Genomic DNA, 144,179 nt, shown 5'->3' with positions numbered 1-144,179 from the left:
TAAGGGTCCAAAGAATAATGGAGGTTTACCCAAGAGAATTCAGGAGCCAGCTGGAAGGGGCTCACACTGCCCGTATATAGGACCATTTGGGTAACAAAATTAGTATAGTAATATATTATAAACTATAGATCAGAGTCCCTGAATCTACACTGATAAAAAATGAGTGAATGCGTGCATGCATGAATGAATAAATGCCTCATTACAGTAGAATATCAGCTAATGTAGAAGATAATGATGGCATTAGCAAATCATCATTTTGGAACCACCACAGAGGTAACTGTTTAACACAAGAATCATAGATAATTAAGTAGAAACCAAGATCTGGATACTAGCTATTCTAGGGTGTCATTGCTTCTGAGTCCTCCCAATGAACACAGCTAGAAAATATGAAGATGTATATATGTACACACACACATCTTCTCTATCTCCGCAGTAAAATAGGATGTTTACATAGTCTCAAAATATCTCCCTATAATGTAATGATTAAGTACTATATTAGTTTCCTGAAGCTGCTCTAATATAGTATCAAAATCTGGGTGGCTTAAGACAACAGAATTTTCTGTCTCACAGTTCCGCAGGCTAGCAGCTGAAATCCACATGCCAGCAGGGCCATGCTCCTTCCACAACCTTAGGGGAGAATCCTTTCCTGCTTCTTTCTAGTTTCTGGTGGTTTGCTGGCCATCTTGGCATTCCTTCCTTGCACTGCATCCCTTCACTCTCTATCGTCACATGGCATTCTCTCCTTCTGAGTCTGTGTCTTTTCTGTTCTCATAAGGACACCAAATCGGATTAAGGGCTGACTCTATTTCAGTGTGACTTCTTAACTATTACATCTGCAACAACCTTATTTCCAAATAAATTCACTTCTGAGGTGCTGGGAGTTAGGACTTCACTGTAACTTTTTATTTCCCCACATTTAATGTATTAATTGTCAAAATGCTTTCAAGAAGGTAAGACCAAACTGTGTTTCTTATTTAGTTGCTAAGTTGTGTCCCACTCTCTTCAACTCCATGAGTTGTAGCTCACCAGGCTCCTCTGTCCTTGGGATTTCTCAGGCAAGAATACTGGAATGGGTTGCCATTTCCTTCTCCAGGAGATCTTTCTGACCCAGGGATCAAACCTGTGTTTCCTGCATTGGCAGGCAGATTCTTTGCTGCTGAGCCACCAGGGAAACACAGCCCAATACCAAGCTATACTCCAATAAGAAAACAAAAAGATTATAATGTCAATTTACACCCTAATCCATGCAAAGGCTGGTTGGCAAAGATGACAATAATGATAATATTCATTGCTACTATTGGTTCTAATTAATATATATAATTTTTACACATAAGATTGTTTATTGCAGCAAAATTTTGCAAGTATTTTTAATACCACAAATGAGAGAGTGAATAAATTGTGGTACTTTCCTACAACCATTTAAAATGAATGTAGATTTACAAAGCCATCTTCTTAAAAAATTCTTTTTAATTTTGTATTGGAGTATAGCAGATTATCAGCATTGTGATATTTTCAGGTGGACAGCAAAGGGACTAAGCCATACATATGCATGTATCCATTCTCCCCCAAACTCCCCTCCCACCCAGGCTGCCACCTAACATTGAACAGAGTTCCTGTGCTATTAGGTCCTGTTGGTTATCCATTTTAAATATGGTAGTGTGTACATGTTGATTCCAAGTTATCTAACAATTCCTTCCACCCATCCTTCCCCCCAGCAACCTGTAAGTTTGTTTGCTAATTAATATTTGTTTGATTACCATTAAAGACGAACATTTTTTACACAGTGTTCTGGCCATCTTGTTTTTTCTTCTTACTGTATAACAAAAACCACACATAGTATTAAATTTGCAATCTTAACTGTTTCTAACTGTACAGTTCAATCATGTTAACTGTATTCAGGTTGTAGAGCAACAGATTTCTGGAACTTTGTCATCTTCCAAAATTGAAACTGTATAATCATTAAAGACTAATTTCTCCTCCCCCTTGTCTCAGTCTTTGGCAACTACCTTTCTACTTTCTATTATGATTTTTGACTATTTCATGTGAATGGAATAATATAGTATCTGTCCTTTTATGACTGGCTTATTTCAGGTAGCCTAATGTCCTGAAGTTCCTTCTTGGTGTAGCATATGACAGGATTTCCTTCTTTTTTTAAGATAGCCTAATATTTCATTGTATATCTATATCACATTTTCTTTATCCATTCATCTGTTGATAGACATTTGATTTGCTTCAACCCCTTGGCTATTGAAAATAATAGAGCAGTGAATAAGTGAATATGGATATGTAAATATCTCTTCAATATCCTGCTTTGATCAATATATCTTAACAATAACCTTGGCAAAAAGCAGTAACTTTACTGTAAAAAAAAAGTATGAAAGACACTTTGAACCAAGCTATTAAAGTTACCATCAGCAGTAATTAATGGGACAAGTTGATACCACATGCTTCCAGAAAGAACGCAACAAAAGAACCACCATTTCTGTGATATTCTTGCCAAAAATGCCTATCCTAAATCTAGACAAGAAGAAATATCTGATAACACCGAAATGAGGGATGTTCTATGAAATAACTGGCCTTATTGTTCAAAAGTATCAAGCTCATTGATATATATATCTGAGGAACTCGAGATTAAAAGAGACTAACCAAATGCAATGTGTATCTTGAGCTGGAATTCTCAGCTCTTTTAGAAAATAAATTTTATAGCTAGAGAAATAGATATATACGTAGAAATAAAAATTCAAGTGTGATAAAATATTAATGTTTCATAAATTTGAGTATGTGGTAAAGTTATACTGTATTTAAAATGCTTTGCAAATCTGAAATTATCTCAAAATAAAATTCTTAAAGATAGCACTAACTAAAATGTTAAGAACGGATAAAAGAACAAGGGGTTAAATGTAGAGGAAAGAGGAGCAACTTTTGAGAATGCAGATGAGGAAGCAAAAACAGAACTATTTGTCTTTGAGAAATATTTTGTATACAGAACTGATGAGATTTGTTGAAGACTTGAAAATGTGGGGAAAGGAGGAACAAAAATAATTTCTGGAGCTTTGTCCTAGTTCTTGGGTATATTTTTTTATTTACTGAGTTTGAAAAGGTTGAGCAAAGAATATATGTCAAGGATAAAACCAAGAGTTCAGTTTTGAATGTTTTTTTCCTAATTACAAAGGACAGACAGCTCTTACCAGTGCAAAGAGCAAGGTTAGACATGCTGTCTCAGGAATTTTCTATGCCATTTGCCAAATTTTTGTGTATATAAGTTGGTGGTAAGCCCCTGAAACAAATTCTATTGGCTATCACAGATAGTGAAACGTTAACTGGACATGTATGCTGAAGTGTGGTAATGTCTATTTCAGTCCAAAGTGTTCAAAGGTTCTGTTATTGATATAGATAATGAAGTCCAGGGGTCCTGTTTCAGGTGAATGTGTAACACGGGGCTATCTTAGACAAACCTAAAGCAGAACAAACACATTTCAAAAGTAAATAGTTATGGCTTCATTTGTCTGTGGGGATTCCTCATCTGTGAAAATTATTGAAAAATTGAAGTGAATAATTAAAATGGATTCCTGTTAGTGTTCAGGGATCTGAATATTGAGATCATGAACCACAGGCCAAGCTAGGTAGTTAGGGTCATCTCAATGAATTCTTTATTGACTGTACATGGAATTTCTGGTGAGACATACCAGTGTCTTTGGTGCTACAGCTATCAGATAATCATGGATTAGATATACACATGAGATGTTTCTTAAAACAGCTTGGATCTATCATGATGACAGATTCTACATCAGGGTGACTCAAGCCTATTTTGTGAGAAATGACAAGTGCTTAAATTTTTAAAAATGGGTTGGAAGTTGTATGCTTCAACTAGATTATGCTAAGTATCTTATTTCTTGATGTGTCATTTATCTACTGCTACAGTTCTGCTGTGTAACAAATTACCCTCAAAATGATAAGATTTTTGGGCTCACTTTGAGCCAACCATTTAGGCTGGGTTTTATTAGAAGTTTCTTCTAGTCTCAGTTAAATTTCCTCATGTGTTGTGGTGCTGACTGACTACTGATCTAGGATGGCCTCAACTGGTACGGTGGGAAAGCTTGGTTTCCTCCAAGTTTATTTCATTTAATTGGGCATTTTTATTCATGGGCATTTTCTCATAGCATGGCAGAAACACAAAAAGGTTAGCAGAAAATGTACTTCTTTCAAGCCACACTTTGGGAAACAGTTTCTAATATGTCATTTGTCAAAGCAAGTAAACTGATGGAGCCCTAAATCAGAGTAGGAGAAGAATATGATTACCCCTATAAGATCACAGGCATACTAAATACAGTACAGTTATTAACTGGGGCCATTAATATAATCAGTCTACCATAGTCTGCACACTGACCCTGAATGTTTATGTTCCTTTCACATGCAAACTATACTAAGCCCCTTTCCAGGCTCCAAATTCTCACCCTAATACAGCAACAGAACTTAAAGTACACGATTTGATGATCTACATCAGATGTAGATGCTTCTCCTTGAGTGTGGCCCTTCTTGATATGAAGATATACTAAACTGAGTAATTGCTCTCATTTCCATAATTTCTCATAGAATGATGAGATAGAGACTTGATAAATACAATGGGTACTTCTTTTTAAAAGACGGAAGCATTGGAGACGTAGAATAATCAATGGTTTGTTTTCAATCACTATGTAGAAATTATCATACACTTAACAGCTTAGAACAACACAATGATCTCACAGTTTCCATGAGTCAAGAGTCTGGGTATGGATTAGATGAGGCCTCTGCCCAGGGTCTCACCAGGCTGAACTCAGGGTACTGGCCTGGCTATGATCTCGTTTGAGACTCAGGGTGCTCTTCCAAGCTCATGGGTTGCTGGAAGAATTCAGTTCCTTGTGGTTGTAGTACTGAAATCCCTGCTCTCTTGGTGGGTATAGGTTGGAGACCCTCTCACTTCCTCAGTTTTACTCCCAGTTCCTTGTCCCTTGCATAGTTATTCACAATGTGGTATTTCCTTTTTCAAGGTCAGCAGGAGAACCTCTCTCATTTTGAATCTCTCTCTTTAGGAATGGCTCAGACATTATTTTAAGGGCTTACTTAATTAGGTCAAACTTGAGGACAAACACTTTTTCAATGAACTAAAAGTCAACTGGTTAGTTACCAAATCACACCCTTTCCTTAGTCCCCTCTATACTCAATGAGAAGGGATTATACAGGGTATAATTATATCAAGTATGAATAATGGAAGTTATCTTAAAATTCTACCTGTTATGGTCCTTCCACTAGTTCCCAAAGATTCATGTCCTTTCCAAACATTTGCTCCTTTCCTAGGGGCAATATTCCCAGGAATATCATCCTATTATAAAATCTGTTTAAAGTAAAAAAACAGTAAAGTAAAAAAAAAGAAAAGAAAAGAAAAAATCTCATCATCTAAGTTTGAATTTCATGATGTTATCAGCTCCAAGTCCAAAACTTCATGATAAAGCATTATTTTAAAAAGATGCAAATAAGGCTCCTGGATGTCATCTATTAAGTGAAGTTCTTGAAGTCTGATTTCTCTTAACCTATGACCCTGTGAAACCCTGTTATTTTCCCCCAACACACCTTGGCTACAATGGTGAGAGAACTGTAGGATAACAGTTATCAACATTCTGGCTCAAAAGAGTGAGAAAACAGTAGATTAAAAGGAAACATTGGTCCATTAACAGTCCTGAAATCCAGCTGGGCAAATGTTTTTTCTTATATTAGGTCTCAAGAATTGGGAAAAATCGTATGTGACTCTTGCTTTCATTTGAAGACACTCATTTGAGTCACTCATTCTAATTTCGTGAAAGATATTTGAATCACTTATTCTAATGTCATGAAAGCTAGCATGTATTATCCAGAGAAGGCAATGGCAACCCACTCCAGTACTCTTACCTGGAAAATCCCATGGATGGAGAAGCTTGGTAGGCTGCAGTCCACGAGGTCGCTAGGAGCCAGACACTACTGAGCAACTTCACTTTCACTTTTCACTTTCATGCATTAGAGAAGGAAATGGCAACCCACTCCAGTATTCTTTCCTGGAGAATCCCAGGGACGGGGGAGCCTGGTGGGCTGCCGTCTATGGGGCTGCACAGAGTCGGACACGATTGAAGCGACTTAGCAGCAGCAGCAGCAGCAGCAGCATGTGTTATTAGCCTGCTTCTTGCCAGTAGAATTTGGGAGTGTATGGGAGGTACTAAACAATTTCCTTTAAATTTTATCTTTACCTTTTCTCAAGAACTTAATGGACTTTTCCATGGATCTCATGGAGATCAACTTCAGTAAACAAAAGCCAGATCCCTAGACTTTTTTGAGCTAATTCCTTCTCTGTCTTTGATAAAGATATCCTCTCTATCTCATTTCCTGCTGAGATGGCCAAGGGACAGCGCTTTTATGTCTCTTTGAGGCCCTGTGGTTTGATTGGAAAGATCTGGGAGGCACACCCTTAGTCTCTTGCAGTGGTCATTTATGTGACTGAATACATTTAAAATTTTTAAAGTTTTTTCTTTTTTAGGAAAGCAAAGGGTGGTGTACAGTATAGGACAGCACAAGACTTGGAAGTAGACACATGAGTTTAACTGTTTTTACTCTCCTCACTAGCTGTGTGAGGTTCCATGAAATAGGGGTCTCTGTTCCCTTAGCCGTAAAAAGGGCAGGACGAGCATCCTCTGGGGTGGGGAGAGGATGCTTGTCATGCGGTGGTAAAGAGTATAGAAACTGGTTCCCTGAGTTCAAATCCCAGCTCAGCCACCTATTAGCTATGGGACCTCAGTGTCATTTTTTTTTTCCTTTGCCATCTTTAAAAGAAAAAAATTAAAAAAAAAAAAAGTTGGCTGAGCTGAGTCTTACTGCTGTGCATAAGCGTCCTCTAGTTGTGGTGCATGGGGGCTGCTCTCTGGATGAGGTGGCTTCTATCGTTGTGGAGCATGGGCTCCAGGGTGCATGGTTACAGGGTACAGGCTTAGTTGCCCCATGGCGGTGGAACCTTTCTGGACCAGGGACTTAACGTCTGTCCCCGGCATTGGCAGGTGGATTCTTAACCACTGGACTACCAGGAAGTCCTGTGACCTCAGTGTTCTTACTTGAAGGGACAGGAGGATATGCAAGCAATACCAACTTTAGAGGTCCAATTGTGTGAATCAGAGACGTTTGACCATTTGGCTCATCCACCTTTTTCCTTATGCCACACTTGGTAACCATTTCTGTCTCTAGGCTTTTTTTGTCACCTAGAGAGGCCAGAATTTCAAAAGTTAACTTTTAGTATATATTGTATATAATATTTCTTCCCTCAATTTCTCTTTGCTGTCATATTTAAGGCAAATCAGGAGTATCTTCAACAATTTTTCTTGAAAGTCTCCTTGTCTATATATGCAAATTTATTGCTTGTGAGTTCTGTTTTCCACATTAGTGCAGGACACAATTTTTCTAAGCTTTCTGACACTACACAACAAGAATATATCTTCCTATAATTTCAAATAATCGATTCCTTATTATTGTTTTGAGCTCTCTGTAAACCCAGATTTACAGTATCTGTAAATAGTAGTATTTGTAAATCCAGATTTCTACTAAAAATCAGTTCCAGGAAATTGAGTCTTTTCCTATCATGTTCCTCATAATTCTTTCTGCTTAGAAAAAAACTTTAAACAGAGTTCTATACCCAGTTTTTAAAAAATGAGGATGTAATTAACATATTTCCAGATAAACAATAGCTGAGGGAGGCCTTTTTTTCCTAACCATTAAATATGCTTCCCTGGTGACTCAGTGGTAAAGAACACTCCTGCCAATATAGGAGACATGGAGTTCAATCCCTGGGTTGGGAAGATCCCCTGGAGAAGGAAATGGCACACCACTCCAGTATTCTTGCCTGGGAAATCCCATGGACAGAGGAGCCTGGCGGGCCACAGTCCATTTGGTCACAAAGAGTCAGACACAACTTAGCAAGTGAACATGCACACACGTAAGAATGCTAAAAGGAATCCTTTGGGGTGTAATGAAAGGACATTCAACAGTAACTTGAAGCCGTATAAAGAAATAAAGATCTCCAATAAAGATAAATACATGGGAAAATTTAAAAGCCAGTGTTACTGGAATTTTGGTTTGTAACATAACTACACTTTTTCTTTTTTACATGATCTAAAGACAAATGCATAAAAATAATTATATAAATCTGTTATGTGACATAATAGATAAAAACACAGTTTGTCTCATCAATAACATAAAGGAGGGTACTGCTATATAGCAGCAGAATTTTTGTATGCTATTGAAGGTGGTATCAATTCAAATTTAAATGTTAGATGTGAGTCCTCTGGGGTGTGTGTATGTGTGTATGAGTGTGTGTGTGCTTGTCTGTGTTAGGAGTTTAGTCCTATCTGACTCTTTGCAACCCCATGGACTGTAGCCCGCCATACTTTTCTGTCCATGGAATTTTCCAGGCAAGTATACTGGAGGGGGTTGCCATGCCCTTCTTCAGGGGATCTACCCAACACAGGTATCAAATCCAGGTCTTCTGCATTGTGGACAGATTCTTTACTGTCTGAGTCACTAGGAAAGTCATGAGTCCTATGGTAACCACAAGGAAATATTTATACAATGTACACAAAGGAAATGAGAAAGAAATTAAAGAATTTTCACTTCAAAAAATCAACTAAGCACTGAAGAAGGCAGTGATGGAAGAATGAGGAGATAAAAGGTACATGATATGTTTAAAATAGTCCCTGCTAAAGGAAATAAATCCTAAATATTCATTGGAAGGACTGATGCTGTAGCTGAACCTCCAATACTTTGGCCACCTGATACGAAGAGCTGACTTATTAGAAAAGACCCTGTTGCTGGGAAAGATTGAAGGCAAGGGGAGAAGGGGTGACAGAGGTTGAGGTGGTTGGATGACATCACTGACTCAATGCACATGAGTTTGAGCAAGCTCTGGGAGTTGGTGATGGACACGGAAGCTTGGTGTGCTGCAGTCCATGGGGTCGCAAAGAGTTGGACACTACTGAGCGACTGAACAACAACAAATATCTAAAACAGTGAACAAAATGTCAGAAGTAAGTCCTTTTATAAGTAATCACTTTAAAAGTTAAATGGATTAAACTCTTCAATCAAAAGTCAGAGATTGGCAGAATGAAAAACATTATTAACTCTATACTGTATACAAAAAACTCACTTCAGATCTAATGACACACATAGGTTGAAAGTTGTCAACTGATTTGCAGTCCGGGTGCCAAGAATGTTTAATGGGGAAAAGGACAGTCTTTGCAATAAATTGTGCTGGGAAAACTGGATGTTCACGTGCAGAAGAATGAAGTTGAACTCTTACTTTATACCACATACAAAAATTACTTCAAAATGGATCAAAGACCTGTAACAGGAAGTGTACTTTCATTAGATTTAGCACTATATTATTTTATAACATATTATGACGTAATATTGGAGAAGGAAATGGCAACCCACTCCAGCGTTCTTGCCTGGAGAATCCCAGGGATGAAGATGCCTGGTGGGCTGCTGTCCATGGGGTCACACAGAGTCGGACACGACTGAAGTGACTTAGCAGCAGCAGCAGCATGACATAATATAACATATAATAGAGCCTCTATAATTAAAACTATATAGGGCTGTTGCATAAGTAGCTAGTAATACAGAGTAAAAAGTACATAAATTGTTACATTCACATGAATGAATTTAGTATACATTATAGATAACATTCAGAAAACTAAGATCATGGCATCTGGTCCCATCACTTCATGGGAAATAGATGGGGAAACAGTGGAAACAGTGTCAGACTTTATTTTCTTTGGGGGGTGGGCTCCAAAATCACTGCAGATGGTGATTGCAACCATGAAATTAAAAGACGCTTACTCCTTTGGAAGGAAAGTTATGACCAACCTAGACAGCATATTAAAAAGCAGAGACATTACTTTGCCAACAAAGGTCCATCTAGTCAAGGCTATGGTTTTTCCAATGGTCATGTATGGACGTGAGAGTTGGACTGTGAAGAAAGCTGAGTGCCAAAGAATTGATGCTTTTGTTTTTTTTTTAATAAATAAATATTTTATTTTTATTTATTTTTTATTTTTATATTTTATTTTATTTTTAACTTTACAATATTGTATTTGTTTTGCCATATATCAACATGAATCTGCCATAGGTATACATGTGTTCCCCATCCTAAACTCTCCTCCCTCCTCCCTCCCCATACCATCCCTCTGGATTGTCCCAGTGCACCAGCCCCAAGCATCCAGTATCGTGCATCGAACCTGGACTGGCCACTCGTTTCATATATGATATTATACATGTTTCAATGCCATTCTCCCAAATCATCCCACCCTCTCCCTCTCCCACAGAGTCCATAAGACTGATCTATACATCAATGTCTCTTTTGCTGTCTCGTATACAGGGTTATTGTTACCATCTCTCTAAATTCCATATATATGTGTTAGTATACTCTATTGGTGTTTTTCTTTCTGGCTTACTTCACTCTGTATAATAGGCTCCAGTTTCATCCACCTCATTAGAACTGATTCAAATGTATTCTTTTTAATGGCTGAGTAATACTCCATTGTGTATATGTACCACAGCTTTCTTATTCATTCATCTGCTGATGGACATCTAGGTTGCTTCCATGTCCTGGCTATTATAAACAGTGCTGTGATGAACATTGGGGTACACGTGTCTCTTTCAATTCTGGTTTCCTCAGTGTGTATGCCCAGCAGTGGGATTGCTGGGTCATAAGGCAGTTCTATTTCCAGTTTTTTTAAGGAATCTCCACACTGTTCTCCATAGTGGCTGTACTAGTTTGCATTCCCACCAACAGTGTAAGAGGGTTCCCTTTTCTCCACACCCTCTTCAGCATTTATTGCTTGTAGACTTTTGGATCACAGCCATTCTGACTGGTGTGAAATGGTACCTCATAGTGGTTTTGATTTGCATTTCTCTGATAATGAGTGATGTTGAGCATCTTTTCATGTGTTTGTTATCCATCTGTATGTCTTCTTTGGAGAAATGTCTATTTAGTTCTTTGGCCCATTTTTTGATTGGGTCATTTATTTTTCTGGAATTGAGCTGCAGGAGTTGCTTGTATATTTTTGAGATTAGTTGTTTGTCAGTTGCTTCATTTGCTATTATTTTCTCCCATTCTGAAGGCTGTCTTTTCACCTTGCTTATAATTTCCTTTGTTGTGAAGAAGCTTTTAAGTTTAATTAGGTCCCATTTGTTTATTTTTGCTTTTATTTCCAATATTCTGGGAGGTGGGTCATAGAGGATCCTGCTGTGATGTATGTTAGAGAGTGTTTTGCTTATGTTCTCCTCTAGGAGTTTTATAGTTTCTGGTCTTATGTTTAGATCCTTAATCCATTTTGAGTTTATTTTTGTGTATGGTGTTAGAAAGTGTTCTAGTTTCATTCTTTTACAAGTGGTTGACCAGTTTTCCCAGCACCATTTGTTAAAGAGATTGTCTTTAATTCATTGTATATTCTTGCCTCCTTTGTCAAAGATAAGGTATCCATAGGTGCGTGGATTTATCTCTGGGCTTTCTATTTTGTTCCATTGATCTATATTTCTGTCTTTGTGCCAGTACCATACTGTCTTGATGACTGTGGCTTTGTAGTAGAGCCTGAAGTCAGGCAGGTTGATTCCTTCAGTTCCATTCTTCTTTCTCAAGATTGCTTTGCCTATTCGAGGTTTTTTGTATTTCCATACAAATTGTGAAATTATTTGTTCTAGCTCTGTGAAGAATACCATTGGTAGCTTGATAGGGATTGCATTGAATCTATAAATTGCTTTGGGTAGTATACTCATTTTCACTATATTGATTCTTCCAATCCATGAACATGGTATATTTCTCCATCTATTAGTGTCCTCTTTGATTTCTTTCATCAGCGTTTTATAGTTTTCTATATATAGGTCTTTAGTTTCTTTAGGTAGATATATTCCTAAGTATTTTATTATTTTTGTTGGTGAATGGAATTGTTTCCTTAATTTCTGTTTCTTTTTTCTCATTATTAGTGTATAGGAAAGCAAGGGATTTCTGTGTGTTGATTTTATATCCTGCAACTTTACTATAGTCATTGATTAGTTCTAGTAATTTTCTGGTGGAGTCTTTAGGGTTTTCTATGTAGAGGATCATGTCATCTGCAAACAGTGAGAGTTTTACTTCTTGTTTTCCAATTTGGATTCCTTTTATATCTTTTTCTGCTCTGATTGCTGTGGCCAAAACTTCCAAAACTATGTTGAATAGTAGTGGTGAGAGTGGGCACTCTTGTCTTGTTCCTGACTTTAGGGGAAATGCTTTCAATTTTTCACAATTGAGGATAATGTTTGCTGTGGGTTTATCATATATAGCTTTTATTATGTTGAGGTATGTTCCTTCTATTCCTGCTTTCTGGAGAGCTTTTATCATAAATGAATGTTGAATTTTGTCAAAGGCTTTCTCTGTATCTACTGAGATAATCATATGGTTTTTATTTTTCAACTTGTTAATGTGGTGTATTACATTGATTGATTTGCAGATATTGAAGAATCCTTGCATCCCTGGGATAAAGCCCACTTGGTCATGGTGTATGATCTTTTCAATGTGTTGTTGGATTCTGATTGCTAGAATTTTGTTAAGGATTTTTTGCATCTATGTTCATCAGTGATATTGGCCTGTAGTTTTATTTTTTTGTGGCATCTTTGTCAGGTTTTGGTATTAGGGTGATGGTGGCCTCATAGAATGAGTTTGGAAGTTTACCTTCCTCTGCAATTTTCTGGAAGAGTTTGAGTAGGATAGGTGTTAGCTCTTCTCTAAGTTTTTGGTAGAATTCAGCTGTGAAGCCATCTGGACCTGGGCTTTTGTTTGCTGGAAGATTTCTGATTACAGTTTCAATTTCCGTGCTTGTGATGGGTCTGTTAAGATTTTCTATTTCTTCCTGGTTCAGTTTTGGAAAGTTGTACTTTTCTAAGAATTTGTCCGTTTCTTCCACGTTGTCCATTTTATTCGCATATAATTGCTGATAGTAGTCTCTTATGATCCTTTGTATTTCTGTGTTGTCTGTTGTGATCTCTCCATTTTCATTTCTAATTTTATTGATTTGAGTTTTCTCCCTTTGTTTCTTGATGAGTCTGGCTAATGGTTTGTCAATTTTATTTATCCTTTCAAAGAACCAACTTTTGGCTTTGTTGATTTTTGCTATGGTCTCTTTTGTTTCTTTTGCATTTATTTCTGCCCTAATTTTTAAGATTTCTTTCCTTCTACTAACCCTAGAGTTCTTCATTTCCTCCTTTTCTAGTTGCTTTAGGTGTAGAGTTAGGTTATTTATTTGACTTTTTTCTTGTTTCTTGAGGTATGCCTGTATTGCTATGAACTTTTCCCTTAGGACTGCTTTAACAGTGTCCCACAGGTTTTGGGTTGTTGTGTTTTCATTTTCATGTTTCTGTGCAAATTTTGATCTCTTTTTTGATTTCTTCTGTGATTTGTTGGTTATTCAGCAACCAATTTGTTGGTTCTTCAGCCTCCATATGTTGGAATTTTTAATAGTTTTTCTCCTGTAATTGAGATCTAATCTTACTGCACTGTGGTCAGAAAAGATGCTTGGAATGATTTAAATTTTTTTGAATTTACCAAGGCTAGATTTATGGCCCAGGATGTGATCTATCCTGGAGAAGGTTCCATGTGTGCTTGAGAAAAAGGTGAAATTCATTATTTTGGGGTGAAATGTCCTATAGATATCAATTAGGTCTAACTGGTCTATTGTATCATTTAAAGTTTGTGTTTCCTTGTTAATTTTCTGTTTAGTTGATCTACCCATAGGTGTGAGTGGGGTATTAAAGTTTCCCACTATTATTGTGTTATTGTTAATTTCCCATTTCATACTTGTTAGCATTTGTCTTACATATTGCGGTGCTCCTATGTTGGGTGCATATATATTTATAATTGTTATATCTTCTTCTTGGATTGATCCTTTGATCATTATGTAGTGACCTTCTTTGTCTCTTTTCACAGCCTTTGTTTTAAAGTCTATTTTATCTGATATGAGTATTACTACTCCTGCTTTCTTTTGGTCTCTATTTGCATGGAAAATCTTTTTCTAGCCCTTCACTTTCAGTCTGTATGTGTCCCCTGTTTTGAGGTGGGTCTCTTGTAGACAACATATATAGGGGTTTTGTTTTTGTATCCATTCAGCCAGTCTTTGTCTTTTGGTTGGGGCATTCAACCCATTTACATTTAAGGTAATTATTGATAAGTATGATCCAGTTGCCATTTACTTTATTGTTTTGGGTTCGAGTTTATACACCCTTTTTGTGTTTCCTGTCTAGAAAATATCCTTTAGTATTTGTTGGATAGCTGGTTTGGTGGTGCTGAATTCTCTCAGCTTTTGCTTGTCTGTAAAGCTTTTGATTTCTCCTTCATATTTGAATGAGATCCTTGCTGGGTACAGTAATCTGGGCTGTAGGTTATTTTCTTTCATCACTTTAAGTATGTCTTGCCATTCCCTCCTGGCTTGAAGAGTTTCTATTGAAAGATCAGCTGTTATCCTTATGGGAATTCCCTTGTGTGTTATTTGTTGTTTTTCCCTTGCTGCTTTTAATATTTGTTCTTTGTGTTTGATCTTTGTTAATTTGATTAATATGTGTCTTGGGGTGTTTTGCCTTGGGTTTATCCTGTTTGGGACTCTCTGGGTTTCTTGGACTTGGGTGATTATTTCCTCCCCCATTTTAGGGAAGTTTTCAACTATTATCTCCTCAAGTATTTTCTCATGGTCTTTCTTTTTGTCTTCTTCTTCTGGGACTCCTATGATTCGAATGTTGTAGCATTTAATATTGTCCTGGAGGTCTCTGAGATTGTCCTCATTTCTTTTAATTCATTTTTCTTTTTTCCTCTCTGATTCATTTACTTCTACCACTCTATCTTCTAATTCACTAATCCTATCTTCTGCCTCTGTTATTCTACTATTTGTTGCCTCCAGAGTGTTTTTTATCTCATTTATTGCATTATTCATTATATATTGACTCTTTTTTATTTCTTCTAGGTCCTTGTTAAAACTTTTTTGCATCTTCTCAATCCTTGTCTCCAGGCTATTTATCTGTGATTCCATTTTCATTTCAAGATTTTGGATCATTTTCACTATCATTATTCAGAATTCTTTATCAGGTAGATTCCCTATCTCTTCCTCTTTTGTTTGGTTTGGTGGGCATTTATCCTGTTCCTTTACCTGTTGGGAATTCATCTGTCTCTTCATCTTCTTTATATTGCTGAGTTTGGGGTGTCCTTTCTGTATTCTGGCAGTTTGTGGAGTTCTCTTTATTGTGGAGTTTCCTCGCTGTGTGTGGGTTTGTATAGGTGGCTTGGTTAGGGAAGCTTGTGTCGGTGTTCTGGTGGGTGGAGCTGGGTCTCTTCTCTCTGGAGTGCCAATGAAGTGTCCAGTAATGAGTCATGAGATGTCAATGGATTTGTAGTAACTTTGGGCAGCCTGTATATTGGAGCTCAGGGCTGTGTTCCTGTGTTGCTGGAGAATTTGCGTGGTATGTCTTGTTCTGGAACTTGTTGGCCCTTGTGTGGTGCTTGGTTTCAGTGTAGGTATGGAGGCATTTGATCAGCTCCTGTCAATTAATTTCCCCTGGAGTCAGGAGTTCCCTGGAGTCAGGGTTTGGACTTAAGCCTCCTGCTTCTGGTTTTCAGTCTTATTTTTACAGTAGTCTCAAAACTTCTCCTTCTATATAGCACCATTGATAAAACATCTCCTTTTGAAGACAATGGACTGCTTTTCTGGGTGCCTGATGTCCTCTGCTGGCTTTCAAAGTTGTTTTGTGGAATTTACTCGGCGTTTAAATGTTCTTTTGATGAATTTGTGGGGGAGAAAGTGGTCTCCCCGTCGTATTCCTCTGCCATCTTAGCTCCTCCGGCCGTAGGTCTTAGCAACCTCCTCGTAGGACTTCTTTCTTCTTAAGTCACCTTTTCACTTGGAGGAAGCACTTCACGACTTCTTTTTGGCATACCCCAATTGCCAAATCATTACTCTAGAGTTTTGGCGTCATTATTAAGTAAGGGTCATTTGAACACAAACCCTGCTAATATTAAGACTGCGGGCCTAGAATTGATGCTTTTGAACTGTGGTGTGGAGAAGACTCTTGAGTGACTCTTGGTGATGGACAGGGAGGCCTGGTGTGCTGCTATTCATGGGGTCGCAAAGAGTCAGACACAGCTGAGCGACTGAACTGAAGCCTAAATCATGCTTATATCCCTTTGCCATGGAACTGGGCACTATCCTAAGTTGTAGTAACATAATAATACAGTGTGGCTGTCTTTGAGATATCAATAATTTAAGATCAGGTATGGATGTGAGAGTTGCACTATAAAGAAGAAAGCTGAGCACCAAAGAATTGATGCTTTTGAACTGTGGTGTTGGATAAGACTCTTGAGAGTCCCTTGGACTGCAAGAATATCCAACCAGTCCATTCTAAAGGAGATCAGTCCTGGGTGTTCATTGGAAGGACTGGTGTTGAAGCTGAAACTCCAGTACTTTGGCCACCTCATGCAAAGAGTTGACTCATTGGAAAAGACCCTGATGCTTGGAAAGATTGAGGGCAGGAGGAAAAGGGGACGACAGAAGATAAGATGGTTGGATGGCATCACCGACTCAATGGACATGGGTTTGGGTGGACTCCGGGAGTTGGTGATGGACAGGGAGGCCTGCCGTGCTATGATTCATGGGGTCACAAAGAGTCAGACATGACTGAGCGACTGAACTGATAGATAACATATAAAGTCAATGATGGAAAAAGTGGACTATTCAACAAATAGTACTGGCAAGTAGGTAGTCATTTGAAACAAAATTAAGTTGGAGCCCCTTTTCATGTCATCAGTTCAGTTCAGTTTAGTTCAGTCGCTCAGTAATGTCCGACTCTTTGTGTCCCTATGAATTGAAGCAAGCCAGGCCTCCCTGTCCATCACCAACTCCCGGAGTTCACCCAAACTCATGTCCATCGAGTCGGTGATACCATCCAGCCATCTCATCCTCTGTCGTCCCCTTCTCCTCCTGCCCCCAATCCCTCCCAGCATCAGAGTCTTTTCCAATGAGTCAACTCTTCGCATGAGGTGGCCAAAGTACTGGAGTTTCAGCTTCAGCATCAGTCCCTCCAGTGAAAACCCAGGACTGATCTCCTTTAGAATGGACTGGTTGGATCTCCTTGCAGTCCAAGGGACTCTCAAGAGTCTTCTCCAACACCACAGTTCAAAAGCATCAATTTTTCGGCGCTCAGCTTTCTTCACAGTCCAACTCTCACATCCATACATGACCACTGGGAAAACCATAGCCTTGACTAGACGAACCTTTGTTGGCAAAGTAATGTCTCTGCTTTTGAATATGCTATCTAGGTTGGTCATAACTTTCCTTCCAAGGAGTAAGCGTCTTTTAATTTCATGGCTGCAGTCACCATCTGTAGTGATTTGGGAGCCCCCCAAAATAAAGTCTGACACTGTTTCCACTCTTTCCCCATCTATTTCCCATGAAGTGATGAGACCTAGGAAAAAAATACAAGGGATTTCCTTTATTAGTTTGGAGTGGATAAATCTTTAACTATTCAAAATCCAAAACTCACAAAAGAAAAGACTGACAAAACTTTATATGCTTATAAAACATCTACAAAGCAAAAACACCAAAAGCAAAGCAAAAGACAGACTTGAGAAAATTATCTGTATTTTACATCATATGAGCATGTGAAGAATTCCTTGAAGTTGATAAGAAAAAGACCTACAATACATAAATGAGCAAACAGTATAATCAAAGTAGTCACAGCAATTGAACTAGATATTGCTTTTAAATATATGACTAGATGGGACTTCCCTGGTGACTCAGACTGTAAAGAATCTGTCTGCAAATCAGGAGACCCAGGTTCAATCCCTGAGTTGGGAATATCCTCTGGATAAGGGAATGGCTACCCACCTCAGTATTCTTGCCTGGAGAATTCCATGGACAGAGGAGCCTGGAGGGCAACAGTCCTGGGGTTGCAGAGTTGGACACGACTAAGTGACTAACATTTTCACTTTTTTTTTCAACATTGTATCTGGGGTGTAGGCTGTGAGAGACAAGCATTGATTTGTTGTTGGTTGTAAGTGTAAATTGTGAGGGTCCTTAAGGAAAGCAATCTTGCTATAAATATCAAAATTGAAAATGCATATATCCTGTGACCCAGTTATCCCATATCTGTGAACTTAACTTTTATACATAGATTCCTATTGGTAGAATCAGCTCAGTTCAGTCACTCAGTTGTGTCCAACTCTTTGCAACCCCACGGTCTGCACCATGCCAAGCTTCCCTGTCCATCACCATCTCCTGGAGCTTGCTCAAACTCATGTCCATTTAGTTGGTGATGCATTCCAACCATCTCATCCTCTGTCATCCCCTTCTCCTCCTGCCTTCAATCTTTTCCACCATCAGGGTCTTTTCCATGAGTAGAATATGACATATAAATTAGTCTATTCACTATAAGTATTATTTGTAATAGCAGTTTGTTGGAACTAATTAATAAGAGGATGGTGGGAGTCAATAAAGGAATGGTAGATTGCTGTTGCCATACAACCCTACTGAGGGGTTACAAATAGTGGGAAAACTATACATGAATAGGGAGGGATCTGTAAGGAATATTGCTAAGTGGGAAAAAAAAGTACAGAAACCTGGATAGTATATTTTATGTTAAAGAAATGGAAATATGTATTTCCTTGTGCTATATAAAGGGATTTTGAAAGAACACAGGAAAAGCTAGTGAAAGTGGCTACATGTAATGGGGGATAATTAGATGAGGAAGAGTGGAGTTAAAAACATTGGGTTGGCCAAAAAGTTTGTTTGGATTTTTGTGCAGTCTCACCAAAAACCCTGAGCGAACTTTTCAACCAACCCTAGAAAACTTTCCTTTTAATATATTTATTTTTGAGCCATCTAAATGTATTCTCTATTCAAAAATAAATTAATTAAAATAAACAGTGCAGGAAGTTGACCTTGAGGGAAGATGCTAGGGACATGGCTGGCGCCAGTATACATTCCTATTTTGGTTATCACCACATATCTCCCCTGGTATTTTAAAGATGAGCAGAATGCTGAGAGAGAGGCTTACCAATCCTCTGGTGTCTTCTTTCTGATATCCCCTTATAACTCCATTGGTATTTTCAAAGCTAGCGCCTTGCCAAAGATGAAGTGTACACATGTTTCATGCGGGAAGTGATGGCAATTTTAATTTTTGTTCCAATAATATGCCTGTTCCTTTTACATGTCTCCACTCAGATAAAATTAGAACTCTGAGAAAAGAATTAAAGATAATTTTGGTCTGGTAAAAAGTAGATATCAAAGGTTTAAATCTGTAGAAAAGAAAAAAATTTGGACAACTGTAATATGTTAGAGGAAAATAAATCACAGCAATAGAAAGTAATCAAATAATATAAAACAGGATGGAAGTAATAAGACTAAAAAAATACAGTTAGCAGTATAAATAGGACAGTGTAAAACCCCTCTGGCAATATCTGGCCTACAGCTATTCTGTTTGGTTGATTCAGAGTGCAAATTTAAACAGAACCTGGCAGGGGACCAGGGTTAAGGAGACATTTTCTCTGTGTCTTGAAAACCAAAAGAACCATCATTCTGGTTCGAGCGCCAGGAGTGGCTCGGGGGAGTAAAGACCACGCCAAGATGCTCCTCAGGAACAAACTTGGAATTTGCTCGTAATCACAAAAAAGTGGGCCATTGAGGACCCAAGTTTCTGCTCTATATAGCACAGACTCAATAGTTTTATTCTGTAAAATGTTTAAAGAAGGTGTAACCAAAAGCCCACTGTGGCACATTGGGGAAAAAAAGAAAAAGGAAAAACTCAATAAAGCTCCCATAGAATGACCAGCGTTGAGCACTGTTGCTTCCTGTTAAACTGTTTATGTAATGTAGCCAAAGTAACGGAATGAAGTGATTTGGAATCGCAAACTACACACCCGTCATAAGTGGGAGAAAATCTTGCTTTAAAAAGTAAAACTGTAAGAGTTTTTTTATATAAGAATATGGAAAGCAGGTCTATTTATTTTTATAATACTTTTAGATTTGCCTTTTAAGTTATTTATGGCATTTCTTTTGACCAAGAGAAATCCTGTTCTTTTTTTAAAAAATAAATTAGTATCCCAATTGTGATGGGATACTTCGATGCTGGGAAAGATTGAAGGCAGAAGGAGAAGAGGGTTACAGAGAATGAGATGGTTGGATGGCATCACCGATTCAATGGACATGCACTTGGGCAAACTCCGGGAGATGGTGAGGGACAGGGAAGCCTGGCTTGCTGCAGTCCATGGGGTCTCAAAGAGTTGGACATGACTTGGCGACTGAACAACAACAATCTCAATAATGGGCTTCCAAGGTGTCTCAGGGGTAAAGGATCTGCTTGCCAATGCAGGAGACTCAGGTTTGATCCCTGGGTTGGGGAGATCCCCTGGAGAAGGAAATGATCCACTCCATTATTTTGCCTGGGAAAAATCCCATGGGCAGAGGAGCCTGATGGGCTACAGTCCATGGGGTAGAAAAAGAGTCAGACATAACTTAGTGACTAAACAACATTAATAATCCTAATCCTTTGCATTTTGCTTTCTTCTTTTGGGTGTATGTTTAAGCTATTCTTTCTGTATTAGAGATTACATTAAAACTAAGTTGTATTTTTTCCCCTCCTTCCCTTGCTTATGTAAAATTCTATGTTCACTATATTAAGAATTATCTTGTATAAGACTTGATTTCCAACTTTTTCTTCCACTCTTTTGCATGTAGCACATGAATTTAATTGTAATCTTCTGGGTTTCTTCATTCCTGTTGACTTCAAATACTTCCCTTATTATTTGCTGTGGTTGCCCTGGAGGTGTGCTGTTCAAGTCTCCTCTCAAAACATATATGGGATAAGCCAGTACACAAGAAGAGGAGTTGCCATTTTGGAAGGGGCAAAAGAACCTGATCAACAGTAGGAGGTAGGGCTACTTTTCCATGATGGCAGATGGAAAGGACGTATGTGAAGCCAAGGTGATCCACTAGGGTTCCACTCGTTACTCCCTTGTCCTACTGGAACTGCAAAGGAACAAGTGTATCAGTGGTAATGCACTAATAAGAGTAGGATTGCCAAGAACTCAGACCCTGCTAGAAGGGGAGTTTGGATCACAACTCCAGGTGAGGCATCGAGAACTGCATGGCTAAGGGCAAAAGAGATTTAGAATTGATGGTGGAGAGGGGAGATGTGAGTGTAAGCTGTGGCCCAAAGGCTAACTGCAGACACAAGGACTGTAATGTGTCCTGTTCACTTCTGTTTTGAAAATTCATCATCAGAAAAAGTGGCCCATCGAAATTATGCAGGACACATGTGTGGGTGTGGAGGGTTCGTGTCCACCACCAGCAGTGACTGTGGTGGCTGTGGAGGTCCCCTGTTCACATCTCCCTTCAAGAGAACCTGATGTGAAGAAAGTCGTAGTGGATGGTCTGCAAGTACAGCACATACGTACCTGCCTCATTGTTCAGGCTGAGGTCTTCATTTCCCTGGGCTGCCCCAAGCCAATAGTGAGAATGATGGGGGTCCACTGGCCAAGCTATTCACCCCGAAGGCAGAATTCCTCTGAATGGGGGATCTTTGACCCAGGGCACCTCAAAATAGCCCAGTTGAGACTTTCTTAGTATTTCATACACGCTAACACTCCTCGTACTCAAATTTCTATCCCTTCCCCTTTCCTTTCACAAATATCACAAATACATCATTATTTGAGGGAAGGAGAGTAATAAAAATGGTATAAATTAGATTACTGAAAGAAAGGCAAACCTTTAGTCCCATATGGATAAAGGAAATGAGTAAGCATTTTATTAAGAAAAAAATTGAAAAATGAAGATAAATAATTGTGACTTAAAGGCAAAACACACCTTCTTTTGAAGAATTCTTCAGCTATGTATGAATTTGTGTGCCAAGTCCTTTCAGTTGTATCCCACTCTTTGTGACTCTGTGAACTGTAGCCTGTCAGGCTCCTCTGTCCATGGGATTTCCCAGGAAAGAATGCTAGAGTGGGTTGCCATTTCCTTCTCCAGGGCATCTTCCCAACCCAGGGATAGAACCTGTGTCTCTTACGTCTCCTGCATTAGTAGGTGGGTTCTTTACCACTAGCTCCACATGGGAAGCCCATGTACGAGTTTCCCAGAGTCTAAATATGATCTTCTCAGAGAGCCCTTTTCTGACCTTTGCGTGGAAGAGACCTCTGTAATATTGCCTCTTTTTAAAAAATATGGAAAAGGGAATGAGGAGGGAAGCAGTATACCCTCCTCCAAGTGGCATGTTCTTCTTTTCCTTTCTCTCTGTCAAGGGTCACTTCTTACTGGGATATAGATCGGGAATTCATGAGTTAGAGTCCCTCTGATTTCTCTCAAGGTCCCTATGTGTAAGTAGGGGTTGGGCATGGGGCAGATCCTACTCTCCTTTCAGTCAACCACATATCAGGTTGTTGTTGCATATTTAATTGCTCAGTCATGTCTGGCTCTTGTGAACTCACGGACTGTAGCCCATCAGGCTCCTCTGTCCTTGGGATTCTCCATGCGAGAATACTGGAGTGGGTTGCCGTTTCCTTTTGCAGGGGATCTCCCCCACCCAGCGATCGAACACATTTGTGGGATATTTTATGAGCTACTCTGGGGATGGCTCTGTCGCGATGCTGGCTGGCGTGATCTGAAGACGCTTTATGACTGCCACTTTGCCTTGTTCCAACAAAGGCTGTAAGATGGCTTACAGCACTAGGCAAAATGGAGCCAGATAATATCAAGGGAATGGCTACCCACTGCAGTATTCTTGCTGGAGAATCCCATAGACAGAGGCGTCTGATAGGCTACAGTCCACGGGGTTGCAAAGAGTTGGACACGACTGAGTGACTAACACTTTCACTTTTAACATCATTTGAAATAGGTGAGAGGGGGATAAAGGGGCCAAGAATGAGGCTGGCATACGTAACGAAGACCAAAGTGCCCTGTATTCTGGGATGGAGCACAGACTTAACTCTGGTTTTTATCAGCAAGTTTGAAAAGCCAACTCTCAGGGTCCATAAGATAGTGGCAAGTGAACTAACTGTTCAGGAGACGCACAAATATCCAGTGAGAAGGGCAGAATGAAATAACTCTTGAGAGTCCACATAAAGAGGCCATTGTGCAATGTAATCAACAACATTCTTACAGGAGCACAATGATAAATTTCATGTAACCATTTTGCAGAATGTCCTGCAATGCTGACCAAGGACGATGCAAACCAAGGATGAATCCTGAGGGTACGAAAAGAATTTTCTGGGTGCCTGCCTGATTTTAATTCTGAGGTACATTTTAAAGGATCTGAGGAAATAGTAAAAACCAAATCCTTAATGTTCCTTTATACATTTGGCCCAAGGTATCAACCCATAGCTGATAGATTATTAGGTAGCTGGAAGTTCAAAACTGGATATCTTCCATGTGGAGTTCTACTATTTCAGAGATCTAGGGGGAAGTAGCAACACAATGGAACATTGAGTAAGTGTAGGAGTGACACCTTTTGGGTAAATTCAGCAGTCTCAATAATCAGGAGTTTCTGAGGGAGTACTCTAGTGTTTGGCCAAGATTCTCTTTAGGGAAAAAAAAAAAAAGTGGAATATGTACTCTCAGACAGATGGGCCATTTAGGTTCCAAATTTCTGCTCAGTATAACCTAGTCTTAATTAATATTAGTCTGGAAAATGTGTAAGAAAGGCAAACTAAACACTGTGGCCATTAAAATTAATCCTCCCCTCCCCTAACTCCTGACAAACATCCATAGAAAGCCTGGCTTTGAGTCCTGTGATTTCCTGATGTTCTTCCAAGTTAAATGATTTTTGTAATGTACATCAGGGTATCTGAATGAAGTGGCTTCTGTATAGAATTAATCAGGAGCCAACTGAAATTCAGAAAATACCTTAGTTCACATTTTTGTCCAGTACTCATGTTCTAAAATTTTCTGGCTTGTAGTTTTCCTATATAATATCTTCTGGCATATTGGTTTGACATTTCTATGTAATGGACTATAACAATTCTGGTTTTATCTTTTGCCTAGATCTTAGTAGATCTTTTCTCATCTTGAGATATTTACTTGCAATAGGGAATAACCTCTGTCTTCGGTTACAAGTTAATCACTAAAAGGGTATTGCCTATAAGTTTAAAATATACATAATGGCCCATCTCTGGGAACGCTGCCTACCAGGTAATGAGAATTTAGCTAAAGTACCTTTCATTGGCTCACAGGAAACATCCTGACCAGGCCCACCTGTGAACAGTTAAAGGAAGGGGAAGTTAACACGTCCCCTCTGGGGTTTGGGCGGAACCAGGACTTTAACTCCACCCCCTTCAGTATAAAAGAAGCCTGAGTTCTCACCAGGAAGATGGCTTTTTGGGATACTAGCCCACCATGTTCTTAGTCTGCTGGTTTTCCAAATAAAGTCACTATAACGTGACCAGCAACTCTCGATTTACTTGCCTGGCTTTGGTGGGAAGTATGAACTTGGATTTGGTTAACAAATTGACAAAGCCAGTCGGGAGTCTTGCTGCTGGTGGGCAGTCAGTCTCAGTTGGGGAATTTTCAGGTAAGACCTTAATCAGGGCTGCTTGCCCTGAGGGTCTTCCCTTCAAGATTACCAAAATGGAACTGGTGGCCCCAGGGCGTGGCAACGGGAGCCGGGAATCGATATCCAGGAAATATGGACTCAGTACAGTAGGGTAAGTCACTCTGGTATGTGAAAATGCGAGAAGTTCTTTCTCTTCCATTTTGGGTTTTCTCCTCTGGAATAAACCAAACTTGTTTTCTATTTGAGTAGGGTGTGTGTGTGCTGAGTCACCTCAGTTATGTCCAGCTTTTTGCGACCCTATGGATTGTAGCCCAGCAGGCTCATCTGTCCATGGGATTCTCCAGGCAAGAATACTGGAGTGGGTTGCCACGCCCTCCTCCAGGGGATCTACCTCACCCAGGTTTTGAACCTGCATCTCTTTCTTCTCCTGCATTGGCAGGCATGTTCTTTACCACTAGGGCCACTGGGAAGCATCCTGTTGGAAAGAGAAAATAGTTCTTGGACTTTTACCTGATTTGTGAACAGGTGTTTTGTTTCTTTGGATGCTAGCATGTGCGTGCTGTTTATTTTGTTTGTTGCATTTCTGTGTTTTAAAAATGGGGAATATTTCCACGATTCCTAGAGCACGTTCTCTGAAGCACATTTTGGGTAAGTGATTACAGCTATGAACCCACGACTGAGAGGAAGGTTTCTGGTTGTAACAATGGGTGGCAACAATCCCTGGTAGGCTCTCAACAAGGGCTTGAGGCATGGTTACCTTGGGATCCTGTGCACCTCGTATTCTCACCCTTGCTGGTCAAGCACATCATTTGTGGCTTCTTGTGTCATTGGTGTGGATCCAGCAGCTCTCTGAAGAGTCATGTTGCCGTGGGGTTAATGTTTCTTGCATTATGTAAAACCCTGAGACCAAATTTGAGGGTTTATTTAGGGTTTTCTGTTTGGTCTTCAGGTTTTTCATTTTGTCTTGATACCATTTTTTATTTACAGACTAATGTCAAATGGAGGAAAGGAACAACAGCAACAACAAAAAACCTATCTGTTTTTGTCTGAAAGCGGGATATTCTCAGGGAGAAGATAAAGTTTCCACTTGGTTCCTAAAATCACCCAAAATCCCATCCCAGAATTTAGCCTGGCTGGCTAATGTCAAGGGAAAAAGGCATTCTTTTAATGGTTAGAGATGATCAATTGCTGTTTATGGTTTTATAGTGGCCTTTGAATGGCTCTATAGCTATTCTTTGAAGAAACAGGGAAGAAGAATGATGAAATCCTCTATGTGTGGCATTTGTGTTACTACATCAGAAAAGCCAGACAGTCATCACCTTTATGGTAAAAGAAGTGAAGTGAAATCACTCAGTCATGTCTGACTCTTTGCAACCCCTTGGACTGTATCCTACAAGGCTCCTCTGTCCATGGAATTTTCCAGGCAAGAATACTGGAGTGGGTTGCTATTTCCTTCTCCAGGGGATCTTCCCGACCCAGGGATTGAACCCAGGTCTCCTGCATTGCAGGCAGATGCTTTACCATCTGAGCCACCAGGGAAGCCCCAAGGGAAAACCTGTCATATATGAAAAAAAAAAAGTGGGGGGATGAGGGTGAGGATATGTTGCTCCAAGCTCTGGCTGAGCTGACCGTCCCAGCTCCTCCAGCTGTTATGCCAATATACCCACCACTTCCAGTGCCTCTTGTTCTTTGTTTTGTCATTTAGTTGTTCAGTTGTGTCTGACTGTTTGCGACACCATTAACTGTAGCCCTGTCAGGCTCCCCCATCAATGGGTTTTCCCAGGCAAGAATACTGGAGTGGGTTTCACCTCCTTTTCATGGGGATCTTCCCGACCTAGGTGTTGAACTTGCATCTCCTACATTGGCAGGCAGACTCTTTACCACTGAGCCACAGACGAAGCCCTGCCTCCCAATCCTGTCCAGTCCCAGTTCCCTACACTGGGGATTAGGAAGTGGTCAGACTGGCTCCACCTTCTCAGAGAGTCAACTGGAAAATCTGTGTTAGTTCCTGGGGCACAGAGACCTAGTCTGGCACCAGCTTTAACTGCACAAGGCACTCAGTCTGGGCCAGGAGCCATCTTGGACCAGGGCAATCTCCCTGGTGCCGATATTCTGTAGGAGGTTTTAATACAAATGGCAGGCACCCGGGTTTCTATGAATCCACGGTCCTTTCTCAGACTTGTTTAATTGGAAAGATGGCAGCCCTCCTTAGAGGGAAGATATGCTAACAGGAACTGAAAGGTCATTGATAAGGCCAGGGAAGAAGCGTACCAGCTCTGCCTAATAGACCCAAAAGGCACACAGGAAGCACACGTGCCAGTGCCCACGACTGAGCCAAATCGGAACCCCAGTGAGTGAGGAATGCCCTTATTGGAGCTCTGTCATAAGTTCATCTTGGCAGGGCTTTGAAACGAGGTACCAGAGCAAAATGGTTTGAACAAAATTTAGGAAATTCAGCAAAAAACAAAGATACCTCGTTTTTTTTTTTTTTTTAAGCCAGCATAAACCGTTTTTATTGCTATAATAAAACTTGAAACTCATATGTGTGTGTGCACGTGTGCACTCGTGCATATTCAGTCATGTCCGACTCTCTGCAATCCCATGGACTGTATCCTGCCAGCCTCCTCTGTCCATGGGATTCTCCAGGCGAGAATATTGGAGTGGGTTGCCATCTTCCCGAATCAGGGATTGAACCTGCGGGGGCAGGTGGATTCTTTACCAAGGTGCCACCTGGGAAGCCTCTGGGGACAGGGGGAGTAGACAGCAATTGCTCTCACCAAATCACTACACAGGACAGCGAAAGGGTGGGGGGCAAGGAGGAGCCAGGGAACTCTGAGATCAGTAGGGGTTGCCGAGCATAAAAACCAGGAGATGCTGAAGCTGTGATGACCGTCATTTTCTTGAGGCAACAGGATTTGTCATGATGGCTGGGCTTTCTTGGGTGTTAAGTGTCTACAACAGCACCCTCAATTTAACTTTCAATTAAAGTTTTTAAAATTTAAGAAGTGGTGCCTGGATGGTTATGAGATTATAAGAGTCATGAATATCCGTTAGAAAAACCAGGCTGTGAAGAAGGCTTCAGAGGTCCCTGCTGGCTTGGGGACAGATACAGGGGATGGTAGGGGTGGGACAGTAGAGGCAAAGACTCTCCCCCTTCCCATTTTAGTTTTGGGTTGGGCTTCTAATTCAACCCAAAGACATCTCTAAACTTAGAGAATAACTTGGCCCTCAAAAGCACCTCAGATCTACTTTGCAGTGCGCTTTGAAGTGCAACAGCAACAAGAATGTTTAGTATGTAATAAAACTGTCATCCAAAAAAATAAGATACAGATTCTTGCATCACCTCCCCCCAGCCCCACACACACACATATACCAATTCCTGTTCTAAAGTTAACCCATAACTTGTGCTGTTAATACTTGACTAAAACCCTAACTGGAAACAAAAAAGACTGAAACTCAATCTTCACCTCAAAATGAAGACAAACTAAAATGAGCAACGAGATTTATGGCCCGTGGTTCAGGTCAACACCCATGTGAGGAGAAAAGGGATGAGCAAAGCCGGTGACAGAACAGAGTCAGCCAGGGAAGATGTTTCTACAAAGAGTAGTGGAACATCAGGAAAAGCTACCTGCAGATTCGCTGTGCATAGCTGGAGGAACCAGATCCTTCTAAGGCACATCCAAGAATGGGGAGCCCAGGAAGGAGACCATTCCAGTCATTCCAGTTTTAGAAGCTCCCACAGAGACCAGGATGATGCCTGGATTCTCAGCAGCACAGTAGGCATAGTTTGGGGAAATGGCTTAGCCTTGTGACCCAAAGGCATCTGAGCAACCCTTTCATTTCAGCCTCAGATCACTTCCTGCTCACTCAGCACCCAGGACAAACTTAAAGGGCTTATTTCTCTCTTGGGAGGAATCAGATTTCTTTCCATCCTCAAGTGCCTCATGTAGTGCAACACGCAGGCCTGGCTGCTTTTGGGGAAGGAGGGCCGGGCTCCAGGAAGATGGGGTCTCCACTTCCACTCCCGTGGTGTCGGGGCTCAGGCACACTGGGTGGGTTGGTGCTGCAAAGGGCCACGTGGCCCAAGAACGGACCTGCAGGCAGTTCTGCTGCTCTGCCTCACCTCTGAATTTTTGAAAAATATTGATCAGGTTACAGACACTATCCTGATATAGATCCTGAGACTCCTGAAAATACGAGAAGGGTAAATTTGACTGATTTTTTGGGGAAAGAGTGTCAGATATCAGGAGAAAGTTGCAAACATTAAATGGTGCATTTGGAGTGAACCTTTCTCAGTTGGTAGATGTTGCTTTTAAAATGTTCAACAACAGGGAACAATGACTGCATAAAGAAGATGCAAAGCTAAATGCCATTTTTTCCTTTCATTACTTTCTAAAAGTGAAACGTACTTTGAGTTACAATGTTGTGTTGGTTTCAGGTGTATAGCAGTAAGTCAGTTATACACACACACAGTCACACACACACATGTATTCTTTTTCAGATTCTTTTCCCTTACAGGTTAGTACAAAATAATAAGTATAGTTCCCTGTGCTATACAGTAGGTCCTTGTTGGTTATCTATTTTATATAAAGTAGTGATTATATGTTAATTAGGATTAACATATAATCCTAATTTATCCTTCCCCCTCCCCGTTCGCTTTGGTAACCATGTTTGTTTTCTATGTCTGCAGGTCTATTTCTGTTTTGTATATAAGTTCATTTGTATCTTTTTTCCAAATTCCATATATAGGTTATAATATTTGTCTTTCTCTATCTGTTATAGGTCACTTAGTGTGATAATCTCTAGACCCATTCTTGTTGCTGCAAATGGCATTATTTCATTGTTGTTTCATGGCTGAGTAATATTCTGCTGGGCTTCCCTGGTGGCTCAAAGTTAGAGAATCTGCCTGCAAATGCAGGAGATGTGGGTTCAGTCCTGGGGTTGGGAAGATGCCCTGGAGAAGGAAATAGCAACCTGCTCCAGTGTTCTTGCCTGGGAAATCCCATGGGCAGAGGAAACTGGCTGGCTATAGTGCATAGGGTTGCAAAGAATCAAACATGATGGAAAGACAGCAACCTACAAAAGACCATTCAGGAAGTCACTCAGAATTGCATGAAATGTGCTTAAAAATAACTGAAGACTGCTGTCAGACCTCCCCAGATGAGGGCTCAACACAAAGGAATCTGCCCCACTGGGGACTGGCAAGTAGACTTTACTCAAATGCCTTCAGCTGCAGGAAATTTCATAGACTTGCCAGTGTTTGGGGTACTTTTTCAGGCTGGTGGAGGCATATCCCATCCAGACAGAAAAAGGCTCTGAAGTGGTTAAAGTCCTGCTTAGGGAAATTATTCCCTGATTTGGATTGCCTCATGCCCTTCATAACGACGGTGGGACTGCGTTTGTCTCCAGTATAATCAAACAGCTGTCTAAAGTGCTGCAAATTAATTGGAAACTATGTTCATCTCGGAGACCACAATCAATAGAAAAAAACCAAGAAAATGAGTCATCTGTTAAAAAGGAACATTGCTAAAATGTCAGGAGACTAATTTAACTTGGGATAAGGCCTCAAGAGTGGCCCTGCTACGGATCAGAGTGGCTCCTAGAAGTGGGCTTAAACTAAGCCCCTTTGGAATATGGTGTGGTCAGCCATTCCAGGTGTTTGCCTGGGTGGGAGAATCTCTAAATGCTCTAAAGACCTAGAAATTGCCAATTATGTTAAAACCTTGGACCCTACAACAACCCCTGCTTATGAATTTGCTTCCACCGGAAGTAGCCTTTCCAACTGAAGTTGCTTTACATCCTTTCTGACCTGGAGACTGAGTCCTTCCTAACGTCCAGAGAGAATAAGGGCCTGGATATCAGTTGATTGCAAGGTGGACAGGGCCACACATGCTACTGTTTACCATGCATTCATCTGTCAGGCTGGCTGGAGTGAGCCATGGATTCATCACACTGGGATAAAAAGCAATACCACTATCGTCCAAAAATGACCCTATTTCTGAGAGGCCTGGAGAGCAGTGGGTTTGTGAACTCTTAGACTTTACCTTGCTCTCTCAAAAAAAAAAAAAAAAAAAAAAGCCAAATGTTCATTATAATTTCACTGTAGCTAGAGAAGGGTCAGCATATTTAATTTTGTCCAAATAAATGGCATAGGAATTTATATGTGTTGGGACCAGGAACCAAAACCCCAAGTTCAATTAAATTAGACAATAAAGTGCTAAGGGCTTAAACTAGATTCAGATAGTTGTGGATGAAAAAGGAAATATGATGGTACTACTGGTCATGTATGGATGTGAGAGTTGGACTGTGAAGAAAGCTAAGCGCCGAAGAATTGATGCTTTTGAACTGTGGTGATGGAGAAGACTCTTGAGAGTCTCTTGAACTGCAAGGAGATCCAACCAGTCCATTCTAAAGGAGATCAGCCCTGGGTGTTCTTTGGAAGGAATGATGCTAAAGCTGAAACTCCAGTACTTTGGCCACCTCATGCAAAGAGTTGAGTCATTGGAAAAGACTCTGATGCTGGGACAGATTGGGGGCAGGAGGAGAAGGGGACAACAGAGGATGAGATGGCTGGATGGCATCACTGACTTGATGGATGTGAGTTTGAGTGAACTCTGGGAGTTGGTGATGGACAGGGAGGCCTGGTGTGCTGCGGTTCATGGGGCTGCAGAGTCGGACACGACTGAGTGACTGAACTGAACTGATCAAAAGATTCTAAGAAACATTTTCTGTTCAAGGTTGACCAATTGCATTTTGTAATCACCTTTTTGTCATCCCTTTTCAGCTGGAATTAGGGAGATCTTTGTCCCTTTTCCCACAGGAGTCTGAAATGGATCATTGACAGTGGAAACTGTAATAGGGAAGAAACTCGGTATTCAATTACAAATTAACCACTAAAGGGATATTGCTTATAAGCCTAAATTATACATAATGCCGCATCTCTGGGAACCCTGCTTCCCAGGAAGTGAGTGTTGAGTTAAAATAGTTTTGTCTAGCTCACAGGAAACATGCTGACCAGGCCCACCTGTGAACAGTCTTAGGCAGTAAGAAATTAACACATCCTGTCTACGATTTTACCTCCCCCACCCTGTTTTAATATAAAAGAAGCCTGAATTCTTTTTTTTTTTTTTTTAACATTTCTTGGAACTTTAATGGGTTACAGAATGGAGCAGAGGGTTGTTCGTAGGGGAATGGACTATGCAGGTTTCAGTGAGGCATGGAGACCCTGGGAACTCACCCTCTCTCTGTCACAATGTGAATACCTTCTCTTCCTGATGATCCCAGTATTCCTTTTCACCTCTCTCTGAACTTAAAAAAAAACAAAAAAACAAAAAAAACCACACTTTTATATTGGAGTATAGTTGACCAACAATGTTGTGATGGTTTCAGGTGAACAGCGAAGGGACTCAGCCATGTATATACATGTGTATCCACTCTCCCTCAAACCCCACTCCCATCCAGGCTGCTGCATAACATTGAGCAGAGTTTCCTGTGCTATAGAGTAGGTGCTTGTTGGTTATCCATTTTAAATACAGCAGTGTATACCTGTCCATCCCAATTCCCTAACTATCCCTTCCCCCTATCAAAGAAGCCTGAGTTCTAAACCAGAAAAGATGGTTTTTTTGTGACATTGGTTCATTGAACAATAGTTTATCATCTTCTCACTCTGCTGGCTTTCCAAATAAAGTCACTATTCCTTACCCTAGCAACTCATCTCTTAATTAATTGACCTGTTGGGTGGTGAGCAGTATGAGCTCGGACTTTTTAATGTACATTTTCTACTTCTTCTTTTGTATGTCTTTAAATCCTTTAATCACCTTAAATATCTTTTGATATATGGAGTTGTTATTCAGTCACTCAATCATGTTCGACAGTTTGCAACCCCATGTACTGCATCATGCCAGGCCTCCTGTCCATCACTAACTCCCAGAGCTTGCTCAAACTCATGTCCATTGAGTTGGTGATTCCATCCAACCATTTCATCCCCTGTCATCCCCTTCTCCTCCTGCCCTCAATCTTTCTCAGCATCAGGGTTTTTTCCAATGAACTGGCTCTTTGCATCAGGTGGCCAAAGTACTGGAGCTTAAGCATCAGTCCTTCCAACAAATATTCAGGGTTGATTTCCTTTAGGATTGACTGGTTTGATCTCCTTGCAATCCAAGGGACTCTCAAGAGTCTTCTCCAGCACCACAGTTCGAATACATCTGTTCTTTGGTGCTCACCCTTCTTTATGGTCCAACTTTCATGTCTGTACATGACAACTGGAAAAACCATAGCTTTGACTATATGGACCTTTGTTGGCAAAGTGATATCTCTGCTTTTTAATAGGCTGTCTAGGAGCAAGCATCTTTTATTTTCATGGCTGCAGTCACCATCTACAGTGATTTTGGAGTCCAAGAAAATAAAGTCTATCACTGTTTCCATTTTTTCCTTGTCTATTTGCCATGAAGCGATGGGATTGTATCCCATGATCTTAGTTTTTTTGAACGAGTTTTAAGCCAGCTTTTTCACTCTCCTTTAACCTTCATCAACAGGCTCTTTAGTTCCTCTTTGCTTTCTGCCATTGGGGTGGTATCATCTGCATATTTGAGGTTACTAATATTTCTCCTGGCAATCTTGATTCCAGTTTGTGCTTCATCCAGCCCAGCATTTTGCTTCCAGTCCGGCATTTCGCACCCAGCCCAATACTCTGCATATAAGTTAAATAAACAGAGTGACAATATACAGTCTTGAGTAAGAAAGGGAATTTATTGCCCCCATTCAGACTCAGGTTCAATCCCTGGGTTTGGTAAGATCCCCTGGAGTAGGAAATGGCAACTCACTCCAGTATTCTTACCTGGAGAATCCCATGGATAGAGGAGCCTAGTGGGCTACAGTCCATAGGGTTGCAAAGAGTCAGACACGACTGAGTGATTACCCATGCATGTATACACTCCCACAATTAAGCAGTTGTCTCAGGACTATTTAAAGACTATGTCTATCTTTCCTTAGCAATGTGAATCAAATATTACCTTATTCTAATATTTTCTGAATTAAAATATTTGTTTTATATTCTATTAATCTATATATTCCACATTAACACCTAGAGCTTAATGTGTCTATACAGCCAATTGTTTCAACACAATTCCTACTCCTTCCATTGTATGTGTGTGTTCCTTCCATTATTCTATTAAAATTCTTCTTTGGATAGCCATGCCCACACATTACTTTTCTACAGTTTCCCTTTAAAATTTCACAATCTCTAAGTGCTCCAGCTGTTTCCCTTGTGTGTGAATGTGTTTTGAAAGTGCTGGACCTTTTGGTCTTCAAGTAAATGTTTTTCCATGATTTTTTCTTAGTGATAGTGTCCTGAGGTGAGGCTGAGATGGAAGGAGGTGAGGTGGGTTCTTAATTCTAGTTTACCCTCTCTACCTCAGAGATGGCTGTCACTATTTTTCTCCTGAATCACTTAGGAAAAAATTCATCTTGCTACCCCAAACCTATCTAGTCTAGTCTCACAGAGTACAGTATGATCCTCTTAATTAGGGCTTCCCTGGTGGCTCAGATGGTAAAGAGTCTGCCTGCAATGCAGGAGACCCAGGTTCAATCTCTGAGTCAGGAAGATCCCCTGGAGAAGGAAATGACAAACTATCTTGAAGATAATGAAGACTTTGTACAAAGACTGGCAAAGACTTCTGAAATTTCTCCGACACTGATTGTCAGCCTAGCCACATTCTACAATATGTGGCTGCAGAACATATAAGAAATACTAATCTTCATCTACCCTATGAGATTTTAATTTCATTGACCTCATTGGCCAGAATCTGATTTAATATGCAACACTGAAAGAGAAAGGAAGAAGAAAATGATCTAGGTAAAGATAAAAGCAAAACCAGATATTTCCAAATTCTAGAGGAGAAATAATAAGAGCCTGAACAGAGGCGGTGGCAACGAGAGAAGAGAAATGTGAAGACTGAAAAGGATTTAAGAAATGGATTGCATGGAATGTATGAGAAAGGTACAAGAGTTGAGAATGATTCCTAGATTTTCCACTGGGGAGAAAGAAGGATGGTGCTACCTTCCACTGAAGGAGGAAACACAGGAGAAAGTGTTGGCTGCTGTTTTCTGAGGGGAGGTGAGGAGAACATAGAAGATGCTCTCAGTTTTATTTACCTTGTCTGGAGAATCCCATGGACAGAGGAGCCTGGCGGGCCACAGTTCATGGGGTCAGAGTGTCAGACATGACTGAGCGACTCACACTGATCCTATGATTTATGAGACAAAACAAAACATACTGACCTAGTTATGAAAAAACTATGGTCAAAAATCAAGTACTTTGATTAGAGAGTCAAGAAAGCTAAGAATTAAAGAAAAAAAGACCCACAACTACCAGAAAACCTTTTTATTTTTAATGTAAGATGCTGTAAGCATTTAATATAACATGTTTATAATATTGGAGATATTTTAAATTTGAAAATAAAAAATGCAAAAGTTTTCTTTGTTGGTTTACCTTGAATTTGGAAAAAGAATCTTGGTACCATTTTTTCTTAAGATGTAAAAATGTCAGATTTTTTCCATTATGATGTTTAGTAAAATTTTATCTTTGAATCCTTTAAAGACAAAGCATTTCATTTTGTCCTGTTTCATAGTTCCCCAAATTCTTCATAATGGATAAGATACCTGTATAATGTTTATATTTTAAAACAACTATTCCTGGTGTTACCTAGGACTCAGGTCTTGCAATTTTGTCAAATTTAGGTTTGGGGACCATATTGAATGGCAGCCATATAACTTGCACTTTCCCCTCATAGTTCACTTGTACTGTCACTATTAATATAAAAAGGAAAACAAATAGTGCTTTTACATTTTATAAAATTTGAAACAAGAAAAAGTTTTCTAGAATTTAGTCTTCCACCCTATAATTTTGGAAACGTAGGTGCCAACTGTTCCTTCTGTAGAAACCATTTTTAGTGTAAGAAAATGAACCAGAATAAATGTTACCAAATACATTTCTCTGAATCTCAGCTATCCTGAGAATGAACAAATCGAGTCATATATTCAATCAGTTTTGAATGTCTTTGCAGAGAAATATTCAAACTGGTAAGATGAGTTGAAGAGCCAATCAAAACAGGCCATCTTTATTTCAGTCTTTGAAACCAGGCTAACGGTCATTTTCTCTTGACTTATGAAAAAATTTTAATCTCTTTCAAAAGTTTTAAAGAACTCTAAGTACAATGCCATGTTACCTCTTTTTATATAGCAGGCTCCCATATGGTACAATCCAATTTATCAAAGAAAATACTGACTTGTCCATAAAATAAGCCACCAAACATTCCCAGTTTGTGGTATCAATGACTGTATTCATCCTATATCAAACTTTAGGATCTCCTCAATCAATCAGTATATCATTTTCTTATAATGAATAGGACATTGGTATATTTCTGAGTTGGTTACATTAGAATTCTCAACGTAAGCACAAATATAATTAGGTGGCCATATCTTGATATACTGAGGGAGATAAGTTTTCCTCATTAGCCTTCTATTTTCAAAGCTTATTTTTTTGGCATGCAATTTCTGCTACATTCAATAGATATGATTTAAAAACTTACCATCTGTTACATATTCTGATGTAATTTTTTCAGTTAATATATACCTGAATTTCACAGCATTTATTATTTAATAAGTTTTCATTAAAGTCCTGTTAAAATTTCAGGCTTTCATTTAATTCATTAATCTGAGTTTTACTTATACTGGCACCCACATATACATTTTTATGTACTGGCAATAGTTTTTCGTAGAGTTGATTTCATAATGGTTTTTGAAGTAGTATTTTTAAGTAGTTTTATGACACAGTCACATTTTGTCTGAACACAGAAGAATATTTTTTACTTCCACAAAAAGCACAATCTCTTTTTAAAATATATAGCCTTCCTAGTTTATCTGTTCATTTTCCACTTTTGGTGGAGATAGGATTCCAAATAATTCCTGCTACTACAACAAATATAATAGCATAAGTACAATGACAAATTGCAATTGACATTTTTCCCAGCGTAAAGCAAGAAGATGAAAAATAGTAGAATGCACAGCAAGTAAGAGCCTGTTCTGCCTAGCATGGCTAGCACTCAGGCATGCAAGTGGCTTCCATCAAGGCTGTAAAAACCCTTAGGCTCACTTGTTCAGTCCTGTCAGACTCTTTGCAGCCCCATGGACAGTAGCCCCCCAGACTTCCCTGCACATGGGATTCTCCAGGCAAGGATACTGGAGTGGGTTGCCGTCTCCTACTCCAGGCGATCTTCCTGACCCAGGGATCGAACCTAGGTTTCTTGGATCTCCTGCTTTGGCAGGCAGATTCTTCACCTCTAGTGCCACCTGGGAAGCCACACAAAAACCCTTCTTTGCTGCAGAGTCACAGGTTAGGTGCCATGTGACTATTTGCACTCATTCTTTATCTGACCACGTAAGTGGGTTAATTTTTTTATAACAGTATTCAAATCAATATTCTAAAACTCAAATAAAGCATATTTTTAGCCTCTTGTCCAAATCACTAAGGCGGCAGCTGGGAAAATAATTTTCCTTTTCATCATTTTGCAGGGCTGCCCACCTGCCCTGTATGGGATTAGTACTTGATACTATTTCTGTAGCTTTTATTAATTAGTTCATTTGGCAAATAATTATGAGGTATTATTCTAGGAGCTGCGGATACCATAGGGAGTAAAATAAAAAACTTGTCCTCGAAAGAGTATGTTCTAAGGAGGGGCGAGATGGAAGCTGAAAAGCATAGGTGTGTAAAAAGAGTAAGTATGGCAGACCTACAAAGAAAAAAGCTGACTAGTACCATAATTCAAGAAAGAGCCAGCGGACTTCTGGAACAGAGTGATCACATTGGAGATGCTGAAAAGTGGTTGAGTTACTGAATTATGGATCTATTTTGAAGATGAAAATGACAAGATTTACTAAAGTATAAAACAAAAAGTATAAGAGTCAAAGTTTTTTGAACAACTGAACAATGTAGTTGCCATTTACTGAGAAAAAGACAGTGGGTGTTTTTGTGCTTGCCGCAACTATTGAAGCCCGTACAACTAGAGACTATGCTCTGCAATAAGAGAAGCCACTACAGTGAGAAGCCCAGGCACTGCAACTAGAGGAAGCCCACATGCAGCCATGAAGACCCAGCACAGCAGAAAAGGAAAAAAAGCTAGGCCTCTTAAAAAAATAAAAAAGACTATAGGTGTTTTTGTTTGTGGCCAGTAGTGGAGAAGCCTAGTTTTAGACCTGTTAAGTTTGAGATGTCTTTTGAATATTCAAATAGAGATATTCAGGTATCTAGATTTGAATTTCAGGGAAGAAGTTCAGACTAAAGACATAAATTTGGCTGGTAGACATCAAAATACATCCAAATATAATGTTTAAAGCCATTTGACTATTTGTACTCACTCCTTAAGTAATATCGCCTGAAGTTCTGAGGACTGAGTTCAGAGACTGATAGAATGAGGAGGGTCTAGTTTCTAGGACTGTGACGGAATGGCTGCTGAGGCGGTGAGAAAGCAGGAAGTGGTGACGTCCTGAAATCACAGTGGAAGAGATGGCAGTGAATCGACTGTGTCGAACATAGGTTAAGTAGGGTGGAAACTAAGAGAGTTGATCAATAGATTAAGCAATATGGAGGCACTTGTTGATCTTGACAAGAGGCAATTCAGGTCTGTAGGAGAAGATAAATGAAGCAGTAGCTTTGGGAATGCTAGAGATAGAGGAATTTTGTTTTTAAGAGAGCAGAAGTAAAACCAGAACTCCTTAACTGATGGCCAAGCATTTCTAGACCTACTTTGTGTATAGCACATGACTATATCCATCTTGACACCGGAGTTGCAACCTTACTGAAGGAGTGGAAAAAAAGGACAATATAATGGAACCAGGTAATTAATGCTAGAACAGTTGAAAAGAATATAAACTGTTAGTTTCACAGAGGATGTGGAGTTTAAATTCTATGTTAAAAAAGTTGGATTTAGCTGTATGAAAGAGTGGGAACTAAAGAATAGTACATTTGGGGAACAGTAAGACTGGTCTCTGTTAGTCTTTGCCCTGCTTCATTCCATATTCCAAGACCAAATTTGCCTGTTACTCCAGGTGTTTCTTGACTTCCTACTTTTGCATTCCAGTCCCCTATAATGAAAAGGACATCTTTTTTGGGTGTTAGTTCTAAAAGGTCTTGTAGGTCTTAATAGAACCGTTCAACTTCAGATTCTTCAGCGTTACTGGTTGGGGCATAGACTTGGATTACTGTGATATTGAATGGTTTGCCTTGGAAATGAACAGAGATCATTCTGTCGTTTTTGAGGTTACATCCAAGTACTGCATTTCAGACTCTTTTGTTGACCATGATGGCCACTCCATTTCTTCTGAGGGATTCCTGCCCGCAGTAGTAGATATAATGGTCATCTGAGTTAAATTCACCCATTCCAGTCCATTTCAGTTCGCTGATTCCTAGAACGTCAACATTCACTCTTGCCATCTCTTGTTTGACCACTTCCAATTTGCCTTGATTCATGGACCTGACATTCCAGGTTCCTACACAATATTGCTCTTTACAGCATCGAACCTTGCTTCTATCACCAGTCACATCCACAGCTGGGTATTCTTTTTGCTTTGGCTCCATCCCTTCATTCTTTCTGGAGTTATTTTTCCACTGATCTCCAGTAGCATATTGGGCACCTACTGACCTGGGGAGTTTCTCTTTCAGTATCCTATCATTTTGCCTTTTCATACTGTTCATGGTGTTCTCAAGGCAAGAATATTGAAGTGGTTTGCCATTCCCTTCTCCAGTGGACCACATTCTGTCAGATCTCTCCACCATGACCCGCCCATCTTGGGTTGCCCCACGGGCATGGCTTGGTTTCACTGAGTTAGACAAGGCTGTGGTCCTAGTGTGATCAGATTGAGTAGTTTTCTGTGAGTATGGTTTCAGTGTGTTTGCCCTCTGATGCCCTCTTGCAATACCTACCATCTTACTTGGGTTTCTCTTACCTTGGGCATGGAGTATCTCTTCACGGCTGCTCCAGCAAAGCACAGCCATTGCTCCTTATCTTGGACGAGGGGTATCTCCTCACCTCCGCCCTTTCTGACCTTCAACATGGGATAGCTCCTCTAGGCCCTCCTGTGCCCGCGCAGCCACGGCTCCTTGGACATGGGGTGGTCACCCCTTGGCAAACATTCTGCACTGTCATCTTAAGGAGTCTACTTCCTCGGGAATGGCGGGGTTTTAGAAAAGGCAGAGGAACCAGAGATCAAATTGCCAACATCTGCTGGATCATGGAAAAAGCAAGAGAGTTCCAGAAAAACATCTATTTCTGCTTTATTGACTATGCCAAAGCCTTTGACTGTGTGGATCACAATAAACTGTGGAAAATTCTGAAAGAGATGGGAATACCAGACCACCTGATCTGCCTCTCGAGAAATTTGTATGCAGGTCAGGAAGCAACAGTTAGAACTGGACATGGAACAACAGACTGGTTCCAAATAGGAGGAGTTCGTCAAGGCTGTATATTGTCACCCTGTTTATTTAACTTATATGCAGAGTACATCATGAGAAACGCTGGACTGGAAGAAACACAAGCTGGAATCAAGATTGCCGGGAGAAATATCAATAACCTCAGATATGCAGATGACACCACCCTTATGGCAGAAAGTGAAGAGGAACTAAAAAGCCTCTTGATGAAAGTGAAAGTGGAGAGTGAAAAAGTTGGCTTAAAGCTCAACATTCAGAAAACGAAGATCATGGCATCTGGTCCCATCACCTCATGGGAAATAGATGGGGAAACAGTGGAAACAGTGTCAGACTTTATTTTTCTGGGCTCCAAAATCACTACAGATGGTGACTGCAGCCATGAAATTAAAAGACACTTACTCCTTGGAAGGAAAGTTATGACCAACCTAGATAGCATATTCAAAAGCAGAGACATTACTTTGGCAACAAAGGTTCGTCTAGTCAAGGCTATGGTTTTTCCTGTGGTCATGTATGGATGTGAGAGTTGGACTGTGAAGAAGGCTGAGCGCCGAAGAATTGATGCTTTTGAACTGTGGTGTTGGAGAAGACTCTTCAAAGTCCCTTGGACTGCAAGGAGATCCAACCAGTCCATTCTGAAGGAGCTCAGCCCTGGGATTTCTTTGGAAGGAATGATGCTAAAGCTGAAACTCCAGTACTCTGGCCACCTCATGCAAAGAGTTGACTCATTGGAAAAGACTCTGATGCCGGGAGGGATTGGGGGCAAGTGGAGAAGGGGATGACAGAGGATGAGATGGCTGGATGGCATCACTGACTCGATGGACGTGAGTCTCCGTGAACTCTTGGAATTGGTGATGGACAGGGAGACCTGGCGTGCTGCGATTCATGGGGTCGCAAAGAGTCGGACACGACTGAGCGACTGATCTGATCTGATCTGATCTGAAGACTGGTCTGGCTGGAACTCATATTAAGAGATAAACATGGAGAACTTTCACCATCAGCTAAGTTCTGGTTTATTATTTTGGCAGTGGAGATTAAAAAAATTAAATAATCCATCTGAGGTAGCTTCAGAATTAAGAAAAAATTCTTAATACTTTTATGATCCTTTTAAGCAATTTTCATTATTAAAAAATTCTCTCAAGGGACTTCCTTGGTGGTCCAGTGCTTAGGAATCCGTGAGCCAATTCAAGGGACTTGGGTTCAACACCTGGTCTGGGAAGATTTTGCATGCCGTGGAGCAACTAAGCCTGTGTGCCCCAACTACTGAGTCTGGGAGGCACAGTAAGAGAAGCCAACCATAATGAGAAGTCCACACACTGCAGGGAGAGTAGTCCCCACTCACCACAGCTAGAGAAAAGCCCCAGTGAAGCACTGAAGACCCAGCATAGCCAAAAAGAAAGAAAATTAAAAAACAGTTCTCTCAAATATCTTCTATGGAATAGGACCACTAGGTATTAGGGCGTGCATGCTAAGTCACTTCAGTCTTGTCCAACTCTTTGTGACCCTATGGACTGCAGCCCACCAGGAGCCTCTGTCCATGGGATTCTCCAAGCAAGAATGGGTTGCCATACCCTCCTCCAGGGGTCTCCCTGCACCTCCAGGGATCGAACCTGGACCCCCTGCATTGGTCAGTGGATACTTCACCACTAGTGTCACCTGGGAAGCCCAGGTATCAGTGAAGTAAATGATAATACAATCAGCTGAATTTTAAAATATGATTACTTTTAAGGATGAAGATTTTGCCTGCACATGACAACCACTTCCAGGCAAGCATTTCCTTTTAAAATGTTGATCTACTTCATTTTTATACTTTAGAATGGTATTTTAAAGTGTTTCACAAATAATTTTGTATAAAATTTTGTATAAAAATATATATTTTGTATAAAAAGTGAGAGTTTTAAAATTTGGATCCATTTTGTCTTTCTTCTTGAATGGCTGTTGCTAAAACTTCTAAAATATGTTGAAAAAAAGTGGCAGGGAATGGACATCCTTGTCTTGTTCCTGGTCTTAGAGGGAATGCTTTCAGCTTTTCACCACTGAGAATGATGCTAGCTTTGGGTTTGTTGTATATGGTCTTTATTATATTAAGTTCCCTTTATGCCCACTTTCTGGAGAGTTTTTATCATGAGTATTGAGTTTTGTCAAAGTTTTTTCTGCATCTATTGAGATGATCATATGGTTTTTATTCTTCAACTTGTTAATATGGTGTATCACACTGATTGATTTGCAGATATTGAAGAATCCTTGCATTCCTGGGGTAAATCCTACTTGATCATGGTGTATGTTCCTTTTAATGTGTTGGTGGATTTGGCTTGCTAGGATTTCGTTGAGGATTTTTGTCTATATGTTGATCAGTGATACTGGCCTGTAATTTTCTTTCTTTGGTGGTATCTTTGTTAAGTTTTGGTATCAGGGTGTTAATGCTTTTCTAAATGTTTCATACAATTCACCTGTGAAGCCATCTGGTCCTGGACTTTTGTTTGGAAGTATTTTTAATCACAGAAATTTAAATCTTATTTCTTAATCTATTAGATAATTTATACCTCATAATATATTCAACTCTACTCTTAGAAAATAGTCTCTTATACTACCTTATCAATCTAACTTTTAAGCAAGTTTTATCATTCTAATGTGTAGCATATAAGACACTAGAAGTGACTTCACTAAAATATCAGAATGGATTTAAAGATGCTTTTCAAGCATGAGTATTTAGAATTTTTGGTGTCAAAATCAATTCTGGAGGTAACTATCCAAGTTGTTTTAATCAAGAGAAGCTGTTGAGTCCCGTTTTGTAGGTCAAAATGACAGTGTATTAATGATTTAATACTGCTCAACAAAAAAAATTCCAATTTGGCTCTCAGGCTTACTAGATTGTCCTTCCCATTTTTATCCATCTGAAGCAGAAGAGGCATTCTCCTAGAAGTTCTATGTTCCTTGACAAACTGTCTTTTATTAAGTCTGTTTTATGAAGGTTCTACCCTAGGTCCTATGGTCTATTTCATAGGCTTAATAGTTTACACATGTATTGAATATTTTTTACAATCTAGTTAAAAAATATAATAATCAAGCATATATATGCTTATTGTTAAAGTTAATTTTACAATGCTTAAAAGCCTTCTAACATTTGAAATAATATTCACCCATTTAAAAAATTTTAACTGGCAACTTGTCTTACAAGGGAATGGTAGGATAGAAATGTTGTTTTATACCAGCACCTAGAGTAATAGGATTCATTTCATAGGTACAGTGAATGGTTTTATGTGAAGGCTCTGAATTTTTTTAATAATTTGTTTTTTTATTGAATGATAATTGCTTTACCGAATTTTGTTTTCTGTCAAACCTTAACATGAATCAGCCACAGGTATACATATATCCCCTCCTTTTGAATCTTCCTCCCATCCCACCCCTCTAGGTTGACACAGAGCTCCTGTTTGAGTTTCCTGAGCCACACAGCAAATTTCCATTGGCTATCTATTTTACATATGATAATGTAAGTTTCCATGTTACTCTTTCCATACATCTCACCCTCTCCTCCCCTCTCCCCACGTCCATAAGTCTATTCTCTGTTTCTCCATTGCTGTTCTGTAAATAAATTCTTCAGTACCATTTTTCTAGATTCCGTATATATGCATTAGAATACGATATTTCTCTTTCTGGCTTACTTCACTCTGTATAATAGGTTCTAGGTTCATCCACCTCATAAGAACTGACTCAAATGCGTTCCTTTTTATGGCTAATACTCCATTGTGTATATGTACCAGGACTTCTTTATCCATTCAACTGTTGATGGACATCTACGTTGCTTCCATGTTCTATTGTCAATAGTGCTGCAGTGAACAATGGGATACATGAGTCTTTTAAATTTTTGGTTTCTTCAGGGTATATGCCTAAGAGTGGGATGGGTCATATGGTGGTTTTATTCCTAGCTTTTAAAGGAATCTCCATACCATCTTCAATAGTGGCTATATCAATTTATATTCCCACCAACAGTGCAAGAGCAGTCCCTTTTCCCCACACCCTCTCCAGCATTTATTGCTTGTTGACTTTTTGATGATGGCCATTCTAACTGGTGTGAGGTGATATCTCATTGTAGTTTTGATTTGCATTTCTCTAATGAGTGATGTTGAGTGTCTTTTCATGTGTTTGTTAACCACCTGTATGTCTTCTTTGGAGAAATGTGTTTGTTTTTCTGATAGAGTTCTATGAGCTGCTTGTATATTTTGGAAATTAATCCTGTGTCAGTTGTTTCATTTGGTATCATTTTCTCCCATTCTGAGGGTTGTCTTTTCACCTCACTTATAGCTTCCTTTTCTGTGCAAAAGCTTTTAAGTTTAACCAGGTCCCACTTGTTTACTTTTGTTTCTATTTCTTTTACTCTAGGAGATGGGTCATAGAGGATCATGCTTTATGTTGAGTGTTCTGCCTATGTTTTCCTCTAAGAATTTTACAGTTTCTGGTCTTACATTTAGGTCTTTAATCCATTTTGAGTTTATCTTTGTGTTTGGTGTTAGGAAGTGTTCAAATTTTTTTTACATGTAGCTGTCCAGTTTTCCAGCACCATTTATTGAAGAGGCTTTCTCTGCCCCATTGTATATTCTTGCCTCCTTTGTAAGAAATAAGGTGCCCATAGGTGCATGAGTTTATTTCTTGGCTTTCTATCTTGTTCGATTGTTCTATGTTTCTGTTTCTGTGCCAGTACCATACTGTCTTCATGACTGTAGCTTTGTAGTGTGATCTAAAGTCAGGAAGCTTGATTCCTCCAGTTCCATTCTTCTTTCTGAAGACTGCTTTGGCTATTCGAGGTCTTTTGTGTTCCCGTATGAATTGTTAAATTTTTTGTTCTAGTTCTGTGAAAAATGTCATTGGTAGTCTGATAGGCATCACATTGAATCTGCAGATTGCATTTGGTAGTATAATCATTTTCACAATATTGATTCTTACTACCCAGGAACATGGGTTATCTCTCCATCTGTTTATGTTGTCTTTGATTTCTTTCATTCATGTCTTATAATTTTCTGTGTACAGTTTTTTCTCCTTAGGTAAGTTTATCCCTAGATATTTCTTTTTGTTGCAATGGTGAATGGGATTGATTCATTAATTTCTCTGATTTTTCATTGTTAGTATATAGAAATGCAAGTGATTTCTGTGTATTGATTTTGTATCCTGAAACTTTTCTAAATTCACTGATTAGCTCTAGTAATTTTCTGATACTGTCTTTCAGGCTTTCTATGTACAGAATCATGTCATCTGTAAACAGTGAGAGCTGTACTTCTTTTCCAATCTGGATTCCTTTTTTCTTCCCTGACTGCTTTAACTAGGACTTTCAGAACGATGTTGAATAATAGTGGGGAAGGTGGACACCCTTGTCTTGTCCCTGATCTTAGGGAAAATACTTTCAGTTTTTCACCATTGAGAATAATGTTTGCTGTAGGCTTATCACATATGGTCTTTACTATGTTGAGGTAGGGTCCTTCTATGCCCATGTTTTGAAGAGCTTTAATCATAAATGGGTGCTGAATTTTGTCAAAGGCTTTTTCTGCATATATTGAGATTATCACATGGTTTTTATCTTTCAATTTGTTAATATGGTGTATCACAAGGCTCTGAATTTACAAATGGGAAGGTTTGACAAAGGCAACAGGGGAAGACTTGGGTAGACTGAGTAAGACAAGTGCCTTCTGAGGCCAGAGGACAGATTTTTCAATGTGATGTAATTTATAGAAACTCTGAGTTTCAGAGAACCTGTGATTTTCTTTAAATTTTAGCATATCTAAATATTCTGTTAAACATCTTTCTCTGAAGAATGGTATGACTGAGTAATGCAGATAATCATTATGTGAGTCAATGCAGAAAAAAATATTAAAACATACCATACATAGATGCTAACATTGTGGCAACTTAGAGCACAACAACCTCTTATCTGTAAAGACTCATTAAAAAAATCAAATACAAATAGAATATTTTAATTACAAATGTAATATTATTTTAATTTTTATCTGTCACTGTGTTATTTTATATCTACATTAAATGAAAACTTGTGAAGAAGAAATACGGCTCACCAGTTAAGTTTTAGGCTTGAGTTCAAATAGGGAAGAAAACTTATATTCACTTGGGTATCACTATTAGAAGATATAAATGCTTCTAAAAAACAAATACTGGTCATCTTTTTTTTTCAGTTGTTTCATCAGGAAGAATCTTTCTCAGGTGATAAAACTTACAAGCTAAATTAAAATGCACTCTACTCATTGGCAAGCCACACTAGCAAGAATAATGTGATCAGAGTACTTGGAAGTTTTTGATTTATAACTATACTATTCTCTACTTATAAGCCTAAGCAGAGCAATGAATCATTACAATTGTCTATCTGGGAAATGTCAAAAGACTAAGTAAGGGCAGAAGAAGAGAGAAAAAGAGCACACATCTGTTTGAAAGGCACTCCTCAATTAATGGAAATATATCACTAGCACACAAATCCAGTGCTAAAGAAATACTCCAATTTTTTAAATCTTCAAGTAACATTACTAATAAAACAATGTTTTAACTCATGAGCAGAAAGGACAGATTATCCTCTAAAGCACTGATAACTAAATTATTCTTTAACTATTACTGTGACTTACCCATATATGCTGAGGTTAAAAAAGTAAATTTAAACTGAGGAAATGAATTAGACATTTGAACCAATCATTAATGGATCCAGCTTTTAAAAAAAACCACATAGTTTAATTGATACTTTACAATACAAAAATAAGCATCCACAGAATGTTTATTTACTGTTTAAATTATTCCATATTTTCATATACCATGAACAAAAAATATTTTACCCCATACACAGTAACAGCAAACAAGTGCAATTTTTAAAACATTAAAATCTGTAATCAAATCTGTACAACAGATAAATAAATTTATACCTCTACCAGTTAAGCCTATAACAGAACCAAAAACAAACACTGCCCAAGGTGACCAGTTTACTTAAAATTCTACTTATACATCTCAAATATACCTTGAATCTTTACTACACTGCACACATTTAGATTGATAAATATATATATTTTTTTAAAATAGGAGGGAGTAATAGGAAATACCAAAATGGTTATAAAGAGCTTCCAAACATTGGAAATAATATACAAAAACTAATTAGATTGGGGAAAGCGTATGTGATGAATCCACAGGGTAACTGGTATTACACTGGTGTAGCTCAAGGAAAGGAAACAGGTAAATGTTTGGACTGGAAAGAAAATTTGGCCTTTTTATAAAAAGCTACAATAGCATCAATGACAAAACCCTGTCATGGAGCATAGAACAACTCTGGGACAAAGTATACAAAGATTTTAGGCTTATATACCTGAAAACCACCGTTAGGAAGAAAAATCATATCAGGGAACATAATATCAGAACATGAACAATAAAAGACATACCGTTTGTCATTCCACATCATTGCACGTATAAGGAAACAACACTGCAATCTTTCTTGAGTAAGAAAGTTTTTGATGAAGTAGGAAGTTCCATGATGAATACAGGTGCATACAATTTTTATTACCATAAATTTAGTAAATATCAAAACACTCAGTGGTGTTACTAAGCTAATTAAATTATCTGTATTTTTTACTGGAAAGGTAATTATTTCCCTGCCTTCATATGTTAACTTAAAATCACTTATAAATGGAAATGTAGATCCAGTAGAAAAGACTTTTCACATGCAATCCTATATGATGCACTCTGCTTCAATTTTTTTCAGTATTTCACATTGTATATGTACATTTCCAAAATATACAACCACACATGTTCAACAGATGTCACTGAGCTATCTTCTTGCCACACACATTTTTATTTACATATACATTTACAATACATCTCCAGATAGATGCTGTTCTCCTCTAGGTAGGTTCAAAGTTAACCTGAAGAGTTTTAAGTTTTTAGAATCCTAATGTCTTGATTTATCTTGAATGGATGATAAGATGAGGAGTCCACAAAAAAATGCAGCTATACATGCCAATCTTTTCAACAGAGATGAGTTATCTTTAGGAATAATAATCTGTGCAAGATCATTAGTGATCTGAGAAATTTCATGTGCCACACAAACAAATATGAAAGTGCTGACAATAATGTTGAGCATAGGATTTCCAGGTATGAGGACCAAGATACCCCTTGTGTCTGCTGCCAGCCATATGTGATATTGGCAAATAAACAGCTGGAAGGAAAAATATTTCAAGTTAGGTATTTTCAGAAAGTCCATAAATGTATTATAGGTTTTCCTAATTAAAACATATGATAGCATAATTGTTTCACTACTGGCCTTGAAAAGTCTATTGTCAAAATGCCTACACCACAAAATGAACTACAGATTCAATGCAATACCTGTCAAGTTACCAATGCCATTTTTTTTTTGCAGATCTAGAACAACAACAACAAAAAATCTGAAAAATTGTATGGAAACACAAAAGACCCCAAACAGACACAGTAATCTTAAGAAAAATGGAACTGGGGAATCAGGCTCCCTGATTCCAGACTATACTACAAAGATACAATAATCAAAACAGCATGACACTGGCACAAAAATAAAATGGCAGTGGCACAAAAATAAAATGGCAGTGGCACAAAAACAGAAGTATGCATCCGTGGGACAAGACAGAAAGCCCAGAGGCAAACCCACACCCACTGTCACCTAACCTATGACAGAGGAGGCAAGAACTCATGATGGGGAGAAGAAAGCCTCTTCAGTAAGTGGTGCTAGGAGATCTGGACAGCTCCATGTAAAAGGATGAAATTAGAACACAAAAATGAACTCAAAATGGATTAAAGGCCTAAATGTAAGACCAGACACTATAAAGTTCTTGTAGGAAAACACCACAAAAACACTTTGACATAAACCACAGCAAGATCTTTTTCAATCCACCTCCTATAGTAATGAAAATAGAAACAAAAATAAACAAATATGACCTAATTAAACTTAAAAGCTGTTGCACAGCAAAGGAAACCATAAACAAAATGAAAAGACAACCTACAGAACTGGAGAAAATATTTGCAAATGAAGCAACTGATGAGGGATTAATCTCCAAAATATACAAACAGCTCATGCAGCTCAGTATCAAAAAGCAACCCAATCAAAACACAGGCAGAAGATCTAAACAGACATTTCTCCAAAAAAGATATACAGCTGGCTAAAAAACACATGAAAAGATGTTCAACATCACTAATTATTAGAGAAATGCAAATCAAAACTACCATGAGGTATCACCTCACAACAGTCAGAATGGCCATCATCAAAAAAATCTATAAACAATAAGTGCTGGAGAGAGTATGGAGAAAAGTGAGCTCCCCTACACTTGGTGGAAATGTGAACTGGGTACAGCCACTATGGAGGAAGCACGAAGGTTTCTTAAAAACTAAAATCAGAGCTGCCATATGATCCAGCAATCCCACTCCTGAGCATACATCCAGAGAAAACCACAATTTGAAAAGAGACATGCACGCCAATATTCAGCAGTATTTACAATAGCCAGGACATGGAAGCAACCGAAACGTTCAACAGAGGAATGGATACAGAAGATGTGGTACATATTTATAATGGAACATTACTCAGCCATATAAAAGAATGAAATAACACCATTTGCTGCAACATGGACGGACACAAGATGGATTGATACTGAGTGAAGGAAAAGGTCAAAGAACTTCATTATGTATAATGAACGTATATATAAAACGGAAACAGAGTTACAGATGTAGAAAACAAACTTGTGGTTACCAGCGGGTAAACAGGGTGTAGGGATAAACTGGAAGACTGCGACTGACATATATATGCTACTCTATATAAAACAGAAAACAAATAACTACTATACCATGGAACTCTACTCAGCACTCTATCTGACCTATGTGGGAAAAGAATCTGCTCTAGAAGAGTGTATACCTGATTCATTTTGCTGTATACCTGAAACTAACACAACATGGGAAATCAACTGTATTCCAATACAATTAAAAAAAATCCCACAAACAACTCAGTCAAAAATGGCAGAAGCTCTAATAGATGTTTCTCCAAAGAGGACATACAGAGGGCCAAAATGTATATGAGAAGATGTTGAACATCACTAATTACCAGAAAAATGCAAATCAAAACTACTCTAAGGCAGACCTGGGGAAAAGACTGGTGCTGAACGCATGGAGACAGCCTGAAGAGCTGGAGTGTGGTGTGGCTGCAACGGTTGGCGTCTGCAGAAGCGTGGGCTTGCCACAGACATGAAGGGCCATTGTTAAGTGGTGTGTGAAGGGTGGGCCTCCACAGCAGCCTCTTGCTCCATGTGCAGGCCCATGCCTTGCCTCCTCCGCCTCCAGGAGAGTGTGCCCCAGCTGCCACTGCTTCAGGAGACTCTGGTGTCAACCACCACCTCGGCAGGCCCCAGGAGCAGATGCCAGTGGGTTGCCCATATGCAGAAGCGGGGCTGAAACCACAGCTGAGCCCCAGGGGCCAAGCAACTTAGGAAGCAGGACTGAATTCTCTCCCCATGGCTGTGTGAGCCATGGAACACCTCCACTGGCAGCTTTGTAATTCAGCACCTGTGGGACATACAAATAGACAACAGGTGCTTCTGCCGCTGGGAGGGCTCTGACCTCAGCAGCTGTGGGCTCTGTGGGTACACGCGCATGAGGGCTGGGCTAGGCCAGGGTATGAGATGTCTCCACAGCTCCCCCTGGATTCAGAGGCGTGAGTACTGCGGTCCTGGGACCTGACTGGACCCAGATCCTGCACTGGTGGCCTTGTGAAGACAACACCCCAGGGACACCAGGGCCATGGCTGGCATTCCCATTACTGAGGCAGAGCCAAGGACAGTGCCAACAACAACGCATTCTGTGAGCCCTGACAAGTGAAAGGTGACACGACAGAGCACACTCACTGGTGAACAGCTCCTGCAAGGAAAACTCAGTGGCTCCTCTCCCGGCGGGAGAGCTCCAATCCCACCTGCCTCACACTGTAGCTCTGAAATGCAGCTCAGAAAAGCATCTGGGCGCCTCTACACCAACAACTAGGGAGCAGACCCTGCCCCTGATAGGGCAGTGACAACTACAGAGCCAGGAGGAGGCCCAGGTCAATATCCAGTGCAGGCTCTGGCCATCACGAGTCACACCTCCTATCAGAAGGATAACGACCAGTATAACTGAGCAAAGAGGTGGCAGGCTCCATACTAAAAAGAGCACTTGCACCAAAAAATACTAAACCCACGCAGACTACACAGGGATGCACCTACAGAAAAATAGACCTCTAAGACCATAGAGGATGACTGTTCCTCCTAAACTTAGACAGCAAGAGAAATATGCAAAATGAAGAAGCAGAGGAACCACTCCCAATTAAAAGTATGAAAAGAATTCCCCTGAAAGAACAAGCAATAAAAGAGCCCTCTTCAGTCTAACAGAAACTGAGTTTAAAAAGGAGACAGTGAAAATACTGAAGGAATGAAGAGAGGTTATGGACAGAAATGCAAATTATTGTAAAAAGCGACTAGAAACTATGAGGAGGAGCCAAGAAAAATTAGAAAACTCATTTGCATAACTGCTGCAATGAAGAGCAGAATGGATAATGCAGAAGAAAGAATAAGTGATCTAGAAGATAGAATAATGGAAATCACCCAATTAGAATAGTGGAGAGAAAGCCAAATGAAAAAAAAAAATGAAAGCAATGTAACAGACTTATAGGATAAGATAAAGCATGCTGATCCACAAGTAGGGATCCCAGAAGGAGCAGAGACAGAAAAGGGGATTGAAAATGTATTTGAAGAAATTATTGCTGAAAATTGCCCAAACCTAAAGAAGGAAGCAGAGATATCTCAGGTACAGGAAGTACACAGGGTCCCAAACAAGATGAACCCAAACAGACCTGTTTCAAGACATAATTAAAATGGCAAAAGTCAAAGAGAAGATTCTAAAGGCTTGTAACAGAAAAGCAGAGAATTAATGACAAGGGAACCCCTATAAGGTTATCAGGTAATTTCTCTACAGAAATGCTGCAGGTTAGAAGGGAGTGGCAAGGTATATTAAAAGTCTTGTAAGGCAAAATCCTGTAATGTAGGATACTTTACCCAGCAAGATTATAATTTAGAATAAAAGGAGAGAGAAATAATTTCTCAGATAAGCAAAAACTAAAAAAATACAGCAACATTAAACCTATCCTAAAGGAAATATTGAAAGGTCATCTCTAAATAGAAAAGAGGAATCTATAGGGAAGAAAAATATCACAATTGAAAAGTACATCTCTTAAATAAGCCAGTAGAAAGATTAAAAAAAATTTAAAAATTCTGTGAAAGCAATGATGACCACAATGGACAGCAACAGGCTGAACATGAAAATGTAAATAAGGACATTATAAAATGTGGGGGAGGAGAGTAAGAAAATATAGACTTTTTTTTTAGAAAGTGTGTGAGCCTATATGACTACCAGTCTAAACCAAATAGATATAGAAAGAAGTTAACATACTTGAAAACAGAGCAATAGCAAATCAAAACACAACAGATCATGAAAACCAAGAAGAGAACATAAGTATAATACAAAAGAAAACCATCAAACCACAAAAGGAAAAACAAAAAGAGACAAGAAATATAAAACCAACAAGAAGACAAGGTTTAAAATGGCAATAACTAACATATCTATCAATAATTACTTTAAATGTTAGTGGACTAAATGCTCCAATCAAAAGACACACAGTGGCAGACTGGATTAAAAAAACAAAAGCCTAAAATATGCTGCCTTCAGAAGACCCACTTTAGGGCAAAGGACACTTAAAGATTAAAAGGGAGGGGATGTAAAAAGATATTTCATGCAAACAGAAATGACTAGAGTCACAATACTCATATGAGAGAAGACAGACTTTAAAACAAAGGATATACAGAAAGATAAAGGAGGATACTGTATAATGATAAAAGGACCACTGCAAAGAGATGCTAACAAACATGAAGGGAGAAACTGACAGGAATACAATAATTAGAAGCCTTTAACACCCCAGGCACATCAATGGACAGATCTTTGAGAGAGAAAATCAATAAGGCAACAGAAATGCTAAATGATACAACAGAATAGTCCGACTTAAATGATACCTTCAGGACATTACACTCAAAAAAAAAAAACAAAACAGAATACACATTCAAGTGTCCATATGATTCAATAATTCCACTTTGGCATATAGCTGGAGAAAATGATAATTCAAAAATATCTAGTCTTCTTTGCAGTACTATTTACAATCACCAAGACACAGAAGCAACCTAAATGTCCATGGGCGGGTGAAAGGATAAAGAAGATGGGGGGGGTGTGTGTGTGTGTATATGGAACATCAGGCATAAAAAAGAATGAAATAATGCCATTTGCAGCAACATAGACAGACCTAGAAAATACTAAGTGAAGTAAGCCAGACAAAGACAAGTATCATATGATACCACTTATATGTAGAATCTTACAAACAAAACAAAACGAATGAACTTAATTCCAAGAACTTAATTCACAGATATAGAAAACAAACTTATGGTTAGTTACCAATGGGAAAATGGGGAGGTGATAAATTAGCAGGTTGGGATTAACACACTATTATATGTAAAATAGATAGCCAACAAGAACCTAATAAATAGCACTGGAACTATACTCAATATCTTGTAATAACTTATAAGGGAAGAGAATCTGAAAAAGAATGTGTAATTGAATCACACAGAAGTCTTTCCCATTTTAAAAACAACTTAATACATATTATAACTCTAAAATGTATCTTTTATGATTAAATGAATTCTACTATTTTAAAATGTTCTATTTCAATAATAAAACTCAGAATACACTGAATGTATTTCATACCTACTTTAAACTGATTTTGAGGATAAATTCATATTAGTTACTGCACACAAAATAATGAGTTTAAAAATTTTCCCCAAACTTTCAGTAAGAGTGAATTTTATTATGATAAGCATCAATAAACTAAATTCCAACAATATAATATTTAATTATGAATGAACAACAAATCAAAATCCTCTCAGCTTGATTTCATTTATGTCTATTTACAAATTTCATTTGCATCTATTTCATTTTTTTTCTCTTCCTATTTCTGCATCTTGGCTGTACTTGAAAGTTTAAGACAAAGTAAATATGTGAAAGTCATTTGTATCTAGCCATTTAAATAAGACTTTAAAAGCATTCTACAATACTGCTGTTGAAGTTCAAAGTTTCTTGCCTATAATTTCATAAACATAGCTTTGGTTTAAAAAAAAAATCAGTTACACACCTATATATACATTTATATACACAGCTCCATAAAACTCTGGGTAGTGTAAGACAGATCAAAATATTAATGCACCAACCTCTAATGAAATTTTTCCAAACCAAGCAAAAAATGAACTGTAAACTGAACGAGCATACCCAGGGATATTCCTTATTAGGATGAAGGCTAAAATCTAAAGAAAAAACACACAGGAAATATTAATAATCTGCTTATTAAAAGAATTTTGCTTTCTTTCAAGTGATAATTTTATTCTTCATGTTACTGAACTTAATACATACTGTTTTTTTTTCCTCAATAGATGAAGTATCTGCAGGTTATCTTTGATCTAGAGTCTACTCAAACTGGATTTCTGAGCAGGTGGTCTATATAGTGCAAACAAGGGCAGGTTTTATATGGCTGGACGGTTTTATTTTTTATGTATATGTTTTTATTTTATTTTATATTTTATAGAAAAAATATAAACTCATCTTGAGGACCTTTGTGTAGAAAAAAATGCTATATTTCTGTATCAAAATTAATAAAATTCCATGACATGATTTTGCTTCTTCTAAAAAGTATTCACTCTGTTGGGAGCTACCCACCCCCATCTTTTCGCTCTCTTCAAGGCTCCTTCTACTGACAGCAATGTAAATGTGGGAAAAAGTAACTAAGGAAAGATGAATATGTGGCATATAGTGGCCAGGAGTAAAAGTGATGTGGCTCAGCAGGGTTTATGTTAGCCTTATTCTATGTCCAGTCACTTTCTCCCTTAGCTACTCTTACATTGTTCTGTATTGGTGTCATGTTAGTGGAACAGCCCCCTTCCTTTCATGTTGCTATAGAAATGACATCAGATACAAAATACAAAGTGTTACTTGTAACCGTGACTTCTGCAGAAGTCCTGAAAATGCTATATTAATATAGTACAATTTTTAAAATGTCACTGTCAACTGTGTTTGGAGAGTTGCTCATATGCTTAGTTCTACTGACTGTACAGAGGTTTAAGATGGATGAAATAGTTTCTTCATTGAAGAGAACTTAAAACCTAAAAGAAGATCCTCCAGAAACCCTCCCTGTTCCTTTCTGTTGAACCACACAGTTTTTAGGCTTTGGCTTAGACATAACTTTGTCCAAGAACCCTGCTCTGATATCAAGATGGATTAGGAAGAAACCCCAAATGTTCTAAAGTACCCTGTAGTTAACCATCACCACACTAATCACAACGCCCTATGATTACCTGCAACCACAGGTATCTCTGTAAAATGCAAATGTGATTTGGGCTGCTGAGCAGCCTCTGCCCACCTCCCAGTCACTACACATACTTCTTTAGACTCTGGCTCTCTGAGTTCCAGCCCCAATGGCTTTCTTCAAGTTCCCTGAATGGGAATATACTCTTTTCTACCCACATGGCCTAAGTTCTCACTGCCTGCCTTCATTCCTCCAATCTTAGCTTAATTTTTCCACCCCTCTTTGGCTGTACCTTATGGCATTCAGAACTTCCCAGACCAGGGATCAAACTTGCACCCCCTGCAGTGGAATCACAGAGTCTTAACTGCTGGACCACCAGGGAAGCTCCTCTCAGCTTAATTTTATCAGGGAAACCGTCTCTGAACCCTATCCACCTTCACTCCAACTCCAACTAGGTCATATACCTTTATTGTATTCCCTTGTAGCATCATGAACTTCTGTTCATGATTACTTGGTGATTATACGATTACTATCTGTAACCGAAGAATACAGGCTCTGTGAGGGTAGGGACCACATCTGCTTTGGTCATCACTACATCCCTCAGCATAATATCTAGCACATAGAAAGAAGTATCAAAGACTTGTTAAATGAATTAAAAAAAAAACTGTTTAATGAATAAATGTTCAACCATATTTCTGTTGGACTGTAAGTTCTGAGGGCAGGAACTACATGCACTTCTGACCTGTAGCATGGTTCTTAACACACGGAAGGCCATTAATAAGTAAGGCCAAAAACAAGTAAATGAAGAAATCTGAATAAATAAATGATGAAAAAGCAAACAGGAGAAATGAATTAACATTTTCTAAGTGCTTATCAAGTGCTAAACACCGATCATTTTTATACATTTAATAATAACCTTTAATAATCACCCTTTAAAAGAGATTTTAGTATCTCTATTACAGTAGAGGAAGGTAGGGCTTAGAAAGATATACTACATTTAATAGATTCCGATTTAAAAGTTGTCTCTAAAGACTCCTGTTCTAATCAAAAACTTAGAAAACTTTCTCTAAATAAAGATAATTACCTGCACCACAGAGACGGATGGGTGGAGTTCATTGCACTGTGCTTTGTTTTTACAACTGCTAGCCCAGATGGAATAGGTCTAAAACAAAACATTTATGGGTCACTTCACAAACATAGCTATGCCTTAAAAAGGCAGCACTCAATTTTAAGAAGTTTCTTTATAACATACTTCATAATTTTTTTAAAGATTTCTTTTTTTTTTTGGATGTGGACCATTTTAAAAGCCTTTATTGAATTTGTTACAATATTGCTTTTGTTTCATGTTTTGACTTTTTTGGCCAGGAGCCATGTGGTATCTTAGCTGCCTGACCAAGGATCAAACCCACACCTCCTGCATTGGAAGGCAAAGTTCTAACCACTGGACTGCCAGGGAAGTCCGACATGATACTTCATTATGCTATTAAAGTTCAGTAAAAACTGTACACAGGTTTGCTCCTCTCTCATTTTGGCAAGCTCAAATATAACAAAGTAGAGAGAAAGGAGCATAAGTCTGTTTTTCCAGAAATAGTGATCATAATGCAGTGATGGCTCCTTCTGTTAAATATCTTATATTTTTTCCCAAACTTACTACAACTTTTAAAATTCCTATATCATTGAGATCTCAAGTTATTCTTCATATTTAACACATATATGTTTATATTCTCTTTAGAATTTATGTTCAATTTAAAATGAGAAAAAGATATTTCAAAAGTAAAAGATTTTATTCATTAAAAATAAATGATTAAATTCTTAATTTTCTGCACCATTTGGGATTTGGGAAATTTAGAAGATTACATGTGAAACTTACCAAGAAAGAAACTACTGAAATAAATAATAGAAAATTTGAAATTTTGCTTGAAAAAAGAGGTTCACCCTTTCCTTCAGAAAGTATTTGGCGCTTCTGTAAAGCCAGATAAATGAAAGCAAACAACATTCCATGAAAGACTACCTGAAAAATAAGGGGGGAAAACCTGTTTTAAATAGCTACTTTTCAATAAATAGCAAATGTACTTGGTAAAGGAGCACAATATGTATAGAAGTATATAGGTTAAAAGCTTAAAGATCCAAAGTTTCTGTGAAGAACCTAAAATCAAGAAATGAGGTCAAGTCAATGATCATTGGAAACAATCTGCAATGGACAAGCAAACATCTCTTGCAATGACAAGATAAGCTGGTTTACTTCAAGTAGTCTCAGCAGCAAGTAAAGAAATAAAGACATTTTATATATCTAGATAAAACCATAATTTGAAAAGATACATGCACCCCAATGTTCACTGAAGCACTATTTACAATGGCCAGGACGTGGAAGCAACCTAAATATCCATCAGTGGGTGAATGGACAAAGATGTGGTACATATATACAATGGAACATTACTCAGCCATAAAAAAGAATGAAAAAATGCCACTTGCAGTAATAGTAATTCTTGCCTGGGAAATCCCATGGACAGAGGAGCCTGGTGGGCTACAGTCCATGGGATCTCAAAAGAGTCAGACATGACTTAGAGACTAAACAACCACAAGCCCTGGGCACATGTTGCCAAACTGCTATGATACTCCTGACTTTAAACCCTTCCCAACATTTAAGAATTTTCATTTAAAAACTGACACATTGTAAATCAAGTATATTTCAGTTAAAAAATAATAATCTTTAAAAGACCAGATTAATCAAAACAATAACAATAAATGTTAAGATAAACTGTTTAGAAATAAAAAGTATTTTGCCCACTGCAAAAAAGAAAAGAAAACCAAGGGGTGGGCTGGACTGCTTTGATTTACCAAATCAACATGTTTCCTTATTCCAAAACCAAATAAAAACAAATTACATTTTTCCAAATAAGTTTTAAAAGTATAATTTGAAATGGCAAAAGAGCAGAAGGTAAATACATACATAACGGTCTAACCTCCATCTGAACCACCATTCATATACATTTCCTTTCAGTTCAAAACACTTGGACAATGGCCAAAGAGAAAAGATCTTCTCAAATGCACCCTGAGAAGAGGAATTCAGAAAATTAAGATGGTATAAGTCAATACTGGCTTTTGCAATTCTATTATAAACTGTAATTTTCTAAAGTTAAGATTATATTAAGGTCATTTGTAATTTTAAAATTATATTTATTTCATATCAAAATGTCATTTCATTTGAAAAGAAACTTATTTTACTAATGGGTAGTAAAGATAACAAAACATTTTTGTTAACTTACTTTCATAGCACATGAAAGGCTATTGAGACTGCAAAATCAAAAAAAAAAAAACAAAAACAGAACAAAACAAACCCCAAGTTGGTAATTGGAAAGTTATTCCATTTAATCTAGTGTACAAAAGAGCTACTATTTAATGATCAAAACACAAAACTACAAATTACTTCAGCCAATATGGTATCAATAACCTAAAGGATGATGGTTAAAGTTATAGTTTTTCTTTATGTAATGTCCTTAATAATCAATCTATAATGAACCATATAAATTAAAAGAATCCTCTGAATTAGTCACCTTACGCAATCAAGTATACCCAAATACCATTATTAGACTTTGAAACAAAGCTTACAACTTTACTCTGGTCATTAGTGAATGTACCTTCTTATTGATCTGACAGTCTGGAAAATCTGGGAATGAAGGGGCAGAAGTCTTGGGTACATTTCTGAACATTAATGAAGTCTTTCAAAAAAGAGAACAAAACACTCAATTTCCAGACTAAAGAATGACAACAAACTCTATTATGGAAACTCCATTATTACACATGATGCCATGGCATTTAAAAAAAATGTGTAACTTCAGTTTTTTAAAAGGCTAATAAAAAATCAAAGTAAAACATGAAAATAGTATTATGTTTTAGGTAATACCAAATCTTTAGGTCAGAAGAACTTTATTATTTTAATAAAATGCAATATTCTCCATTTAGTCACAGAATTTAAAATGCTAGTCACTTATAAAAATAGGTTCTATCAAGGTCTATGCCTCAGGATGATTATTACCAAGACCTGCAATATGAAGTGTATACATATTGTATCACATTTCTCTATTACACCAACATGTATTAGAGATACAGGATTCCACAGATCATGTATCAAGTTTATTTCTCATCAAAATTTATTTTTTATGTAATCAATAAGCAAGTATTTAATGAGCACCCATTTGCGCAAGGCACTGGGCTGTACTGGGCTATTTCTGTTTTTTTTTTTCCTTAGCCAGTAGTCAATACTGATTCAAAGTTAAATCTTAATTCTTTTTATGAACTCCTGGTCTGTCTTCGTCTCCCTCCCTCAGATGAACCAGGGAGTCTTGGGAATTTTAATGACTAATTGTCAAGTGGCACTGGCACCCCACTCCAGTACTCTTGCCTGGAAAATCCCATGGACAGAGGAGCCTGGTGGGCTGCAGTCCATGGGGTCGCTAAGAGTCGGACACGACTGCGCGACTTCACTTTCACTCTTCACTTTCATGCACTGGAGAAGGAAATGGCAACCCACTCCAGTGTTCTTGCCTGGAGAATCCCAGGGATGGCGGAGCCTGGTGGGCTGCTGTCTATGGGGTCGCACAGAGTTGAACACAACTGAAGCGACTTAGCAGCGGCAGCAGCAGTGTGACACTCAACTGGCTATTTCTTTAACATTTGCCTATTGTTTCCTTATTACTTTACATATTTCCTGCAAAAAACCTTAGAAGTCAGGAAGATATAAGATACTTTATTTCTAAGAATGAAAATAAACAGGAAAGCCTATAGAAAAAAAAAAAAAGAAAAGCCCTCTATAGGAGTTTACAGACACACACACACACACACAATGCTCATATGGCATTTTCATCTGGTAGAGTCGGATACAAGACAGTGTTGGAGATGGCAGTAAACTACAGAATATGTCACAACTAAATGCATTTAAATTAAAATATTGTTATAAATATCATGCTGCCCAAATAATAAGTCTGTTTGATGGACTGACCAGCAGGTAGCAGTTTGCCACCTTGAGAAAATAGTTAAGAAAATCTCAACCATCAAAATAGGGGGATAAAAGGTTAGAGATACATACTACATATAAACAAGTCCCTCTGCCCCTAAGTTGGCTTTATTAACAGCCAAATTTTTGCTCTATGAATTTATGGGAAAAGTCAAGTAACACTTTGATGCCATGAATAATGCACAAACCAAGTTGCAAATTCTGTCAAGAGAATTTTGATCTTCACTTAGAGTAGTGTCTTATAAGAGGCGTTCAATAAAAGTTTGATTGATCAAAGTCAAGTAAAATGGATTCTGAACAATTGCCAGAGGAACAGCTTTAAATTGCTCTTACAACAAAAACAGAGGTAACAAAAGTAGATAGGTCTCAAAAGAACTCCACTGAGTAGTCAACTACAGAGTGACACTTTTATTATAGTCATTAAAAAATGAAGCTTCAAAAAAAGCTCTGATTCTTCTCTCATACTTTAACAGATTTTAACTTTAGAATAAAATACAACAAAATGTAAACCAAAAAGGACAATACAAACCTGAGAATATGCCAAAAAACATATACATAACAGCAAGAAGGCTAGTTTCAACAGTAAGCCAAAATGCCACAAACAATTTCCTAAGAGAGAAAATATTTAATTTACTAAGAAATGTAAACTTACATTAGAAAACATGTTAAATACTCTCTATTTAACATATTAATACCCTGCATAGTTCTTTATAATAATTTAAGGCTGCCTACAGGATACACAAAATATATCTAAGTAGAATAAATTACAAGTGGGACACAAAGGAAGAAAAGGTGGAGCGTCCTTACTAGGAATGAGGCTACAACATTAATCTGATACCCCATATACTTGATATTTAGCCACTCTAAATGCATTTGAAAATACATCCCAGATTAAATTATACTATTCATTATTGAAAGTTACAACAAAACTTGGAACAGGTTCAATGTAATTCTAACAAACACTCATGTTTAATAACTTAGGTAATACTGCTGAAACATTACAGTTTTAAGGAGGGAGCTTAAGAACTTCCCAGTGGACTAGTTTAATCATAAGATGTATTTCAACATATGCATATTTTAAAGTTATGTGTTCACAGTTTATACATATTGATTATCATTTTATAAATATGCAGGGTTTGTGTTGAGGAATTGAACCACAGACTCTCCAAGACACAAATGGACTTTACTGAAGGCTGGAGCTTAACTCTTTCCTGAAAAATTGTTTTGTATTATAATAGAAGTCAACAGAAAATATTTTTTTGATATATAATATTTGATTGAAAGACCTAAAAGACATTATTAAAGATTAAAAAAAAATTCTTTTTCCAAAAAAAAAAACAAACAAGCTTTAATTTTAATGACATGATCTTGATGGAGAAAAGCATTAGGATCAATGACTGTGACCTTACTTTGAACATTCATCAGACCTAGCTGTGTAAAATTTGAAGATGACACCTTGTGGGCACTTACGTTTCCTTAAACATAAAACAGGTTGATAATAACTGCTTAAAGGGTTGTTTAGAAGATAAGCTATACTAGTGATTTTTAAGCTTGTTTGACACAAAAAGCCTTTTTGCAAATGAATGTCCACTCAAAATCTACACACGCGCGCGCACACACACACACACACAGACACAGGGTCAAGTAAACCAGAGCTGCCGAGACTGAAGCAGGATGTGTGGCCCTCTGGCACGCTCCATGCTGGCTCCACACAAGAGAGTTTGAAAACGGCTGCACTAGCCGATACGTAAAATGGCTTTGAAAGTTTAACTTTAAAAAGAGAAAACATAATATAAATGCAAACTATTGTTCCTCACTGTTAATACTACTTGAACCATGTAACTAACATTCTAGAAACATAATTTAAGAACAAATTTTCAAAATATCAATGCTACATATAAATTTAAACTGTCAATACATCTCAATAAAAATAATAGCTTTTAGCAACTAAAAAGAAACTTGCACTGGAAGAATATATTTATTAACATTAGTAAGAAAATATATTTACCGTTTGCTTTTTTTTGGGTTATTTGTGGCCATAGTGCTAAAGTAACATATATGACCATGAACCATACAGTGACCAAGGGGACAAAGTAATAGAATTGATAAGGCCGATCCATTACTATGCATAACACCACTACCAGGAAATTGAGACGAAATAAGACCTATTAAAAAGGAGAAGAAAACGGTTTTCACTTTGAAAAGTAGATTCTCTCTGACAGAGTATAAACGTTTAAGACTAAAATAATAACTGTACAAGTACCATTTACTAATCCCTAAAAAATCATATTTGTTCTAAAATCATTGTAAAGAGTTGAACATAAAATATTTATGCATCATTTTATTAACTGGATCCCAGAAAAACACCAACCTCTGGCTACAAGTGTCATCTTGTTAAATGCAGGAAAAGAATCATAAACTTCCTTCCTAGAGCTACAGTTTATAAACAAAAGATTAGATTATCTCAATGAAAGAATGTCCATTTGATCTCCGTTTGATGTTGATTCATCCCATGTGGTATTAAGTTGAAAGTTTTAATAGATACAAAATAATATTCTCAAATTAAAAAGGGTCTTTGAAAAACAAAAGTATCTTTGGGACTTCTGTAACAGTCATTTCAGATGGTGTGATGTCAAAGAACACAGAATTTGAGCAGATTAGTATTAGAGCTTTATCACTTACTATGTGACTAAGTGAAAGTCGCTCAGTCATGTCTGACTCTTTGAGACACCAGGGACTGTACAGTGCATGGAGTTCTCCAGGCTAGAGTACTGGATTGGGTAGTCATTCCCTTCTCCAGGGGATCTTTTGAATCAGGGATCGAACCTAGGGATCCCACATTGCAGGCGGATTCTTTACCAGCTGAACCACAAGAGAGGCCAAGAATACTGGAGTAGGTCGCCTATCCCTTCTCCAGCGGATCTTCCTGACCCAGGAGCTGAACCAGGGTCTCCTGCATTGCAGGAGGATTCTTTACCAACTGAGCCATCAGGGAAGCTTAGGCAAATTATTTAACCCCTCTGAGCCTCAGTGTCCTTGTCTGTAAACATAAAGATCATAACTCAGGGTTGTAATGAAGGGTAAATAGAATAATGTTTACAAACTGCCTAGCACAATGTAGAAACTTAATAAATCTTAATCCTCTTCTTAGAGACAGAAAACATAGCATATTATAACAATCCCAGGTAACTGCACATTTCTACAAAACTAAACAGGGAGGCCTGGCGTGCTGCGATTCATGGGGTCACAAAGAGCCAAACACGACTGAGCAACGGAACTGAACTGAAAGTGATTCAGCAATGTTTTCCCTTGTGTGCATCTATTATACATTCATCTAAATTCTGTTTTTCCATCCCTCAGTAATAAATTACTTATTTTGAATTATTAACCATAGAACATGGAAATAATACAACTTTAAAGTGCCATTTCACAAATTCAAATTACTTCAAATTATTCATGGCCATATTTATATTTTCTCAACAGTCAGGCACAAAAGCACGTTGAAATGAAAGAAAAAGAAAAACAATGCATTCCTACCTGACATACTCTATGGATTCCAAAGTCTCCTTTGACCCAAAAGTATGAGAAATGCCCATACCCTGTCTGAAATAGATACGCGGCAACCAGAACCCGAATGTGCATGTACACAGGCAAAAACTGTGGACAAAAATAAACAGGTCAAATACCTAACTAATCAGAACCAGTACATTTAACCAAGACAATGGAGCATTATCATCATTCGGTGTTAGCTCAATGAATAGATTTATTCTCAAAAATTAGGCATTATAGCAGGGGTTAAAATTAAAAAAGTAGACTCTGGAATCTGATGGACCTAGATTCAAATTCTGGCTCTAACACTTAGTTATGTGACTTTAGAGTTTTCTAAACTGCAAAATGGAAGTATCTTCTCCTTTCTCAAAGGGTTTTGTGAGAAATGAATGATTTGATAAATGTGAAGCACTTTATACACTTCATTCAACTTGAATTAAATATATGATATCCATAATTATTAATCATCATATATGCTGAACATGAGGTCACTCTGGAGTTCACATTTTCTCAATAAGAAGATTAAAAAAACAAACAAAATCCTACATTTTTGGCCCCCTTAAACATATAGAATTTAGACTTGTAAATAAAATTGTCACAATTACTTATTACTTAGCAAAAATTACACATTTAAAAAATATGCAAGCATAATTCAGAAATATTATTTCCCTCCTAATCTTTTATAAAACAATTTTATTTTTCCCTCCTTCTTCGATGTTTCATCTTTACCATGATTTTTCAAAGCATCACATCTTCACTTCTGTCTAAGCTGAAATACATTTCTCATCTATATCTTATGGGAGTCACTGGAAACATTATTTCCTTTACAAGTCCTAATTCTCTTAACCTTAAACCACTGTCATTGCACCTCTCCACCACGTATTAGTCCCTTGGTTGTCTATTCACTATTTCACAACACAGGTAGTGTGCTGCCTTTTAAAATGATCTTTAAAAGACTTGTTCAGTGACATCCAACATTTGTAATAAAAGGCTATCTTTTATGAATAATTACTAAATCTATGTAAACATTTTTTTTTTTTTTTGCTTCTATTTGATTGACTCATCTGATCATCTCTAATTATCCAGCATTAACACTGGTTATGGCCACTTTAGCTAAGTGTTTCTTCCCCAAGTGATACTTTGCAGGATAAAATAACTGAGCAGATGCCTTAAACAGATTTAATAAGGCCTTGAACATATGCATCTTTTGTATGTATCCTTGAACATTTCTTCTATCTTTTCTGAGGGATAACTTTTTTCTGGAAGGAAACCCCCGATTATAATAAATTATAAGTTCTTCAATATAGCCTCCACTTTAGCCAAACCGTTAGATTCTCTGTCTCCTAAACTGGCCCTTCTTGTGTTTTCCTGCTGCCTCTCCTTTGTTTACCTGCTCATTCTACCCTGGAATGTTCTCCTAATCACATGTCATTTATACATATCCTATTCTTCTCGAGAGCCCTGGTGACATTTTCCAATCTTTTACTCTCAGATGAAAGTCATTTCTTCTTCCTTTGACGTCTTTTAGTACAAACATCTACATATCAGATTTTTTATTTATTGCTCTTCATCATTAGTTCTTTCTAAATGTCTTATCATTAGATGGGAAATTTTCAGTGCAGGTATAACATATTAGAATCAAGGGGATGAAGGTGGGAACACAGGATTGAAAGAGACTTGAAACTGTTCTAATCCAAACCTGTATCTTTACTTTATTCTTGATTGCACTTTAAAATATTTCCTTCAAGTATTTGAGCACCTTTTAATAGTGGAAAACATACAAATTCTCAAGGCAATCCATTCCATTTTCAGATGGTCATTAATTGCTATAAAGTTCCTTGTCATGAAAAACTGAAATCAAACTATGTAAAAGCTACCAATTTAAGCTCCCTAGGGCAGTGTTCTGCAATGAAATAAAATGCGAGCCGTGTGGCAAATCTTTCATGTGGCTGCCAGACATTTAAACAGTTAAAAGAAATAAGTGAAATTAATTTTAATAAACAAATTTTATTTAACTCAATATACCCAAAATATTATACCATCCCAACATATATGAGACATTTCATATTTTTTCATACTAGGTTTGTGAACTTTGTATACATTTATCAAAATGAATCATACTTAATCTTATACATATTTCACATTTCAGAACATCTCAATTCTGACTGCACTTCAAGTGCTCAGTGGCCACCAAAATGGACAGCTTAGCTCTAGACCCATCTGCATGCCCTTTATCACTTTTACATCTGAGTGTTCTGTAAGTATTTATAAACAGAGGTCAAACAGGCTAATCATTCCCAAGTACGTAAACCATTCTCCATGAAACATGCTTTTGAGCCCCTTCAAGAATGGGTCTGGGCCTACAATGTTGAGACTTAAGTCATATTTAAACAGGAAATGCAACCATTTAAATGGAATTAAACACTATCACAATTTGCCAAGTTTCTACCAATGCTGCATTATTGCAAATGTTGTATGAAACTTTTGACTTTTTAAAGATAAAGCCAACAGAAGAGTTGCAAGAACAGTGCAACACACGCCTGTTTACTGTGCTGAACTACTTAAAAAGTGTGTTGCTGCCACATGACACCATCTCTAGAAATTTCAGCAACTACCAGTATCACCGAAGAAAGAACAGTTTCTTACATGACTGTAATACCATTATAACACCCAATAAATTTAATATGAATATAACAGCATCCACTGTACAATCCATATACAAATTTCTTTGATTGTCCCAGTGATATCCTTTATTATTAATTTTTTTTTAAAATTTAGGAACCTTAAGAATCATACACTGCATTTATTTTTTATTCCTCTTTAGCCTCCTTTAATCTGAACTGTTTTCCTTTTTTGTCTTTCAGGAGTCAAATAGTACAACAAAATGTTAGTATTAAAAATGTATTTAGTATCCAACTTCATTAGAATTAATAACGAGGCTGACTTCTGGTTCTGTTCTTTTTCTAGCCTCACAAATTTTCCCTTAAGACCTTCAGGGAAGTTATTTACAAACTCTCAAAGAAGAAAAAGCCACAATGGAACACAAAGTCATCTACTGTATATACCTAACTTGCTGTACACTCTATATCTGATATAAGTTATGTTTTAAAGGAATTTTTACACCAACAATTGCAATCTGCCAGTCCACCTAGATTATTTTAATAATTCTCTGTAATTTTTTACATAGTTTCTATTTTACTATAAAAACACGGCACAACTAATGCTTGACATATTTTACTCAAAATATAAAACATTAATAAGGTAATTAAGATAATCATGACAATTAAAAAGTTTTTAATGAGGGTAATTCCACAAATATCCAAGAATCAAGTCCCAAATATGTTATAACCCATGCTGATAATGCTTTGCCAAATGTAGATACAGGTAATTTTTAACCACAAAATTCTATATAAAAGAACAGGGATATGTGAATCATCACAAATGATCTTTGTATCTTTCCAGAATATAGTCATTATAAAATTGTAATTTAGAATGAATTGGGATGTAGTTTAAGACGTATTAGAATGTTAACTTGGCAAATGATTATAATAGAATGCCAAGCTGCTTTCATCCCTTTACGATCCAAATGCTTTCTGCAATCACTGAATTTGTTTTTTGTTTTTTTTTTTAACAGTACTATTACTCTTTAGTATGTCAGCAATTAATTATGTCTTTAAGTGGCATTTTCTTAAAACAAAACCCTTTCCACATCCTCTCAAATCTTTCCCCATCCCCACCCCAAATTAATCTAATCTTTCTTCACGTGTCAGAGCTATTTCCATGACTCAATATTCATCTTTACTTACTTTCTAGAGAACTTGCTAAATTTATCCTACAAATTCTGAATCGGGCTTATAAACTAACCCTTACTATCTTCATGTCTTCTTGCTTTGGATCTCTTTTACGGTCTTGGCTCTTCCACAATTGCTTGAACTTACTAGGTCCCCTCCAGCTGCAGTGCCACAGGAATTTCACTGCTGTCACAAATATACATATTATAGCTGTGCAACTTCAGTTTTAAAAGTTATACTTCTCCCTCTGCCTTTTACCCTTTTAACAAGTCATTCATAAAATTACCAGCAATTTTTGAAAATAAACAGACTTAATGAAGAATAACATTAGTACTAATTGTTAAGAGATATCTGATGAACCCCAGTATTATTTAACTGTTGCTATGGAAATTTCAAAACACTCCTTTCTGGCAAATCTCCCCTGTTATCTCAATATGATATTGATTCTATGTTAAATTACTGTTTATAGATATGTGCTTTATATAAGCAAATAAAATAAAAACCAGTTCATGTTCAATAGTTCCCAAATTATGAAACAATCTGTTAAATTTTTAAAACATATTTTTTAGAAATAAAATAAAATTTTATTTCTTTAAAAACAAATTTTATAGAAATCAATTTGTACCTTTACTTAAAAAGTGTGAAAAGCGGTTATTAGATACCTAGGTTCACTCTTAAAATCTTGTTTTAACTGTAGCTCTAATGTTACAATTCTGAATACATTTTTTTCTACCCCTACCAAATCTGGTGTCCCCAGTTAATGAGAACCCTAAGTCTAAAAGACTTAAAAAGACACCTACTTGAGGGAAAAATGATTTTGGCCAGGTACAGAGGGCACCAGGTGAGCTAAGGAAGAGTCCTCCATCTCATGGAAGCGGTAATACTTAGGAGGTATGGAACATAATATATGGTCAACAACAGAAGACCATCAGTATCTGAGGATTCTCAATACTGAGGCAAGAGAGTTCTACATTTTTAAACTTTAGAAGTATAAAAATGGTTGGTCAAACTTGCTAAAATACAATGAAGGGTAGAATATAAAATATAATCATCTAATCTGATTTCTTTTAATAGTAACTTGCCTATTCTAAGTCCTTTGCAACTAAGTATCATCTAGAAAGTCTCTTAATAACTTAAATTAGTTTTCTAACAGTATGACATGAAACAATACCTTTGGATGATTGTTCCTACTACATCAAAATTAATGTCAGGTAAATACAAACAAATTATTGCCTTATCTTTTAAAAAATAATTATTTTGCTTTTATGTGTATACATTCTCAGATCAGGTGGTAGAAGAGAAATGGGAAGACAGAAAGATTGGGTGGGAAATAAGATGGGTCTCTAAATGGTAGAGAATATTAAACACAAAGAGTTGGTGTCCTAAAGGAAACATTAAGGTGACATTATTTCCTATATTTTCTGAACTTAAATTTTAAATACTTACTGTACTTGCTCCAGAGATATGATAAATCAAAATCACAAGTTGCATCCAGCCTTTCCATTCATCTGTTTGTTCTCTATTTAATACTTTAGTCTGTGCAAAATAATTAATATTTGTTTTAAAAATCATCAAAAAGCTATTATTTAGACAGAATATATTAAATATGTTAAAATTTTTCTTATAGGATATAAATTAATCCTTCTTTCAAAAGAACCTTGGGGGGAAAACAGTTAAAGACTGTCATTTAGTTTCTTGATAAAAGAGATAATAAACTATTTAAGTATAATATGAATTAAAAAATGAACATAAAAGAGATTTTAAATATTTAAGTTGAATCATATGGTTTAATATTATTTTTTAAACTGTGACAGATGTGTTTATAAATCTAAAAAGTGGTATTTTATAATTTTCTTTAAGAAAATCTTAAATTTCAGTTAGAAAAAATTAAAATTTCAGTTAGAAAAAAATCTCATAGTTCTCCTACACTGTACTGTGAAGAAAAAAGCTCCATTATCATACTTTATTTTCTCCAGAATATTCCCACTGGGGATGAAGAACTGATTAATCATCCTCATATGAAAGTTATTTCTTACAAAAGAATTTATTAATTCAAATAAATCATGACTTATAAAGGAGTTACATTTATATTCTGAGCAATTACAGCAAAGCTAAAATAGGCATTCAGAACACTTTTAACAGTGCCCACATTATTATGTAAGTTCTAATATGTGTGTGCATGCCTGAGCGTATAAATATATAAATAGAAAAAGTGCTTATTAGTGTAATTATATACTTTTAACTTATAAAAGATAATGGTATCTCATGTTTGTGGACCATCAGAAAGTGGGGAGCATCTCTACTTTCTCCATCCTCAGGCAGCCAAAATAACACCAAGTCACGATATCTTTTTCACAGTCATTATTTTCCAACTTTTCAACAATCTTTATGAAACTGAGCTTTCTCCAAACTGTTTCACAAAAGCAACAGTTAAGAGTCCACCAAGTGACATACAACTGCAATATTCCTTCATCCTCTTCTATATATGTAAATGTTTGTATATGATGGCATGATAAATGGTATTAATTCTTTAATCCAGACTTTATAATGAGATGAGAAGGATAACATGAACTAAAAAGAAATGATTCTTACCTCCTTGGTATTTTCATTGTAAAATACTCCCAAAACCAAGATGTAGATAATAGGAATAAAGAAAGTTGAATGTGTATAAAATTTGTTTTCCTTCATAAATAGATTTGCCCGGTCACACATATAGAAATAAGCCATAATCAGGCCAAGTTTGCAGAAAGACTGTAAAAATATTTCTAATGGAGACACAGGGGGATTGATAATATTTTTCTTTTCTTCTCCACTTTCCAAGTCAGTACAAGGCTTATTCTTCCGATGAGCATTACGATGAATTATATAAAAAATTAAATATCCAACAATAGATAAAGTGAAAAAGCAAGCAGCTAGCTTCTGTATCAGAGTAAGAGGAGGCCGAGGTTGACAACAGGAACCATCTACAGGCTTCAAAATCTTATTGCAATACACGTTCATAAGAATCATTGCACTCTGTGAACAAATCAAGTGATTTCGTTATTATCTTGTCAGTAATGTATTTCCCATTAGATTTTCTCCTGTGAATACAACTGACTTTTTAGCACTGAAACCAAAATGCTTTTGTACTTTTTACTATCATTTCCCAAACAATCATGTAAATAATGATAGTCCTTCAATCTGTAAGTAACTAGTTCAGGGTTTTTCAAACTTCTTGGGTTATGATCCATAGTGAAAAGTTCATTTTATAATGTGACTCAGAATATATATACATACATATAAGAAACAATACCCATCCTTACTACTTGGAATGCATCTGAGTTTTTTCCATTCTATTCTTTAAAAAAAGAAAAAAATACGGATTTCATGACTGTTAATGGGCCGTGACTTTTGGTTACAAAAACACTGACAGATGTCAAGGACCAAAGTATTGTAATTAACAGATATTCAATACAGAAGATACCAAGATACTTAAGATACACTTCCAGTCTTTACATATGAAAAAAGAATGTAGAGTAATTGCCACCAAAAATGATTAACTCTTAGCTAACAATATTTATGTCTTTCATTTGGTTTACAAGTTTATGGACCACTTGGGACTCAAGAGTTTTAGTGTTTCTAACTTCAAGTGGAATCTTCGACATAGTTTTATCATCATAAAATATTCTAGGCAAGCTATCAGGAGCCTTTCTAGATGAAGGTTCAGTCAAATTTAGTTTTATTAAAATTTCATGGTTCTAAAAACCTTTAGAACTGTAAAGCATTCAAAGTATTCAGCCATTTAGAAAATCTCATTCTCTCAGCTTTAAGACTAGAAGATTCTGAGCCTGGAACTCTTGCAGATACTAGTCTACAAAGTTCATTCCAAGGTTCATAACCAGTTCTAGGGAGTCCACAAAGCCCTTGAAAAAATATGGAGAAGTGTTGTGTGTGTGTGTATGCAAATATGCATTTTTCTACAGGAGAGGAATGGAACAATTACTTTTTATCAGATACAAGGGTTATGTGATACTCAAAAAGATTCAGGACCACTACTTTATCTGTTGCACTGTGTGTGAAAATGTATAATTATCCAGTTCTCTCTTGTATTTAAACTAAAATCCCTTTCCACCCATCAATCTGGAGTTGTTCAGTATCTACTCTGTACCGTGACTAATGCTTAGGGTATCAGAATTAGAAGGAAATTAAAAAAAAAAAATGTTCTCCATATTAAAATATTCCCTTCGTGGAAGCTTAATTTTATTTTAAGGTTTAAGGCAAAGAGAACATGGAGCAGTAGTTTTCAAAAATGAATGTAATGAGGACTTAAAAGCTTTTTAAGAGTATCTAGCACTGACTAAATGAAGTTGCATTTCCTTCCTTCCATAACCTTCTTCCTTAGAGTATATGAAAACTCTTACATATTCAGCTAGGTGATGAAAGTCAACTTATTTCTAGATCTATGTCTAGACAGAAAAACTGAAAATAACTGACTGCAATTCAGTTCAGTTTGGTTCAGTCGCTCAGTAGTGTCCGACTCTTTGCGACGCCATGAACTGCAGCACACCAGGCCTCCCTGTCTATCACCAACTCCCAGAGTTCACCCAAACCCACGTCCATCGAGTCGGTGATGCCATCCAGCCATCTCATCCTCTGTCATCCCCTTTTCATCCTGCCCCTAATCCCTCCCAGCATCAGAGTCTTTTCCAATGAGTCAACTCTTCGCATGAGGTGGCCAAAGTACTGGAACAGTGATATATAGCTATCAGTTAGATATTACGGTCCCTACTGACAGATACAAGAATTCTTACAGTTTCTCTGCTTGATTCAGGAAGATGTAAGCCATCCAAAGATTCCATGATAGTTTCTTGAGCAATCAATTTGGAAACACTGAACACCTTAACATGTGATTTAGAATTTCTGGTGCTGCTATTCAAAATACTGACTGCAGCTTCATTGTAGGCATCTATCTTCTCATTAGTGATCATTTTCCTATTTTCACTTAATAGATCTTCATAAACAGGATCTGCACATGAAACATATTTTTTAAAATACACTTAGAAGTCCCTACTGGTAGAAATTATAATAATGCAAGTAAGTTAACTGCATTTCATATTTTGTTGTTAAAGTTGAGAATTCCAAGCACCTAATAATTCATTTTTTTAAAAATAGTTGACCAAGATTTTGTAATAGATTTCCTAGCTTATAGTCAAATTTTGAATCTATACCTCTCTTCAAATTAAAAGAATTTTATACCTCGTCTCTCTTAAGTACACAACTTTTAGGAAACATTTTTATGTTCTAGCACGTCTTAAGAGTTTGAAAATTTTGGATGCTGGATTATATCAGGTAATGGGAATTCAAAACTGGATTATGGAAGATCACCTAATTAAGAATAGCAATCAATCTTTTCTTTTTCCTCCTGTTGCTGCTTAATTTTTGCAAACTTTATTCCCACAATTAGGAGGTAATATGACTAATGATCAAAGCTTTTTACCACTTAGCATAATCATTTAAATGTAACTTTTTCTCACTTTAGAAAGAGAAAGGTTAATGAGTCTGTAAATGAAATAGTGATTTTGGAAGAGATTATTACTATCCTTGTTATTTCTCTCAGTTTGAGATTAAATTTGGAAATAATTATAATAGTTTCTGACAAACAACTTAAATTGCTAAAATACCCAAGGCATTTCATATTGTGCAGGGCATTAAATAATGGACATTCAATAAACTGAAGTGAGTTGATCTAATGTTAACTTTTTCTTAAAGAATTTCATTGCCAAGTATAAACTAGATGGTTTGAATTTAAATATATTCTGTCAATTCCAAAGAATGTTTACTTCCAATGAGTCTAATATTATGAACCAGATAACTTTTTCTATATTTCCCAATCACAATAAAAACTTGTTAAGAAATAAAATCAAAGGCAAGCATCTAATTTGCCTTTAGGACTTACTCTCTTTGTTATGTTCTATTCTAACTGCTGAGACTCTTGGAGCATTTATTTATTATTAATTTTTTACTTATTATATTTATTAGTCTGTCTGTTCCTTAAGTTCAAAACAGGAAACCAAATAGCTCAAGTTTACTCTAATTTTGCAAATATTTATTCTCATAAAGTAGTAATTTTGCTTCTTGAAATAGATAATAGAAACCCAAGCCTCAAAACACATAAAAATGACATTTTTTCATTACTTTTACCTTGTAAGACCCAATAAACATCACTAGTCTTTGCCAGTTTTTCTAAAAGTGGTGCTATGGAGGTAATATTCATTTTATATTGGGAAAGCGCTTCATTGCTGCCATTGTGAATCTTGATAGACCACTGAGAGGAAGTAAAAATTAAGCATTAATTCAGTATTTATCACAGGAAAATGAAAGTATAGCATTTCCTCTATTGTAAAAAAGGTTCTCATTTTAAGAGAATTCCCATTTTTATTTAATATTAGAATAAAATATGGTCAATTATTTCATGAAATACATGAAGGCAGTTACAAAGAGCTGATAAAAAATTAGACTTTCAATGTATAACATTCAAGAAAAAATAATGTAATTTTAGATATAAAAATAATATTGACATTTACCATCAAATTTCCTAAGTTCATTCAGAACTTTTTAATTAAAATTATCAGTCTAATTAATTGTAAGAGAAATAAGAATTAAAATATAAGTATAATCAAGAATTCTATTTAGCATAAGTTAATTCTTTCTTAGCATGTTCTTAAGTATATGAAACAAAAATCATTTATGTAAGAATACAGATAATAACTTACTGTGGCAGCTCCTGCTACAATCACATGGGGCTTTGCAACAGAATCCTGAAGAAAGAAAAATCTTTATAATAATGTTATAGTTAGTTCAGGAGATTAATACAAGTAATATTACTTAACTTTTTCCCCTTAAGTTCTTCTTCCATTTTAATTTTCTAGGGTTCCTATTCAGATTCTTGTTACAACAAGATGGATCTCCTTTGCTTAAAACCTTACGTGGTTGTAAGACTACACAGGATGGCATGAAGTTTGTATGGCTAATTCTTTGGTGTTCTTTAAGATAAAACTCAACATTCAGAAAACTTAAGATCATGGCATCTGGTCCCATCACTTTATGGCAAATAGATGGGGAAACAGTGAGATTTTATTTTTGGGGGCTCCAAAATCAGTGCAGATGGTGACTGCAGCCATGAAATTAAAAGACACATACTCCTTGAAAGAAAAGTTATGACCAATCTAGACACCATATTAAAAAGCAGAGACATTACTTTGCCAATAAAGGTCTGTCTAGTCAAAGCTTTGGCTTTTCCAGTAGTCATGTATGGATGTGAGAGTTGGACTATAAAGAAAGCTGGGCACTGAAGAATTGATGCTTTTGAACTGTGGTGTTGGAGAAGACTCTTGAGAGTCCCTTGGACTGCAAGGAGATCCAACCAGTCCATCTTAAAGGAATTCAGTCATGAATATTCATTGGAAAGACTTATGCTGAAGCTGAAACTCCAATACTTTGGCCACTTAATGCGAAGAACTGACCCACTGGAAAAAGACCCTGATGCTGGGAAAGGTTGAAGGTGGGAAGAGAAGGGGACAACAGAGGATGAGATGATTGGATGGCATCACCAACTCAATGGACATGAGTCTGAGTAGGCTCTGGGAGTTGGTGATGGACAGAGAGGCCTGGCGTGCGGCAGTCCGTGGTATTGCAAAGAGTCGGACATGACTGTGTGACTGAACTGAAGATGAAACCCAAACCATAAAAAACACTACCAAAATCTAATATGGCCTAATATTATTCTGAATTCTGAGTAAATCGTGTAAAGCTCTAGTATATTATGTCAGCCAATTAAAAAGTATCTTTGGAAGCCTACAGTGGACACAGTTACAGTGTTAAATAAAAGTAGGGCTCTAAGGAGACAAGATCTTTTGGGTCTGGTATGTATTAACCATAGACCATAATGTGGGAAAAAAACAAGGAGAAAATTTGGTAGAAATCCTCACCTAATGCAAATTATATTACTTATAATACTACCAATTATATAGAGGCTTCCCAGTTGGTTCAGTGGTAAAGAATCCATCTGCCAAAGGAGATCCCTGGATTAGGAAGATCCTCTGAAGGAGGAAATGACAATACAGTCCAGCATTCTTGCTAAGAAAATCCCATGGACAGAGAAGCCTGGCGGGCTATGGTCCTAGGGTTGCAAAGACAAAACTGAGCGCACACACACCAATTGCATACTACTTGGTAATTTACTAACTATTTCTCTTAAATTAGCTCATTTTAATATAGATTCTTGCCACTTGTGAGATAGGCAGGGAGATTACATATGTATACATACACATATGTATATATTGTTTTTTAAAAAAGGCTATAGACTCAGGTTTATAGGTATTGCTGAGGCCTGGCAGAGATAGAACCAGAAATTAAGTCTCTGACTACTGAGTTCAATGCACTTTTCACAACACAGAAGACCTGATATTACGATCATGTGCACAAGAAACGATTAAAATTAAGAAATCAGAAAACGTCCAAGCCATATTCAAAAAGAGAAGTGACAGTTACTGCCTCATTATGAAGGTAAAACATGCTAAGTGTAGAGAAGTATGAAAGCAGAGAAATGTAATAACAAAATTAGTCTATTTCCAGGCTAGCATGCCCCATTTTATATTGCTATTTTACTGAAACTTTTTCCTGATCTGTAGGTGGCTCCCTTCCTCACTCTTCACAGCAGCTATCCCAAATCATACTAAATATTTTTCTTACACAGGTCCCACCTGCCCTCCTCCTCACTTTTGGCATAAAGCCTAATCCTCAAGCTTAGAGAAAAATAGAACTCATGTGGTCTGTGTGCTCTTGCCTTCCTTGCTCCATTCTCACAACTTTATCCATACACCCAGTCTATCATCTTCTGATAGATGAAGAGTAAACCAAATATGTCCCTATTCTACTTAATGGCTAACCTGTTACTCTTGAGTCTGTATCTCTTCCCTTTTTAGATCTGGAGCTATGTCTGTAAGTTATCTTCTCAAACTCTGGAATTATCCCTTTCATCCTCTTCTCTTCATCCTTCTCTCAATCCACAAAATGTCAAATCATCTTTATCCTCAAAAAATGTTGCTTCAATTCTGTCTCACCCTCAAATGTTTCTCATTCACTCTTGACCAACGGATTACTCAGAAGGGCATTCGGCTTTCACTGTGCTAATTTTAATTTCTGTCTCATTTATGCCTCAATTTATCATGCTTTGATTTTGAGTTAATAATCCATTAAAACCTCCCTCAGAGCCCATTAATGAATTCTGAATTGCAGGTCCTGTAGTTTCAGTCTGTCCTATCTAGTTCCTAAAGTGACACTATCCACTTTTAAAACTCCTTCCTTCCCTGTGTGTTATATTACCGTTATTCTTCTGCTTTTGTTGCCTTACCTCTTTTACTGCCTTCTCTCAGAATCTTTTCTGTTTCATTCCTACATTCCCTTCTTTAATCTACACTTGCTGTCTATTGAATTATTTCCATTCAAGTCACTTCAAATATCACCTTACTTCATACCAAGACTCCCCAAACTGGTCTAAGTAACTCAGACCTAATGCTTACCATTCATCTGTAGAAATAAATCTAAATTGCTGGTTTCCCTAATTACCTATATCTGCCAGTCATCTAGAAGCTCTCTGAGGAGAGGAACTCTGTTATGTTAATCAAAGTATCAGCAGTGTTTAGCCTGAGGCCTAAAATATGACATGATTTATAAATATCTGTTGGATAACAGTGGAGTTATTTAAATTCAACTTTGCTTATATACCTATAGGTATCTGTAAGGTTATTTCAGTCATATCTTTCTAATCCAGTGTTCTTCTCATCTCCTCTGTAAAGCTTTCTTAGATCTTCACCTATACTCTAAACAACTCTCATCCTAGGTGCCTCTGACATGGTGCTTTCACAGTTCTCTGTGGCCAAGTCTACTGTTACCCTTCGTATTATCATGTCATCATTCATAAGAAAGTCTAGTCTACCTTCTAGATTGCTTACTCCTTGAGGGCTGAGACTGGGGCTAATTTCCAGCCACATTCCTAATACCGAGAACAAAGCTAGTTATAGTACAGACATAATAAAAATATGTATTCTCAGGATTCAGCAGCTTACTATGGAAACAGTAAAAAAAAAATACATGAATATATGCATACAAACATACTCCTTGAATAATTAAAACAAGTCAACTAATCAATCTCAGGTAATTACATGACCATTTATTCAATAAGAAAAATATTTCCTCTCCCCCAAGAATCAAAAGGAGTTTTACAATAGAACCTAAAGCTCCAAAATCAAGTTTTAGCAAATTATAAGAACAGAAGATCTGAATATGCAATATATCTTCAGCTTAGTCATAACAAAGGTTTTTGTGATCTTGCCTGAATTCTAAATTATATCACACTAATGTTGCTTAACTGTGAATTTCTACAACTTTGATGGATATACTTTCAGGTTCAGCATAAATATAAATCACATGTTTAAATCATCTGAAATACACACATAACATTATTCTTATTTCTGGACATTTAAAAACATATTAATAAAAACAAAACAAAACTATGTGAGATCCAAATTTTCCAGAAAGTTGAATTCTAAAAGTTGTCTGTATGTTTGTTTTTTGAAAACTTTTTCTCAAAGAAACAAAGTTAAAAATATTGACTAGGTTCTCACTGAATCCTAGAAAATTCTATTTAATGTGTTACAGTTGCTGTATTAAAATACTTATTGTGAAAAGAAGCAAAGAAAAATACCATTGCAACCCAAGTAATTAAGCAAAACAAGGCCAACAAAGTCGAGTATTGTTTTATCCATCCCTAATGCAAATACCTCTGGGAAAGGATACAGGTTTAATTAAAGGACTGATAAGGAGATGTATGCAGACTTTGTGGGAATTCTAAAGTGGACTTGTGAGAAGTTAGGGGTTTTCTGAGGTTAACAGCACTCTTGTCTTCTATCTAATTTATCTCCAAACATTATGAGCCAAAACACACTAGGCTTGACTTTTAGGTCACAAGTGTAATAATAAAAGGGTATAAGGATATTAAAAATAAATTTTTTTTCAGAAGTATCAGGACATAAGTTTGAAGAACAAAGTAGAAAAATGCTCAAGAAAATGTGTATTGTGATAGAAAGATTATCTGAGTTTGAATTAACTGAGCTATGGCAACCTACTCCAGTATTTTTTCCCTGGAAAATTCCACAGATAGCGGAACCGAGCAGGCTACGGTCCATAGGGTTGCAAAGACTTGACCATGACTGAGCACGCAAACATGCATAACAGTAACAGAAAGCTTTAAATCAAGAAAGCTTTAAATCAGTAAAGTGTGGTATAAGCCTAATCACCACAGGGTTAGAATGGTAATGCCCAGAGACACTGGATCAAAACTCTGCTTTCTCTGTAGAGTGACAATCAATCCAGCATGGTCAAAATTAAGAAGGCTGGTATAAAGTAGAGGCGAGTAGGATAGGCGAGTGTAGGAGAATGGACTTCCAAAATCTGACTGCTCAAAACCAGCAAGGCCATATTTTCAAATACAGACCTCAGTCCACACTTTGATACACTGTTTCATAGAACCATTAACCTCTGGATGCCACAGAAAATCCTAAGAGAGAAATGTAAGAAAAGAAGTCAAAGAAAATACTATGTCCACCATTCAAAACAAACTTGAACACATCTCTTACAGAGTAGTTAAAAGTAAAACACTACCTTATCTACAATATCTTCATCTCTCATCCCAATTTGGCAAGTCTCACAATAGTTCCCTGTATGTCCACTTTTGCTATTTTCTAGAATATTTCCGCATATTTTCAACAGAGTAATGTTTTAAAATTTAAAATCTGATCTTGCCACATCCCCACTTAAGTATTTAAGAATTTTCAATCAATTGCCCTGAGGATAAGTTTCAAAGTCCTTAAAATTCCAAGAAGTTGCAGTCTGGCCTCTGCCCAGATAGTCTGCCTTTTTTCTGCTACTTTCCCGCTTGTTCTAAGTATACTTTTGGTTCTCCTTTGGATCTTGGAATGCTCTACATGTTCCTTTTTCTCCAGGGCTTTGTTCCTGTTCCTTCCACCTATAATGCTCATAAGCTCTCTCCCTCAGTCTACCTAGCTCCTACTTACCCTTGAGGCCTCCGGTAAAGCATCACTTCCTCATGGAGGAAAATGCTTTTTAATGCTACTTTTAATTCCCCGTTCTACACATTTATAATGTCCTACTTTTTCCTTTTTGCCATCCTTAGCTTCCCTGGTGGCTCAGACAGTAAAGAATCTGCCGGCAATGCAGGAGACCTGGGTTCGATCCCTGGGTTGGGAAGATCCCCTGGAGAAGGGAATGGCAACCCACTCCAGCATTCTTTCCTTGAGAATTCCATGGACAGAGGAGCCTGGTGAGCTGAACAGTCCATGGGGTCACAAAGAGTCAGACACAACTGAGCGACTAACACTTTAACACTTAATCCCATGATTAAATGCACACAGAAAACCATAATGACTTGCAAGCTCCATTAGATAGATCTAGGACACTGCTGTCTTGATCTCCATCTGTATTCTCAGGACCTAGAAGGCACTGGAAATTCAGAAAATTCATATAATGTTCTCTTATGAAGAGTAATCCTGAATACACACTGGTTTCAAATTGACATACTTTTTCCTGGATAAAAATCTAAGAGACCAAATTTTCTATTACACAAAACAGTGTATGTATTACATGATCTTACTCTACCTGTCTTCTCTCAATACACTTCATGTACATGTAAATTAACCAACGAATAGTTTCAACATCATAACACTGAGCTTACTATTATATGAACTTACCACTTTAATTGATGCAATCTTGTCTTCAAAAGGAATGTTTTCATGCTACCATAATGAGGGAGAGATGACAGAAAAATATTAATGTATAGATTAATTTTATGTAAATAATTCCTCCTTCAGCCGCTTTTGTTGATTCATTTATACACCATATCCCAATTATCTACCTTCAACCCCAAGGGGAAAAGATCTGCATAGACTACCCCAAAATAAGTGATAATATTAAAAAAAAACTTTTTATTTGTGATCTTCAACATCTTAGAGGTAGGTTAAAGATGATAAAACTCCCACTATGAATAAGCAGGTAGGAGAACACACCTACATAAATTATCTTTTTGTCAAGCTTCCCATGGTTCCAATTTAGTCCTAGTATTATCATCTATGGCAGAGACCAGTTGCTGCCCTGTGTCTCCCAGATCCCTTCCAGTTAGACAGGACCGCATGACTAGTTCTGGCCAATGTACCATGACTAGATGTAATGCGGGTCACTTCCAGGCTGAAGTTCCCAGGGCGATTCTGCTCATCTGGTTTAACCTGATACAGAGACTGAGGAGGCTGAATGTCCCAAATGGAACAACTAGAAAACAGTAAAAATTCCAACAGCAAAGATCCCTGAATGACTGTAGGGAACAAAGCCCTTTGTCCCAGGTGGTTAGGACAAGAAGTGCTAAGTAGTAAGACTGTGATATGGGTTTATTGCTGTAGCAACAGCTGGTCCATCCTCACCCCTATACTAATGAAGGCCCTGCCTAAACATGAATGGACACACAGGACTCTAGGTTATTAAAGATTTCACTCTGAAGATGGTACATAGTCTAGTTGTAGAAAAAAACTAAAATCCAAAGACTATAACTTCTTGTAACTGTTTCATAAAAAGAAAAAAAATCATTTCATAATTAAATATTCAGGATGGAACAGGGGTGGTTAATAAGAAGCTAATTGTCTTCCTAAAATCAAGGTTGAAACATTTTCATTAACTAAACAGATAGTATTTATATTAAGAAATAAAGTTTGTTTCTATCAACAGGCTAAATTTTAAAATTCTTGTTAGTCCTGTTTAAGCATCTTTTCCCAAAAGGGCTTAAAAAAAAAAAATCGAGTTGACTTACAGTGTTGTTAGTTTCAGGTGTATGGCAAAGTGAATCAGTTATACATATACATTCATCCACTCTTTTTTTAGTTAATACTTTGTATATATAGTAGTATGTATATGCTAATCCCCCCCCCACTCCAGTACTCCTGCCTGGAAAATCCCAGGGACGGGGAGCCTGGTGGGCTGCCGTTTATGGGGTCGCACAGAGTTGGACACGACTGAAGTGACTTAGCATATGCTAATCCCAATATTCCAATTTATCCCTTCTCCCTCTTATTCCCTGGTAACCATAAGTTTGTTTTCTACATCTGCGACTCTACTTCTGTTTTTTAAATAAGTTCATTTGTGTTCTTTTTTTCCCAAAAGGACTCTTGAGACCATTAATTCAATAGTACTTGTGGTGATTGAATCGCTAAGTCATGGACAGCAGCCCACCAGGCTCCTCTGTCCGTGGGATTTTTCCAGGCAAGAATACTGGACTGGGTTGCCATTTCCTTTTCCAGTACTTCAAGGTATGTTATATGAAAAGAGTTTCCTTGGTCAAATAAGTCTGGGACATAGGGTCAGAGAAAATCACACAGGTGTTCTCTTCCTATCCCTTTAAAAAATTCTCCCTCCAAGATACAGTGTGTCATGAAATATTTCTCCTTTTTGCATGGCACAGTTAATTCAGTCAACTCAATCTCTTCATTTTAATATAACATCTGCTGTATACAAAATAACATATCACATATATGTAAGTCACAAGTCATAGTAAAAACAAATAAGCACTCATGAATCCATGGCACAAATCAGTGTTACCAACACACGACATGAGCTATGTTGGCTTCTAAATTCCTTCTCTAAATTCCTTTCTTCACCCAAAAAGAACAATCATCTTAAATCTTATTTTCCTTTCTATTTTACTATACAGCTTGTCACACATATATGCATCTGTAAATGATACGCTGTTCAATGTTGTTGGCTTTCACGCCATTTTAATTTTGAAAAATCTCAGACTCACAGCAAAATCGACATCCTTTACCAATTGTTAGTATTTTCTACACTAATTCCATGTGTCTCTATGCACCACATATACATAGTTTTTCTTCTTTGCTGAGCCATGTAAAAGTAAACTGCAGACATAATAACATTTCACCCTTAAATATTTCAACACATATCTTTGAAGAATATGGACGTTCTCTTGCATATCTGTAATACTATAGTCCCAAAGAATCTGACATTGATAAAATATTATCAAATCTAATAATACAGTGCATGTTCAACTGTCCCTAATAAAGTCTTTGCTACAGTTCTTATATTTTAACCTAGAATTCAATAAAAACCAGGTATTATGTATGTGACTGAAGACAAGATGGTGGAGGAAACAGACCTTGAGCCCATCTCCTCTCACAAGAACACCAAAATCACAACTAATTGCTAAACAACCATGGATAATAAGATTGGAACCTTTCAAAAAAGATATTCTATACCCAAAGACAAAAAGAAGGCCAACAAAATGGTAGGAGAGTCACACTTGTGATATAATCAAATTACATATCCTGACCCACAAACTGGAGAATAATTTTATCACAGAAGTTCTCACACAGGAGAGAGTGTTCCGAGCCCCATGCCAGGCTCCCCAGCGTAGAGGTCTGGTATTGAGAGGAGGAGCCTCCAGAGCATTTGGCTTTCCCAGCAAAGGGGATGATTATAGGAGATCCATAGGACTGGGGGACAGACTCCACACATCGAGGGGTGCACACAAGGTCCTATGAGAACAGTGACCCAGAGCAAAAGCAAGGACTTCAAAGGGGACTGGGCTGGACCTACCTGCTGGTCTTGGAGGGTGTCCTGTGGAGGCATGGGGCAGCTATGAGTCTCTCTAGTGTCCTAAAAGCTGGCAGTGGTAATATTGGGGAGTGTTCCTCTACTTGAACTCTTGTTATAGGCAGACATCTTACATGGGTAATTAGCAGCAAGACCATGCCCTGCCCAACAGTCTGTAGGCTCCAAAGTTGGAGCGCCTCAGGCCAAACAATCCACAGGGCAGGAACACAGCCCCACTCATTAGCAGTCCCAGTTCAGTTCAGTTGCTCAGTCGTGTCCGACTCTTTGCAACACCATGGACTGCAACATGCCAGGCTTCCCTGTCCATCACCAACTCCCAGAGCTTACTCAAACTCATGTCCATCAAGTTGGTGATGCCATCCAACCATCTCCTCCTCTGTCGTCCCCTTCTCCCGCCTTCAATCTTTCCCAGCATCAGGGTCTTTTCCAATGAGTCAGTTCTTCACATAAGGTGGCCAAAGTATTGGCCACTCATTAGCAGACGGGCTGCCTAAAGACTTTCTGAGCCCATGGACACCTGTAGACATGGCCCTTGACACAGCCCTGCCCACCAGAGAACCAAGAGCCAGCTCCATTCACCAGTGGGCAAGCAACAGCCTCTCCTACCAGGAAGCCTTCACAAGCCTCTAGAACAGGCTCACCCACCAGGGGGCAGACACTGGCCTCTCACCAGAAAGCCTGTACAAGACTCTAGACCAGATTCACCCACCAGAGGGCAGACACCAGAAGCAAGAAAACAACCATACAGCACCCTACGGAACTGAGTCTGCAAACTCAGGTCAGAACCGACCCTGGGACCAGCTGGTCACCGGACCTTGGGTAAAAGAGGGAAATGCACTGCTTGGACACCTAGGGCATCCCCTATTGGAGGAAACTTCTCCAAAACTTCCACATACATAAAAACACAAATGGAAATTTAGACAAAATGTGGTGGCAGAGGAATATGTTCCAGAGGAAGGAAAAAGAAAGACACCCAAAATGACAACTAACGGCATGAAGACAGGCAATCTATCCGAGGAAAGAGTTAAGAGTAATGGATGCACAGAGCAGGAAGGTACAAGAAGTTTATACAAGAGTCAGAAAATACCAAGAACAACCAAAGAGATGAAGAATACAACAACTGAGCTGAAAATACACGAGAAAAACTCAACAGCAAAATAAATGAGGCAGATGAATGGGTAAGTAAGCTTGAAGACAGTGCTGGAAACTACTGCTATAGAAGAGAATAAGAAAACAGAATGAAAAGAAAAAAGGACAATTTAAGAGACTTCTGGAGCTCTGTCAAATACACCAACAGTAACATAATAAGGGTCCCAGAAGGAGGAGAGAAGGGGCCTAAAAATATTTGAAGGGACAATAGCTGAAAACGTGCCTAACATGGGAAAAGAAACAGTCAACAAAGTCCAGGGAGCACAAAGTCCCATATAGGATTAACCAACCCAAGGAGGTACAGGCCCAGAAAGACAGTAATAAAACCAATAAAAATTAAAGACCAAAGCGAAAACATTAAAAGCAATGAAGGAAAAGCAACAAATAACCAACAAGGGAATCCCTATAAGACTATCAGCTGATTTTTCAGGAGAAATTGTACTGGCCAGAATTGAGTGGCATGATATATTTAAAGTGATGAAAGGGAAGAAACTACAATGAAAATATACCCTACCCAGCAAAGGCCTTGTTCAGATTGGTTTGAGAAATCAAAACTTTACAGATAAGCAAAAACCAAAAGAATTCAGCACCACCAAATCAAATGCTAAACAAACTGCTCTACATGAAAAAGAGAAGCCAACAATTAGAAACACTAAAATTACAAGATGGGAAAGCTCACTGGATAAAGCAAACATATAGTAAAGGAAACTACCCTCACACAAATATAATACATAAACCAGTAACTGTGAGAGGTGGAAAGTACAAATTCAGGATATTTGAAATGTATTTGAAATTAAGAGATCAGCAACTTAATCGTATATATATATGTGTGTGTGTGCGTGTGTGTGTGTGTACAGAGAGAGACTGCTATATCAAAACCTCATGGTAACCACGAGCCAAAAAACTATAAAAAATCCAAGTACAGCACTAAACATAGTCATTAAATCAGAAGAGAACAAAAGAAGGAAGAAGAAAATGACCCTACAAAACCAAATCCAAAAAACGGCAGCTTCAGCTGCATGCAACAAATTCTGATACAGTCTTTTTTTATTTTTCTTCTGTTACAAATATTTTCTAATTTTCCTTGTTACAGCTTCTTAGATACACCCATCATTTAAAAGGGGTCACTTAATTTCCAAATACATGGGCTTTTTAAAAGTATCTTTGATATTAATTTCTTATTTTGATATTAATTTCTCATTTAAATCCTTTCTTCTCTGCAATCACCCTCTGTGTTTTTTGTCTTGACTTTATTGAGGCTTTCAATGACTAAGCCAAATATCTCTCTTGGTGAATGTCACAATGCACTTGAAAATATGTGGGTTATTTTCAAATATTTTTTTTGATATTGATTTCTAACATAATTTCACAGTGGTAAGAGAACAGTCTGTATGATCTCAATACCTTTAGACCATGAAATTTTTTTCATCACAGTCCTTAGTATTTGTATTTTTCTTTCTGACTTACTTCACTTAATATAATAAACTCTAGTTGCATCCATGTTGCTGCAAATGGCATTATTTTGTTCCTTTCTCTAGCTAAGTACTATGCCATTGTATCTATGTGCCACATCTTTACGCAGTGCATTCCTCTGTCGATGGACACTTAGGTTGTTTCCATGTTTTGGTTATTGTGAACAGTGCGGCTTGACAGATGCATGTATCTTTTTGAATTATATTTTTGTCTGATAGAACATGCCCTCACACCTTGCACAAAAATAAACTCAAAATGGCTTAAAGACTTAAACATAATGATACCATAAAACTCCTAGAAAAGAACATAGGCAAAACGTTCTCTGACACAAATCTTATCAATATTTCCTTAGCTCAGTCTCCCAAGGAAATAGAAATAAAAACAAAAATATATAAATAGGACCTAATCAAACTTGGGGCTTCCCAGGTAGCTCAGCTGGTAAAGAATCCACCTGCAATGCAGGATACCCTGGTTCAATTCCTGGGTCGGGAACTTCCTCTGGAGAAAGGTTAGTTACCCACTCCAGTATTCTTGGGCTTTTGCTGGTGACTCAGCTGGTAAAGAATCCACCTGCAATGCAGGAGCCCTGGGTTTGATCCCTGGGTTGGGAAGAGCCCCTGGAGGAGGGCATGGCAACCCATTTCAGTATTCTTGCCTGGAGAATCCCAATGGACAGTGAAACCTAATGAGATATAGTCCATGGGGTTGCAAAGAGTTGGACAGGACTGAGCCACTAAGCACAGCACAGCACAATCAAACTTAGAAGCTTTTGCACAGTAAAGGAAACCATAAAACATGAAAGACAGTGCTACAGAATGGGAGGAAATGATGCTACAGACAAGGGCTTAAGCTCCAAAATACACACATAACTCATACAACTCAGCAACAACAACAAAACACCAAATAATCCAATCAAAAAATGGGCAGAAGACCTTAACAGACATCTCTCCAAAGAAGACAAACAGATGGCCAGTAGGCACATGAAAAGATGCTCAGTGTCATTAATTATCAGAGACATGCAAATCAAAACTACAATGAGGTCCCAGCCTACAGATAGTCATAATTAAAAAGTCTACAAATAACAAATGCTGGAGAGGATGTGGAGAAAAGGGAACCCTCCTACATTGTTTATGGGAATGTAAGTTGGTACAGCCACTATGGAGAACAGTATGGAGGTTCCTCAGAAAACTAAATTGTCTTTTAATAAAATTTTGTGAGCTTTCTGCATACAGATGTAGGCTTATTTACTAGATTTATTCCTATGTACTGTGTTTTTTAAATTATTATTATTATTTCACAGAGTATATTTTAAATAACATTTTTGAACTCTCTATTCCTGACAAGTAGATATGCAATTAATTTTTAACAGCTTTATTGAGTCACTGCAATTTTCATATATTTATCTTATAATTAGCTATATTGTTAAAAATTTTATTGTATCTAGTAAATCTTCTATAGGTTCTTTGGGATTTTCTATGTAGACAACTGTATTATAAAATATCAAGTTATTTCTTTACAATCCTTACATTTTCAAAGTACCACCTTTCTTTGGCTGAGAGAGAAAGAGTTAGTTGCTCAGTCATATCTGACTCTTTGCTATCCCATGGACTGTAGCCCACCAGGCTCCTCTATCTATGGGATTCTCCAGGCAAGAATACTGGCATGGGTTGCCATTTCCTCTTCCAGGGGATCTTCCCAACCCAGGGATTGAACCTGGGTCTCCCTAAGGATCTCTAATACAATACTAAGTAGAAGCAGCAATAATGAACATCCTGAGTTTAATGGAAATATGTCTATCATCTTATCACTGGAACATTTATTGTAGGCTTTTAGAATTTTTATCAGAATAAGAATATAAAGGAACTTACTTAAAAGAGAGAGATGATACCAATTCCCTGATACTGTTAGGACTTGTTTAATGGACCAAAATGTGATCAAAATAAGGATTCCATGTGTGCTTTGAAAGATATTCTCTGATATCTTAGCGTATTAAGTACTGAGTTATAAGTTTATAAAATCAGCATACTAACAGCCCATATTTACTTATTTGCTTAAACTATCATTAATTACATGAGCAGTGAGTAATTCTCCCACTATGGTAGACAGTCAGTCTGAAATCAGTCTGAAAAATCTGTGTTTAGCTGACAAGTTTAGACAACTTATATTTATTTTGATAATAAATGTTTCCATCTTAATTTTTGATTTCTAGCTCCCTCACACTTTTATATAAACATAAAATTAAACAGATTTTTAACACGTAATATGTTTACATATGTATGTATGTATTCACAGGTGTGTATCAGAGTACACACATACATGTGTGCTTATGTATGTATGTTTATATATTATATTTGATACTAGATGAATTTGGTTTACTTTTTTCTTCTTCTGGTTTGGAACTACCCACCCTAATTCTATCCTTCCAGTCCTTGCCCTTGGAATAAAGGGCATCTTAAGTTCTAAGTTAAGATGACAACTTAAAGTGTAAAGAGGACATCAGAACACTTTAATTGTGGTCATCTCTCTCCGGAGAAGGCAGTGGCACCCCACTCCAGTTCTCTTGCCTGGAAAATCCCATGGACGGAGGAGCCTGGTAGGCTGCAGTCCACGGGGTCGCTAGGAGTTGGACACGACTGAGCAACTTCACTTTCACTTTTCCCTTTCATGCATTGGAGAAGGAAATGGCGACCCACTCCAGTGTTCTTGCCTGGAGAATCCCAGGGACGGGGGAGCCTGGTGGGCTGCCGTCTATGGGGTCGCACAGAGTCGGACATGACTGAAGCGACTTAGCAGCAGCTCTCTGACTTATATGCTACGTCAGTTCTTTAGTACTGTGTTTTCGTAAAGTGTAAAAAGACGTTATTTGACATAGTTTGTTTAGATTCATACACATGTTTCCTATTTTCTTTAACCATTAATTCAGATCATTTTTTTTCTGAATCATTTCCCTCCTTCTCGAAGTTTATTCTTTGGAAAACTCTTTAGTATAAGTTTATATGGCAGTAAGCCCTCATAGTTGTTGTTTATTTAAAAATGTCCTATAATTCAAGAATAGAGGAATTTGTATGTTAGGGATACAATTCTAGGTTAAAGCCTACTTTCTATCAGAACATTAAAGCTATTAGTCTACTGTCCTCTGGCTATCAATATTACTGTTGAGAAATATGCTGGCTCAGAGCTTTGTTTGCTACATACAGGGCATTGTAGCTACAGGCATCCATCTTAAGGGCAACCCAAATCTCTATTGCATACCGACTGTTATTGTTCCCATTACTGGACTGGCCTCACAGTTTGTTCCTTTTTTGTGGGGGATGTGTCCCCTATTTCAAAGTCTAGAAATACATCAACAAGTATTTTTTAATCTAGGATCTAGTTGGTTTGAGGTGGAAGGGGCCCCCAGAGTATCTAGCTTGCCCTCTGGCTGGAAGTAACACAAACAGCTTTCTTCATTGCAAGACTTCTCAAGTTTTTAATATCCTAGCCTAAACTAAAACTATCTAAGAGGAGGATATGATATCCACCTCTGCCCAAACTTATTTGACCAGAGCTTCTTACAGAACTAGTCTTCCACAAAATATAATTTGAAAAAAATAAATCCTGCTCTAAAGCTTCTTTTTAAAAATTTTTCCTCAGTACAGAAAAGAAATTAAAAAAAATTATCTTCAACACTCCTATTCCACTTAAAGAATCCCATTACCAAGGCTAAAATAAAATTAATCAACTTTCACAACATGCCAGGCTATGTTGTGAAATATGTAAGAAATATATTTAAAAAATAATGATAATCCACAATCTCTGTCCTCAAGGTGTTCAGAGAGAAGAGAATAAGTAAAATACAACTTAGCAAATGCTCCACCAGTAGTTTGAACTAGTTTCACAATAACTGTCTCTTTAAAACTATAAAAAACTTTCTTTGCAAAATGTATATAAAATAAAATGCATCTTGTTTGACTATTGTGGGATAACTAGGAACCTCTAGAAAATAAAAATTGGAAACCTAGTGCCCAGGAACACCATACCATATTGTAGCTACTTCTGGCCATGGACTAAAACCATTATAGATTTTTTTCAACTAACTGTTGCCAAATGCATTATTCCAATTTTCAAATCCTCTAGTCTAAGCCTAGAAATAGTAAAACTATTTTTTTTTTAATTCAGACATCTATTTTTTAAATGTTTACTGAGGTTTTTTTACTTTAAGCTGTAAGAATCTCAAGTCATTAAATAGTTTTAAATCTTCTGTATAGTTTTGTATTTATAAATACAAATGCGAAATACATTTATAGATATCAAATAAAATGAAAAGTTGACTTTGTTATCTTCTATTATTCAGCTTTAAAATCTATACTGGCTTTTCCTAGTAGACAAAATCGCTACTGGACTCTTTTTAGAAGAGTTCCTAAGGACTCAGTATCCATTACCATCATCATGATGAGACTAGTTAGTTAGCTGTGAAGTCCCCAATTTTTCAGTTTCCTACCACTGGACAAGGTGATGTGTACAGGCAGATTTTTATCATAAATTAACGAGCTACTATCCCTACAATTCTGAACTTTCTTGTACTTTACTTTTTTCTTATTATTCCCCACTCTCAACCATATGCAATTAAAGACAGAAATGAGAACTTCAGATCACTTAAAAATGTATTAAACAGAAAGATATGATGAAATAGTTCACAAAAATTAACTAATTAACAAATTAACATTTAGAAAGATGTTCACCCTTGTTAGTTTTTTTTTAAAGATACATTTTTAAAATTAGAAATTAAAAAGAGCAGAAATTTGTCACACTGTCATTTTAATTATATAGCATGAATGTCCAGTGCCAGAAAGGTTACAGAAAATTAGGTTCCAATGTACATTGCTAATTACAGTATAGATTGAAAGAATTCAATAATATAATCAATAATTTTTAAAGTACTATATTCTTTAACCTAATATTTGCACTGTAAAGATTCTATCCTAAGGAAATAATTTAAAAAGCAAAGTTTTCACACAAAAATGTAATAAAAATGTCCTTATTAAAAATTAGAAAACTACAAAAAGTTAAGAAAAGGGACGATTATATAAGATCACATTATATCCACTCACTAGTATGTTGTCATTATGAAGATACTTACATTGATTTATAATAATATGGTAAATTATGATAAGTGGTGGCAAAGAAGATATCAAATTGTACATGCTAATCTATTACAATTTTGTCTTTTAAAAAAGAGACTGAAAAGAAATATAGCAAAATATTAAAAGGAGGATAAGGGATATTTCTTCTTCATTCTTTCTAAAAAAAATTTTTTTTAAGTTTTTCCATGGAAAGAATTTTAATATTTCTGAAAACAAAAAGTTTAAGTCAATAAAAGGTTTGCCAATACTTTACCCACCACTTCTTTTTCTTATGGCTCCGTAATGGCAAATTATCCCCTGTTACCTTCCCCAAAAACCAAACTAAAAATTTTATAGTTTCTTTTGTTCATGTGAAAGGGCACACTCCTCCTGTAACTATTCAGTTGCCTAACTTCTAAAACAACACCCTAATGAAACGAATAGACAGGATTTTACCTTATTTCCTTCTTCTTTGAATTGAGGATTAATTATTTTCACAAAAGAATAAAATAACTGACGAATTCTGGAATCTCCAATAAATGCAATATGTTTATCTACGAGGCAGTTCTTTGCTTCACTGAAATCAACAAGGAAACATCAATTAGAATACAGAAAATTAGCCCAGGCATCTTCAAAGCACATGATTTGTGAAGAAGTAGTAAGGATTATTATATAGTTATGTTGTCATTTTAGAAACAGGTGGCCAGGTTTGTTTAACCTACCAGTTCGTGTATGATTGATTAATTCGATTAAGTGTTTCATATGTACTCGAACCACAGTTAAGTGCTTAATACCCACTCTCTCAGAAAAACTGCACGAGGTAGCTATCCAAGTCCCAAAGCAAAAGTCCTTCCTTCGCAGGCTATTGCCCTTGGCCCCTGGTTGTCTCTCACCTGAGATAAGGCAGATTGGTCCAAAGCTCTCCCTAATGCTTTAGAGAATACTCCCTTGGACTCACCCCCACTCCTGCCCTGTCAGCACTTCTCTACTGTCACACGGAGAAGTACCATCTGCCACTTTCTTTGCTCTATTAACACTTCTCTACCAGATACTAAGACCCATCTTAGACAAGAAGAAAAAATAAATAAATAGATGAAGAAACTTTACCTGATTTTGTACTTATGCATCATACAGCTGTGAGGCTGCCAAACTTTCTCTCCAAGAAATCTGCCACTTGAGAGAAGGTATTCACATGAGTCATTGCCTGTAATAATTAAACACAATAATGTTGCTAACAATAGTTATATTTTTATACGTTGGTTGTCTATCCCATTTTACCTTTGGAGATGAGAGAGTACAGAGTTTTCCACACTTCACTGTACCTTCTAGGTACATACGACTCATCCATGAGAAGCATAGCAACTATTAATATATTAATATTGAAGACAATGAGAGACACTAGGACAGATAATTCACCTAGAGTATTCTTCATCCCCAGTGCTACGTTAATGCTTTGGCAGTTCCTTCTACTGCAAGTTTCCCCTCCAGGGACATCTTGCCTCAAAATAGCCTTTATATCTGTTTATAACCAACCTAGATAGCATGTTCAAAAGCAGAGACATTACTTTGCCAACAAAGGTTCATCTAGTCAAGGCTATGGTTTTTCCTGTGGTCATGTATGGATGTGAGAGTTGGACTGTGAAGAAGGCTGAGCGCCGAAGAACTGATGCTTTTGAACTGTGGTGTTGGAGAAGACTCTCGAGAGTCCCTTGGACTGCAAGGAGATCCAACCAGTCCATTCTGAAGGAGATCAGCCCTGGGATTTCTTTGGAAGGAATGATGCTAAAGCTGAAACTCCAGTATTTTGGCCACCTCATGCCAAGAGTTGACTCATTGGAAAAGACTGTGATGCTGGGAGGGATTGGGGGCAGGAGGAGAAGGGGACGACAGAGGATGAGATGGCTGGATGGCATCACTGACTCGATGGACGTGAGTCTGAGTGAACTCCGGGAGTTGGTGATGGACAGGGAGGCCTGGTGTGCTGCGATTCATGGGGTCGCAAAGAGTCGGACACAACTGAGCGACAGATCTCTGATCTGATAACTTCTACTTCTAGTTGGAAAACAAAAGTTTAAGGGATAAAAGAGAAGATTTTGGAAATGACTTTATATTCAACTATTACAGTACTTCGTGCATTAGTACATCAGAAACCTGGTACATGTTGAAGTATTTTATAAATCTATGCCCTAATTTTCACAACTTCTCTGGAAGGAAGAGGGCTATATCCCTACTCTGTAAATGTGCAAACAGAGAAAGACTTATTAAAAACTTCTTAAAATGCATAATAAAATGTCATACTTCTACAATCTCACAAAGACTTGAAACACTGTTAGTCAAAAGATGGCTGAAGATACACATGATCAATTACCAGTAATAAATGCTATTATTAATATCCATCCTCTACTTCTCTCGATTGTCTCTTGCCTCCACCATCAGGATGACAGCAAACTCCTCCCACTGTGGTTGGGAGAAGTTTCAAACAGAAAATCCCATATAAGCAACCCCCCCCACTCCTGTGTAGACTGGGACAGATGGTTACCCTACTTCTTTTGGCCATTTTACTGTACATTAGCTTAATGCACATGACCAATGTATGTGGTCAAAAGCGGGGTTGGAGGCATTAGAAAAGCTCAAATATGTCAAAAGGACGAGGGAGAAATGAGATGTGTACATTAACTATAGGGTTACAGTTAATGTGCTTCTAAATTTGATCTCCAATTCTTTAACAGTCAATAGCAATCTCTATTTGTTTTACAAATAGTTAAGGTCAGGACGGAGAATCTGGTAAAAAAGAATACTACAGAACCAAATGGTGGAGATAGGAAAGAGCCAAAGATACTTTAAGTAGAACACATCTCTTTTTTCCATCCAGTCATCCATTTATCTGGACAACACACAGATAAAAGGTGATACAAACACAAGGCAACTAAGCATAAACAATGAAAATGTTGATACCACAGTGTCATAAATTCTAAAACAGAATATCGAGCAAAGTGAAAATAGTACACTGTTCTGTTGGTGAAAACTGGATAAGGAAAGGTATTATATTTTTGTAATTACAGATGTAGCCTAAGCAGTTTTTTCTGTATTTTAAAGATTTTTTAATAACATCTCTCTAAGGAAACTATAAATAATCAGTTCTTAATTCTTTTCAATTATCAAAAACTAATGCTAGTTCTAAAAAACAAAATTAAGTTACATAAACAATCACGGAGGAGTAAAGAAAGGACTATAGAAACACACAATTATTTCCTAAAATCAGCACTGCTGCTGCATTTTTTAATAATGGCCATATAGTAAAATCCTATTAAAAATCCAGTAAATGTTTAAAATTAGGATGAAAATTCCATATTTACAGCACTTCTACCTCTTCAAATACATCCATTAAACCAAGCACCAAGTTAGTAACACATTTATTTTATTAAAAAGTTATATAAGAAGTTTTAAACAACTGGCATCCTGTAAAGTTTTCCTTTCTTCATCCCTTCTTGTTGTTGCTGTTACTTGACTTCCGTTTCTTAGTAGAAGCTGGGTCAATCTTCAGTGTGCGAGATGATGCTGTTTGCCTAACCATCTCTACAGGTGATTTTGTGGAGATGGAAGTGCCACACCAGCGTCTTAAAAGAACCAATTTTCTCCACCAGAAAATGCGTGTTAAAACGCCAAATTCTTCTTTCCCTCTTCAATATTACTACTCAGACATTATTTTTCAGTAGTTCAGCTGGTAGAAAACAAAAGCTCTAATCTCAAGACCCCACATTAGAAAAACCTCATACCAACACAGATTTTAAAGTTGCCACTAGCCAAAAGACATTATGAACACTGCATTTTAAAAACTAGCTGGTTCAAAAAAAAAAAAAAAAAACTAGCTGGTCTTTCTGGGGAAAATATTCAACTACCATATTAAGGTAGTTGAATAAATGCTAGTTAATGGTGACTCTTCATAATATATGATGCAAATTAAAATTTTAAAAAAAAATTGTATCTGAAACAGTCTCTGTATCTTATCGTTAAAGTGAAAATTGCTCAGTCGTGTCCGACTCTTCGGGACCCCATGGACTGAGGTCTGCCAGGCTCCTCTGTCCATGGACTTTTCCAGGCCAGAATATTGGAGTGGGTAGCCATTCCCTTCTCTAGGGGATCTTCCTGACTCAGGGATCAAACCCAGGCCTCCCGAATTGCAGGTGGATTCTTTACCGTCTGAGCCACCATGGAAGCCAGTTAAGGTCTACTCAAAACACAGAAACTACACCAGCTATTTTAGTAGAGAGAATGTAGTATGAAGAACTGTTAGGAAAGTAAAAGAATGGCTAAGTAGATAACTGAAAAGGTTAGGAGCACACAGACTTTTACATATTTGTCAGCAAAATAATAAAAATAGTAGCGCTAGTAAATACTATAATACCTAATTAAAAATAAATTAGTCCTAAAAAAAAAAAACTCTACAAAATTCTATACTCTAAAACTAGTTCTTTTCCTGGGAAGGAAACAGTTTTAAAATCAAATCACTAAATGTAAATCTAAATGTTCAATTAATGTGACACATTTATATTATGTATGCGGTGGGCTGCCGTCTATGGGGTTGCACAGAGTCGGACACGACTGAAGCGACTTAGCAGCAGCAGCAGCTACATGGTAACATACGCTGGCACATTATTTTCCTTTCAAAATTTACCCAGAAGAACCCCAAACAAAAGAAAACAAAATACTGCAGTCATTATTTTCAATTGCTTCATATAATTTTGACAGCTACCTTAATACAACCAGTGAGATGAAAGTTACCAAGTGCTCAGATAAATCAAGTTAGGAACAGAATTTAAAAAAAGAAAAAAAAAAAAGCAACTAATGGGATAGAATTATCTACTTCAGCTATCTCTAATACAAAGATTATCTAGATGAATGGCTGTTTTCCCTTCATTCTGTTATCTTAAGCATAAGCATTCTGGTTTGTCAATCTAAAGTCTCAGGTTTTTATGTATGATTTTTCTATAACAGAAAGATACTAAGAGCAGACAAAGTAAGTAAACAAGTTAAAAAAAAAACCCTGAAAAACAAAACAACTAAAGAAAACACCTGACCTGCTAAATAAACTGAGGCTTATATTTTTCATTGAATAGAATACCTCTGGCACACTGCACCTTTAGACTGAATCATCTTGACAAAGCTGTGTTTCTTACTATCAACCATGAAAATACCAGACCATAAAGTTTACAATGTGATCTGCAGAATATTTTATTTTCCCCCAAGCTTAGCAAGTTATACTTGTCTGTGTTGAAAAATCACCATTTACAATTTTCTTTAGATAAGCTAGGAGTGCCTCTTTACAAGCGGTGTCATGTAGATCAGGATTTTTCTAGCAGCCAAAGAAGGGAAAGCCTGAGAGACCTAACGCTGCTTCTTGTTTTAATTTCTGAAGCTTTGAACTCATATTCCAAACCATGCAGTATTATTTCATATTTGCATTAAATATGCCTATGACAGAAAGGAATTAGAATTCAACAAAACTAAGACATTTGAAGCAAGTTAACTTTATCAATTAGAAAATCTAAATTTAACCAGATTGGAACTATTCTTAAGGCTACTGATACTGGCTTCTTATCCTAGAAATGGTGTCTTTAGTCTGTAATCATAATATTAATATCTTGTGATTCCATAATGGTAAAATTTACAAAAAATGTAACTAAAAGAATAACTACATTTTAAAACGTCATTTTTATGTGAAATAATAATGAAAAAAAACACAAAACACTACTTTCTAAAGTTAAGATCAGAACATGCTCTTAGAACATGAAATTCAATTAAAACCAAAAGAAGCACATGCAGGGAGGCAAAGAGAAGGAAATAAGGACTTCAAAAATCTGTTTATCCAATAATTGTTACAGAGTTCCTACTATGTGTTAAGCTCTGATGATTTAAGGATGAATAAAATACCACCCTTGGAAGCTCAAAGTTTGTGTGGGAAAGTCAGATACAAATTATTATAATACAAGATGGTAAGTCTATACTATTTACTGTAGAAACACTGAATTCCTAATTTCTACTTCTACGCTGGTGACATCTGAACCAGGATTTGAAGGAACAAGTAAACAGGTCAGATTTTGAAGTTTTAGACATGTAACTTCTAGAAAATCACCATTTATTGGAAAATGAATAAGACAATTCTTGGCTGGCACTGTGAGGTTGAATTAGTATTTCTAAATAACCCATGTTCTGACGGAAAACACTTTCTCACTCCTTTTATACTTTACTACTGTCTAAGAGGCTCCAGAAAGGCAGAATATAACATAATAGTATGAGACAGGACTAACTGGGTTTTAAATCCTAGCTCAGTCAGATAAATTGTGTGTCTTTAGGCAACTTAACCTCTCATGCCTCATCTTTAAAATGTAAATAATACTGCAATTCTCTGAATCTAAGACCACTGATTATAAAATACACCATTATTTTATATAACAGTAGGAAAAATGTTATCAATTAAACTTTGACATGCAATCAAAGTTTTAAAAACTCATCTTGATTACAGATATTAAAAATGGTGGAAGCAGGAAGTGGGAAGTTTGAAATCTAGTAATTGTATCTACCCATAGGCTGGTTGTAAAGACAAAATGAGTTAAGATTTAAAACCCTTAGTAGAACAGCACCTGGCATATGATAGGTGCTCAATGATAGTATGTAGTTTTGCCAAGCTTTGCTTTCTGTAGTGTGCAATTTTTTACTTTCATTAGTTTGTAAAACAAGAGATACTGAATCTGTGTATTTCAACTGCATTCCCTCTCCTGGCCTGAGGCAAACCCATACTCACGCACTGGAGATTTTCATACACAGCCTAAACCTCTATATGTAACATAAAGTCCTTTTGTATTCTAAAGATTTATGATGCTGTGATTCAAGTGTTTGATTATCCTTGTGTGAAAAGCATTGCATCTGACTGTTTCACACTGCTAAAGCATGAGGCTGGCTAAAAAAAGTTCCTGGTAAGATCATATCACCTGCCCCCCACCACACACCCCGTCTCAAGTTCCTGACATTCCACGTGGGCATGTACACACACCAGGTGTACTGCTTCACACTCAAGACACGGAAGCACCTACAGAAGCTGCTGATGAGCTTCTGGAGGAGGCTTTATAAACAATCCCAGATTGCTACACTGACTCACAAGGTTCCATCTGACATTCTATTTTCCCTGCGGAGGACAGATCTTGAAAGGATGAAATTTATAATGTAAATATAGCAATTAGGATCCATGATTATCAAAAGACAAAAGCACAATTAAAAAAGGGAGGTGGGGGGGACTAGATGTTTAACTTATAGGAGGACCATAGAACACAGTTATAAAAGTTATCTCCACTATCACACACATAAAATTGAGTTAGATTACTATCATCTTATAACAAAATAGCATAAAATGTCAGTGGTCAGAAAATCTTCTTTAAAATGACAATAAATGAATGCATCAAATCGTTGGCTTTATTTTGTATATGCAAGTGTTGGACTTCTCTTACAGCAAATGAACCAAAGTCTTGCCAGGTCACGTGAATGGGATCTATGGGAACCTGGAGGAGAAAGGCCAAGAGGGTATAAGCGATTTACCTTTTTCAATCGATTTCGTGTATTTATATAAAGGGCTATTCATCCAGTACAGCACTAGAGTATAAGATTTTTAACTCTCAAGCACTGGAGAAAACAAAGGGGCACAACTGATCAAAACATCCTTTACTTTTAAAGATTTCCTAAAATGAGAAGCGAGTTCAGATTCCAGTGCCCCCTTTACTGGATATTTTGCCAAAGTATGTGTGACGCTAAAAGGTAAACACCTTAAATGTGCACCTATTACACATTACCTCTTGACCAGTTATGTCACAATCACCAAGAGCTGTCCCGATAATGGCTTCAAAACTACAAGAACCACAAACAAGAGATCCTATCTTTGTTAATTTCCCTCAGCCTGTCAGACTCTATCCTAGTGACATTCTTACAGAGAAAATCAAGGGGAAAAAAAAAAATCAATCAAGAAGGACAAGTAAATATCCCTTGATTACTGAAAAATAACACGTTCTGAAATAATGAGGTCATATTTCCTTGCTCTTTGCACCAATTTCAAAACCCACAGCAAAGGCCTCCTCTCAGACTGCTTCCAACTTGTTTTCATTGCCCACCTCAACTCCTGTCAACCCACAAGTTCTTTTCTAATATTGGCAGCAGCTTCACTTTGTAAAAAGTGTGCAACCAGACCCCTTTAAACGTTTCTGAATCACAAAGCCTGGGTGACACCTCCTCCATTTGGCCAAGAGCATCTTCTGCCAGCTGTCAACTCGGCCCCAAGAGAAAATGGGGCGGCCCCTGCCGCTGTCCAACAGCTTGGCCCCGCTGTTCCAGGGGCAGAAACGGGATAAAACAAAGGCTAAAAAGCCGGGCACCTAAGGCGCAGAATTGGGCGACCCCACTTGGAGACGAGGTGCCCCTGTGCCGGGCGGCCTTGGCCTTCAGGCGCCCTGGGCTGGCCCCCCGAGGGCCGCCTGCTCGCCTCCTGCACGCGAGCCCCGGGCCTGCCCCGTCTCCCCCGGGCCAGCCCGCGGAGAAGCCGGGACCCCCGCTACCCGCTGGGCCCGGCCGGGCGGGCGCCCCCGACTCCAGCAGTGGCGGCTCGGGGTGGGGGGGCGGTGCCCAGGACCACGGGCCCTCGACCCGTGGCCGCCTGAACTGGGGTCCACTCGGTCGGTCGGGGGCGCCTGGCCCGCCGCCCGGGCCACCTGGGGGCACGTGGGGGTACCGCCTGCCCCGCCCGCTGGGCGCGCCGGCGGGCGGCCGCGTGAGCGTGGGCGTGTGTCGGGCGAGGGGGGCGGCCTCCAGCCTCCGCGTCGCCTCCTCCCGCCCCGGCCGGCCCGGGCAGGGGGAGGGCCCGCTCACCTCGGTAGCGGCGGGAGGCGAGGTGGCACACCGCGAGCAGCAGTACGGCCACCAGCGCCAATACCTTGGCGCTCCTCACGCTGAAGTAGTGGTTGATCTCCCGCTTGCCCAGGTTGTAGGCCAGAGCCGCCATCTTGGTTCCTCCATGACAACAGTGCGCGGCGGAGCGGGGAAGGGGCGCCGCACAGGGGCAGCACTGGGGCTGCCGCCGCCGCAGCCAGGCGAGGAGCCGCCGCCAGCCCTCGCGGCCGCCACCCGCGGCTCCCGCCGGGGAGGCTGACCCCGCGGCGCCCCCGGCGTCCACCTGCCCTTCCTCGGCCGCGGCCGCCTCGGCGGCCTCCCCCCAGCCCCGCCGCCGCTGTTCCGCCGTGCCTTTCCCCCAGGCGCCCTGGACGCCTGTCTCCTCCCCTTCCTCCTCCTTCCCTTTAGCCTCCTGTCTTAAGAGAGGCTGCGCTTGCAAGGGGGGTCCGGTTGCCCAGTCCTCCGGGGTCACGGACCCCAGACTGTCCTCAGGGGTCACCGGGTCACCTGCGGCAGGCGGCGGCGGTGGCGGCAGAGACATGGGGATGTGAGGAGAGGGGACCAGGCTTCCAACCCTGGCCCGAACGCGACTCCTGGGCTTTTAATTAGCTTACTGGCTGCAACCTGAGCCCAGGTTGGGGCAATAGAAGTACAGTTCCGGAAGAAAAGCACACACCGTTCCCCTCCTTCCTTCCGCAACACACCCTTTAACGAGCTTTCTACTCCCTAAACCTGCCTAGCAGGGTGCGAAGGCCACCCTAAAGTCACCGGGGCTTTTCGTCAGGCTCTCTGGTCAGTCTGGATGGCCCCCTGATGCAAGCCAGGTGAAGACACTGCGGACAGCCTTAGCACCAACCCACCTGTATGATGACCAGTCTTAACTCTTAACTCACTGCTCGGAAGCCCATTTCTCTTGAAAACTTGGGGGCGGGGTGGGGAAGCCCTGGGTTTACCCAGTTCCAGTGAGCGAAAGTATATCAAAAGTACAGAGTGCTTCCTTGCTCAGTCGCTTCAGTCAAGTCCGACTCGTTGAGACCCCATGAACTTACAGCCCACCAGCTTCCTCTGTCCATGGGATTCACCAGGCAAGAACACTGGAATTCGCTCCCTTCTGGAATGAACAGAGTAGAAGGTACAAAACGAGCCTCGCTTGATGTAGGTGTTAGTGAGAAAAGAACTCCACTTTTTTTGTGTTTACTCGAGCGTTGGCTAGGTGGTTGGGCCAGACGTCAAAGTGTGTTCTCGGGACCATCATTCATGCTCCTGAAGTTGGTTAATGTGGTTATCAAAAAAGGGAGCACTCTTTTGCCTTTGTTAAACCCTCCTTAGTCCTCCATTTTATTTATTCCGTTAGTTTTCTGGGTTCCCCTGTGCTGCCTTCCATGTGGGAATGGTTATTTACATTTGCTTCCTTTTCTGCTCGAGTGAGTTCCTGATTAGTTAGGGTGTTTTCAGGCTTTCTTTGCAACTTTCCCGTTTAGCCATTCCTGAACTTGTACTTATAGGTCCCTCTTAAAGTGATAGAATGTTCGATATGATGGGACTGTAGAGATCTTGTCATCCCAATTCTTTTCATCCAAGGAGTCTTTTTATTATATTTTTATCTATGGACCCCATATCTTGAAAGATTTTTGACACTTAAATGAAATCACATATATCACTGTCATGGATGTAATGCTAATAAGCAGCAAAGCTAAATAAGTGTACAAACACTAGGCACTGTTCCCTGGAAATGGTTGCTTAATTTTGGCTGTCGTTCTTCTGATCCAAGGTTGATCACATGCTGGGAGAATTAAATCAGATATTGCAAAAAAAACAAAAAAAAACAAACAAAAAAAAACAGATAAATAACTCTGCTAACAGTATACAGTCTACCAAATTACATCTTGGAAATTTCTATGATGTCATCAACAGCAAATTAGAATTTCTGATCAACACGTGATAACCAGTGTTAGCCTGCAGGGTTGATTTAATGCCTGCCAAAAGTAAAGAAACTTGACATTTTATTTAATTGCAATTTCCAGAAGGCTTTCTGAAATGTTGTGAATAGCTTGTGCCCCCCCTTCCTTCCCTCCAGTTCAGTTAAGCCACTCAGTTGTGTCCAACTCTTTGTGACCCCATGGACTGCAGCACGCCAGGCCTCCCTGTCCATCACCAACTCCCGGAGCTTACTCAAACTCCTGTCCATCGAGTCAGTGATGCCATCCAACCATCTCATCCTCTGTCATCCCCTTCTCCCACATTCAATCTTTCCCAGCATCAGGGTCTTTTCTAATGAGTCAGTTCTTCGCATCAGGTGGCCTAAGTATTGGAGTTTCAGCTTCAACATCAGTCCTTCCAATGAATATTAAGGAATGATTTCCTTTAGGATGGACTGGTTGGATCTCCTTGCAGTCCAAGGGACTCTCAAGAGTCTTCTCCACACCCCAGTTCAAAAGCATCTATTCTTTGGTGCTCAGCTTTCTTTATAGTAGGCTTCCCTGGTGGTTCAGAGGTTAAAGCGTCTGCCTGCAATGCAGGAGACCTGGGTTCGATCCCTGGGTCAGGAAGATGCCCTGGAGAAGGAAATGGCATGAAGAGCCTGGTGGGCTACAGTCCATGGGGTTGCAAAGAGTCGGACACGACTGAGCGATTTCACTTTCACTTTCTTTACAGTCCAGCTCTCACATCCATACATGACTCTGAAAAACCATAGCTTTGACTAGACGGGACTTTTTCGGCAAAGTAACGTCTCTGCTTTTTAATACGCTGTGTAGGTTGCTCATAACTTTCCTTTCAAGGAGCAAGCGTCTTTTAATTTCATGGCTGCAATCACCATCTGCAGTGATTTTGGAGTCCCCCAAAAATAAAGTCTCTCACAAAGTTTCCATTGTTTCCCCATCTATTTGCTATGAAGTGATGGGACCAGATGCCATGATCTTAGTTTTCTGAATGTTGAGCTTTAAGCCAACTTTTCCACTCTCACTTTCATCAAGAGGCTCTTTAGTTCTTTACTTTCTGCCATAAGTGTGGGGTCATTTGAATAGCTTTCCCTCCAGTTTAAAGCTAATCCTTCTCTGCTCTGAATCTCTTCCTGTCCCCCTTTCTTGGGAGTGTTGATGACCCCATCAGTTATCCCTATGTCAGTCATTCTCTTTCTGTGTCTTCTTTAAACTCTTCATCTCTCCTGGACATTTCCCTTCTGCTAATAACTTTATTTTGTTAGTGAAGCCCATCCGTGGACTGTGTTTCTTTGTGTTTAACTCTCCATCTAGTTCCTTCTCTGACAAGCTCTAGGAAGAATAGTGTTGACTTTTCAGTCTTCACTTGCTCTACTCCCATTCTCTCTTCTAAATAACTCAAATATGTTGCCTCCTCTCCATTCCCTTGTTGTTGCCTTGCTTAAGGCATGATATCTTGCTGGAACTTTTTATCCTTTAAACTTTTCTCCCTCATGTCTGGCTCAAAAATTCAATCTTACAGCTTCCTGCCATTCCTCTAACCAGACTGAAATTTCTTAAATATAAAATGCTAAAAACTAGTTAGTGGCTCCACGTTTATTTGCCAGAATGTTAACTAATGCTCAGCAGATTATCTCAATGCTAATATTATATATAAAAAAAAAGAAACGATCTAATAGGAGACAAAATGAAAAATACTGACCACACTTTACTCCTGCCCTTCTATTTTTTTTTTTTTTCCTTTTTAACCAAATATCTATTTCCTGTTGTAGCACAGGAGGTCATGAGGATAAAGAAGAGAGGAAACAGGTTCAAAAAGGACCAGCACCATAGGAGAAGCACAGTTCTGAGGTGAGAATATTTTGATATAAACTGTTCCTGCTCTACTGTGTCCATTTTGTTGGGATTTTAAAATTTGGGTATAATTGACATTTGGCATTGTATTAGTTTCTAGCATACAATGTGATTTGATATTTGTATATAGTGCAAAATCATAACTGGTTAACATTTGTCACCATGCATACATACATAAAGAATCTGCCTGCAATATAAGAGACGTGGAGATGTGAGTTCTATACCTGGGTTGGGAAGGTTCTCTGGAGAAGGAAATGGCAACCCACTTCAGTATTCTTGCCCAGAAAATCCCAGCAGAAGAGCCTGGCAGGCTGCAGTTCATGGGGTCGCAGAAGAGTTGGACGTGACTGAGTAACTAAACAACAACAACATACGGACATGGTTACAGGATTTTTTTCTTATGATTAGAACTTTTAAGATCTACTCTTTTAGCAACTTGCAAATATGCAATACGGTGTAATTAACTATACTTCCATTCTGACTTGAGAAATTCTTTCTCTTCTTTTCCCAATTTTTTTTCTCTTCTTTCTTCTTTGTCCTTGATTGTATCAGTAAAATTTCATTTGAGAATCTTGGTATCATAAGTTTCCCTTCTTTAATTTTACCTATAAACTGCTCCCTCTTCGCTGTTTACCCAGCGTGTAATCTCAATTACTTCCTATTTAAAGCATCTTCCTTAATTCACCACACAATCTCTTCTCCCTTAACTGTCAAACTTCTGGCCTGATCTTTTCTCAACTGTTTATTCGTTCTTTAAATACTTGAAAACTGACTTCTACTCCTATTACTTTACCTACACTACTTTCTTTAGCTCTCATATTATCCAGCCATACCAAAGTACAAGCCAAAAAACATTATGTATCTGTTGCTTTTTTCTTACTATTAATATCATTCACTTAGCTTGAATACTTTTTCTCCTGTACCTCATATGCTACTTATTTAAAACCTTTCTTCTTCCCCCCTTCCCACCCCCCCACCCCCGCCTTCAGCCTTAGTAAGGTATAATTGACAAATAAAATTGTTTAGAGGGTACAAAGTAATGATTTGATATAACCATCCTTTGTGAAATGATTAGCACAATCAGAAGAACTTTCTCCTGTAAAGACCTGCAACACTGTGCCTCTTGGCCAAGGCTCCTTGTGGGAATATGGCTCTTTCCCCGCACGGGGTTTGTCATGGTACTTTTGTTTCTGGGTATGCTTCAGTGTGCATGCAGCAACAGACAGCACCCAATCAGAGTAGGTATTATGTCTCCTTTCCTTGTGCATGTTGTGTTTATTGGGAAACCACCAGTTCTTTTGGGCTATATCCCACTGTGCCTTGTAATCTGCTCAGTTAATGTGTCTATCTCCCTCTTCTTCATTCCTTTCCCCTCCAGATTTTGTGCAGTGGGGCACAGGGAATTAGTACGTTTTGTTTTATTTGTAGGGAAAACTTGTGAAAGACTTAGAAATAGACCCAGATATTAGGGTTGTCTTCAATGGGAAATTGGGCATTGTCCAGCTTATCTGCTTCTGTCCGGTTTCTGAGTCTTTTATTGTCTTTGAATTATTTTGCATTGCTGTAAGTTATATAATACTTATAGTAATGCAAATGATTCTTGTCCATAGAAATGCAAATTGTATCTCATTGGGATTCAGTTGATTATTGCTGTGTGGATATTGAGCAGTTTTGAAGTTTTACATTTGTTAAGCAAATTTATTTCACCATTCCTAATGCCCAGATATATGAGATTCTTTGAATTCTCTTTTGAACCAATTGTAATGTCTTTCTGGTTCATTCATTAATTAGTGAATTAAATTAAAGCTTTGACACATGTTAATTTTATGTTATGAAAGTCATGCTATATTCTCTTCTAAAAATTATCTTTTAATACATGAATATGCCTTGAACTTAATAAATATTAATATTTCTTAAGTTCAGATCAAAGATCATTTTAATGAAGAACATTGGAAAAAATTGAGACACCTTTCTTAGAATTTTTAAGACTATAGGATACAGATGTATTTTCCAAAGTGAATTTGGCTTGTTTGAACAAATGAACAATTTCCTATGCAAGACTGAGAAACTTGCTTTTATCACAATGAATTTCAATATTGGCCTTTTGATTTTTTGACTGAGTGTACCCCAAACAAAACAAAAGCCAAATATCTGATTTGTGTGTATTTAAATGTCAAAAAAACTAATACAAAATAGTAAGAAATTATGAAGTATTACACCATTATTTTATTACATGCTTTTAGTTTTTTTTTTTTAATCTGGAAGATCTCACCTTAAAAATTATACAGATCTCAGTAATCATTTGGAAATTGTATAAAGTAAAAGTTTATACACAATACTGTAGTCTTCACTATCATGTATAAGAAACATATCCTGATGGGGAAACAGCTCGAAGTCAACTTTAAAGTCTCAGGTCCTTTCTGTCTAAATTCTCTGTTTATCCCCATTATATTCTGGTTCTCACACTGTTTCAGAGGCTCTTTGAACTTTTCTTCTGCTACCAGTTGCGGTGTTTTCCACAGTTATCTGCACTATTGAGAAAGCTCTTCATTCCCTGCCTTGATAGAATCATTCACTTCGCTGTTTGCACAAAGGTGAAAGCAGAAGAGATAGGGGGGAAATGTGGACAGATCAGAGAGGTTTTAGCAGTAAAACCTGACAGAACATGCCATGGATTGCCTGTGGGAAGATAAGGGAGGAAGAGAATCAGGGGTGATTTCTGTTTCTGCTTGAGCAACTGGTGGCTTCAGGGATCACTTATCTACGTGGGAAAGATTGTCAGAACAGTTCTCCAGTTTCTTCTTACTTACATCAAAGCCCAGACAATCCAATACATATTAAATTTTCACATGTGAAATTCTGCCCTACGCCTCTGCCATCTTCAGTATCCTTTCTCCAGGACAGAAACATGTATCATCCACTTTATTCCCAAATTACACAGGTTTTTCTTAGGTGAAATCAATGTTTCCTATCAACAGTTAACAAATAAAGGGAGACAAGGATGATAGTATAACAATAATTTTGCCCTGAGTCTTACTCAGTGGCTGAGACAAATTCTCCTTTCTGTAGAGTAGTTGTATTAAATTAGCTGGAAATTCACAGTTCGCTGCTTTGAAAAAATCCCTTAGGGAAGGCAAATATGAGTATCTCCCCTTTGTTTCTAAGGAGCAGGATGTTAACCATTGATCAGATCAGAGTCCGGCAACTTAAAGAGAAGAAAAAAATTCTAAATGACCTGCCTGGTTTCACACAGCCTTCTGGCCCAAGTGGTACTGACATTTTCATTAAACAGGTTAAGGAAAACAGTAGAGGTTAATTGACTTAGTGGTGTCTCAGCTGAAACAGACAAAACTGCCCAAGGCCTCAGGTAAGTCTAATGTTGTTAGCAGTGTTCTGGCCTTCCACTTTACACACTCTCACCTTTGAACATCCATAAACAAATTAGGATCGCTTCATGTATAATGCTGTGGAGCTCACAGAGTTGTGTGAAAATGTATTAGGTAATGTCTGTAAAGCACTTTAAATGATTTATTCTTTAGCCAGTTTTTCCTAAGGGATACTTTGTCTCACAGGCTTCTAATTGCCATCTAGCTAGATGATAAAGAGCAGTCTTCAACTAAATACTTAGTGGGTTGCAGGAGATGACTCATAGGTCTTTTACTCTGTGCACACAGAATATAAACTTACATTTCCCATCATGAAATTCTGCTTTTCTAACTAGCATATTTTTTGAGGTGACATTTAGATATCATTTTTGGTTTGCAGAAGTGGCAGGTATAACCTTGTGGTTGTTAGTGGAAAGTTTTTACTATGGGAGTAGAATAATGTAGAAAAAAAAAAAGGAAAGAAAGCGTAGGCTTTGAAAGAACATTCGGGGTTTGACACCTGGATCCACCACTTACTAGCTAAACACTGTGGCAAATTGTTTTACCTGTTGAACTTCAACTTTCTTCCTTGTAAAAAGAGGATAATAAGACCTATCACTCAAGGTTGTTTTTATGACTAAACGAGTAATGTATAGTTTTTGACACTTAGGTGATGCTTAATAAAAGATTCGTTCTTCCTTCAAAGTTCCCTGTCACTGGTAAATTTGCCAGAAGTTTTCTTAAATTTGTTCTCTACTGGCTAGCATATGTGTCATGGAGACTGAGTGTTTAATTAATGGAAAATAGCCCAGTCAAACATAGATACAGTCCTTTAGATAATTAAATAATCTTTGGTTTAGTCTGTTAAATAATACTCCAGTATGATAATGAGAGGTCCTATCACCCACCTTTTGCCTTGTTTAGAAATTTTTAATAATTTCTGCTTAACAGTCTGTTCTTTTGATCATAAATAACCTTTAGAGATCTATTTTTGATCGCACACACGAAAGGCTGGATTCATTATGCTTTGGAGTGGTTGTTTACGTAATTCAGCCAAAGGTATTAACTGTCTGTGTATGCCTACTTGAGTGTTCAGTGCTGAGCAACCGTAGAGCCAAAGAATTACATTCTGCTGAGTTTTTTCATTAAGAAATGTAAGATTCAAATAATTTAAAATTATTTTCTTCTATCCTAAGATTAGGAAACCAAGCCCAAGAAAACCTATCCACCCAAGCCCAAGAAAACCTATTTCACTCATGGCTTATAGATTCTGGTGAACTCTTTTCTACTTTATGTTCCAAGTATGCTGAGGTTCCTGGCCAGCAGTAAGTCTGTTGCTTCTGACTTCTGGGGCTTTAACCATAAAATAGGTACCAGCCTAGTTTTTTTAGGTGGGATTGTAGGCATTGCATACACATATAAAATACAACACTTGCTTGTTAATGATGAGATTTCCATATCTGATTGTAATTTATTTTCAAATATGACTCCCAGGTATGACTTTGTATGATGATGTCAAAATCTTCAGTGTTGGGGTGCAAGACATAATCTTTTAATAAGAATTTGATACCTGGTGAAAGGAAGAGGAACCAGAGATCAAATTGCCAACATCCACTGGATCATTGAAAAAGCAAGAGAGTTCCAGAAAAACATCTATTTCTGCTTTATTGACTATGCCAAAGCCTTTGACTGTGTGGATCACAATAAACTGTGGAAAATTCTTCAAGAAATGGGAATACCAGACCACCTGACTGCCTCTTGAGAAATCTGTATGCAGGTCAAGAAGCAACAGTTAGAACTGGACATGGAACAACAGACTGGTTTCAAATAGGAAAAGGAGTACGTCAAGGCTGTATATTGTCACCCTAATGGTTTAACTTATATGCAGAGTACATCATGAGAAATGCTGGAAGAAGCACAAGCTGGAATCAAGATTGCTGGTAGAAATATCAATAACCTCAGCTATGCAGATGACATCACCATTATGGCAGAAAGTGAAGAAGAACTAAAGAGCCTCTTGATGAAAGTGAAAGAGGAGAATGAAAAAGTTGGCTTAAAGCTCGACATTCAGAAAACTAAGATCATGGCATCTGGTCCCATCACTTCATGGGAAATCGATAGGGAAACAGTGGAAACAGTGTCAGACTTTATTTTTTTAGGCTCCAAAATTACTGCAGATGGTGATTGCAGCCGTGAAATTAAAAGATGCTTACTCCTTGGAAGAAAAGTTATGACCAACCTAGATAGCATATTAAAAAGCAGAGACATTATTTTGCCAACAAAGATCCATCTAGTTAAGGCTATGGTTTTTCCGGTAATCATGTATGGATGTAAGAGCTGGACTATAAAGAAAGCTGAGTGCTGAAGAATTGATGCTTTTGAACTGTGGTGTTGGAGAAGACTCTTGAGAGTCCCTTGGACTGCAAGGAGATCCATCCAGTCCATTCTAAAGGAAATCAGTCCTGAATATTCATTGGAAGGACTGATGCTGAAGCTGAAACTCCAATACTTTGGCCATCTGATGTGAAGAGCTGACTCACTGGAAAAGACCCTGATGCTGGTAAAGATTGAAGGTGGCAAAAGAAGGGGATGACAGAGGATGAGATGGTTTGATGGCATCACTGACTCAGTTGACATGAGTTTGAGTAAACTCTGGGAATTGGTGATGGACAGGGAGGCCTGGTGTGCTGCACTCCATGGGGTTGCAAAGAGTCGGACAGGACTGAGCCACTGAACTGAACTGAAAGGAAGACAGCTGCTTTTTGACCTATGCAAGTAACTTTGGAGACTCAGTAAAGATATTTGGTTCTAAATTCTGAAGGAGGCACTGAAAGCTAGCAGCCATTTTTTTAAATGTTTCATTTGATGTTGAAAGTTACATTTGATGTTGAGAGTTAGAGAGCTAGACATAAATTGTTAATGCCAAGTAAAGTACTTCTTCACAAAAGCATCAGAAAATAGACAGTTAACAAATAAATGCTGTCAGTATTCCAAACCAAATAACTCTAGTTAAACTTCCTGTATCAATTCATTTAGCTTTATGTACATATTTCTTGTTCTGCTGTATCTTGGGTCATCAGTCTGCTTTCATGAAGTCATCTCACTCTGAAAAAAGAAAAGAGTCTTGAAAATCTCAACTCATTCCCAAATATATCTGACAGTTGTGCAAGCAATGTCATCTTTGTGCTCGAAAGTTGTTACTCATGAGCCTATTCATTGAACTATCATCAATTAAGAGTACAAAGTGTATTCTTTCCCATGAGATTCTGAGATTGTCCTTTGTTGAATATTAAAATTTTAACCTGTGAGCCTTTTGACAAGCATCAGAAGATAATAGGAGTCATCTGTCAATGAGACTAAATGATTATGGTTAATATATCGTGGTAACTAACAATGTCAAAGCTGAAGACAGTAAAATTCTTTACTAAATGTAGTACGTAATTTTTTGTAAGAATTTGATCAGTGTTTTTCCTGGGAGTAAGAACATATTATAGACAATGACAGCACTGATAAATCTCCAGGACCTTCCAATTCATTTTATAATGCATACAGTCTCCGAAACATATATGTGAATAATATTTTGTCTATATAAAAATTTACCCTTTAACCTGACCACTCTTTCGATTGGTTCTTACAGTATAGTTGAGCTAATCTAGAAATACAGAACATGTCAAGAAAACAATTTGGGGGCATCACCTCTTTTTATAAAGCAAAAGAATAAATCGTCATGAATTTCCAGGGATCTTATGGAGAATTTCAAAGAAGTTTTATTTGTAATGAAAATCCTGAAAATTTTATTTTTCTGAATATAAGATATTGTGGGAAAGCAAAATCAAGAGAGTTATCAGAGGACATTAGATAATTTATTAAGACAGGATCAGATGTGCCTGAGAAACAGTAAGTTGGCTGACTGTTAAGCAAACTGACAATACAATACAATATTCTAAATAAGAAGAAAGCAACACAATTGAAAGGAATCCTAGCTTTTTCAGAAGTGAGGAATATTATGTTTTTGTTGCCAAATAATAAAGTCCTTGACAAAGTCTTCAGAAAACTCTTCTGTTAGGATGTGGGATTTCCAAAATGCAGACATATCACACAGAATGTAAAAGAGTAGCTACTTACTACCCCTTGTAAAGAGAAGACTAAAGAGTTCGAGATAAACTTGAACTTTTAATATATAGAAAATAAAATTCTATATTTACATTAGAATTCTATTATTAGAATTCTATTATTTACAATAATATTATGTTTAGCAGTAAAGGATTCATGAACTCCCTGCCCTACTTTTTAAATTTTCTTATAAATAAATCTATCAAGACTCAGTGAACTTTGTCAAAATTTGAATCCATTTCATAATTTCTAATTTGAGACAAATACAGTTTTTTCCTGCCAATGTATGTACTTTTCTATATTCAAAAATTTTCTTACACAATCCTTTTTTGTATTAAGGAAAAACCAGAGTTTCAAAGACAAGACTAGTCTCCTTTTCTTGAAAACAAAAACACATATCACTATCTTACATTCAGTTGTAATTTTCTGCTACTATTGCTTTAGCAGTCTTTGACTACCTATGTGGTTCATGACTCTCAGTCAAATTAACTGACTTCTGTTTCACAGAGAAAACTGGAAAGGAGTGTCAAAGAATCTCATACACATCAAATTAACAAAACTCATAAATACACACATAAAACCCTCTACAATCCCCTACATCCATTTTCACCTTTATGAATTAGAAAAATAAATATAATCACTATCATGGCCAACACATTTAGCCACTATAAGAAACAAAAACATATATATATATATATATATATATACACACACACACACACGTATATATACGTATATATATATATATATATATATGTTGGGTGACCACATTTCAGTTTAATATTTCACTCACTTAGACATTTTCTATGTGTCCAAGGTTATTCATTAAAGAACTTGATTTAAGAATGTGTTGTGTGCTCCAATCGTGTCCGACTCTGTGACTCCGTGGACCATAGCCCACCAGGCTCGTCTGTCCGTGGGACTCTCCAGGCAAGAATACTGGAATGGGTTGCCATTTCCTTTTCCGTGATATAAGAATAGTCCAGGTTCTACTTTTAGAGCTAACCAATGAATTTGGTAAAGTTGCAGGATTCAAAGTTAATACATAGAAATCTTTTTCATACAAAAGATCAGAAAGAAATTAAGGAAACAACCCCATTTACCATTGCAACAACAAAAAAATGAAATGCCTAGGAATAAATCTACCTAGGGAGACAAAAGACCTGTATGCAGAAAACTATAAGATACTGATGAAAGAAACCAAAGATGACACAAACAGATGGAAAGACATATCATATTCTTGGACTGGAAGATCCAATATTGTGAAAAAACTGACTGTGCTACCCCCCAAAATACACAGATTCAGTGCAATCCCTGTCAAATTACCAATGGCACTTTTCACAGAATTAAGACAAAAAAATCTTATAATTTTCATGGAAATGCAAAATTCTCTGGGTAACCAAAGCAATCTTGAGACAGAAAAACAGAGTGGGAGGAATCAGGCTCCGTGACTTCAGACTATACTACAAAGCTACAGTTATCAAGATAGTATGATACTGGCACAAAAACAGAAATATAGATCAATGGAGCAAGATAACAAGAGAAAGCCCAGAGATAAACCCATGCACCTATGGCCACCTAATCTATGCCAAAGAAGGCAAGAATATACAATGGAGAAAAGACAGTCTCTTCACTAAGTGGTGCTAGGAAAACTAGATAGCTACATCTAGATTCTAAAAGAATGCAATCAGAATATTCTCCTAACACCATACACAAGAATAAACTCAAAGCAGAGCAAAGGAAACTACAAACAAGATGAAAGACAAGAATGGGAGAAAACATTTGCAAGTGAAGCAACTAACAAGGGGTTAATCTCCAAAATATACAAACAGCTCAATATAAAAAAATAAAAATAAAAAAATGGGTGGAAGAACTAAATAGACTTTTCTCCAAAAAAGACATACAGATGGCCAACAAAACACATGAAAAAATGTTCAGCATTACTAATTATTAGAAAATTGCAAATTGAAACTACACTGAAGTATCACCTCACCCTGGTCAGAACGCCCATCATCAAAAAAATATACAAACAATAAATGTTGGAGAGGTGTGGAGAAAAGGGAACCCTTTTATACTGTCCATGGAAATATAAATTGATCCAACCACTATGGAGAACAGTATGAAGATTCATTAAAATACAAAAAATAGAACAATCATATGACCCAGCAATCCCATTCCTGGGCATAAACTTGGAGAAAAACCATAATTCAGAAAGGTACTTGTATCCCAGTGTTCATTGCAGCACTATTTACAATAGCCAGGATGTGAAAGGAACGCCCATGTCCATCAACACAGGAATAAATAAGATGTGGTACGGTAGAATATACAGTGGAATATTACTAAACCATAAAAAGGAATGAAATTGTGCAATTTGCAGAGATGTGTCTAGACCTAGAGACAGTCATACAGAGTGAAGTAAGTCAGAGAGAGAAAAGCAAATCACTTACATGTGGAATCTAGAAAAATGATATTTTTGCAAAGCAGGAACAGAGACACAGGATATAGAAAATAAATGTATGGATATTAAGGAGGGAAGTAGGGGTAAGATAAACTGGGAGATTGGGATTGACATATATACACTTCTGTGTATAAAATGGTCTTCCCAGGTGGCTTAGTGGTAAAGAATCCACCTGCCAAAGCAGGAGACACAGGAGTTGCAGATTCAATCCCTGGGTCAGGAAGATCCCTGGAAGAGGAAATGGCAACCCACTCCAGTATTCTTGCCTGGAAAATTCCATAGGCAGAGAAGCCTGGCAAGCTGCAGTCCATGGGGTCGCAAAGAATCGGATGTGACTGAGCATGCAAATTTATAAAATAGATAACTAGTGAGAACCTGTTGTATAGCACAAAGAACTCAGTGCTCTGTGGGGACCTAAGTGGGAAGGAAATCATAATGTAAGGTTTTAGGGTTAAATAAGGATCTTAAGTTGGCTTGTAACTATTTAGAAAATCACTTATCAGAATTATAATTTAAGAATTTATATAGACCATTTGTATTTACATAGCTTAATGATTGGGACTGAGAACTGAGATCCTCTGTATCAGTTTTACCTAATATTTGTTCTAGGACATTCTTGTTCAGGAATATAAAAGCTGTAGCCAATTAACAGTTTGACCACTTGCTTCAGGAAATTCCTGAAAAGTGATTTATCTCTATAGTTTGTCCATCTGGCCAGACAGCTCTATCTCCTGTCAGGATAATAGACTGCTCACTTGGCCAAATAGGTAGCTTATAAAAAACATTGTTAAGACTCATGTCAAGAAGCTGACTTTCTTTGTCTCTCAATCCTAAACTGTTATGTCAAGGACTGTCCTGCCTTCAACCATTTAAGCCCAGATCCCCAAGTCCTTCCCCAGTCTCCCCATTTGAGACGTCCTTAGAATCTCTCAAGGTAGTGTTCTCCCTTACTGCAGTGGGCCTAATAAAATTAACTTTGATTGATAAACAGAAACCGTGAGTTTAATAAACGTACATTACTTTAAGCTGAGAAGTTTGTGCTAATATTGTTATGCAGCAATAAACTCATAAGACCACATTGATAAAACCAAGAGAGCATCATTGCTGTTTTCAACCCCAAAGTTATTAAACCAGCCTTGTTTATAAAAGATTAAACCTTATTACATGAACTTAAGTTTTTATATTGACCTGCTTCTGATTTTGAGCTTTCTGTAAGATTCATTTTAAAACCAGTTTTACAAGTTTGATTTCTTTATTTCCTGAGAAATATGGGAATAATAAAGTTATTTAAGTGCTTATTTTTCTTTATGAGCCAATTCAGATCAGATCAGATCAGATCAGTCACTCAGTCATGTCTGACTCTTTGCGACCCCATGAATCACAGCACGCCAGGCCTCCCTGTCCATTACCAACTCCCAGAGTTCACTGAGACTCACGTCCATTGAGTCAGTGATGCCATCCAGCCATCTCATCCTCTGTCGTCCCCTTCTCCTCTTGCCCCCAATCCCTCCCAGCATTAGAGTCTTTTCCAGTGAGTCAACTCTTTGCATGAGGTAGCCAAAGTACTGGAGTTTCAGCTTTAGCATCATTCCTTCCAAAGAAATCCCAGGGCTGATCTCCTTCAGAATGAACTGGTTGGATCTCCTTGCAGCCCAAGGGACTCTCAAGAGTCTTCTCCAACACCACAGTTCAAAAGCATCAATTCTTCGGCACTCAGCCTTCTTCACAGTCCAACTCTCACATCCATACATGACCACAAGAAAAACCATAGCCTTGACTAGATGAACCTTTGTTGGCAAAGTAATGTCTCTGCTTTTGAATATGCTATCTAGGTTGGTCATAACTTTCCTTCCAAGGAGTAAGCGTCTTTTAATTTCATGGCTGCAGTTACCATCTGCAGTGGTTTTGGAGCCCCCAAAAATAAAGTCTAACACTGTTTCCACTGTTTCTCCATCTATTTCCCATGAAGTGATGGGACCGGATGCCATGATCTTCATTTTCTGAATGTTGAGCTTTAAGCCAACTTTTTCATTCTCCTCTTTCACTTTCATCAAGAGGCTTTTTAGTTCCTCTTCACTTTCTGCCATAAGGGTGGTGTCATCTGCATATCTGAGGTTATTGATATTTCTCCCGGCAACCTTGATTCCAGCTTATGTTTCTTCCAGTCCAGTGTTTCTCATGATGTACTCTGCATATAAGTTAAATAAACAGGGTGACAATATACAGCCTTGACGAACTCCTTTTCCTATTTGGAACCAGTCTGTTGTTCCATGTCCAGTTCTAACTGTTGCTTCCTGACCTGCATACAAATTTCTCGAGAGGCAGATCAGGTGGTCTGGTATTCCCATCTCTTTCAGAATTTTCCACAGTTTATTGTGATCCGCACAGTCAAAGGCTTTGGCGTAGTCAATAAAGCAGGAATAGATGTTTTTCTGGAACTCTCTTGCTTTTTCCATGATCCAGCGGATGTTGGCAATTTGATCTCTGGTTCCTCTGCCTTTTGTAAAACCAGCTTGAACATCAGGAAGTTCACGGTTCACATATTGCTGAAGCCTGGCTTGGAGAATTTTGAGCATTACTAATTTTGAGCCAATTAGAACGGCACTATTTGTATTTGAGAGACTTTATAGTTTATATATTCTAGAGACAGGAAAACATCAAAAATGATGAGAGGCAAAGGTCTTTCTCAGTGACATACGCAGACTTGCTGAGAGATTGCAGCTTGAGTTCTACAGCTTCAATCATAGATTAACATTAAATGCAGAACCATAAATACTCATTAAAGCAGATCTCAAGGGATCTTCTACTTTCAGAGAGCATAAAATGTTTTCTTGACTGAGTACAGTTCACATATACTCCTCAACAAACAAATGCTGGCAAACCAGACTCTTTATCATCTCTTGCCTGTTTGTTCCCCATTATATTCTGAGCGTGATCACCTAATGATGAGATCATAAAAGCAGATTCCCAAATACCATTGTTACAATGAGGAAAAAATTGTTGACTGTGCATAAATGAACACAAGATGCTTTCTTGACTATGAAATCAAGACTGTCCCGGTGGTCCAGTGTATCGACTTGGCCCATGGGTGCAGCTGTAAAGTTAGACAAGACTTGACTAGATGAACAGACTTGGCCAAGAACCAGAAAAAAGAGACAAAAAGTGTCTATGGTTTACTCAGGAACAATGATTTCGGCTGTTTTGATATCAAAGAATTTACATGGGGAGTAGGATGGGCAGAGGGGCCATGTTAACTGATAACCCCGAACCTTGTCAAAAAGTACAAGTGTATCTTTGCTGAATGTGTTAAACTATGCTTCTTTTTTTAAAAGGTAAAATTACAGCTTTCACACAGATCTAAAAATGAGTTGATGTTAAAGATTTAATTAGGGCTTCCCTGGTAGCTCAGCTGGTAAAGAATCCGCCGGCTTCAGAATCAGACTTCCTCACCTAACTGTTCCCCATTATATTCTGAGCGAGATCACCTAATGATGAGATCATAAAAGCAGATTCCCAAATACTGTTGTTACAATGAGGAAAAAATTGTTGACTGTGCATAAATCTACACAAGATGCCTTCTTGACTATGAAATAAAGACTGTCCCAGTGGTCCAGTGTATCCATGGGTGCAGCTGTGGAGTTAGACAAGACATGAACAGATGAATAGACTTGGCCAAGAACCAGAACAAAGAAACAAAGAGTTTCTATGGTTTACTCAGAAACAATGATTTAGGCTATTTTGATATCAAACAATTTACATGGGGAGTAGGATGGGCAGAGGGGCCATGTTAACTGATAAACTTGAGTGTTAAAAAGTGTTAAACTTTGCTGAATGAGTTAAACTATACTTCTTTTTTAAAAGGTAAAACTACAGCTTTCACACAGATATAAGAATAAGTAGATGTCAAAATTTTAACTCATTAATGGGAAACTGTTGAGGTATTATAAGTTCAAGGTAGGATTTAAGAAAAAGATATTTGCAAATCAGGAATAGTGAAATAAATATGCAAATCAAAGTAATATTGGCCTCAAGGGGGCAGGTGGGAAGGGAGGAAAGTTAGTTGACTCTCCACCAGGTAGAACTTGCACAATTATGGACAATAATTATTGTGCATTGTTACCAGTTATCTACAACTTACAGAGCTGTAAGATAACTTAAGAATAATGAAAGGCTAGAATCAGAAACCTGGAAAGATGTGATCTAAATAGTATATACTCTTTTACACTGAAGTATAATTTTTTCCCTACTGTGAGCTTGACTGGCTTAATAATGGGAAAAGGAGGCAAGGCAGACTTGAGATCTGCTTTGGGAGTAGAAACTATGCAACTGGTAGTTGCTCAGATGTAGTAGTGAGTGGGAAGGAGACGTCAAAGATCATTCATTACATGTGTGGTGCTTGCCACAGTGCTCAGTGGTTGATTCACAGGGACTAGGATAGTAACCTGTAGGGTGTGGGGTCAATGAAAGGAAAATCGAGGGAACTGTTTTAAGAAGGGGTCATTTTAGAAACTCACGTTTTGTGATCGTAAAGAGGTCTTTTGGTAGTGATGAGGAGCATTGCATTATCCGTAGACCCACCCTTTTTAAGGCCACATGACATAATCACACAGCCTAAGTGAAAATGGTGTGCTTACTCTGCCTGGAAGCTCCTGGGTAAATCCTTTAGCTTCCTTTTCTGGAATTGACTCAGAGTATATCGCCCTTTTTGGTGCACTTGGTCAGGAATCACTTGTGGACCTACAAAAATTTAAGTGGGAATTTAGGAAATTCCTAAAGGGAATCACAGGAGTCAATGCTCATTACTTTTCTTTTTCCCCAGTGTGAATTTGATAAGAGAATATTCTAAGGGAGAAAAAAAGTAGGGGGAACTGAAGATATATTATCCTTTCTTCTAAAAGTTTGAGAGAAAAGGCAATTATATGACCAGGAACCTTTATCATATTTAAAATATGAAGAACTCTAGGTTCCTTGTTTATAATAAACCATATTACTGTTTGCTTAGCTTAAGGTCCTTTGAAACTCAGTTTTAAAACCAACGTCTGCTCTAAACTTGCTGTTCTGGTTTCCCAACATTCCGCAATTTCACCTTAAATTAATATATATTTTCTGTTTATCCAGTATATGAATATGAGGTACCATATATCTTTGTTCCTTAAGGAAGGAAGGGTGAAAGGAAAGGAACAAGGACAGTAGTGGAGAAAGAGAAAAATAGGAAAAATGTGTGTGTTGGGGGGGTGCGACACTGATTCTAGTTGCAGTTTGATCACTCACTTGCTACAACAGAGTTAGTCTGGTCGCTACTGTAGATCCAGGATCTCCGTGTTTTGAGCACTGAGCAGCACCAAACCACAACTTTCCTTAAGCTTCATTGTTGTTTCTTTCATACCATAGTTGGTCAGTATTATTCAGTGCCTCATATGTGCCAAGTCATGTACAGGAGGCTAGTAAATTAAGGCATCTTTGCCCTGTTTAGAGATTTGCTCTTATGGGAAGTACTGAAAAATAAACATGCATAAGTAAAAGAAAGTTTAATATAGGATGCCAAGTAAAGGAGACCTTTCTTGTTACTCCTGTACTCATGATTTAGAAGCCAAGTGAAAGTGACTCAGTTGTGTCTGACTGTTTGTGACCCCATGGACTATACAGTCCATGGAATTCTCCATGTCAGAATGCTGGAATGGTTAATCTTTCCCTTCTCCAGGGGATCTTCCCAACCCAGGGATGGAACCCAGGTCTCCCGCATTGCAGGCAGATTCTTTACCAGCTGAGCCACAAGGGAAGCCCAAGAATTCTGGACTGGGTAGATTATCCTTTCTCCAGTGAATCTTCCCAACCCAGGAATCGAACCAGGGTCTCCTGCATTGCAGAGGGATTCTTTACCAATTGAGCTATCAGGAAGACAAATCTGAGGTTAAAAAATGTATTGAGTGCTTCAGATTCTAAAGACAACAGCAGAGAACTGGGGACAGATGTCCCATCGGGGCTTGGTCTGCTCCCCTTTCAGTCTCTCTTAGAGGGTATTAAAGAGGAAAGGAGAGAGAAAGAGAGAAGCAGCTGTCTAAAGTGAGAGTGATTGGCAATTTCTTCTCTTCTACTTGGTGGAGTTGAGGAGATATCTCCTAAAAGTCAAGTGAGTGTTTGTTAACTCCAAGACCCAGGTAAGAGGAGCTGCACAAAAGCTGCCTGTAGAGGTTGGGGGCATCTGCAGGAAAGTGAGACTGCATCTTGTTTTGTATTGGATCATCGGCTTATGCATGTTGTTGACCAGCCTCTGTGTCATTTTAACATAGAAGGGAAAAAATTGGAAACAAATGACAGAACAGAGAGAGGAAGCAGGCTGTCCTTGAACCTTTGCATGGCAAGGATATGAGAGGTCTGCAGTTCAAGAAGACACACTAAACTGTACATGGACTCAGGCTGACCTTCTGGTACCTCACCTGATGAGTAGGTTTTGACACCAGGAGCTTTGTGATATACCACTAGAACAGCTGCTGTGGGAAGGTTGGAAGACGTGAGCTGGAGGGGGACTAAGTGAAGGATCTCTGTGGGTTTTCTGAACCCACAGAGTTGGAAACTGTTTGTAAAGAGAGCATGAAGGCTAGTGGTTCTTACCCAGAGACACCTCAGTGACCAAGAGAGAACCATTGACAAGCAGCCTGTTCCCCAAGATCTTGGCCATCTTTCCTGGTTTTCTTCCCCTTTCACTCCCAATTCCAGAAGCCCTAATATTGGTAGAAATGGAGAGGAACTGTGAAGGAACATCCTGAGAAGGAGAATGAGACTTAAAAATGAACTAGACTGAGTTGTAATAACTAGAAGCAACCCAGCATCTTTGAGAGCTGCCTGAGTTATTGTTAAGAGGCAGGAAAGGAAAATTGAACAACGCAAGGTTGAAGCCAATGATTGGAAAAAAAAATAAAACTTCTTTCATGCTTATTCCTCTGTAGAGTTCAGACTGTAAATAAACCACTTACAAAGAAGGGGGACAGTTATATTTGGTGTTTATGCTGTGGAGAAAATAGAGTAATGAGTAGAAAGTAACTATGAAGATGAGTTTGGGTAGGAGGCCACTTTAGCTATGATGATCTAGGAAGCCTCTTTGGGTTGAGAATTTCCATGATGAGAAAGAGCCGTTTATTCCAAACTCAGGGGCAAAAGTGTAAAATGACCCAAGGTAAGATTAAAAAAAAAATCAATATGGCTAGAGTTTAGATAGTTAGGCACTGATAGAAAATACTTCTGGTAAAACGGGCAGAAAGCCAAGTAACAGAAGGCCTTGTAGGCCACGGTAAAATATTTTGATAGCAATTTTGCTTTCCTCAAAAAATTTTCAAACATTTTCTTGGACTTAGCTTCTTTGTATTATAGAAGACTCTGAATTTGTTAACATAGTTATATTTGATGGGTCACACATACCATATAGTTCTAAATACTTCTGCTCTCAGAAGTAAGAAAATATAAATATATCTTACATTTGTTCTCTTATGACCATAATGCTGCTCCTTTATATTGTTATAAAAATTTCTGCTATTCGATCTTTCATCTCATTCAACTCTTTCTTGTTGAATTCTTGGCTATCATAGGGGTGTACATACTTAAGTAGTTATAACTGGTAACTAGCTTCCCTTGTAGTTCAGATGGTAAAGAGTCTACCTGCAATGTAGGAGACCCAGTTTGATCCCTGGATTGGGAAGATCCTCTGGAGAAGGCAATGGAAACCCACTCCAGTACTCTTGCCTGGAGAATCCAATGGACGGAGGAGCCTGGCAGTCTACAGTCCATGGGGTCACATAGAGTGGGACACGTCTGAGCGACTCCACTTTCTTTCTTTTCTAGAGGACTGAAATGATGGGTCCAGGCTTTGTAAATAATTCATATTAATCATACCCAAAGAAAAAAAAGAACAAACTATTAATTTGGTAGCAAATGGAAAATGTGTGGAAAATAATGAAATCATGGCAGCTTAAAAGTTCTCCTCTTTGATGGGTATGATTTAACTCCCAGAAGAGTAAACCTTTTCCTCTTGGACTTATCTATAAACTCCAGAGATGGAGTCTCTCCCAAGAGCAGTGCCTGTTGTCTCTCGTTAGAGCCAGTTCTTCCATAACCACATTAAAGAATGCACAGACTGTACAGAGCTGTGCTCATCCTTCTAGCAGCGATGTTCTGGGCTTCTTCTCTAATATGAACTGAATGTATGGCAAAAACCACCACAATATTGTAAAGTAAGTAGCCTCCAATTAAAAAAAAAACAAAAGCAAAACAACTTCTTTCTGCTACACTTATGCAAATAGTCACTCTGAATCCAACATGATACTTTTTAGGTAATCCTGGAACATTAACTATCACAGCTGTCTCATGGAAGAAACAGAGAAAAATTTCTGTCAGTATGGAAATAACTGTAAAACTCATGATAAACGAAGACTTGTGAATAGTATATCAGTTATTGCAGTCATCATTATAGCAGTATATTTCCTTGAGTTCTTATGGGAAATTACTTTCTTTGGCACATTCTTGGGAATTATTTCCTATGTTCCATTAGCTCTGCGGGATGACACCCTAAACTGACAGATTCAGTTCTGTTGTTTTGTTAGCTTGCTCCATAACTGCTCTTAGGGCTCCTTGTTTGAATGCATATTGCATTCTCTTTGAATATCACCTGAGAATATGATTCATGGTTTAGCCTTAATGTTTTCCAAAAAGCACCTGATGAATATGAAAGAAGCTGGTTCTGGTGGAAAAAGTAATAAACAGCAGAGCTGGTGATCCTTGTTCTAGTTTGTGATCCCACTGTTAAATATATGACCTGTGGCAAGTTACTTTATACAGCATTTGTTTCTTTTACCTGTAGCTTATTTTTTTAAATCCCCTTCAGTTTAGGTTTTCTATTACCCTAAGATTCTTCAGCATTTAGTAAATATTAACTCTGTAACTAAAAATCCTGTTGGGGAGACAAAATTGAAGTACAGAAATTATGGAAAATATATAATCAATTACTCACAAATAGTATGTTAATGAGGGATATTGATTGCACACAACAGGAGTCCACTGATTAAGCAAAAACTGAGGTTGTTGCAAAAGCTATCAGGGACTCTCACAATCAGTTGGAGGCTAGGTCAGGGACCAGGCTTGGGGAAAGGGAGAATTCCAGGGAACTCTGTAGAGCAGAGAAGTGGGAAGTGCAGTCTTGTCAGGATTCTGCTATTAGGTTGTCACCCCAAATATACCTATCAACCATTTGTTTTATTCTTCCATTACTTGTTCATAATATAGGATGAAAGCATTCAGTGGGCTGATGTTAGGTCGTGAGCCCACCCTCAGGGTGTATTTAGAGATAGGAGCCTGACAGATGGCACAGTTATTCTCTAACTGTGATAAATACACAAAGAAGAGAACTTATTTGCTAAAAGGATATTAGAGTGCTATTAAGAAGTAGGATGTGCTTAGTTGTATCTGACTCTTTGCCACCCCATAGCCTGTAGCCCATCAGGCTCCTCTGTCCATGGGGATTCTCCAGGCAAGAATACTGCAGTGGGTTGTCATGCCCTCCTCAAAGGGATCTTCCAAACCCAGGGATCAAACCCAGATCTTCCACATTGCAGGTGGCTTCTTTTACTGTCTGAGCCACCAGGGAAGCTTAAGAATACTGGAGTGGGTAGCCTTTCCCTTCTCCAGGGGATCTTTCCAACCAAGAAATCGAACCAGGGTCTCTTGCATTGCAGGCAGATTCTTTACCAGCTGAGCTACCAGGGAAGCCCAAGAAGTAGGATGGCTAATGACAAATGTCCACTGTGTATTAAATTGCTGAGGCTAGAGAAGCTAGTTCAGTTTATACTGGAGTTATTGAGAGACTTTATAGAAAAGGTTGGATAAATAGATGTTGAGATGAAGTCCATGAAGGGAGATTTAAAATGCTTCACCGAAGAATCAAACACAAAGAAAAACATACAGAAGCCATAAAAATTCAGTCTGTGGGATTTTCAGTATTGTATCTAGTCCACTGCTGCTGCTGCTGCTAAGTCGCTTCAGTCGTGTCCGACTCTGTGGGACCCCATAGACGGCAGCCCACCAGGCTCCGCCGTCCCTGGGATTCTCCAGGCAAGAACACTGGAGTGGGTTGCCATTTCCTTCTCCAATGCATGAAAGTGAAAAGTGAAAGTGAAGTCGCTCAGTTGTGTCCGACTCTTAGCGACCTCATGGACTGCAGCCTACCAGGCTCCTCCACCCATGGGATTTTCCAGGCAAGAGTACTGGAGTGGGTTGCCATGCCTTCTCCATCTAGTCTACTACATTGCATCTTTTAGTTCTCAGAAGGGCTTTATGGTCCCTTGTGGGAAAAGGAACAGTGTAACTCTTGACACAATCTATTCTCTAAACCTAGTAACAATGTATCTTCTCATCAGAGATCACTTGTTTTCCAAAGCTCTGCTAAGAATGCAGTTACATTTCCCTGGGCACTGAGGAATTTATGGTTCCTCAGTTTCCCCATCCATTCAGAAGACATATCATCCCCTATGTTATAAAAATAATAAGCACAAAATATATGTAAAAAGAGCTAATGCTGGTGCATTTAGTTGCTAACTCTTGTCCGACTGTTCATGACCCCATGGACTGTAGCATGCCAGTTACTCTGTCCGTGGGATTTCCCAGGCAAGAATACTGGAGTGGGTTGTCATTTCCTCCTCCAGAGAATCTTCCTGACTAAGGGATTGAAACTGTATCTTCTGCTTGGCAGGCAGATTCTTTATCACTGAGCCACCTGGGAAGCCCTAAAAGAGCTAATAGAAGAGAGAAGAAATCATACACATTTATTGTGGTTATCATTTATTATTGTGTAACATTTTTTTCTTCTCCCTTTTAACCAAGATTTTGCTGATTAATTGGAATAGGGTGGTTTACATGGTAATATTGCTCACGTTTCTAGTGACAGAAGCATACATACTCTTCCCACAAGATTCTATGGCTGTGCATGGCAGCCATAGATTCCTTTGATTAACCAGTCTCAAAGGCTATTGATGACCAGTGGGCCTACATCTCAGACTTCTGTAGCTAAGACTGTTTGTGTTTAAATTTTTAACTCTCCTTTGATGGTTAGATCTTATTTCATTTTTCATAAATAAAAGTTAAACCTTTTGTGACAGCAACTCGAGAACAAGCAATGACCCTGATTGTCTGTCTCAACACAATTTCAAATAGACACCTAAAACATACTTCACATATAACATTTTCATGACTGAACTTGGGGATTCCTCTGTGCTGAGCACACATATTAGGAACTCAGTAAATATTGGTTGATTTAATTCAGTATACACCTGGAAACTGATAAAGAAGTGCTTCTTCGTGTTGGCCGTCATGAAATTACATTATGGTTGGTTGTGGTAGTCCTGTGAAGCAGAGCTTTCACTTTCCCCTAGAAATAGTTGGAAAAGCAAACAACTGTCTAGATAACAGGGGTAAACATGAATAAAATACATTTACAGTATCCTACCTTGATGACAGATTTGCAAATCTGTCTGCTTAAATGTTCAAGAAACAGAAAAATTGCACAGGAAATAAAAACCTGTGTATTTTCCTATCAAAACTGGTGAAGGTAAGCATGTATGGTAAATTGGAAAAAGCGTGTAAAAGTCTGGGATTTTGTTTCTTTTTTTTGGAATGTTATCTTTTATGTATTAGCTTGCTGTTCTTGGTGGCAAAATAGGGGCAAAGATTATTGACTATCCCTTTTTTAATTTTGTTTTTCTTGCTGAAAGTGACAGTTGGCAACTGACACAAGTGGGATGAGGAAACCATGAAGGTGCATTTTCCCCCAGCTAGATGTGAAGAATGTGTTCTGTTTGTAATGCATGTCTGCCCATAAGGCCCACTAGGATGCCAGTAGTTGTGGGCTGCCCTGGGATTTCTTTGGAAGGAATGGTGCTAAAGCTGAAACTCCAGTACTTTGGCCACCTCATGAGAAGAGTTGACTCATTGGAAAAGACTCTGATGCTCGAAGGGATTGAGGGCAGGAGGAGAAGGGGACGACAGAGGATGAGATGGCTAGATGGCATCACTGACTCGCTGGACGTGAGTCTGAGTGAACTCCGGGAGTTGGTGATGGACAGGGAGGCCTGGCGTGCTGCGATTCATGGGGTCGCAAAGAGTCAGACACGACTGAGCGACTGAACTGAACTGAACTGAAGGTTAACTCGGATGCACAGGAGGCATAGCAACGTGAAGACAGGTCCAGGCTGTGAGAGGTGTGTTGTCAGGGCCAAGCCAGCAGCTGGCTCTGCAGACACCTCACAGAACCCTGTGAGGGGGCTTTATTTTGGTGAATTTATCACAGTAAGTGATCTGACTCTGACTTGTCTAGGCTTGAAGCCCTGAAGCTTTAGTCATTTCATGAAATGGATGCATTTCTTTGTGATGGTTTCATGTAAACCATGTTCACAAGGTTGAGATCCAAAATGTAGTGCCAATGTACTAATTTTTAATGGGAAGTGGCGTTGTCATACTAGTTAGAAAGCTATAGTCTCTGATCTTTCTTTAGATAATTGAACATGAGATGTAAGATTATAACCTGAAGCTTATTTGATGAATATGAAATCAGTACAAAGGGAATTGGTTAAATAAACCATTCCTTAACTGTTAATGCATTCAGAACACAGTCAACTTAACTGGCCTGAGAGCTTTTCTTCTCTCTTTTATATCTCTTCTTGTTAGTCATTGTGTTCTAAGCTTGCTTAGCCATTTAAGGTTCATAGTCCCTCATTTCGCAGTCTCAGGGAAAACTGTAATCCTTCATGTACTGACTTCAAGAGAATTTTACTTTTAACTTTCACTGGTTATCATTTGAGCTTCCCTGGTGCCTCAGACAGTAAAGAATCCACCTGCAACGTGGGAGACCTGGGTTTGATTGCTGGAATGGGAAGATCCCCTGGAGGAGGGAAAGGCTAAAATGTAGTGTTAGTCGCTCAGTCATGTCTGACTCTTTGTGACCCCATGGACCATAGCCTGCCAGAGAATCCTCTGTCCATGGGATTTTCCAGGCTAGAATACTGGAGTGGGTAGTTATTCCCTTCTCCAGGGGATCTTCCCAAACCAGGGATTGAACCTGGGTCTCCCACATTGCAGGCAGATTCTCGACTGTCTGAGGAACCAGGGAATATCATTTATAAACTAAAATATAAATTAAGATTACAAGTACAGTTTTTAAAACTTATATATAGGTAGCACATAGAAGTCACAAGTATTCTCTGAATACCTGCAAGTTAAGCAAATTAAGTAATACTGAACTTCTGAAAAAACGAGTGGACTATTCTCCACTATTAAAGAAAACTAGGAAGTGATTCATCTAATCTCAGTTTTTGTTAAGTGGGATTTCCTGAGGGTGTTCAAGGTAAAACGGTTGGTTGCAGAGGAGTCTGTGTTTGAGGGGAGGCAAGCATGGTCCAGTTTGAAGGAGAATCCTTTGCTCAGGTAAAGGGGAGAGGAGTGAGCTTATATTTCTGAGAAGAGAAGCAAGAAAGAGGGAACCTGTTTGTTGGGAGGGAAGGTTTTCCAAATGCAGTGGGAAGGATACATGCTTTGAAGTCATACAAACTTGTGCTTGAATCCCATCTTATCACTTACCAATAGGGTAATGGTCGACATTTGCACAGCTTCTCTGCTTGAGTCTTATCAGTATAATGAGGGAAGAAGACATCTAGGTTACAGCATTTATTATAACATCAAAGGAAGTCACATGGACTAAGTGCCTAAACCGCTGTGGTGTTCAAATGCTGCTTTCCTTCTCTTCCTAACCCATGACGTTTAATTGTAACCAGATTAGAAAAGAGGACTTCCAGGGTAAGACCTTTTTATTCTAGTTGATTGAAAGTTTCTCTTCTCTTAATGTGATCACCCTGGTAAAAAAAAACTAGAGAAGAGCTCTTTCACGCCTTGTCTGCAGACATCCCTGCCGGCAGTCTCTTTCCCTGATTCGCTTAGTGTACTTACCCTTGCTGTGATCACTGATAAGAGAGGAGATTGGTTCAATTTGGTGATGAGGAGGATATTTCACTGTCCTACAGTGGCAGTAATGCCCCTTCTGCCCTTGGGGAGAGAGATTATAAGGGTTACTGAGTTGGTTGAAAATTTCATCTATGTGGTTTTGTCCTTTTCCACTTGTATCCATTTAATATAAAGCTTTTTCTTTTTTTAAATTCCTTCTTTTTTAAAATACTCAATGGCATTCAAGGCTGGGGTCTGGAAGTAGTTCATTTCATACATTGTTATATTCTCATTTGTTTTTCAGATCTTTCAAAATTGGTCTGGTTATCTTAGCTTTTCTTTCTTTCTTTCTTTTTTTTTTTTAAGAATTAAGTAACTTGTGGAGCCTTTGGTTCTTAGACTTCTTTATCTTCTGAATGTTCTCTGAATGCCATAAATACAATATTATAGTGAATCAACATTTTTTTCACCATAGAGAATCAAATCTAATCTCACTAAAGTCGTTTTTCAAATGTAAGAGCCAATGCTGCGGGCCGAGGGCATGAAATGAGAGTAGGAAAACAAGGGTATAAAATAAGGCAGATTGTTTTCTAACAGGGATATAGACATATAATTAAAATGCTTTTCAAGTTGCAGGCACAGCCTAGATTTGACTGTATCCAGGAGGGCAAGGGACACAATGAATGCCTTGTTTCTTTGGCTAATAGTGAAAACATCTCATTAAAAAAGTACGTTTTCAACAGTAATGTCCTAAACTGCAAAGCCAATCACCCAAACAGAAGATATCTGGGCAAAATGTGGTTACTAGATACCTGTAAAGAAATCTAATTTGGAAAAAAAAAGCTAATTTCTTGATTTTCTGCAGTTACTAAAGAGACCTCAAAGAATATACATTTGTAGTTGAATTTAAGTTGTAGAAACTCTGGGAAAGTTTTTCAAGTTGTTTTTATATAATACGCTGAGTGAATCAGAGGCGAGAAATGTTCTAAATCAATAACCAGCATTCGAATGTGACTTTTATATAATTTCTCAAGAGGAGATCTGGAGGCCCAGTGCATTGTAACTTCTAGTCAAGCCCAGACACTTGTCACCTTGTTCTCTCAAGAGAAGGGCTTGAACACATGGGGATGACAAAAGGCTACCCACTTGGGAGTTTATTGATTTTCACATGTTATTTTCCCTTCTGCTTGCCTCTCCCACTAATTTCTCACTCCCTGCTATTTCTTTCACTGCCAGCATGGCAGAGAAAAAAAATGTGGTTATTGGCACATATTGGTGGGTATTGTACCTATTGGAACTTTGAACAAGTTCCTATTTCTGTTCACAGTGCGGGAGTGCACACAGAGCGCAGAAGTGCTTCTATGGTCCTAATGGTCTCTTGGTCAGAAAATGACTGGTATCCAGCTGAATTTTGAAATTGTTATTTAGAATGACCTTTAAACGCATTTGCTTTACAGATAATTAGAATTTAAATTAGATTTCAGAAAGCCAGCAAAACGAGGTGGTTAAGGCATAAGCCCTGGAACAGAATCTTGATTCTACGTCTTACTAAGTATGTAACATTGGGTAAATGACTTACCCTCTTTGTGTCTTCCTTTCTTGATTTGTATAATGAGGATAATCCTGGTGTCTACCCGATAGGCTTGCTGTGGGTCAAATATATGGATATGTAGAGTATTTAGAGTATGCTTGGATCATGATACATACAATCTAAGTGTTTACTCTCACAGGACCACAATCCCTTATTTGCAAACTTAAAAAAAACCAACGCCTATTGCAGTGAACTCATTAAGTGGTAAGATCCGACTGGAAATGACCTGTGGCAATTTACAGGTGCACTTTCCCCTCCTTTGTGTAAATACAGTTGTCCCTTGGTGTCTGCAGGTACTAGTTTCAGGCCCTGCTGTGAATACCAAAATTCTTGGATGCTTAAGTCTCTAATATAAAATGGGGTGCTGCTGCTGCTGCTAAGTCGCTTCAGTCGTGTCCGACTCTGTGCGACCCCATAGACAGCAGCCCACCAGGCTCCCCCGTCCCTGGGATTCTCCAGGCAAGAACACTGGAGTGGGTTGCCATTTCCTTCTCCAATGCGTGAAAGTGAAGTTGCTCAGTCGTGTCCGACTCTTCGACTCTTCGCGACCCCATGGACTACAGCCTACCAGGCTCCTCCGTCCATGGGATTTTCCAGGCAAGAGTACTGGAGTGGGTGCCATTGCCTTCTCCGTAAAATGGGGTAGTACTTGCATATAACCTATACATATCCTCCCATATACTTAAAAGCATCACTAGATTACTTACAGTAGCTAACCTAATGTAAATACTTTGCATATAGTTTACCAGCCTGTGGCAAATTCAAGTTTTTATTTTTATAACTTTCTAGGTTTTTTTAAAAAGGATATTGTTAGTCTGTGGTTGATTGGATCCCAGATGCAGAACCCATGGATACAGAGGGCTTATATATTAATGACTGAAGAATTATTAATATGTTTGATTAAAAGCACCTGACAGCCTCCATTAAAGTTGTTACATAAGATAGCCATGATTTTCTTAAACCTGAGACATTCTGAATTCCAAAAAATATCAAGTCCCAAAGGTTTTGCAGGGGGATAGTAGATCTGTGTAGCTATTATTTCAAGTGGTAGAGTAGTAGATGCAATCTTGTTTTTGATTTGTTGGGCAGAAAACAAATGATTTGAAAATGTAGAAACTTTCTTTTTTAAAAAATGTATTTGTTGAAGTGTGGTTGATTTACAGTGTTATGTTAATACCTGCTGTACAGCAAAGTGATCAGTTGTGCATGTATGTACATTCTTGTTCATATTCTTTAACATTGTGGTTTATCTCAGGATATGAATATATTGATAGTTCCCTGTGCTGTGCACTGGGCCCTTGCTGTCTGTCATTCTATACGGAAGCTTGCACCTGCTAATCCCAGACTCCCAGCCCATCCCTCCCCTATGTCCCTTCCCCTTGGCAACCGTAAGTCTGTTCTTTATGTCTGTGAGTCTGTTTCTTTTTCGTAGATAAGTTCATTTGTGTCACATTTTAGACTGAATGTGGACGTTTTCGTAACTCAGTAGAGTTACGTGACACATGAGATATCAATAGTAATACATGAGATTGGGGAATGGGTATTCTGGTTCATCAGATATTCTAATTAGTGTAGAGTTGCTATATATATACATATAATATCCATGGATAGTATAAATTAAAAAAATATTTATTTGCTTATTTGACTGCATCCGGTATTAGTTGTAGCATCTGGACTCCAGAGCGTGGGCTTCAGTAATTGTGGCATACGGGCTCTCTAGCTTTGGGCACATGAGCTTTGTTGCTCCATGATATATGGAATCTTAGTTCCTGGACTAAGGATCGAACCCATGTCTCCTGCGTTGCCAGATGAATTTTTAACCACTGGACCACCAGGAAAGTCCCTGGATTATAAATATTTAAAGTTTGTATTGGGTGTTCAGTAAGTGCAGCCTGTGTTTATTGAGTACTTTCTTGTGCCAAATACTGTATTAAGCAATTTACATTGATTTTTATTTACTCTTCTCAACAGCTCTATAAAGCAAGTTTGATCACCATCTCACTTTAGACAAAAATTAAGAGGTCACACAGGTGGTTAGTAAAACTCTAACCTAAGTTTGGGCACTCTAGAACCTGTGCCCTTATCTATGAATTGATTATTCTTTGGTGATTTAAAATTTGTCACCCATGATATTCTTGTGTTCCAAAGACATCATTAGGAACACTAATAATAGCATTTATTATGCCTTTACTACATCCAGTTGTGCTAAAAGTAGAATCATGACTCAGCTGTGAATGAGTGCCAGTTTAAAGTGTTGATTCAAAACATCTCAACAAACATTGTTTCATTATATTTATTTAGTCATTAGATTCATTACTCTGTGATTTATGATTCAGGATGAAAGACGAATAAAATAGGTCATCTTTTTAAGAGATTATAATTCCAGGGTAAGTGGTTCCCCACAGGTTAATAGATATACTTAACTTTTTATTTCAATTTAGAGTTAATAATGAGCTAGTTCACATAAAATGTAAAAATCTTACAGCTGTATAGGTCTATTATTCCCCAACAAATCTTTATGTAATAATTTTCATATGTATTACCTCACAAGAAAATCTCATAATTTTTGACCTAAACACCTAGGTATATTCTAACACATATAATTTTAGAGAAATTAGGTGAGGAAATAATATTTTATATTAGCTCAGATATTTAATTTATACCCAAGTATTTTTATTCCTTTTTGAAGATCTGAATTTTTCATTTCCCTTCAGCCTGAAGAATTTTATTTAGCATTTCGGCATATCTGTTAGGTGACAAATGTTCTTAGTTTTCTTTTATTTGAAAACATTATTTCACCTTAGTTTTTGAAAGATGTGTTTGCTGCATATGGAATTCTGGACTGACAATTTCTTCTTTCAACACCTGGAAGATACTTTTATGAAATTCTGGCCTCTGTAGTTCAGATTGAAAAGTCTGTAATCATTGGGATTATTTTCTCCCGTGTAACTGTGTCATTTTTTTTCTGACTGCTTGCAAGACTTTTCTTTTTCTTTGATTTTCAGCAGTTAGATTATGATGTTTCTACATATAGCTTTTTAAATATTTATCATGTTCAGGGTTCACCAACCTTTTATTTTTAGGCATTTCACCAAATTTGGAAAAATTTTGGTTATTCTTTCAAATACTTTTTGGCCATACTTCTTCTCATCCTGGGCTTCCAATACATATGTGTTAGATCTTTTGACATTGAGGCTCTATTAATTTTCTTCTAAATTTTTTGGGTTATTTTTCAGATTGGATAATTTCTATTGTATCATCAAGCTGTTTTCTCTGTCATCTCTATTATTCAAGCCTATCCAAGGATATTTTTTAATTTGAGATTTCATTTTCAGTTTTAGAATTTATTAGTTTCTTTTGCATAATTTCTATATCTTCAATGAGATTCCCTAACTTTTCATTCATTCAGTTCAGTTCAGTTCAGTTGCTCAGTCATGTCCGACTCTTTGCTACCCCTTGAATCACAGCATGCCAGGCCTCCCTGTCTATCACCAACTCCCAGAGTTCACTCATGTCCATCCAGTTGATGGACATGTCCATCTAGTTGATGATGCCATCCAGCCATCTCATCCTCTGTCATCTCCTTCTCCTCCTGACCCCAATACCTCCCAGCATTAGGGTCTTTTCCAATGAGTTAACTCTTCACATGAGGTGGCCTAAGTATTGGAGTTTCAGCTTCAGCATCAGTCCTTCCAATGAATACCTAGGACTAATCTCCTTTAGGATGGACTGGTTGGATCTCCTTGCAGTCCAAGGGACTCTCAAGAGTCTTCTCCAACACCACAGTTCAAAAGCATCAATTCTTTGGTGCTCAGCTTTCTTCACAGTCCAACTCTCACATCCATACATGACCACAGGAAAAACCATAGCCTTGACCAGACGGAGCTTTGTTGGCAAAGTAATATCTCTGCTTTTGAATATGCTATCTAGGTTGGTCATAACTTTCCTTCCAAGGAGTAAGCGTCTTTTAATTTAATGGCTGCAGTCACCATCTGCAGTGATTTTGGAGCCCAAAAAATAAAGTCTGACACTGTTCCCATTGTTTCCCCATCTATTTCCCACGAAGTGATGGGACTAGATGCCATGATCTTAGTTTTCTGAATGCTGAGCTTTAAGCCAACTTTTTCACTCTCCTCTTTCACTTTCATCAAGAGGCTTTTTAGTCCTCCTCACTTTATGCCATAAGGGTGGTGTCATCTACATATCTGAGGTTATTGATATTTCTCCTGGCAGTCTTGATTCCAGCTTGTGCTTCTTCCAGCCCAGCGTTTCTCATGATGTACTCTGCATATAAGTTAAACCATCAGGGTGACAATATACAGCCTTGACGTACTCCTTTTCCTATTTGAAACCAGTCTGTTTTTCCATGTCCAGTTCTAACTGTTGCTTCCTGACCTGCATATCATTTCAAATCAGATCAGTAGCTCAGTCGTGTCCGACTCTTTGCGACCCCATGAATCGCAGCACGCCAGGCCTCCCTGTCTGTTACCAACTCCCAGAGTTCACTCAGACTCACGTCCATTGAGTCAGTGATGCCATCCAGCCATCTCATCCTCTGTCGTCCCCTTTTCCTCCTGCCCCCAATCCCTCCCAGCATCAGAGTCTTTTCCAATGAGTCAACTCTTCTCATGAGGTGGCCAAAGTACTGGAGTTTCAGCTTTAGCATCATTCCTTCCAAAGAAATCCCAGGGCTGATCTCCCTCAGAATGGACTGGTTGGATCTCCTTGCAGTCCAAGGGACTCTCAAGAGTCTTCTCCAACACCACAGTTCAAAAGCATCAATTCTTCAGCGCTCAGCCTTCTTCACAGTCCAACTCTCAGCCTTCTTCACAGTCCAACTCTCACATCCATACATGACCACAGGAAAAACCATAACCTTGACTAGACAAACCTTTGTTGGCAAAGTAATGTCTCTGCTTTTGAATATGCTATCTAGGTTGGTCATAACTTTCCTTCCAAGGAGTAAGCGTCTTTTAATTTCATGGCTGCAGTCACCATCTGCAGTGATTTTGGAGCCCAAAAAATAAAGTCTGACACTGCTTCCACTGTTTCCCCATCTATTTGCCATGAAGTGATGGGACCGGATGCCATGATCTTCGTTTTCTGAATGCTGAGCTTTTTTCACTCTCCTCTTTCACTTTCATCAAGAGGCTTTTTAGTTCCTCTTCACTTTCTTCCATAAGGCTGGTATCATCTGCATATCTGAAGTTATTGATATTTCTCCTGGCCATCTTGATTCCAGCTTGTGTTTCTTCCAGTCCAGCGTTTCTCATGATGTACTCTGTATATAAGTTAAATAAACTTATCATTTACCATACTATTTTTCTTTGCCTCAATGAGTATAGTTACAATAGCTGTTCTAAAAATCCTTGCCTGTGTTAAAATTAAGTACAAAATTGAACCCAGACTTGATAATTTCCTGAGCAGACAAGACCAATTAAATCCTGTAAGTGTAACTTGATTTAGACTATTTTGCAAAGCAAGTAAAATTTAACTTGATTAGCTTCTTGTAAATGCTTCTGACAATTATAAAAGAAACGTTAAGTTGTCTTCCTAAAACTGATATCAGATAATCCTTTTAACAAATTTCCTGTGTTATGGAAACTCCCATTGTAATAATTATCAATCATTTTTACATTATAAGCTGCCCTATAATGTCATACCCTGAGCTTCATATTAGTTTTAAATTTGAAAACTCCCAGTTCACAAACTATTCTTAAATGCACAATAAACTCTGACTAAATACTATTTTTTGGTTTGGTGGTTTTAATTTTGTTATTTCTAGATTTTTGACATCTACTAATTTCAATGTTTGGATCATCCGGGGTTGATGTTTACATTGTCTCTTCTCTTTTGTTTATACTTTTTGGCTATTTTGAATAAGCTTCGCTGAACATTCTTATATTAATACAATTCTTTGTGTGGGCATACATTTTTTATTACATGTATCAAAGATACATGGGATAGAATTTCTTGGACATATGATAGGTTTCCACATCCAAAAATCTGCCAGACCACTTTTATCTTTCACTCTCCAGCAGCATAAAAGTGTTTTAGTGTCTCCACATCTTCAATCATACTTGATGTTGATAAGTCTTTCCAATTTCAATCATTCTAGCAGATGTAGTAGTATCTCATTGTAGCTTAATTTGCCTTTCTCCTGTGACTAGTAATGTTGACCATCTTTTGTTGTGCCATCAAATCTTTTGCTCATTTAAAAAACTGAGTTGTATGTCTTCTTATTCTAGAGTTTTAATTGTTCTTTATATGTTTTAGATATTAGTCCTTTATCAGATATATGTTTTGTAAATATTTTCTCCTAGTCTGTGCTTTGTCTTTTTATTTCCATAAACAGTGTTCTTTGAAGAATAAAGTTTAAAAGATACTAATAAAATTCAATTTATAGTTTTTTCTTATTGATTGTGCTTTGGTATCATATCTAAACATTCTTTACCTAATCCAGGTCACAAAGATCTTCTCCTACATCTTCTCTTAAAATATTATAGTTTTATATCTTGTATTTAGGATTGTGATCCATTTTGAGTTAATTTTTGTATGTGATATAAGATATCTAAGTTTATTTTTAACATGTGGATATTTTTTCTGTTTTTTGAAAACATTATTCTTTCCCATCAAAGTATCTTGGTGTCTTTGTCAAAAATCTGTTGGCCATAGGGTCTGTTTAGAAATTTGTTACTTAGTTTTTAAAGATTTGTGGATTTTCAAAGTACCTTTGTATTATTAACACATATTTTGCATGACTTGAAAAAAAATCAGTTGGCTGTAATATAAGTTCATTTCTGGACGGTCTGTTCTGTATGTCTATCCTTATTCCAAGATCACATTGTCCAGACTATTGTAGCTTTATAGTATATTTTGAAATCAGGTAGTATAAACTCTCTAACTTTTTTCTTATTGCTTGAAAATTTTCTAGCTACTATAGATTATTTGCAATTCTATATAAATTTTAGAATCACTTGTTAATTTTTAAAATAAAACTACTGGGATTTTATCGTTATTTTGTTGATTCTGTAATTCAGACTTCGAATGTTAGCTCAAACTTGAATTTGTAACTCAATTTACTGTTAAATTTTAATGTTACTGTGATTGTGATTGTTTTCTTCATTTTGTTTTTGGATTGTTTTGCTAATATAGAGAAATACTATTAACTTTTTATATTAATCTTATATCTTATGACATTGGAAAACTTCTCTATTAGTTCTATTAATTTCTAAAGCATATTCCTTGGGGTTTTCTACATAGAATATTTTAATGTCTGCAAGTAAAGACTTCTTACTTTTCAACTTGTATGCTTATAGTTTCTTTCTCTTGCCTTGCTATATCCTTTTGATATCTTTGTCTGCTCTGATCATTACTAAAATTTTATTAATATCTTCAGCCAGAATTGTGTATTAACTATCCTTTTAACTGTCAGTAATTGCTTTACATATTTTGACATTTCATTACTAGGTACATACAAATATAGATTATTATAAAATACTTTTGAATTGACTGTTTTTAAAATCATACCACATCTCTCTTTATTTCTAGTTATTGATTTTTGCATTAAAGTTTTCTTTATCTTATCTATCTATAGTTTCAACATCTCCCTTTTGGTTAGTGTTTGCATATAATCTCTTTTTCCATACATTTCTTTCAACTTTTGTTTCCTTACATTTAAGGTAAGGTCTTAAATAAAATACCTTAATTTAAGGTTCTGTAAGCAGTATACAGATTTTTAAAAATCTATTTGAATAATTTTGTCCTTCAATTGGAGGATATGATCCATTTATATTTGATATAATTACTATTATTTATGTTTAAATGTACTATATTAGGCTTGATTTCATTTTATTTCTTGTCTTTTTTCCTTTTTACTAAATTATTTTGAATTAATAAGTATATTATTCTTTTCTATTTTTTCTTGATAATAATACATCTGAAAATATTCCAGATGATAAGATATTACAGTTAATAAAGAGATTACAACATGCATTCTTGAATTATTACTATCTTCATTAAATTAGAATCCAGCTTAAATTAGTGCTTTTACTGCTTTCTGGACAATGCAAGGATCTCATAAACATTCTCACCAGAGTAACTGTCGTTTTTTGTGCTGCTGTTGTTATATGTCTTAGTTTCCATATGTTTTAAATCCCATAAGTCACTTTAAAAAATAAACTAATATTAATTTAGATTTACTTACATTCTAAACTTTTGATCCTTTTCCTTAATTCCTATATCACAAGATTTACAGCTTCATCATTTTCCTAACGGAAAAACCCTTGCTAGTATGTCTTTTAGCATATACTTGCATTGAATTCTCTCAGTCTTGGTTTTGAATTTTAGTTTACAACAGCTGGATTCATATTAATAATTTACAGAGCATAGAATGCATCCTTTTAAAGATTTCCAATTCATTATTTTTTGTTATATTTGTAGCGCTCTAAACATTCTGTCTTTATTTGTCACATTACTTTGCCAACAAAGGTCCCTCTAGGCAAGGCTATGGTTTTTCCAGCAGTCGTGTATGATGTGAGAATTGGACTATAAAGAAAGCTGAGCACCAAAGAATTGATGCTTTTGAACTGTGGTGTTGGAGAAGACTCTTAAGAGTCCCTTGGACTGCAAGGAGATCCAGCCAGTCCATCCTAAAGGAAATCAGTCCTGAATTTTCATTGGAAGGACTGATGTTGAAGCTGAACCTCCAATACTTTGGCCACCTGATGCAAAGAACTGACTCATTTGAAAAGACCCTGATGCTGGGAAAGATTGAAGGCAGGAGGAGAAGGGGACCACAGAGGATGAGATGGTTGGATTTCATCACTGACTCAATGGACATGAGTTTGAGTAAACTCTGGGAGTTGGTGATGGACAGGGAGGCCTCACGTGCTGCAGTCCATGGGGTTGCAAAGAGTCGAACATGACTGAGCAACTGAACTGAACTGAAATATAATGTCTAATTTATATTTATACAGTCGTAAATGCTGTCTAATTTCATCATCCCTGAAGAAACCTTGTACTCATTATCAATTCATATTCCATTTTCTCCCTGCCCTTGGCAACTGATAATCTCCTTTTTGTCTCTATAAATTTGCATATTTTGGACATTTCATAAAAAGAGAATCACAAAACTATCACCTTTGTCTGGCTTCTCTCACTTAGCAAAATATTTTCAAGCTTTATCTATATGAGCATATATATGTACTTCATTCTTTCTTATACTTCTTTTTATATTCTGTTTGTATCTCTTATCAAATACATAATTTGCTGATATTTTTCCCATTATTTAAGGGTGTTTTTTTTTTTTCATTTTCTTGGTGATGTCCTTTGACGTGCAGATGTTTTAATTTATTGAAATCCAATTTGTGCATTTTTTAATTTCTGTCACTTGTGCTTTTGGCGGCATATCTAAGAAACCATTGCTAAAGCTAGAGTCCTGGAGATGTTTTATGACTTCAGCTTTACATTTATGGATATAACCTATTTTGAGTTCATTTTGTATGTGGTTCAGCTTTATTCTGTTGCATGTGTATTTGAGGCTGTCCCCGGGCCACTTTTAAAAAGACTGTTCTTTTCCCTTTGAACTGTCCCTGTTGAATATTCTTTCTGCCTTTTCTCATGTATGTTTCCTAGTTATTCTCTTTCGGTTTTCTAATCTTTGCCTTTTCTGCTATTAAACATATGTTTTGGATTCTTGATTTCAATTATTATCAGTTTTCATTCATACAATTTATACTTGATTCTTTTTAGTAGATCCCTGTTTTCTTATAAAATTTCCACCCTTCTCTCTGTTATAAAGAATACATTAAGTATTGTTATTTTAAAATCTAATGATAACTCCAACAGCTGAATCATCTTTAGTTCTATATCTGTTCTCTATTTTTTCCTATTTTTTTTCTATATGTTCCAATTTCTTATTTTCTCTAGTAATATTTGATGAAGTATTGATATTCTGAATGAAAAATCATAGAGATCATAGGTGATGGTGTCTTTCCCCAAGATAGTTTAATTTCATTTGACAGGAAGAGAGACCATGGCAGATCACCTTGATCTAGTGGAAAATGGATTCTCTACTCTGATGGCATTGGTCTTATTCTAAATTGCCTTCATTCTTAGGACAAAGTCCTTCCTTCTAAGGGATAGTTTTTCTGTGGTCTCAGTCATGAGGGTGTTTCCTGTGTCACCTCTACTTTCTGAGCCCTGAATGATAACCTACATGTCCTCAGCACTACCATACTGCCAGGATCTTTGCTTCGCTGTCATACTACTATTTTTGGCTAGGTTTCTGCGAGTCTTGCTCTGTGCATATGTGGTTTCAAAGATGGAAAACCCTTTGCAGGGAAATTGCATGCAGAATTTCAGGTACACTTTTTATGTGTTTTCTCATTTTCTTCAAGTCTACCCTATTGTTTAGCCTCTAAGCCATGTCTAACTCTTCTGCAACACCATGGAATTTAGGCCACCAGGCTCATCTGTCCATGGGATCTTCCAGGCAAGAATGTGGGAGTGGGCTGCCATTTCCTTCTCCAGTCTACCCTGTTGGATGCCTTCAACTCTGAATCCTGTCTCTTCAGCCCAGTGAGAATGTTGCAGCCAGGTTTGTCTTTGTGTTTAGCCTCTGTTTCTCTCTGTGGCAGATCTGCGGGTGTCTTGAGGAAGATCACAGAGCAGAGAGGCTCATCTCCGCGTGCTTGCCTTCTCTCCAGGACGGCTGCTTCTCATGTTCTCCCTGCTGTCAGCATTCGCTAATGTGTCAAGCTATTGTTTCATGCATTTTATAATTAGTTTTGACAAGATAATTACTCTGATATTTAACTTTGCTGTATTAACTGGAAGCAGAGTCTTCCCAGCTTTCTTTTAAGAAATATACAAGGAGAATTCCTACTTTTTACTATAGTATAGTTCAGTTGAGTCAGCAAGTAATACTTTTTAGAAAATAAGATACTTTCTTGGTGTTATAATTTGTGGGTTTTATCTGTGATTGGAAGACTTGGCTTTAAATCGTAAGGAGAGTGCCCTAAAATTATGTGTCAGTGCTATAACATTTACACAGAGATATGATGATTCAAAATTTATAAAAGCAGGCTGGGTTTCTTTGGGCTATATATGAGACCTCAAGATACGTGATGTATAATATGTTAAAGAAAACCTGTTGTACCAATATTTTGATCCATACTTAATGTGTCAGTTATCCTTAGCATTTAATTCACTGTATTTTTGTTGTTTTAGACTGTAAAACATATTTCAAAAATAAACAATTTGAGTGGCCCAAGTCTCTTTAAAATGTCTCTAAAAAACTTTGAGCAACTTGCTAAATATTCTCTCAGTAACCCCTTTTTTGATTTGATTTGATTTGATTTGATCTGATAGAATGCCTGATGAACTATGGATGGAGGTTCATGACATTGTACAGGAGAGAGGGATCAATACCATCCCCAAGAAAAAGAAATGCAAAACAGCAAAATGGCTGTCTGAGGAAGCCTTACAGATAGCTGTGAAAAGAAGAGAAGCTAGAGGCAAAGGAGAAAAAGAAAGATATACCCATTTGAATGCAGAGTTCCAAAGAACAGCAAGGTGAGATAAGAAAGCCTTCCTCAGTGACCAGAGCAAAGAAATAGAGGAAAACAACAGAATGGGAAAGACTAGAGATCTCTTCAAGAAAATTAGAGATACCAAGGGAACATTTCATGCAAAGATGGGCTCGATAAAGGACAGAAATGGTATGGACCTAACAGAAGCAAAAGATATTAAGAAGAGGTGGCGAGAATACATAGAAGAACTATACAAAAAAGATCTTCATGACCCAGATAATCACGATGGTGTGATCACTCACCTAGAGCCAGACATCCTGGAATGTGAGGTCAAGTGAGCCTTAGGAAGCATCACTATAAACAAAGCTAGTGGAGGTGATGGAATTCCAGTTGAGCTAGTTCAAATCTTAAAAGATGATGCTGTGAAAGGGCTGCACTCAGTATGCCAGGAAATGTGGAAAACGTAGCAGTAGTCACAGGACTGGAAAAGGTCAATTTTCATTCCAATCCCCAAAAAATGCAGTGCCAAAGATGCTCAAACTATTGCACAATTGCACTCATCTCACATACTAGTAAAGTAATGCTCAAAATTCTCCAAGCCAGGCTTCATCAGTACATGAAGTGTGAACTTGCAGATGTTCAAGCTGGTTTTAGAAAAGGCAGAGGAACCAGAGATCAACTTGCCAACATCTGCTGGATCATCAAAAAAGCAAGAGAGTTCCAGAAAAACATCTATTTCTGCTTTATTGATTATGCCAAAGCCTTTGACTGTGTGGATCACAATAAACTGTGGAAAATTCTGAAAGAGATGGGAATACCAGACCACCTGACCTGCCTCTTGAGAAACCTATATGCAGGTCAGGAAGCAACAGTTAGAACTGGACATGGAACAACAGACTGTTTCCAAATCGGGAAAGGAGTATCAAGGCTGTATGTTGTCACCCTGCTTATTTAGCTTATACGCAGAGGACATCATGAGAAACGCTGGGCTGGAAGAAGCACAAGCTGGAATCAAGATTGCCGGGAGAAATATCAATAACCTCAGATATGCAGATGACACCGCTCTTATGGCAGAAAGTGAAGAAGAACTAAAGAGCCTCTTGATAAAAGTGAAAGAGGAGAGTAAAAAAGTTGGCTTAAAGCTCAACATCCAGAAAACTAAGATCATGGCATCTGGTCCCATCACTTCGTGGCAAATAGATGGGGAAACAATGGAAACAGTGACAGACTTTATTTTTGGGGCTCCAAAATCACTGCAGATAGTGACTGCAGCCATGAAATTAAAAGACGCTTACTCCTTGGAAGAAAAGTTATGACCAACCTAGATAGCATATTAAAAAGCAGAGACATTACTTTTCCAACAAAGGTCCATCTAGTCAAGACTATGGTTTTTCCAGTAGTCATGTATGGATGTGAGAGTTGGACTCTAAAGAAAGCTGGGCACCAAAGAATTGATGCTTTTGAACTGTGGTGTTGGAGAAGACTCTCGAGAGTCTCTTGGACTGCAAGGTGATCCAACCAGTTCATCCTAAAGGAAATCAGTCCTAAATATTCACTGGAAGGACTGATGCTGAAGCTGAAACTCCAGTACTTGAACACCTGATGCAAAGAACTGACTCGTTGGAAAAGAACCTGATGCTGGGAAAAATTGAAGGTGGGAGAAGAAGGGGACGACAGAGGATGAGATGGTTGGATGGCCTCACTGAATCAACTCACTGAATCAATGGACATGAGTTTGAGTAAACTGGAAGTTGGTGATGGACAGGGAGGCCTGGCCTGCTACAGTCCATGGGGTCGCAAAGAGTTAGACACAACTGAGCGACTGAACTTAACTGAACTGAAGCCTTTTTTGAGAATTAACAAATTCCTTCTATTTATCTTAGTTCTACCCAGAAATATTATAGTACATATAAACATATTTATTGATATTGCTGTTGATGACTATCAAGATGTTTCTTCTACTGATATTGTTTTTAAAGTAACAGTTGACAAAATATTTTTCTCTTTATCCTTGCCTAAGTGTCTGCAAACTCTAAGTATATCTACTAAGTGTCAGAACAAGAACTAATTATTTCTGCCTACTCACTATCATTGATACTTTGACAACTATCAAAAGTCTTGACATTTCATTATAATCCACATAAGTGATAAGCATTTCCTTTAAAACAGAACCTTCAGCTTTACTTGGAGAATTATGGAAATAGCTGTGAGATTTAAAAAATTGTTTTCAATAATATTTGTAATGGGGAAATTTACGACTGCAAGACAAACAAAGGAGTGACTCTATATTTTCAATGCAATTTTAGAGCCTTTGGAGATTATCTGAACCTATAGGGATATGCAACTTTGTCTCTAACTAAGCTGTTTTACAACTTTGTACAAAGTTGTATAAAATGGACGCGTGCGGGTGCTAAGTCGCTTTAGTTGTGTCCGACTCTTTGTGACCCCATGGACTGTAGCCCGCCAGGCTCCTCTGTCCATGGGATTCTCCAGGAGAGAATACTGGAGTGGGTTGCCATGTCCTCCTGCAGGGGATCTTCCTGACCCAGGGATTGAACCCGCATCTCTTAAGTCTCCTGTACTGGCAGGCGAGTTCTGTACCAGTAGCACCATAATGCAAATAATTCTTGTCTGTAGACATGTAAAAATATTTTTCTGGTAGAAGGAAAACATTTTCCTCCTGTGGGAAAGCCAGTTTTGCAAATTCATCTCAGTATTACAGATTCAGCAGTATGTCTTCTTTGCGATCCCCCTTTGAACCCATTGAAATGGGTCCCTCATTTAATTAATGAGTTAAGTAACATCTTTGACATGTGTTAATTTTACATTTGTATGAATGACATTTGATCTTCTTTTGAAAATTATCATCTAACCTAATGCTCCCTTGGGCTTGTCATTTATGGAAACTCTTAATGGAAAGTGAATTCATGTGTGGATGGAATTTAGGTAGATTTGAATGAGTATAATAATGGTCAATGAAAGTATGAAAGACAAGAGCTTGTTTCTTCCCCCAGGCTTGAGATAAAGACCCACTCAGCACAGGAAATACGTCCTTAAGATGACAAAGATTTCTCAGGTTTTGTTGTTGCTTTAGTTTGTGTGCCTTAGTAGTACCTACAGAGAAATCTTTTCGCATT

General features: G+C 37.8%; 1 protein-coding gene across 5 annotated transcripts; it reads right to left on the bottom strand.

The window, feature by feature from the left end:
• Positions 1-46,820: 46,820 nt before the first annotated feature.
• On the bottom strand, positions 46,821-101,323 carry CASD1 (CAS1 domain containing 1). 5 transcript variants are annotated; one of them, XM_061413485.1, is made up of 19 exons: positions 100,193-101,321; positions 92,393-92,489; positions 91,742-91,862; positions 80,642-80,686; positions 79,369-79,431; positions 74,588-74,632; positions 74,016-74,139; positions 72,626-72,840; positions 70,428-70,850; positions 69,282-69,371; positions 64,033-64,152; positions 62,504-62,660; positions 61,025-61,104; positions 59,120-59,200; positions 58,432-58,533; positions 57,352-57,492; positions 56,566-56,643; positions 54,394-54,486; positions 46,821-48,263 (listed from the first exon to the last, which is right to left on the bottom strand). In XM_061413485.1, exons 1-19 carry the CDS (start codon positions 100,752-100,754, stop codon positions 47,997-47,999), a joined length of 2,904 nt encoding a protein of 967 aa, XP_061269469.1. In that variant the 5' UTR covers positions 100,755-101,321; the 3' UTR covers positions 46,821-47,996. The 5 variants fall into 5 exon arrangements, with proteins under 5 accessions (XP_061269469.1, XP_061269472.1, XP_061269470.1 ...); XM_061413488.1 differs by lacking the exon at positions 54,394-54,486 and having other exon boundaries at positions 100,193-101,323; XM_061413486.1 differs by lacking the exon at positions 59,120-59,200 and having other exon boundaries at positions 100,193-101,318.
• Positions 101,324-144,179: the final 42,856 nt, after the last annotated feature.

The sequence above is a fragment of the Bos javanicus genome, chromosome 4 (genome assembly GCF_032452875.1).
Source record: "Bos javanicus breed banteng chromosome 4, ARS-OSU_banteng_1.0, whole genome shotgun sequence".
NCBI classification, from domain to species: Eukaryota; Metazoa; Chordata; class Mammalia; order Artiodactyla; family Bovidae; genus Bos; species Bos javanicus.
The sequence above is the reverse complement of the archived record's forward strand: the minus strand, read 5'-3'. Positions and strand labels throughout refer to the sequence as shown.

What these genes read in the sequence shown, in the direction of transcription:
- CASD1 (XM_061413485.1), bottom strand. Translation starts at nt 100,754, where the DNA reads ATGTCTCTGCCGCCACCGCCGCCGCCTGCCGCAGGTGACCCGGTGACC. An exon ending in ACAATGAAAATACCAAGGAG is followed by an intron (nt 69,372 to 70,427) that starts GTAAGAATCATT and finishes TATTTTGCACAG; the next exon opens with ACTAAAGTATTAAATAGAGA. An exon ending in AACCCAAAAAAAAGCAAACG is followed by an intron (nt 61,105 to 62,503) that starts GTAAATATATTT and finishes TTTCTCTCTTAG; the next exon opens with GAAATTGTTTGTGGCATTTT.